At 41.3% G+C, this 144,179-nt stretch overlaps 2 protein-coding genes across 2 annotated transcripts in view; one reads left to right on the top strand and one right to left on the bottom strand.

Annotated features, from left to right (window-relative positions):
- Positions 1-6,259, top strand: part of SHH (sonic hedgehog signaling molecule) — a 9,754-nt gene extending 3,495 nt beyond the window's left edge. Inside the window, exons 2-3 of the mRNA XM_086614685.1 lie at positions 1,727-1,988; positions 5,553-6,259. Coding sequence (XP_086470811.1) covers positions 1,727-1,988; positions 5,553-6,259 — 969 coding nt within the window. The remainder of the gene's footprint in view (positions 1-1,726; positions 1,989-5,552) is intronic.
- Positions 6,260-35,839: 29,580 nt separating this feature from the next.
- RBM33 (RNA binding motif protein 33) lies at positions 35,840-142,509 on the bottom strand. The gene is made up of 19 exons (XM_086614997.1): positions 142,405-142,509; positions 131,267-131,345; positions 126,073-126,121; positions 123,946-124,022; positions 121,010-121,310; positions 119,775-119,885; positions 113,270-113,441; positions 105,284-105,492; positions 103,159-103,477; positions 97,846-97,904; positions 80,760-80,919; positions 79,561-79,892; positions 78,738-78,986; positions 77,599-77,886; positions 69,393-70,040; positions 54,855-55,064; positions 53,237-53,425; positions 40,459-40,547; positions 35,840-40,266 (listed from the first exon to the last, which is right to left on the bottom strand). Exons 1-19 carry the CDS (start codon positions 142,430-142,432, stop codon positions 40,218-40,220), a joined length of 3,618 nt encoding a protein of 1,205 aa, XP_086471123.1. The 5' UTR covers positions 142,433-142,509; the 3' UTR covers positions 35,840-40,217.
- Positions 142,510-144,179: the final 1,670 nt, after the last annotated feature.

The following is a 144,179-nucleotide window of genomic DNA, read 5'->3' as shown; positions in this document are numbered from 1 at the left end:
CTCAACTTCCTTGTGCTGCTGCGCTTTGCTGCCGGGGACAGTGCCGAAACCCAAACAACCGGCTCTTTCCGGAAATCCATAGGCCAGGGAGTCCAAAGTGAGCTCCGGATTGCGTTTTATATCTCTCGGGGACCTGTGTATTGCTGGAATTGCTTTTTATGGCTGTTGATAGACACACGGGAAACTTTCTTGTTGAGCAACCTCGTCATGTCGCGAAAAGTAGCGTCGTCGGGATAATGGCGGGGCTTTGGCTTTCTGGGAGCTGCGAAGGGGGCCTTTGCATCTGTTTCACTGGGCGTGCTGGGAGCATACTGGGCAGACTGGTCCTGCAGAAGGCCAAACATCCCTGTCAGGCCAGCAAAAGTGAGAGCAGAGCAGCTTACTGCATCCCGCCGTGGCTTTAATCCACATCCATGTTTGCATCAAGCGAGCCACATCGTGTATATCCACCAGTTATTTTCCTCTCAAAAGGGAGGGGGGGGGGTTGGGGGGGGTGGTAAGTTGGCAACGTGTGTGTTTCTAACTCCGTGCCTTTAGCCAAGCGCTTTTCAGTGCTTTCGGTGCTGACTTCCTATTTCTGGAGGCCTGCGAGTGCTTTTCCCCTGCCAGTGCTTGTTTATTCCCCACCTTGCCTAAGATGGGAATCCGCCCCCAAACTTTCAGGGTTTCGTTTAGACCTCCCCCCCTCCACCGCTGCAGCCTCCCTTCCCCTCCCTCGCCTCTCACCAACTCCCCTCCTTTGCTCGGTCCCCGCAAACCCCCGGTGCTGCAGGGCCCGGTTCAGCCCCGGGGAAGGCCGGCGGCTCCGGAGGGGAGACGGAAAGACCTTTTAGTGATTCTCCACGGAGTTAGAAAACGTCTCACCCCACACAAAGGGTCTCCTGGCTTGCATAGCATCCCTGCTTCGCTTAACTTCCCTCCTTGGCCCTCCCTTGCTTTTCATCTTCCCACTAAGAGCTATATTATTGTATGGATTTGCTCGGCTTTGTAGGCGAGCGCCGATGTATGTTTGAAGCGGAGTGAATGCTCCCAGCCCGTGCTGCTTTGAGGGCTCTAATGAGTGATGGGTGAAGGGAGAAGGAAAAAAAAACCACCACCACCAACCCTCCCTCCAGCACATAAAGGCTGTTAACATGTATTGAGACCCTTTTCAACACAGAATTAAGCTGAAAAGACCCGGAGAGACATTCCGGGGGGGAATCCGTGACTCCGAGATATATGGCGAGTGTTTGTTCTCGGCAGAAACTTCGCTCTGGGGAAGGGGACAGGGCACTTAGCGGCAGGAATTTGCTCCGTGCAGGTGGCTTTGAACCGGCGCACTCACACCGCAGCGCCGGGGATGGGGCGGGGGGGTCCCCCCTATCCCTGCAGGGGGGTCCCTCCTATCCCTGCGGCAGGTGCCGGGTGAGGGATCGGCTCCGTCCCGGTGGGTCTTCGTGCTGTTTCACTCCCTTTTCCTCCCATATCCCCAGGTTTCACCCTCCTCCTCACCTGCCTCCCCATCACTCCCTTGCAGCGGGGTAAAAGATGCTTAACCCTGACTCGGCCCATCCTGCGGCGCATTCTGGCGGGGGAGATGGGGGGGGACACAACTGTCCCCTATTTGGCTGGGGAGGGAGGGCAGGATGCGGCCCTGGGGGGGATGGATGGTGAAGGGGGGATCTGCCCCTGGGTGCAGCAGTGCCCCCCGCAATGCGCCCTTCCCCATGTGCCCGTATCCCCGCAGCGCTGCAAGGACAAGCTGAACGCCTTGGCGATCTCGGTGATGAACCAGTGGCCCGGGGTGAAGCTGCGGGTGACCGAGGGCTGGGACGAAGACGGCCACCACTCCGAGGAGTCCCTGCACTACGAGGGCCGCGCCGTGGACATCACCACCTCGGACCGGGACCGCAGCAAGTACGGCATGCTGGCCCGCCTGGCCGTCGAGGCCGGCTTCGACTGGGTCTACTACGAGTCCAAGGCACACATCCACTGCTCCGTCAAAGCGGGTAAGGCGGGCAGCCTGCCCGGGGACACGTCGGGGTGTGGGGGGACATCCCCGGGCCACGGCTCAGCCTTCCCGTCCTGCCCGGTGCCACCCAGGCTCCCTCCTGCCTGTCCCCGCAGGGTCCCCATCAGCATCAGCCCTGCCCGCCCCGTCGGGGCTTCTCCGGGGATGCGGAGGGGAGCCCCCGAGGGCGCAGCCTCCCTCCCGCCCCCCCCCCCCCCCCCCCCGCCTCTTAGCGATCCCGCCGGTGCAGGGGTGGGGAAAGAAAGAAGAGGGGAGAGGGGGGAGAGGAAAGCTCAGCCAGCTGCAGCACTTTTTGACAGCATTTTATTTGGGTGAGCTGCTTGCCCAGCCTTCCCACGGGCGCTGCGCCGCAGCCGCACACCCTTCTCCTCCCGCCGTGGGATTTGCTGCTTCCCCCATCCAAAAAACCACGTTCAGCACAAACACTAGTGCCCGTCTCCAGCCGCCCCGCTGGCCGCACGCCCTTACTCGCCGTCGCTGATCTCCGAGTGGGAGCCGGCCAGGATAAATAAGTACCGTGGTCCCCTGCCTTCTTCAGCGGCAGCCGCTAGGAAATTCCCAGGCAGGGAGACACAGACAGGTCATTTTTTTTTCCCTCCCCTGTGCTTACAACGCCACACGCTGTCTCAACCCGGGAATAGCTCGCAAGAAGTCCCCGACTCGCCGAGTTCATCTCCTTGACACTTTTTTTGGGGAGCGAAACAGTCGACAAGTGCCAGCTCCGTGCCCCCTGCCTCCTGCCCTCTGGCTGCACGGCAGCTAAAGGGCCTTTTAATAGCATCCTCTAGGCCAGCAGCCCACTGGTAGTGTCAAGAAACACTTCGTTGTGAAAGAAAATAGTGGTCTTTCTTTAAATATAGCCGTTTGCTTCCAAACCAGCAGCCCCACGACGGGGAAAGCGGCCTGGCCTCGCCATGCCTGTCTGTAAGAGGGGTTCATCCCCCGGCTCTGGCCCGAAGCTCCCCTGGGGCTGAGCCGAGGTGGCACCTCTCCCGGCCCTCTCTGGCTTTGTCCTGAGAGCCTGGTATCGCTTTTGTTCAGCTCCCCGGTCCTTTCTAGCCAAAAAGAGGCCCTGCAAAGCTATCAGCCGTGAGGCAATATGAAACATCCCTTTCAATAGTGAGGACGGGCTTTACAGCGCAAGGTGTCCGATTGTGGCGCGCAGTGACCTTAGCCCAGGCGCACCCCTTAATCCACCCCCGCGGGTATTTCATAGGAGAGGAGTAACCCCAAGCTGCTCATTGAGATTCGGCACACACGGACTCGGGGGCAATATTTAGAGGATGTCAGGCAGGGTCGTGTGACTGTACCACGCGGGCTGTGAGGGAGCAGGCTTGAATTCCACCCGCTCAGCCTGATTTCAAACTGTCCAAACCTCGTTTCATGACAGAGCATCTTACGAGAAGATTAAAGCCCATAATGCCAGGCAGGAAGATTCTTTATCTCGATCTCTGTTTGCAAAAAGTATGATCCCGGAGACTGGAATGCAAAGAAGAGTTCCCCCAAGGCCTGAATTATTGTCACCAGGACAGAGGAGGGAGAGGCAGGGGTGGTAAAAGGGACATTGATAATGCGCTAGAGCAAGTATTTAGAGCAAGCTTCTACATTTAAAATTCAAATACACATCTTGAGTGCCTTGGAAAAGTGGCTCTGCTGTGCAAATAGTGCTTGGAAGGTCCTGGGTTTTTTGGAGAGTATGTGTGTGAATTGGCACATAGGGTTTCTGCACCTGAACAAATAGGGAGGGGGAGAAAAGGGGGGGAAGAAGCTGGGAAAAAAATGGAAGTGTCCTCTCTTCCAAGAGTGTCTGCATTTATTACATGAATCAGAATGACAATGCTGATCCTTTATTGGATTTTAATTAGAGAACCCAAACAAGCGCTGCTCAAAGAAGCAGATTTTCACACCTCTGCCAATTCACTGGCGTGTTTGTAGAGCTGCTGCACTACTAGATCTATTCATCAAGTCCCTGAATATGCAAACAAAGCTCAAGCCAGACCATTACTGCCGGCTTGTAGGAAGGTGTAGTTTGCTAGTGGAGGGCTCCACATAAAGCACATAGCTTGTTTGTTGCCATGTCCTCACTGAAGAGGCCTTGGAGATCTTGCAGCTTCGTTTCTGAAGGAGAGGTGATAAAGTTGTTAGCAAATCAATAACAGTCTGATTTTCACCTTTCCTGTCCTTCCCGAGAAAGTCATTAGGAGATACTCTGAGGGTTTGTTTAAATCGTAAGAGTCTTGGTACCAGCTACAGAGGCAAAATATAAAATCTGACCACCTTTAGGAGATAAATTACCAGGACTCTAAACTGGTATAGGGAGTAACTGGGAGAAACCAGGAGAGGACAAGGGAGGGATGAGGAATGTCAACAGCTGTAGCAAAGGCACTTGCTACCGTGACATACCATGGGCTACAACCCAATATACAGAAAATCAGAGCTTTTAGGAACACCCCAGTGTCTCTCGACTAAGTCGGAGATCAGTCTGCAGAAGGACAGGCATGTGTCCTCTCCCACCACCTTGCGCGTGGCTGAGCTTCCAGAAAGGGATTTTCAAGAGAAACTCAGTCTCATTGATATTTCTGCTTTCTTTAAACCTGTGATTATCCCTCTCAGCAGCACTGGAAAGCAGCAGCAGTGGCAGCAGCATTTCGTAGCTAAACTCTGAGTAACTCTGAGATTAGGAGGAGGTGAAGGAGGGATGTGTTTGGGGCTGGTACAGGCGTGAGGCTGCCTGGGGACCATGTGCCCCGGGACAGGGAGCAGCATCCTCCTTCCAGTGGGGTGGGAGAGCTGAGGGACTCTCTTCTGAGTGAATCAGAGTGCTGAGGATGCTGTGCAGAGATGTTACTGGGAGTGGCACATGCCCCCTCAACCGCTGTGCTGAGCAGGAGGGCAGCAAGGGCTGGGGAGGCAGTGCAGGATCATGCACAGGCTGATGGAGGAGGGGCTCGGGAAATCCGGGCTGTCGCTTTCCAGTGGGGCAATGGGCAAATCCGTGTGCTCCTTGGGGCAGAGCCTCTTCCCGCTCTCTGCTCTTTGCTGCCCAAGACGGGCTCCGTGAGGAAGAGGCGCGTGGGGACTCCGCGCACTGGGCGCTCGGGCACTGGCCTGAAGGAGAAATCTTGCACCAGTGACACTGCTGGGCTTCGGAAGCCTGCGAGTGGTCTGGGATCAGGGGTCGGGTGGAGGGCAAACAGCATCCAAGTTTGGCAAGATCTTCCAGAAGACATTTGTTCTGGAACAGCTTTTTCAGGGGAAATATTTTGGCCATTTCCTTAAGGAGACAAAGGGCCACTGTAACTCCGAACCCAGAGGGAGACACTCGGGATCAAGTATGCCGCTGGGAAGGGGACTCTTGCTTGACGCACTGAGTGTGAATGGGGTGTGTTCGTAGATGAGGATGGAGGCGTGCGGAGCGAGGCTGTGTCCTGCATCCATGCATCTCGGGTGGGCTGGGGTGGCCGGGGAAGCGACGTGTGCCCCCATGCCCTGGCCCGGTGGGTGCCCCCTCTAACCCCGCTGTGCCTCTCTCCTTGCACAGAAAACTCGGTGGCAGCCAAATCAGGGGGCTGCTTCCCCGGCTCAGCCGTGGTGCACCTGGAGCAAGGCGGCACCAAGCTGGTGAAGGACCTGAGCCCCGGGGACCGGGTGCTGGTGGCCGACGCGGATGGACGGCTGCTCTACAGTGACTTCCTCGCCTTCCTTGACCGGGAGGACGGCTCCCACAAGCTCTTCTACGTCATCGAGACGCGGCAGCCCCGGGCCCGGCTGTTGCTGACGGCCGCCCACCTCCTCTTTGTGGCCCCCCAACACAACCAGTCGCAGGAGGGGACTGCCAGCAGTCGGGCGCTCTTCGCCAGCCGTGTCCGGCCGGGCCACCAGGTCTATGTGTTGGGCGAGGGCGGACGGCAGCTGCTGCCGGCGGCTGTGCACAGTGTCTCGCTGCGGGAGGAGTCTTCGGGGGCGTACGCCCCGCTCACCGCCCAGGGCACCATCCTCATCAACCGCGTGCTGGCCTCCTGCTATGCCGTCATCGAGGAGCACAGCTGGGCGCACTGGGCATTCGCTCCCTTCCGCCTGCTCCAGGGGATGCTGGATGCCCTCTGCCTCTCCGGCGGGGGCATCCTGGCGGGTGCCCCCGCCGCCTCCGGCATCCACTGGTACTCTCGCCTCCTCTACCGCATCGGCAGCTGGGTGCTGGATAGTGACTCTCTGCACCCGCTGGGCATGGCGGTGCCATCCAGCTGAGAGCATCCCGTGCTGCCCCTGTCGCCCGCCAGCCTCCGAGGGAGAGACAGAGACAGACACAGAGCGAGAGAGAGAGAAAGGAGGGGGAAAAGAGAGAAAAAAAAAAGAAAAAAAAGAAAAGAAAAACCTAAAAGAAAATAAAAAGGAAAAAAATTACATATTTTTAAAAGAGAGCACGGATTAAGACTTAAAAAATAATAATAATAAAATAATAATAATTAAGTAGGACAGTCCAAAGTAGACTTTAAGGGAAACAAAGACCCCAGGAAGTTCCGTTCTGTTTAGTTTATAAATATATATATTTTTATTTGTTCTTTTGTTTTGTTGTTTTGTTTGTCGTTTTATTATTTTTTTCCTCCTCTCCTGGATATTTATTTCTTTGGTATTTTGAATAGATGTTTTAAATGATATGAACCGGACCTTCAAGAGCCTTAAATAGTTTCTTTGATAATTTATTATCATGTGAACTGTACTCACAGAGGAAAAAATTATTTTGTGAGGCCAAGCAAAACTGCGCAGAGTCTATTTTTCTACACGCCACGTGTGTCCTGACTTTCAGAAAGAAAAATTCTGTACGTTCCCATCTCTCCATTGCATTGCTCCTTCATTTCAGCAAGTCTAAAAAACGAGCAAACAAACAAATAAACACACAAAAAAAGACAAACCTCATGGGGGTCCGTAAATTATATTTTTATACACAGAATTGTAAATTAGATTTTTTTGAGAGATCAATACTTAACTGAATCACATTTCGTTTTTTGAAATAGTGTAAAATACGAGAATATATTATTTTAATTTAAATAGTTTCAAATGTAACGTCATTTCCTGTATTGTTTTCCATGTTTTGCTTTGTAAAAACACCATTTGGCCACGTTCATGGAAGTCAAGACTGTTACACAAACTTTTTATTTGCAAGAGCCGTAAGAAACTTTGTTATTTTTAACTTCAAAATGAAAAATTTATTAGAAAATAATATTTTTTAAAAAGCGCACATGGTGGCAATTCTGTGACGATGGAGAAGGTAGTTTGTACAGAGAGGAGAAAAGGATGTTTTGCATTAATAAATTGAGAAATAACTGCTGTAAATTTACTAAAATGTATTTTTGAATATTTTGTAATAGTTTTAATAGTTTTATAGAAATAAAATGTGCCATGCACAGTCTGGTTAGTATATAATAACTAAGAGTTCCTGGTGCATCCCATTATTTTTTTCCTTTTTGCTTATTGGTTTAGGAAACATGATGCCTAAAGGAGTGCCCGTTGTTTTGTTTAGATGTGTTGCTTATAACTTTGAATTTTGGTACTTTAATTAAGGAACTGAATCCATCCCATCCGCGCGTAACCTGGAATCTCTTGTACTAACAGTAGAACCTCACTTATTCGCACGAGCGACTGGGAGACGTAGTTTCCCTTCACTGGAGCCCCGTCTCCCCGTCTGTGTCCAGGCAAGACTCCCCTCTTCCAGCTCTATGTCCACCTCCTGGTCTGGTCTGGAGACTGCAGACGTCTCTTAAAATTGATTTCTGAAGGCGTTAAATCAAGTTTGCCCTTTGAAGCATGCTACTCCGAAGGCAGGCAGCTGCCTTTACCTTGTGGCAGCACCAGGATCTTAATCAGCTTTAATTTGGGTGTCCAGAAAAAGGAAATCTGGAGGAATGACACTGATTTTGGTGAATTAACTGGGATTCAAGTGGCTGATGCTGGAAGAAGGACATGGCCACCAGACTTCACTGGCCACCTTGCCTGAGTAACAGGGCTTGAGGCCACTGAGAAAAGAACAAAACCCTCTTTGCCAAAAAAAAAAAAAGGGGGGGATAAAAATTTGTTCGTTTATTCTGAGAGAAGTTCCTTAGCTGTAACACATCAGAGTCCATCCTGAGCCATCAACAGGTGAACGTACTGGAGATGTGTTTTAGGAGACAAGTAGTGGGGCCAGTGCTGCATCCCCTGGCCGGTCCCAGCTCCAAGCCTTGCCGAGGGGCTCATCCTCACCAGGTGCCGATGAGTGAGGTTCTACTGCACTGTGTGCTCCTCCCTGGAGGGTTTCCAGGATCCCTCTAAAACTTTTGCAAAACATTGTGCGCGCCTGTGACAGGACCGTGCTGGAAGGGAGCTTTCCTTGAATGTCTTCTCACCTTTTCTTCGGTTTCCATTACTCACCAGTCTAGAAAGTTAATCCATCGGGCAGCCTTTTGCTCCAGAGATGCAACCACGTTCTCTGCTGGGATGGACGGCAGCTCCAGGTGGCTTCCTGGGATGTCCCTGCCTGGGGCCACCGTTGGAGAGTGCTCTTCCACACTCAAAGACGGGAAGCTTCCAGAGGAGTGCCAGGAGTCGGTAGCAAAGCCCCGGGTGTGGGCATCCCCACGTCAAACCCTAACAGATGGATATGGTTTCTCCTTCCCAGCAGCTTCTAGTCTAGGGCCACCTCCACCCCACAAAGCTCAGTCATGGCTGGGGTGGTGAGACTTCAGTGCAACCATTGGTGTGCTACAGTGCCTGTGTGGACCACCGGGATGGGAACCGAGCCACCCTAACGCCCACCTGGTGTGAAGCATTGCAGGGGACTGTGGACTGCCCAGCGGGTGCTGGGGACCCGCCACCCACCACAGATCGGACTCCGCTGCCTCTGTGTCTTTGGTGTCTGCTAGTGCATTGGGGGCTGCAAACGTGGTTGATTTGGGGCATGTAAAAATGTGATCATGGAACAAATGAGTCTCTGCTGTAAGAGTTTGACATTCGTAAGGTGGTGTCTGGGCATCTGAGCTTTCCTACCCCTGTCTCTGAACAGCAGCTGGCACTTTGTAAAGTCTTTACACTAGAAAAATGACCATGTTGGAGCCTACCTTCTCCAGAGGCTGGGCAGTGGAGGTATTCAGGGACGTCAAGAATCAAACTTAAAGCCGTTGGCTTGGGGCCTTCAGTCTAAATTGTAATTGAGATAAAAAGAACCATTAGACCAGAGCCCAACCTTGTGCCAGGGTAGGGTATGTGCCCCGGTAGGGATCATAGGGACCATATCAGGCATCTCTGTGTTTAATCTTTATCAAAAGGCCGAGACAAGCTCAGAGCTCAGAGAGAAGCTAAGATGCTGTCTTATATTAGGATCAATCTATGTTGCCAAGCAAAGAAATTCGGTGCTGTGTTCACCATCAGCCGTATCTTGAGTGACTGTATGCCTCCCTCTCACCATATATTTATTACGTCTCTTCCTTTGGCGCCTCTCGTCTGGACCACCCCTCCGTGGTATGCGTTAAAAGTGCTTCGTTAGATGGACTGATCCAACCTATAGCTACAGCTCTCGTATGAAGGATGTACTGTCATACGTTGTGCAAAACGTCTAGGAGATGTCACCGTCTGTTTTCAGGGTCCAAGTATGGCAATAGTTTGTATAAAATGTACACATAGTGGTGGCTACAGAATAGTTTATGACTAAATACATATCTATTACTGTTAAAATAATGTATAAGAATGTACTTGAAGCTATTATCCTTGTGCTCTGTTGTCTGAATAATTAAAGAAATTACAGAGACTTCCTGAAATGTCTATTATGTGAGCACACTCTCAGCTCTGTGTTTTTTTCCCCTGGTGACACTGAGATGAGATGTGAGGAGCCCGGCGCTCGGTCCCGTGAGATTTGGCACGGATTTCTTCAAAAATGGCAGGAATTGTAACCGTGCTGCTTCGTGTGATGGTGGCAACCTCCCTCTTCTCCCACTTAGAGCCACGTAGATAGTCTGGCGTTTACCTGCGAAATGCTGCAGAGGTTTGTGAGGAGACAAAGCTGCCCTGAAGGTCAACCCATCAGCGGCTGCCTGTCCTCCCCAGCCTCCCCTGTCCAAGCCAACATAAGAAGTAACCCTAATGGGACTGGGGCTGGTTCATGTTTATCTGACTGGCTTTTAACACGGTGCCCCTGTGCTCAGACACCGGGCAAAGCTTGGATAACCAATGAAAAGAGGATCATGTCTACTGTGCAATTAAAATCCAACCTAAGCACTTGAGTAAACCAGGTAGTTCACATCCAGGTAGCCACACCATGCCACAGCCAGCAGCTCTTTGTGCCCTCATGTATGAAAGTTTGCTTAGATATATCTTTTCATAGATTCATGCACTTGTATGTATAAACATGTAACATTATTATCCCTATATCAAGAGCTCAACATATCCTACTGGGCTATAAATAAGTTTACATTGGCCCTCCGGAGCATTTCACATCACACCGAGGTTGAGCAGGCGATGTAAATCAGCCCAGTTGGGTGATAATTGGGAAGCAGTTTTGCAGCTCCAGTACATTTATTTCAATTACAGGGGGAAGGAAATCAGAAAGAGCATTTTATTTTACACATTACTGCAAGCCATAAGGGACTACTAGATTTCCTAAGCTTTGGAAATTCTCTCTTCAGTAGTTTCTGCCTTAAAACTAGTGCAAACTGCACCCCTAAAAAAGGCCAATTTTCCTTGTATGGAACACTTCAGAGCTTTCAATGGAGCCGTGTTAACGCGATCCTTGGCTGTCACAGGCTGAAAGGGGAAAAATCATCTTTACAAGTGATGGGATTGTCTCAGATATTTTGGAAGCGGGATGAGGTCCACAGAAGCTGTTTATGCTGAGATTGTTAAACATCATTTTTAATACTTTGCATTCAGGGTGTTTAGGCTTAAGTATTTAAATAATTTTGGTTTTCAAGAAGAAAAAATCCTGTCCTGGTTCCAGTAAAATCAAGAGCGGCATCCAGAGCTGATTGGGGTGCACAGGGAGTTTTCTGTCATCTTAAAGCCCAGTGCAGGACCCTGTATAACTTCTTTTCCTCCCATTTTTACGTGAGCGCAAGCCAAATATTGCTGCGAGCCAGTAGTGAAACCGCAAGGTCGGGAAATCTGTTTGGGGCAAAAATATTTGTTTTGATGTCCTGTGACCTAAATGTGAAATAAATATTAGATTTGCTCAGTTTGGTGTGAACAAATGTCCATTCCTATTACTGAGGAGGAGAGGTGACAAGAGATGCTTTGTGCTGCATGACCGCAGAAGGTCCCTTGGCCACCAAAATCGCTTCTGACTGCTGCCCAAGGGCAGGAGGGCTTGAATGTGGGTAGGGGAGCCGGGATGCTGTGGGAGCACCGTGGGCTTTGTTTGGCTCTGCCTAGCTCACTCAGCTCTAGGGATGCCTTCCTCACCCCATCGCTAGGGCAACACTCATCTGGACCAGCTCCCTGGGGCCATGATGTCTCTCTTGAAAAGGGGATGTGCTCATAGGGAAAATGTACTTGGGAACACTGTATTGTTCCAAGCCTTGAGTCTTTTGGTGGCATTTGCTGCGAAGGAACTGATGGTAAATCTGTATGCAATTACAGCAAGATCCTTTTGGTATCATCACACACGGCACTATGTCACAGACCGGTCACAGGGTTTCTCCGGGTGCAGGAAGCTGATTTTACAAGCAGGGTATAGCTCAGGCTTGGGCTAGTTTGGAGCATCAAAATATTTCGTGAGGGTTTTTTCCAACAGTTTAGGCTGGAAGGGGCCTCTAATGGACCTGGGTCCCACATGGGATCAGCCTAGATCAGGCTGCTGGGGACCATCTCCTGTCTGGTCCCACATGTCTCCAAGGATGGAGGTGCCACCACCCCTCTGGGTAACTGGTATGGCTAAATACACTAACACTTTGCCTAAATATTGCATTATTGTATTCCATCTATCAAGAATCTCCCTTTATATTCTCTTTGTATTTCCTCCAAGGGGAAAGAAACCCAAGAGTTAAAACAAGCTTAGTTTTAAGAAATCCCAGGTTCAAAATCTGGGACATTCAGGTCTGTTGAGCTCTGCTTCTGCTCCTGCAGCCTGCACGGAGCAGGGACAGCTGAAACACGACTCACCCAGCTAACCTCTTCTCTGTCAGTCTGTCCCGTCCTGGTTTCCACAGCAGTAAGCACTGTTCTTAGTTATTAGACTGTGATGAATGCAAATAAATATTAGTCTCGGGATTGCTCATGAGCAATTCTCTTGGAATAGTCACCAGTTTGGTGTCAGCTTTGTTGGCTTTGCCAAACGATACCCTTTCTACTCTGCAAAGTTTTTCTAGAAACAGGAGCATAATAAATGTGCAGTATCAAACAAGTCTGTTCTGGCACACTAGTTGTGTGAATAACCGTTTTGTGTGAAAACCGGTGGAAGCTACGGGGTTCACAGGCATCAGAGAGTCCAACTGCCACTCAACTATTTGCAAACAATGAATCATGTGATCCCACAAACAACAACAAGCCAACCTGGTTGCTTTCATTGAGGAAAATGGTTATGAATCACTGTGTGCTGTGGGCTCAATCCAACAACCACCAGTGTCGAAAGGAGTCTTTCCACAACTTCAAACAGGCAGGGAGCTGAGCTGTGTTTGCTCAGCTTCACTCAGCGTATCCCTCGCTTTCATATTGCACAATTAAATATTAGAATTTATCAGGCAAGCAGGAATTTCCTAGAGCAGCCAAGAGTGGGCAAATGTCATCTCCTGACTGCATATGTGCAGCTCCCACTGATGTCAGTAGGGTTATGTATGGGCAAAATGAGGTCAGGCTGTGTTGTCCTACTTTACGTGCCCTGTGGTATTACACTCAATTAAGTTTTGTCTCCCAGGACGCAGCCTCCCTCCCACTTAAGTCACCAGGAACTTTGTCACTACACAACAGTGCAGGAGAAGGCACGAAATACTTCGTCTTTGATCTGGAATGCAGTAAGGTTTAACTCATGTATTTAGGAACATGCAGCTGCACTATGAAAAGAGGGGTTAAATGCAGTAGGAAAAAAAAATCCATGAAATCCCCATGTGGGGCATCTTCAGGAGAAGGTAACGGCTTTGCAAGCTCACGCACAGCCTTGCAGAGCGTGGTGGCCTCAGTAAGACCTTCCCAAGGCAGCAGGGTGTCTTCCCTGCCCTCTGCCCACAGCTCCCCACAGTCCCTTGCAGAAAGATCCTCAATATCATGGGCAACACTTTTTAGGCGGCGCAGGAGAGTCAGCCACATCTTCTGTGTGGGTGACCACATGTTAGACTACTTTGAAAATATCAATGACTGCTTATGAAGTGAAACTATAAATAGCTGTAGGAATGCCAGCTGAAGGTAAAAAAGCCTCAGTACAAACGAGTTGTCAGAACGATGCTGTGCTTTGAGTGAACTGGGTTTGATCCTCACCCCTTTGATGGTGTTTCTTCTGATTTTGAGCAAGTAGCTTGTTGTCTGTCTGCCTTCATCTGAGGTGTGCAGAAAAACATTTCTCAGGATAGCTTTCTGTGGTCTATGTGGTCTACATGATGAGAAACAGTGATTCAGATACCATCTACTGCCTGTGTGTCACTCTGAGGGATCTCCTCTGTGTGTCTGCAATGAAATCCAAGGATGATCTAGAACCTTTACATGGCAACCTATTTGAAAACTCTCTTATTTATACATTGGTTATCGAATTGCATTTCACTTTTAAGTCTCTCACAACTGTCAGTATTAGGCATCTTTATATATAAAATAAGCATGTGTCCTACGTGACTTTTAAGTCCATTTTAAATACCTTTGGAAAAGAGGACAGCTGGCTTTTGGAATGATGTTAGACTTTGCAGCACACACGTAAGACACCAGGAGGACCCACAAGGCAGTAGCCAGTCCAAGACTAAGACATGGTTTTGGCTTCTGATTGTGCCTCCATGTGTCTCGGTGCAGTCAGTGGGGCCTGAGGGCAGTTTGGGTTACCCCTGAAGTGGGTACCTGCAGGCTGGCTGGAGGAGTCTGGGTGGACAAGATCTCCATGGACTAACGAGGGAGCTGAGACATCAAGAGCTCACATGAACATCTGCAATTATGTGTCTGAATGTAAGTGTCCTAACTTAGAGCAGAATCCTGCCCAAAATCTCACTTCAGCACTCCGTTTTCTGTGGAGGATCCCCATGGGGAGAAGCGTTATGTTTAGGGCCTCCTTGACTCATTCAGTGGTCCTGGTGTGGGGCTCGTATGGACTTTCTATAGCCTTGCACAGGAACAGAGCTCTGGGTGTTGACATACTCATCCTCTGTCTGTGTCCACACTAGGGTAAGGCTGGTGTAGTCCAAAGTCAGAATTCTCTCTGGGGCTGGTCCTTCACTGTGGGACGAGCTCAGGACTTCAGAGCAGCCACAAACCTCAGCACCTTTCTTTCCAAGAGTGAGGCACGCTTGTTCAGCCTTGCCTGCTTTGGTATAAACACCATGCACGTACAGTGTAGTTAATTAAAATTGTTCCCACTCAATTTTCCCCCAGGGGAAGGAAAGGAGAAGAGATAGATGCTCATGGGAGAGGTGCTTGTCACATCGTTAATGTGATCTGGAGGGAGACATGCAGCGCCATGGGAATGAAAAGCCGTGGAAGCCTAAGGGAGGACCATGGAGTGTAGGGGGAGCTGTCCCTGGGAAGAGATTTCCCTTAATCCATGTACTGTCGAAGGGAAGAAGTGGTGAGTTTCCAGGAGACAAAACAAGAGACCAAGAGCATCCACTCTCCAAGGCGAGGAGGCATGGATGGAGGCTTGCCCTGCTGACTTCTCGCTTGGGACCTTTAAGATCTCAGGAACATTCTGTTCTCCAAAGCCCAGTTTTTGGGCAACTCATGGAAAGGACAGAAGTCACAAGCGGCTGGGTGTGGGCATGACCCAGCCGGGTCTGTGCACCGGTGCATGGTCTTGGTGACTCAGTTCTGACGCCAGGAGCTGTTCCGGGCATCAGACCCACAACAAGAACAGCCTACAGCTCTCCCGCCCGTGGCTCCCCGGCTTACTCATGGAGACACCAGGGAGTCACTTGGGCCTTTGTTTTGTGGTGTGTGGATGGGAAAGGACTTGTTTGACGGAAGCGAGTGCTCTGATCAGTGCAAGCAATGCAGTGACACGCAGGGCTGTTTTCCACCTCTGGGAGAGGCGGCAGGCTCGGTTCCCAAACAGGTGTCCTCTGCATCGAACACAGGACATGGAACAAGCCCTTCTGAAGCATTTTCATTTCAAACTATCTCCAATGTTCTGCTTTTGCCAGTGCTGAGCAGCTTGGCACTGAGCTGGTGGTGCTGCCATAGGAGGGATGTAGCCAGTCAGGTCCCCTGGTGCCTTCCAGCAGGTATGGAACAATACTGGGTGTAGAAAAAACAGCGAAGCTTTGTGGGCACTTGCTGGTGGACCCTGGCAGAGTCTGCAGAGGTTTGCAGCAGAAGCTGATGTATGCACAGCAGGAAGGACCTAGGCATCACCAAGGAGTTTCCACCTCCCTGGCTAAGATCCCAGAGGTGGAAGGGGGCTTTGCGTTTCCCAAACCAGGGATAAACTAACTGCACTCAGCAACGGGCAGGATGGTGCCACTCACCGGGGCATGGAGGGTGTCTCTGTGCAGCCCCTGCCCCATGAGAGGCTGAGTGAGCGGGTGGCTGGGTGATGGTGGTGCTGTTTCAGAGGGAGCTGTGGCACCAGTTCCTCACCTGGGGCTTGGGTGCTTGTGACCCCTCAACAAGAGGGGCTGGCAGGGCAGGGCCCAAAGGAGCCCAGATGTCCAAAATGAAAGCAAAGTCAGATTTCAGGCTCCCTTCAGTTCCCAAGGAGGCAAATCATCACTTTATAAATATAAAAGAAGTCAAGTTTGGAGTTGCTTTTTGCAGAAGGAAAATGTTTCGGCTGATCTTGAGGTGTTTAGTTTAGTTTCATTTTTTCTCTCATCAAGGAAATGTCTGCCCTTCAGTTATCAACCAAAGCTGAGAATGAAACACACCTAAACATTATTTCACCTCCTGGTATAACAGAAAAAACAGCAAAATTCTAACATCTTCTTGGAGTTTTATACATCAGAGCTATTCTTTTCCTGTCTATAGGGATCCTGACAGGACAGAAGTATTTATTGAGAGTTAAATAATGACATCTGTTATCAAGAATATCAAATCCAGTGGAAGATGTTTCATATTAAAAAAGAAACTCAGGGCCAATTTTCCTCTTGATGAATATAGACACAGCTTTATAAACTTCTTTAAAGTTTCACTCTTTACACCAGAATAAAATTCAGCTTATATAAACGAGTACTACACACGTGTGCAAGAAGAGTTTGATTTTTAAAAATGTCTCATGGAAAAAAAAAAAAAAGAAAAAAAAGAGAGTAGAGACAAAACCCCAGACCTTTTAGGATTTGTTCCTTTAGGTGGAATCAAAGTGACCTCTAGTGATTCCCCGTTAACCATGCAGCTCGGCAGCCACCAGCACAGATCACGAGTGGTGCCATGGTACGATGCTCTCTCATCTCGTATAAAAGCAATCGATACCTGATGAAAGCTGAATTATAGCAGTGAATGGCTGTTACGATGGCCATTCCTACAAGTCAAGTTTAAAAATATTTTTCCAAACTCTACCGTTTTCTCTTCACGCAAGTCACTCACTATTAAAAGAGGAGGATTGTTTCCATTAGCCCATTAAAAATAAGCAACACAATGAATTTATTAGTGACTTATCATCCATGTGTCTTCTGGCACTGCTGACGTGCTGTTCTTTGGGAACAGGCAGGATAGGAAATGTGCTAGATTTGTGATTTAATTCGTTTGTTCCTACTTCTTGGAACAGTCACAGGCTGATGGCAAAATTATTTCCAGTTGTGTACCGAGTGTGGAGTGTCCTGTGGGGCTAAGCCATCCCCATCCCTGGGTTCAACCAGGCTGGACAGCAGCAGAGAGACCTTCATCTCTACAAGGTCATCTTTTTCCTCCTAAACTATGAAGTTTAAAAAAACCCAAAAAGCGTGGAAAGAAGATGTTATATAATTCATCAGCAGTGAGGGAAACTAAGAATATTTATCAGCCAAATTATGTCGGTTTAGCATGAAAATCAATAGAAAAGGGGGTTAGAAATGGGATGTGATCCCTCAGGGACAAGGTGGGGGAAGCTCAGCCAGCAGCGAGATGGTTGTGTGCTCTGGCCTGATATCCCCCAGGGATATTTCAGGGTTGGGGAAGGCAGCAAAAATCGTCGATTCCTTTGGCATAGGAGATAGGGATGGACACGAAGGAGATGTTGAGCTCTGCTGAGACTCAAAAGGTAGATTTTTTAAAAAAATATATCTTCTGTAGGTTAGATTTGGCAATCTCTGAACCAGAACGAAGTGAAAAAACAGGACAGTATTTCTGCAGAAAAAATCACCCAACTGCTTTAGTTTTGTATATGTTTTGAAGAAGCTCATCTCCAACCCCTGTTTGATTTTTTTCCCTCCCCATCACTGTTAAAGACCATGAGGTTTGGCATCTGCGGGAAGAAGGACGAGAACGTTGCTTCCCTCTTGCTCTCTTTCTCTGTTGCCGGCTCTCAGTGATGGTCATGCTGAAAGCAAATTGCTGTTTGAATCCTTTCCAGGGCTCCTTTAGCATTCCCTGTAATTTTGGTGGAGGCTCTGCCGCAGCCACTGTAATGAAACGTGCTCCCTTGTTGTGGTCAGTGCTACTTTCATCACCCATTTGCAATAAAGCTTCTTTTTTTTTTTGCCCAGATTTGTCAGCATCTTCCACTCCCACCAGCACGTATTATTTAGGACATTCCTAAGATAGGTTTCAGAAGGACTTCTCATGGAAATGAGAAGTTTGGCAACTGGTGTCGTTTGACTCGCCAGCCTGGCTCAATCCTCTGCCAGCCCTGCGCGGGACACTGGGGACCCTCCTGCCTCTCTGGGGGTGGTCCATGGTGTAAAACTGGTCTGTACTCCTGATAACCGCTGCTCTCTGTTCCTAAAATGCCCAGGTTGGACCTGGATGCTGGTCTATTTTCAACCTATGGTTTCACCTGCCACCACTCAGGAGCATCTTCTGGATTCAGCCTCCTCCATCCTGAGGCATGAAGCAACTTGAACGAGCAAAATTATGCACATGTTTGTCCAGGGCTTAAAAATGAGTCAGAGAAGATGGATTTGTCATCAAATAATGAATCCAGCTGCCAGAGAGACTCAGCCCAGGCTCTCTGCTCTGCCTGGGTAAGCCTTCTTCAGAGCCACGGCTTGAGGGGGCAAGTAACGGGTCCTATTCACGTTTCTCTGTTAAGTCAAATATGACTCAACCTGTGTTTGCTTTTAAGGCTTAGAGATCGAAGGAAAACATTTTTATTCATCACAAGAAGTGAATCCAATAAAACCAGGTGGGTAAGAAGCAGCAGGGTGCTTGACGCAGAATGATCTGGTGCTGACTCTTAATAGTCTTTTAAATCTCAATATCTTTATTGGTGTTAAACCAAACCAGCATCTTTCTGTATTTTCGTTCATTTCTTTCCCAAAGAAACTTGCACATTTTATTAAGCTCCTTATTAATTTTATTTTCATTTTGGATAAAATGATTCAATTTTAATGAAAAGTAAAAGCTAGAAAAATGCATTTTGTCACGAAAGAGTCACTTTCTGGTAGAGAGCCATTTCCTTATTTTTAAAGCCAGGGCTGCGATAATCCAAAATACTTGCACATCCTTTGAGTCCCAAAACTGAAAGCTGTAAAAATATAATTTATTTTATACATGCATGCTGTGGGTTTATTTTTCCAGCGAAGGAATAAGAATACAGAAGCTGTTTTCACTTTTGTGGTCTAATAGGTCAGTGCAGATTTACCATTTTAAACATGTGCAGCCATAAATACACAACAAAACAAATTGTTGCTGCTGCTGTGATCCAAACCCCAAATTAAAAACAAATACAAATCAGAAATCCCCTTTAGAAATCTCATCTGTCTAAAGCTGCTGAAATATCATCTTGATGACAGAACTTCTTAGATAACAACAGTGCATAATAGTTGGATTTTTTAGAGTGTTTTTCCTCAGCCTCTTTTTTGTTTGTTTTGAGTATCCTAATACTTAGAGGCAGTTTTAAATTTCTGACTTAGTGAGCCACGTGATTGCATGCGAATTTCAGGTTATGTTGGGTTTTTTTCAAGTTAGCTTCCAGCCTTCATCGTTTGCAGCAAAGATGTTAAGAAGGTGAACCTTGTTAAAGACCTGGAGTCAAAAAAAAAAAAAAAAAAAAAGAAATTAAAATAAAACTTGAGTTTAAAATAATCTTGTATTTATGTTGTGGTAATATTTGCACAGTTGAAGTTGTCATCAGAAGATGAGTCAAAAGTAGCACCATGGAACATTTAAATTCTTTGATGCTGGAAGCTACAGAAAAGTACAAACCAGTCCACCCAGCTCAACCTAGCTACAAAAGAGTAGGTCACCCTGGTCCTCCATGGGCACTCGTTTGAGGGAAGTGAAACATGATGGTATTGCACATTTCATAAAAGGTTCACCACCCATCTGATGGAAAGTTTTCCTAAGGAAAGTAAGTTTGACAACCTGTTCCTTAGAAAAGGTCTCATCAGATTTATTGGGAATGAAAGCACTGGTGGAGCACGGAAACAGAGTCTACTCAAACAGCCTGAAGAAATAAGAGGTGCATAACACGCTCCTGCAGATCCCCCACAACTGTCTGTGGAGTTTCATTTTTCCTGCCCTGGCACCCAGAAGCGAATTTAGAAGTGTTGGAGGAGAAGGAAGCGAGTCAGAAGAAGGGCTGACACTGGGACTGGAGAGGTGTCTGCTCACACCTCCTCAGCATCTCCCAACACAGGTTTCCAAATGGAGCCAACCTCCCCCTCTTCCCTTGTAGCAGAGGGCAGCAAGTCACAAAATGCCAACAGCACAAGGGTCCCTGGCTCCAGCAGGGCTGCGCAAGCTGCCGAATGCGTTTTGGGGCCAGAAGAAAAAGAATTTGCCAAAAAACCTTTGCGTTAACTGAAACAACAATGTCCTGATGTGCTGCTTCATGAAGCCCTTTGGAGGTATTGAAACTAAGGGCCAATTGATCCATATCTTCCTGGGCTGTGTCTGTGTTTTAGCCAGTTTTGTGACATCAATGAAGCATTTCTAGTCTTCTTTAGGCTCTCTTGCATGAAGCAGAACCAGACATTAACCTAACTGCAGGCAGCCCGTGCTTGTGGAGACAAGCTGGTAAGCCACCGAGCAGCAAAGAAGCCAATTTTTTTGAAGGTTTACAAGGAAAACTGCCAAAAGTCAGGTTTTGTAGTTCGGCTTTGCATAGGAAAGAGCTGAAGGCTCTTGAAAGACCCAGATGAAAATGAAGCCATGCAAGGATAACTTGGTTCACCTTGCAGAGAGGAGAAAGTCAAAGTAATCAAGGTATGGCTTGAAAAGTACCTTGCCATGGTTTGCAGGAGGATGCTGATGTTGGATGTGGGAGAAACAGAAAAATGACTAATGGTAACAAGGGTACATATGGAAAATGACTGCATCCACCATGGAAATGAATGAAACCTGTTCTTTAATGCACTTAAAACAAGAAGCCTTGCTGCTCTTCATCCAAGAGCAGGAGGGAACCAACATGTGAGATGACACATCCAAGAAGGACAATGTTGACTACATCCATCAAATGGGCTGTTTTGGGAGGTGATTGGAAAACCGTGAAGGTAGAAACTCTAATTTGTGGTAGGGAGAAAGGGGCCTGAGCAATCGCAGGACAAGTATCCTGACCCCAGCATTGCACAGAAAACAGAACAGCTTTTAGATGAAAGAAGGATCAAAGAAAGAGAGTCAAACAGAAAATGGGATATATAGTACCAGATTGATTGAGTCAGTTAATGCAGAATAGTTCTTTGATAAAGTCAGCGATTTTACTTTATTTTTAGACAGAACAATTGATCTAAGAAGAATTTGCAATGACATTACATTAGCATATGCTACCTAAGCCAGAGAAGATGGAAACAAGTGTGAGAGCTAAAGGCTTGGCAACAAGGGCCTGTGAAGGGCTCACCATGAATATAGAAGAAGGAAACAAATAGATTTCCTCAAGCATTGATCGTTTCACTCATCTATTCTAATAGCCCTGGCAGAAATTTAGCAGTATGCTGTGGTGGGTGACAAGATGAGAGCTGCTGTCGTCAATAAAGGTGACCAAAATGTTGGTCAGGAATGAGAATCATAGAATAGTTTGGGTCAGAAGGGACCTCAGAGATCATCTAGTTCCAACCCCCCTGCCACAGGCAGGGACACCTTCCACTACATCACGTTGTTTAAAGCCTTTTCCAACCTGGCCTTGAACACCTCCAGAGATGGGGCATCCACAACTTCGAATGGGCAACCTGTTCCAGTGCCTCACCACCCTCAGAGGGAAGAATTTATTCCTTAGATCTAATCTAAATCTCCCCTCTTTCAGTTTAAAGCCATTGCCCCTTTTCCTATCACTACATGCGCTTGTAAAAAGTCCCTCTCCAGCTTTCCTGTAGGACCCTTTTAGGTACTGGAAGGCTGCTAGCAAGGTCTCTCCAGAGGCTTTACTTCTCCAGGCTAAACAACCCCAGCTCTCTCAGCCTGTCTTCATAGGAGAGGTGCTCCAGATCATCTTTGTGGCCCTCAAGCCTGAGATGACCTTGACTAGATAATAGAAATGATGTGAAAATGAATAATCAGAAGTGCTCCTTGTGCACATAAGGAGTAAAAACAGTTATTCCTACTAGAAACTGGAGGTGAGAGAGAAGAAAGGAGTCCTACAGGCATTAGCCACCTCCAAGTAACTGTCATGAATGTGGCATGCCCATGGAAAAAGCTAGTATGATGCTAGGAGGATCAGGAGAGGTACTCCCACCAGAGTTAGGAGAAAAGCTCTGGGAAGCAGCATACATGCGTAGGAAGGAGGAGGTTTTGAAGTAGTTTTTGCTTAGGATTAGAGTGAGTCTAATTATGGCAGAGATGTAGGAAGAAACCCAGGGGGGTTGTGAACTCTGAAAGATGAAGGCTTAGAGACAGGTCCTCTGCTGAAAGTTTGCTCATCCTTCATGTACATTAACACTGGTCTGCCACACCAGTAATGAAAAAATAGTCACTCAGCAGTGTATCATGTCTCTCTAGGAATTCCATCAGGTTTCACAGATATCCCTATAGCTAATCACTTGTTATTTAGAGCAGTGTTTAGCTCACACTTCTACACCAGAACAGATTTTCAGGGTTGATGAGCCTAAAGTATAGGTGTAGGAGCAGTGGTTAAGGGGTGGATAGTCACATAGGTCACGCTGCAGATATCCAGCCAGATTCAAGCACTAGTAAATCAGGCATGTCAAACCCAGAGGTCTGCTGTTTGGCAGGTGAGAGCTCCAGACACAGCTGTGGGGCAGGTGTGCAGAGCCACAGCCTGGATGAGATGCCCCGATGGGATGCCTGGGAGGGTTCACATGTTATTTTGAGTGGCTGCAATGAAAGGGTTGGTGTGATACAGGTTAGGAAGTGAAGTTCTGACCTCTGAGACGTGGGCACAGGCCAGCTCTGCTCCTGCCCAGGAGCATCACCCCACCACAGAAGGGTGCACAGGGCAGTGCCCGATGGAGGGTCCAACGTGGGGCTGTTCCTGCATGGAGAAACAGAGTGCACTGGTCAGAGCAGAGCCCAGTTTCTTCCCAGTATGACAAAGGTACCTTTGCCTGGCCAAATCTTAAAGTGCAAAAACCCCACTCCAAATACCTGCTCCCAGCCCCAAGCAGGTCTCTGCTCTCAGCAGCACCCCTGCCCACCCTGCAGCCTGCTGCAGGACCTGCCGAGCCCGGGCAGTGCTCCAAAGCAGCTGATGGATAGAGCTGAGACTGCAAACCCATCATCATTTAAGATGAAGTTACATGTTGTGTTGGCACTTCGTTTTCTGTTCGATTTCCTGGGTTATCATTTGATCAGGGGACAGGGTGTGCAGGGCGAGCGCACGTTCTGTATTTAGGCACATAGAGCTGAGCTCAACGTTCGCTTTTCCCCTGCTCCACATCCTTCCCAGGACCCATGTGCCTGGCAGCGGGTCCAACAGGGGTCTCCAGGCCCTGCCTGGGGGAAACTGGGTCTTCCCATCCAACTGCACAACAGGCACATGTTTAAAGGCAGCCGAAAGGCAAGAGGGAGGGCAGAGGAGTGTCAGGACCCTTCCCTTGTCGGGAACACGGATAGTACAGTCATGGCCCCGCTGCCCACCAGGGATGCCCACTCCATCCACCCCAGCCCCTGAGCCCACGCTGCCACCCGGCTCTGCTTGTGTCCGCTCCGGTTCCCAGTTCACCACTTCTCATAGTGAGTTTCCTTCCGTTCAAGAACCAGCTTTTCTTTAATATATCCACTGTTGTTATGGAATCAAACCCTTCCCTTTTTCAGCTTCACTCCAGGTAGAGAAAATGACAATTAACCTGATTCGGTTGTGAGTTAATTCATTTAATCTCCAGGTGCCCTTAGTCTTGAAATTAATACCCCTAAACCACTGCTAAAGAGCATTCAAATCTCTTCCTTTAATTATGTGCGTAATGAAGCTCATTTAGAAAGCAGCCGGCAGGATGGAGACGGCATCACAGGCTTCACGCCTCTTCCCCACTACCATCCAAACCACTTTCTCCAGGTTAGACTGACACTCAGGACTTCTCTCCCTGGCCCTGGCTGTGGCCGTGCCGCCAGCTCGGGGCTGCTCTGCCATCCTGCCCAGCCTCCCAGCACCGACTGCCGACGCCGGTCCCGAAAACAGCAGAGGGGCTGGGGAATGTTCAGCTTTGCCAAATCTGGAGAAGAGTTGACCTGGGTGGACTCAGTTCGTGGTGTGTGATGGTTTTCTCCGCCATCCACCAGCAGGTAAGGAGGTTTCCCTGGCAGCAACCGCTTCCCACCCCTCCCACCTCTCCCCAGATTAACCATCCTCTGCCACACATCGGCCAGGCGCCTGCATCCCTCAAACACTGTAATGGAGCAACAAAAGGGAGTTAAACTGCTGTTTTCTACCTCTAGAAGTCTGGAGAAAAGAAGGCTCAGGGGAGACTGTGCCACTCTCTACAACTACCTGAAAGGAGGTTGTAGTGAGGTGGGGGTCAGTCTCTTCTCTCAAGTAGCAAGTGATAGGACAAGAGGAAACAACCTCTCGATGCACCACAGGAGGTTTAGATTGGATATTAGGAAAAGTTTCTTAACCAAAAGGGCTGCCAAGCATTGGAACAGGCTGCCCAGGGCAGTGGTTGAGTCACCATCCCTGGAGGTGTTTAAAAGATGTGTAGATGTGGTGTTTAGGGACATGGTTTAGTGGTGGACTTGGCAGCGTTAGGTTTACTATTGGACTCAACGATCTTAAAAGTCTTTTCCAACCTAAATGATTCTCTGATACTTTGGTTTCACACCTGGAGGAGGGCTGTGAGACGGACAGTGTTTCCACCGAGACCTCCAGCAAAGTCCTTGCTTCCATCAGCAAGGCTGACACTAGAGCTTGGGGAACCTTCTCCCCTCAGGCCAAAACCCAGTAAAAGGACTGAGGACGGACACATCTTGCCCTGGCCTCCTTTGGCCACAGCAAGGATGGTGACAGAGGGGGCCGGACGCTCGCAAGGGGCTGCAGCCCTGCAGTGGCGGGCAGCGAGGATGAGCCTGGATGTCCCTGCGTTGGGGGGTTTGAGCTCCTCTGCTGCTGTGGGGTGGCATGCACAAGGTACCTGGGCTCGTGTGCCCTGGTGCAATACCAGTTTTTAATTTTCACTTAGATTTTTTGATTAGTTAAGTGTTTCCTTCCAGGGTTACCTTGGATGAGCATCTCAAGTGGGCCACCTCTCATGCAGAGGTCACCAGCTCGCTGCCACCCCCACCGCCAGCACCAGGAGCCGGGTAACTGGCTTCCCTGGGTGTTTCACTTGGTTTCCACAGGTTGCAACCACCCAGGTCCTAGAGATGTGTCCTGCAAGGAGCATTCCTCACGCCTCCTGGTGCTGGCATTTCCAAAGCTGATTGCTTCCTCACCTGTTCATTAGCTTCTGTCTAGAGACTTTGCTGGGGATTTCAGGGGGAAGAAAAAAAAATAGACCCAAACTCCTTGTAATTGGTTCCTGTAAATTGGTTTCAAGCCTGGTTACAGCTCTGGCTCAGTCTGACCTGAGGTTTTTTATGCCCTTTCCAAAATCCCATGGTAAAACCCGTTATCTGAAAATAATCTGGAGTCCTTGATATAAAAAATGCTGGTCTAAAGCTGCAACAAGGGGTTCTTTGGGGTTTTGGTGTGTTTCCCTGGGGCATTTATAGTAGTGGCACAAGGACCGTATTCCTGCAGGAAATGTGCTCTCACTCTCCCCAGTTGGTGCCAGCTCCCAGCCTGCGGGGAGCTTGGCAGCGCCCAGCCGGGCAGCTCGGCCACCCATCACACGCCTCTCAGCACTCCAGCCCCTGCCCAGACCCCTCTCCTGGCACCTCTGGGCCTGGAAGGAGCCGGCAAAACTCCAGCATGATCAACACCATGTTCAGCATTACTCCTCCGTGGTGGCTGGGCATCGCTTCTGCCCACCCCACTGCTCCATGTGGGTCCATCATGATATCTTGCTGTAGATACAGGAGGAGGAAGGAGAAAGTGAGCTCTTCAAATACAAAATGGATTGGAGATGGGCTTAGGCTCTTCTTGGGATGGGCCAGCATGAGTCCTTGCAACCAGGGCCAAAAATCACCTTTCTTAAGACCTTCCAGAGAGCTGGCAGCAGTCGTTCACTCTGTCTCTCCCACTGGCCCATCTTCCCCTTAAGATATACTCATCAACATAGAGCAACCTAAAAAAAAAATCCCTGAGGACTTTATGTGAAGCTTGGCTTTTGTGTTTCTTGTGATGAACAACGTCACACCTTCACTCAGGAAGCAAACCCAAATGTCTTGTAACTAAATATCACCTTCATGGAGACGGTTCCCATCCCTTCTGTTGTCCACTCCACACTTCTAAAACCCATGGGGATTTGAATAGAGCATGTTGGGATTTTTCAATTTGCTTTCAGGTTTTTGATGCTTCCAAATGCTTGCCTTTGAGACCTTGACCCCATGGACAGGAGCCGGTGAGGAGGTGGGTGCTGATGATATGGCTCCTGGAGATGGGGATTTAAGGACACTTTGGAGAGTGGTGAGAACAGGACCTGTGTTTCCCCACCAGCTGAGCCTCTCCGGTTCATCGCAGCCCAAACCCTGGCTGGGGCTGTGCGCTGGGGGGGGTCCTGTCACCCCAACCCCATCTTCTGCTTTGCAAAGAGATTTTCAGAAAGGACAGAAGCAGCTGAGTACACAGGAAAAAGCCTGAAGGGGAATAAACCCCAACCACTCACCTTTTCCAAGAGGGAGGAAAACTCTTTTCTTTCTGGTTATCTCTGCCCCAGAGTGTTTGGTCACCCAGACCATACTTAGGCCTTGAAGTTTTCTCCTCACCATCCCTTGGGTATCCTCTTGATCCCTGGGGTAAGCATCAACTTTGCCTGACTCCTCACCCTACCACCAATACCCCTTAGCTGGTGATCCTGGGTCTGCTTCTTCATCTCAACATTTTTTTTTTTGCAGACACTAAAGCTGGGAGAGCCACAGGGCAACCACTGGTGACCAGGACCACATGCTCGCAGGGCACTGGTGGTGGATGGAAGGACAGAAGTGCCTTCCTGGTTGGTTTTTTTTTACATTTGGTGGGTTGGATGTTTTTGCAGATGGGATTTTTGAGTTCTTTTGGGGTATTTTTAGGCTTTTTGGGGTATTTCTTTATGCTCTTTGGATAAAACAAGTATTTCTCTGCTCAGTAGATCATCTGGCTTCATTTAACCATTCCCACAGGAGAAGAGGGAAAAGTGATGGTGTTGCAGCTTCCAGATACATTTCTTTAACCTTCCCTTTCCCAGCAAAGACAACTGATGGGCTTCTTTCCTACTGAACAGAGACACTGCCTGCGTGGCAGCGAGGAGATGCTTGGAGGATGCCGCAGCTGCTCTCCTCCAGCTCGGTGGGTATGCACACTTCGGTGAAGACCACTGGTGCTGGCCAGGGGCTGTCACTGGGGTTGCCACGAGGTTCAGCAGTCTCTAGCATGCTGCCTTGTCACCTGTACCCACCCCATCCCCTTCCAAAACAAAAGCGAGGGAGAAGAAGCTAAGAAGGCACATCAGGAGACGGCCAAAATGGGACCTCTGCCATTTCATGGGTGAAATTCTCATCTCAAAATGCAAAGTCTCATCAGAAACAGTAACTTAAAAGAGGAGTAATGAAGCAGAGACCGATGCAGAGCCTCACCGAGGTGTTCCTTCACTGCTGAGGCTCCTCCAAGCCCTGTTTGCATCATGGTGGGTGAGGGCAGCCATCTGGTGACCACGGCCATCATCTTCTAAAGAAACAACCTGAGTAATGGTGACAGCGTTGCCAGGCCGTGGCCAGAGCCTCCTCCCACCCTCCTGAGCTGACCCGCGGTGGTACCAGGCTTCGCTTGGGCAGTACGCAGCACAACCTCGGCCAGGCTCTGGGGCAATAATTATTAATTTAGTCATGTTTCGCTGTATCCAAAGTGCTTGCATCCTCATCAATGCAGTAATATCACTAAGAAAGCCAGAGAAACATAGCAGCATTGAAGCCACCACCATCATGCTTATTTTTGTGTCTCATTTCAGGTTTCTTGCATGCTCAAAACATTTAGGGTTTGATTAGCGCTTGAGAAAAAGGATTTGGCTTCAGTGTGATCTGCAAGGAGGCAGGTTTTGCACTGGAGCACCGCAAGTCCTTTCCTTTCCAGATCTAAGTCGAGGTGTTCACACTCTCCAGCCTGCAAACATACACACTCACATATTTGTTCCCTGCAATTGATTAGAAAAGAAGGGGGAAAAAAAGTGCTTTTAGATCCTAATGCACATCTTTGCAATAGGAAACATAAGGGCTCTTGCTTTGAAATAAAAAAGGCTAAGAAACACTTGCCAGTTTTAATCAATAACACAGGGAATATTTTGGCTCTGGGCTCATCCCTGCAAGAAGATGTTGTGTCAAGGTTTGGAACCTCCCTGGGACCAGAAAGGTGGGAGAGATGAGCTGAGTCACTGAAGGGCATCACCATATACCACAAAAACCTTAGTGCAAGATGCTGACAAGAGGTGTAAGCAACCAAGATGCAGGTTGTCGGAAAGGATCCTGCCTTCTCCCGGGACGGCCCCTTCATCAGCAGCATTCACTGTGTGAGGACCCATTTCACCTCTCTGAGAGGGGGTAATTATTTCTTGTCAGTTAGACTCAATCACTGAACTCTAAACAGCTGGTGGTAGAGAACCATTTAGCCTCATTTACCACCGTGATAGCCTTTTAGCTCTTCCACATTTCACACGGTCTCTGCCATTTCACTCATAAATTCTCCTTTAAAAAAAAAATCATAAAAATTTATGAGGGGAAAAAAAAAAGGCATAAAGTGGAGGCGGCTAAGAGCTAAGGTACTAAAATTTTCAAATGAAGATGAGGTTATGTACCCCCAGCTGTTTGAAGTGCAATGATTGAGGGTCTTGCTGATGAGGGATGATTACATTCCTCCTGCTCCTCACCCCCATTAAAGGCGACGTGCCTCCTCCCTCTGGATACGGCTGATTAACAGTAAGGCAGGGAAGACCTGGGAACAAGTGCATCTTCCCTGTTTTGATGTGATCCATGAATTTTCCTGACCTTAAAGAACGAAAACAAGCCTTTTCCAATAAGCTGGCACCTTTAAACAGGTTTATAGCAATAGGAATGGGGGAGGTATCATTTTGCAGAGGGGCCAGTTTGCAGCAGTTTTTAAAGTGGAGAATATACAAAGAAATGATCCCCTCATTCAGTTAAGCAGCGTTTGGCTTCCAGGACTGGTTTTGTCATGCAAAAATCCAGGCTAGAAAAAGCAAAGGACATATGTACGGTGCAGGGGTTCTCAAACAGCACCCTGGGCTCCACTGACCAAATCCCAGTTGTTTCCCTGGGACCCAGATTTTGCATCCAGCTAGTGTTTGCAGAAGCCCCAGTTTCAGTTAAAAAGGTTAGTAACGATAATAATAATAAAAAAAAAAAGAAAACCAAATTATATGAAATGACAAAGAACAGACAGGTATCAGGGCCACTGAATACCTGCAAAGCAATCTTAAATCCATCCCGGAGCAAATTCACAGCAGCTCCTCTTTATTAAAGACCTATCTAAGCACCAAGTGGTAAGGATTCAGATGACAAGTGTTCAGAGAATTATTTGTAATTTAATTTTCTATCAGCTTTTCTCAAGGTGTCAGATTTCAGAAAGATATCACACATCTCTAACAATTAGACCATGCTAATGAACTAGATTTTTGCCTGTGTGCAAAATACTTGATGCCAGCTACCTCCATGAACACGACCACTACCCAGAGACCATGGCATGCCCATGAGCACCTCATGCAGCACCATTTTGCTCTGGGCAACACTAAACAGGCACTTCACACTTGAGAAGGTGCCCAAACGCCTCGTGACGTATCTTGGAAAAACCAGCTTGAAGACCCCAGCCTCCTCTGCCCTGGAGGCTGTAGGAGCAGCCAGGCATCCCAACCCCCCCAAACACCTTTGACCACTATCAAAACAAATGCCACAGCTTCCTTTTACCTTTTTCTTTGAAGCTTTTAGCTGTTACCCCAGCCCTCAAGCCCTGCAGAGTAGGACCCATGTAACGAAGGCTGTGGCAGGCACAGGGTACGATGTCGTGCACCTGACTCGCTCCATGGATGCATGAAGGAAAAAGACCTGCAAGAACGCTCTCCCTCTCTTCTTATTAGCTTTGCTGTGAGTTTAGATTGTGTGATGGTGGACAGGGATACCTAAGTTTCGGAAGACACAGCTTAATTTGTTAGTGACCCTGGAAAACAGGATTGGAAAAGGCTGCCTGGCTACTTATCCCACTCTTGTTTTAAAATCCTTCTCATGGAAGTGGAATCCTCTTGTCAGTAATTTAATGAAAAGTGGTTGATAATTAGCTAACATTTAGTGGAATCCGGGACTCGAATCAGAAGAAATGGAAATGTTCAGCTCACAAGTCTTCTCCAAAGCATCCCAAACACCGACCATATCTCCACAGAAGGATTTTCCCAGGTCAGCATCTTTAATTTTTCGCCAGTCAAAGGCGTACCTTCCCCTGGGATCTTTTCAAAATAGCACAGACGGGGTGAAAACTTTTAATGTATATTCAGCATTTAACAGAACTAATGTTTGAAAACAAGGAGCAGTGGCACCATGTGACCAGGCAATTCTCACTGAGCCCATCTAAGGATGTTTTCTGTAGCTTAAGCCCTGGTCTTTGAAAGGCTGAACGTGTAGAGGAAAAGCAGAGAAAATCTCTGAGAGCTCAAACATTCAAAAATACTCCCTGAAATAAGCATTCACAAGGGGGTTTCCACTTACGGCAGTAGGGAGGTACTTGACTGGGTTATTTTGAAGTCCAGCACTAAATCTTCATACTACACATACGCATGCTAATAGTCCAATTCTGGAAGTGCCTGACCCGTCCATCCTAAACAGGCAGTTGTCTTCAGCTATCTGCGGTTAACTCACTGCTCTTTTCCTGTTCTCACCAACTTTTACAGCAAAAATCTTATTTAGTAATACTGAGTGCATGCTCTTGCACTTTGCAAGATTAAATTTAATCTCATCTCTATTCTAATTCTCTAGCTCATCCAATTCCTTTAAGATGCTCTGAACCTCCTCTGAGCCCTCCCTCCTGTGTCTCCCAACATGCTTGCTGAGCACACTCCAACTCTTCCTGCCCGAATAACTACAAGTTAATTAAGGTCAATCAAGACCAATTTTTGAAGCACTCCTCTAGGCATCTTAAAACTTGATTTTAAAGGTTTATTTGTACCTCCCTTGGTCACTCCCTTTCCATCCCTTCAATACCTAGTTTTTACCCCCACTGATTTCCTCCATCAATTCACAGTTGTCAGCCTTCTGGGGCTAATCCTCAAAACACAGCCCCACATGAACCCTGCATGCAGCATCTTACAAACTCACCAGTTCATCAGCAGGACACCTTAACTTCTAAAGACCACATGGACTCGTATGCCCGATCCTAACCTGTGTTCTCAAAGAGAGAGCTTGTTTTTCACCTGTGCTGTGCAGCGGTTAACCCGTTCAGTTTATTGCAAGAGTAGACTGATGAGTTGATGCTCAGTGGTGCGTCAACTTCACTACAACACAAATTCATGCCCCAAGACTGCAGATCATACAACGGTTTGGGTTGGAAGGGACCTCAAAGATCATCTAGTTTCAACTCCCTGCCATGGGCAGGGACACCTTCCACTAGATCAGGTTGCTCAAAGACTCATCCATCCTGGCCTTGAACACTTCCAGGGTCAGCCACAACTTCTCTGGACAACCTGTTCCAGTGCTTCACCACCCTCATTGTAAAAAATTTCTTCCTTAGATGTAATCAAAATCCACCCTCTTTCAGTTTAAAGCCATTGTCCCTTGTCCTATCACTATGTGCCCTTGTAAAAGGGAAGCCTATAGCCTATCGCTATAGGCTCGGGGAAGAGTGGCTGGAGAGCTGCCTGGCGGAGAAGGACCTGGGGGTCTTGGTTGACTACCGGTTTGAGATGAGCCAGCAGTGTGCCCAGGTGGCCAAAAAGGCCAATGGGATACTGGCGTGTATCAAGAATAGTGTAACCAGCAGGAACAGGGAAGTGATCCTGCCCCTGTACTCGGCACTGGTGAGGCCGCACCTGGAATATTGTGTCCAGTTTTGGGCCCCTCGCTTTAAGAGAGATATTGAGCTCCTGGAGCGAGTCCAAAGAAGGGCGACTAAACTGGTCAAGGGGCTGGAAAATAAAACTTATGAGGAGCGGCTGAGGGAGTTGGGGCTGTTTAGCCTGGAGAAGAGGAGGCTGAGGGGAGACCTGATTACAGCCTACAAATACTTGAGAAGGGGTGGTGGGGAGGTGGGGGAAGGGCTCTTTACATTAGTGATGGGTGATAGAACAAGAGGAAATGGGTATAAGCTTAGTCAGGGGAGATTCAGGTTGGATGTTAGGAAGTATTTCTTCTCTGAAAGGGTTGTCAGCCACTGGAATAGGCTGCCCAGGGAGGTGGTTGAGTCCCCATCCCTGGATGTGTTTAAGAATAGGGTGGATGATCTACTTGGCGATATGGTTTAATGGGGATTAGGGACGGTTGGACTCGATGATCTCTAAGGTCTTTTCCAACCTAGAAATCTATGAATCTATGAAAAAGCCCCTCTCCAGCTTTCCTGTAGGCCCCCTTTAGGTACTGGAAAGCTGCTGGAAGATCTCACCAGAGCCTTCTCTTCTCCAGGCTGAACAGCCCCAACTCTCTCAGACCGTCTTCATAGGAGAGGTGATTGACAGAGGCAGGCAAAGAAGGTACAAAGAAGCAAGGAGATACAACTCATCAGGTTTGGGTTTTGAAGGCTTCCAGTGAGGTTTACTTTTTCTTGGAGCTTTCTGTAGAGGAAGAGACGTGGAAGAGGTGATGCTGCAGTCGGATGGATATCTCATGTGCTCCTACCGTTAATTCAAAGCAAAATCACAAGTTGAAAACTAAGCTGTAACTTTGAAAGCAAAGACGGTTATTCTTACCTTGCTCACTATATAAATTACTGCATCAGAGGCATTTTTTAACCTCAATGAGCTTTCTAAAGTCACTGTGTGGCTGGTCACTAGCATGTCCTCTATCTGGGGACAAGAAGAAACAAACGACTTGGAGTATCATCAGTGTGTCCCCAGATAATGATGTTCTCTTGAGTTCTACCCCCAGCAGTAATGTGACACACTAATGCTTCACTGAAAATGTATCACAGGTAGCCACCTCCCATGATTCCAGGGCAGTAGTGGGATTTTTTACATTACCTTTGTGAATAATTTCAACAAACGATTAAAACGCCCTACAAAGTGCAAGGCGTCTGATTCTTACCTCTTTTCTTGATATGCAGTACGTCAGCGGAATTAGCTTTCGTTTATGTTGACATAATTGTGTTCAGAATATAATTGATGGTGACCATACTGAGCTTGCTGAGAGCTCCTATTTATATCATAAATTAAGACAGGTCATATTTGAAAGCAGAGATCTTTAATTGGGCATGTCTGTACAGCCGAAAAGAAGCAGAAAAGCTACACTCACAAGCTTTTCTCCTATATCCTATGAGAACCTCGTTAGCCTCCGGACCCTCTGAATATCCACGCAAGTACAACCCCCTTTAACCACCACCGGTCCTCAGTCACTTGTTTTTCCACCTGGGGCACCTCTGCACAGCTCTAAAAGAACAGCCACACTATGGTGCTGATGTAAAGCAGGGGCCCGCAGATGGTACCATAATAAAAATGGCAAAAGAATACGGTATGTGAAGCTTTTTCTGACAAGTTTGAAGTTCACGCTGTACATCAAGCGACAACACAGAGGAAATGTGATAAAGATGAAGTTTTATTGACATATTTTAGGTACAATAAATATATTTACATGTTGACATTGTGAACATGGAATTACATGTAAAAAAACTTGTACATGAGATCATCTTTGCGTTTCCATTTTTACATTCGCTTAAATAGGTAGGACAAAGATCTCTTATGCAAGTGGAGGATTTGGTATCGTTCAGTACTACATTAAAGGAATCAGTAGTAAACACCTCGTGCAGATGATGCTGTAGAAAACATGAGGCAGACGAACCCCCAGTGGAGTCAGTATGATACAGTCGGCTGTTGAATTTATATCCTGAACTGCTAATAGACAAACTCTGTAATCCAGATTAGAGCAATACATTTGAAGCGATTCTCAAAACGCCCAAATACATAACAGTGTTTATGACTTTACAGGTTAGGAAGGATCACATTCAGTAATAGTAATAGGAGGTAGAATTGTGTCGACAGTGTTCGTATTTCTACGTGGCAGTAACAAAAAAAAAAGTGCTATTACTATCACTGAATTCAATAACAGAACTCCTGAAAAAGTGAAAAAGGATGAGAGAGTTGTTAATCCTGCAACTCCTGGCTTGCCACAAATGCTAGAGCACGTATGCAACATGTTTTACTTCTCCAACATGCGTAAAACTGCAAAGCAAAACTGTTAAGTGATGCTTCTCCACTGCTTCGGGACGGGCAGCATCTCCTAAGGTGTGACACCTGTAAAAGCAACCTGAGCTTTACGTACCAAAGGCTGCAAAGAGAAGTACAGTACAACGTGCTTTCAGGGTGGGAGATCTAGGCTTCTGGTATCCTCACAAGAGCCCTAAGAACAGAAAATGAAGCAAAAGATTGAATGTGATGCACTCAGACAGGAAAAAGTCTGCAAAGAAGAACAGGGAGCGAAAAGAGCAGGAATGTAATGGAAAAGTGGGGGCAAATGAGATGGAAATGAGGTAAAGCACAGAGTAGGGGAAAAGGGTACCACAGGAAAAAAGAAAAGTTGACTTATTCTAAGGGCACTTGGTATCAATAAAAATTGTATGCAATAGCACAGAAGATCAGCTGTGAAAAAAATGAGCATTAGCAGCTTGTCTTTCCTCTACCTGGAAGTGAAAATGTGTATTAATTAGAAGTTAAACCGTTGAAAGACACTTCACCAGCTGCAGAAGAAATCCTGCAAAAAAAATGGGTTTGTTATTACGTAAATAGAAATAAAACTGTAAAGTTCCAAGGCCAGCCTGACAGACACTAGGAAAAAGTACAATGCATATTTAAAACCACCAGATGCACACAAAGAAAATCCTGAACCACTGAACAAATGTAACATTAATACAGCAGTGTTTTAAATGGTGATTTTTCCGAGTGACTACACACAACATTGCAGTACAGCCACGTTTAACTGTACACAGGTTCTTTTACAAAAATACTCTTAATCTGTAATACTGTTCAAAATTATTTAGATGGTAAAAATTGCTTAACCCAAGGGCTGTTACATTAAATAAAAGCAGTGTAACTTATTGACAAACAGTGTATATATAAAGCCCATTTCCAGTTAGTTAGAAAAATCAGTGCATCCAACAAAGAAGTGAGGAAACAACATAGGCACCTGGAAGACCCAGTGAGATTAACTTTCCCCTTGAGGTTTTTAGTGCAATAAGGACCTTACTTGCCACCAAAATAGGCACAGAAGTAGAAAACAGAGGTGTTTTTTAATAAAAAAAAAACCCCAAGCCTGCAAAAAGCAGCGTTATAAAGAACAAAATGATCCTTCCCAACCATATGATACCAGAAGATGGTATACGTAAGGATCCAATATGAATCAGTGGTTTTGTACACAAGACCCTGTGCTCATGTGGATAATAAGTCATCTCCATGATTAAAAATCAGGTTACAAAAAACCCTTACATAAAATCCTTAGGATTTGATACTCATTGAAGATAAAATACCTTCAAGTATTATGTTTATGAATTAATTAGAAGTTAAGGCATGATTTAAGGTAACATTGAAACAAAAGCCCCATGTTACCCTAAATGACCTTTACAATATAGGTAACTTTCTGCAATCTGTTCATTATTTGTTTCCTTCACATTTAATTCCTCATCCAACATGCTGCTAAAAAAAAAAATAAAAAAGCACAAAAAATAATGAAAAAAAAAGTTTTGTGTCTCTCTAAGCAAAAATGCCTTTTTGACAGTGAACAGGTGAAACCAGATTTCTACCTTCAAGCATCACGACTCACATAACAAACAGTACTACGCAAAGGACAAGAAGGACACAATGCTGCTCCAGAGAACAAACCCCGGGTATCTCCCAAGTTGGACAAAAAAACAGGCAAAAAAACCCCACACGCTCCCACCCACCCTCTCACCCCAGCTATAAGGGCAACACACCCACACACACATACAGACACGCAGTTACTGAGCGTAACTATAGGAAGCGCCTACAGCAGCTTCTGGGAAAATTGCACAATTTTAAGCTAAACAGATAAAAGTTACTATGTTTAAAAAATATTTTAAAATTCAGCACCAAAAGGTTTTTTCTTATTCCAAGTAGCCAGGCAATGTTAAGGAAAAATGACGATGATCTTCAAGGTTATTCTGAAATAACCTACAGTTTGGTAAAAAAAAAACCTCACCCTCATCTAAATCCTCCTCATGGAAATCTAACATCAAAAAACTGAAACACTCAGTCTGCTTGGCATTTTAATGATTAGAAGGACTTTCTTCACAGAAATCTGGAAATCAAGTGAATCTTCAGAATTAAACCGGGGAACGAACTAGGTATCTGAAGATACTTCACAGGTGAGATGCCAGTACCTGCTCTTCTTTTGCAAAGTCGTACTGGAGATCAACATGGGCCAAGAGCACTATCCCTGTCTGAATTTATTGTCTACCACTACTTAGAGATAAACATTTGCATGTTCAGCTATGAAGATGCTATGGACTTGTCCTCCTCCTGCCTGGCACCAATGATACCGAGCTTTGCAAACACTGCACATCCTGTTACCATACAGTATATGTGCAACATCAGTTGCCGACATTGTGATGCACCAATGTGTTACATGACCAACTTGAATTACGTGTAAAACCAAAATATCCCAAACTTTTGAGAACAATATTACACCACAGACTTAATTTGTACTTGTACAGCACAATGGAACAAACCTAGAAACCCCATAGAATCAATGCCTTGGTCTGACAGTGCACTCTATTTCCCCTCAAAAGTTAAAGGACATAATTTATTTATTTTTTAAATAAAAAAGAAGTAGAACATTTCTGCTAAAGTACCACAGATCATACGGCCAATCCAATCTTTTAGTCAAGGCAAAATATGATTAGTTATAAAGTGAATTCTCCAGTGCTACAAGATGAAAACAAAATAATTCGGGGGAAAAAAGTTGGCTCCGTATAATCACCTACTGGAGTTGCCTATGAAAATCATTATTAAATTATGCTAATAAAACCTGTGAACAAATAATACACAGATCAGGATATATGTATTGACTTACTAGCATCTTTATAAAAATTTGAAGATATACACAAAAACACATCAACATTTATGGAACTGTATCCATTAAACTTAGATAAGACAACACAAAGAACTAACAAGTAGCTAAGATGTGGTTGACTGTAAGCACTTTGAGTAACATTTTAATTTTAAAAGGTCAATATTTACATACTACATTAAATGACTTTTTTTTTTTTTAATTTTGCATTGTATTTTGAATGCATGACAAAGAAAGAACAAGATAATGGTTGCAACAGATCTTCCAAGAAAGTTATCTTAATATGCTCAGATTTAACTCTGTGCTGAAAGAAAACACGGCAAGAACACATCCACCTAGCTTTACCTCTACTTCCTTTGTGGTTTTTTTTGGGAGGAGACAACAAGTGGATCTGAAAGAGCTGTATCGTCCAAACTGATATTGCCAAGAGATCCAGGCTTAAGTCAGGATTTGAGAACTAACAAAACGCAAACGTTTTAACAAACGACTCACCTAATTGCTACTTTTGCTACTGAGTTTTAATTTTAAGATACTGGAGAGATATGGTGCCAATACAGGGTGTGAGTATGTATGTATGTGTATAATAAAATGCATATAGACATACATACATGTAGTATGTTTACAGATATTAAGAAACACAAGTACTGCAGTAAGCAGCTAAAATCACCACCAGCAACCCACCCGTTCCCTGTCTATGCACAAGCAATAATCTATTGCAACTGCCTTTAAAGAGGACACATCTAGTCATTAAACAGGCATTGCTTACGTTGCCTTCTACATTTAAATAGATCTAAGACGATGTCTTTATTCCAAACCCACACATTTGTCTCAAAAAATTTTTTTTTCTAAAAAAAACCCCAACTGAATAAAAATTCTTAAAACTTAACTTGGCTGAACCTCAGCCTCTTTGGGATGGATTCAAAACCCAAAGCAGGAGCGTTTCTACAAACTTCTTTGACTTTTGAATCAAACCCATATTCTTAGGCTCCAAGAAACCCTCTAACCCCAATAACATTTGCTTCTGACAGGACAGCTGATCAACTGCAGATGTTCCTACTGCTGAACTCAGCTGCTGGCCTGTCTGGCGTTTGCATCTAACCCAGATTTCCAGACACGCACCACTATCGTTCCACTCCGAGATGGCTTCCCAACCTTCTCATTACAGAGAAGCTTGTCCCTAACAGTGGGATGAATAACTGTTTAATGACTCATTTTGAAGATAAGCATTTATTTCTTAAAAAATAAAAATTACATAACCTGAGGACACAGCGTAGGGGTCCTAGTGCTCACAGTGTGAGGGGTTCAACAGCACGTGGCAGATCACCTCGCAAGAGTCTTCAGGGTCGGCTCCCACCGGGCACTTCCTACCTGTGGCTCACTCCCTGTCCTGGGCTCAGGTCTACCCTGAAGCACTAAGCACTTTATGTATAGTAATTGCACTGGGTGTTACTAAGCATTATGCATAAATGGGGAACTACACAGATGGGTGTAAAAATCACTTCCATGCAAAACGTCTCATGATGTTACTGTGTCTCTTCACTAGGTTGTAAATGGGCTTGGAGTATTCTTTAAATATTTTTCCTGGTGCAATATTTCTGAAGTACTACATTATTCTGTATTATTTCAATGAACAAAGAACAGTTTTACCTAGAAGACTTTAGACAGTAGTTATTATTCAATAATTATTTTTAGTAACTTCTAACAATTGAAAATCTGGGCCAAAACTGTAAGAAAGCCAATTAGGTCTTTGTGACTTGGTTACCATTAAATCCTTAAAAAAAAAAAAAAAAAAAAAAAAAAATCTATGGATCTATGGTACTATAAACTTGCTTCGTTCATCCTTTGACACTTGACATGCCTATTTTGGACCCCATTTGCAGCTGTTTCGTTACAAACCAATAGTGTTCTTCTGCGGTCACTCAGGTAACAAACCTATAAGGTTTCTGTAAGTCCCCTCCTTCGAATAGGAGGTGGAGTGCTTAAGAGTATTCCGAAAATAAAGGATGAAACAAAAGCTCACAGTCTAAAAACTAAGGAAATGTTCAAAAACTGGAATCCAATATAAAGATGACATTTTAACAAGTTTATTCAGAAGTAACTGAAAAAAACTGTTCCTTTGGCAACACCATCTAGATGGTTCTAACCAAAAGGAAATATTATGGATTTTACTTTGAATAAAATATAAGCTCCTTCTTGTTTGCACATAATTTTGGGCAACTGTCACGTTCACCAGCAGATTCACAATGCCCTTATAGTCCTGTATTTATTGGGAACAACGCAACAAACCAAGTCCTTTTAGTTATGGGTTTCTTATGGTTCAGCATTAGTCACAAAATAAATTTCAAAGAAAAAAACCTACTCAAAATAAAGCACAAGGCAATCATGAAACACTAGCCCAAAAGAACTATTAGGAACGCATCACTCTTCCTGTGTAACATTTCTGAAGTGAGTCACTAAATATTTCTTTTTCCTTCTAACTGGCAACATCGTTTAAAACAACCTAGTCACAACTTGGAGTTCACTACCCCACAACGCTACTGAAGGGTAAAGATCCCTGTTTTTAAAAAACCAAGGGAAAACACAGCAATGTTATTCCTACACAGGGTTTTATGGAATAAGTGGAGTTGGAAGGAGAAGATGGAAGTCTGTGTTGGAATAGAAAAATGCAAAGACAGACTTAACATATTTACAAAGACTGAAACTACAATTTTCCAGTGTCACCTCCAAAGCTTCTCAGCATACTGCAACTCAGTGAAGCAGACCATGTTGAAATCTATGCAAGAATACCTTCTGTGCTCTCAGATGTACAACGTAACTAATGTGTTTGGTTTAGAAAAGTGAGTTTTCATTCAAATACCTCAAACTGAAGATAAGAGCAACCATTATCAAATATTCTTTGCTATGAAGAAAGTTTTTTAAATCTTTCGATGTAAACGTTCTCTCTCAAGTCACTGTGGTCACACAGTAGGATCTTGAAGAACAGTGTCTACATGCATTGAAAGCATTTTGAAAAAAAATCTGTAGTTCCATGTGGTTACAACAGAACGTGAGCAAACCAAACAGAAATTCCACCTTTGCAGATCCTCTCAAGTTCATCTCTTCTGGAGGATATCTTGCTGCTTTCTGTAGTTCAACACAGCAATTAAAGCCTAAGCTGAAAGGTTTCACAACCCGATGGTTTTGCCACTGTGCCTCGTGTAGCTCCACAGTACGCTTCTGGTAGTGTCAGGGTTTCTCTCAGCAGACATCACTCAACTATCAGTGCCACGTTTATGTGGGACAGATCTATCATGTGCCTGTTAAAAGTTAAAAGCAATTTAAACCTGGTACTCAAACTGATTCCAGGGGTGGAGAACAGACAGGTTCTATGAAGGTCACTACTGAACAGATGATTGATTGGATTAAGAGAAACACTGAGCAAAGGAGACTGATTTAATCTTTTGAAGGGAGGGAAGGAACCTAGGTGGCAGCAGCGCTTAATTATTTACCTGTGGAATTTCTGTTGAAATGCTAAAGCATGTGCTGGCTCCTTAAATTTTGCTATGGCTTTCCGTTGTTGAGGCAGCATCTGTAAACTCTGCAGAGACAAAAAGCCAAAACATGATTTTAACATTTGTTTACAGTTCCACTTTAAAAAAACTAAATTTGCACCAAATCAATTGAAATTTTGCCATATTTATTTCCGCAGAAACATATTTCTTTTCTCTTATTAGTGCCCAGGGAACGGAAAGAGACTTCTGAGACTGCAGTCAGGGACCCAGCTGAAGGTGTTTGAGCTGGTGCATTAAGCAAGTGGAAAACCCAGACCATCTCTCGTTAAGCAAAGACAACAGCTCTCAATCCAATCGATACAGATGAACCCAAACCCTGCAGACAAACTCCCACTAACTGAATGAGAGACATTCAGCTGGACAGAGCTCAAACTTCACACACAAACACCTGGGGTCATTGCCCTGATGGACGCTAAAGGATCGGGGCTTTCACAGGTTAGGACAGAAAAAGGAAAAAAGTGGGAGGTTTTGATCTCTAGACTGCGTATTGTCACATTGTTTTAACAAAAACATGTGGCTACCTTTTGACAGACACTAACAACCACATGACCCTGATGAGATGGCTTAGGTCTCCACCTCCGAGTCCTCCTAGTAACGAGAAACCATGCAACACAGATCTACCCAGCAAGTCCATCTGAAACATGCTTCCCGTAACATGAGAGCTGCATTTCACAATGCTGTAACTATCAAAAACTGGTCCGTGTAGTATGGTGGTCTCCAAAACCATAGCATAGCTCAGCCAGGGCTTTGCAGAACTCACGTCCTTGCTCCCTGCTGCAGCAGGAAGTCCAAGCAATGCCAAGATGATCCCAGGAAGCAGTCCTGTGGCCTTGGTTATCAGACTTACTAAGATTAAAGTTGATGCTTTGAGTTAATACTTTAGTTATAACGGCAATTTTTTCAAAAAGACACTTGAGAAATTCAAGGAGATGAAGTTTTACACATTAAGTAGGTACACATCCAACAGTCAATAAGAACATGCAACAAGTACTCAGCATCACCGAATATTCAGGATGGAAATATTATGATCCTCTCGTCCCACCACCTGCGAACACAGGCCACAGAGATTTCATACTAACTAGGTTAAAACAGGTCTTCTGAAGGCTTCAATCGTAATTTTAAAGCTCCATGCCACAGTGATTCCAGTATCACAGTAAGTTGTGGATGTTTAATGGCCTGTGCTGCAGTGCATTCAAGACAGGATTGTTCTGATTCAGCTTCTGGTTTCCAATTCTTCTTACGGCTTCGGATGCAGAATTAAAGAGTTACTAACATTTTTCTTTTTTGTGCATAAGTACCTACACAAAGCCAATCCAGTCTTTTACTGAGCTTTATAAATCTTTATATATGTATATATACACATATAAAGATATGCATACACATACATATATGTATGTACATAGGCACCTTGAAACTTTTCTAGATTTCATTGTGATCTCCTGATGAGTAAGTATAAACATAATTCTCTGCTCCCGCATCTCGCCTGGAACTCAGCAGCATCCCCCGCATTTGGATGATTCCAGCACTCCGATGGTCAGTCTCCAGGATTTTAAATTTCACCTGCAAAACCTCCTATATTCCCTGGGAAATCACATACAGCCCTACTCGCTGATACATTTTAAGGGTGACATACTTTGAGATCTCTCAGTGAAAGCATTTTTAATCCAACTAAAGTGTTCCCTGTTCATTCAGTCTAATGCAGCATTTTAAGCAAGATAGTAAATTTCATCTCAGCATTTGACAGTAAAATTACCTATTTCTATCTTTTTTTGAACAGTTAAGACTCATTTTGATAAGACGCTTATTTAACAAGAGCCATGGCACTTGGTAGTCATATCTCTTTGTAGCTAAGCCTGACAATTCAGCTTTGGGCTCTTCCTATAACTTATCTATCTGTGATTTTGAAGTAATTGATTTTGGCAGTAGCTACCTTGCACCTTCTTGTAATTGAAAGGAAACTTCCCTCTCACTGGGAGGGAAGTTTAATACTTCCCTCACTCCTGTGATTTTAAAGTGAAAGCTGAGGAAAAGTGAAAGGATTCAGCAAATCTGATAAGCATTGGCAGGTTAATTTTCATTGTATAGTTTTTGGAAAGCTGCTATGATGGAAAGGTTTAGCTAAGTCACTGCAATTTCTTCATTTCTGAGCTGGGAGGAATGGGATTTAGCTTTAGAAAACCAAAATGCTTGGCAGATGATATTTTATTTTTGTAATCAGAAAGCTCTTGACAAGATTAAGCACGATTTACCAATGAGAACACAGTCACGCTGCACAAAGTGTCAATGAAAGACCTTGGACAAAGCTGAGCTCTCCTGGAGGTTATCTGCTAGAGTGGGTGAAGGAGGTGCCGGAGTTTGAGTTCCCCTCCTTGGCTGATGTCACTTTATTATTATTGATAGAACTGTATCTAATACACATACACTTGACAACACTTTTCTGGCTAGAAAAGAACTTAAGGACTAAGTAAGTCCTTTCACTAGGACTAAGTTTTGAAGACTTAAGAATTAATCACAGCCATTAAATAAGATTTAGAAACAAGAGCCTTGTAACAGGTGAAATAAAAAAGCATCTCTCTTTTGTATCTCTGAATTGCCATTAAAAAAAAGAGTACATCTGTTCCTTTCAAAGAACTCAACACTTTTAATATGAGAAACACCTGTTTGAAACACTGAAAGAACAAATATTTCGGAGAACAGTCGGACAAGAGGAGCTGGAGAAAAACCCAAGGATACATCTCTTCAGATGTGCTCTACATGTCCTGCTGTCACCTGCTTCTCTTCCCTCTCCTGAACCATCTCCAGCCCTCCTGCAGACAACTGATCCTCACAATGGCAGGTCTCGCTTAACTGCCACAGAAGATTCCCCCAGTGCTTTATACTCCAGACCCCTGTTGTGATCATTGGAAGACGAGAAGCTGTATTTACTGAGTTTTTCCAGAATAATTGAGATATTATTGCATTAATATTCTTGAGATGTACAGAAGCAAAATGTGATTTTGCAGTTTATATACTCATAATGATAAATTATTAAGAAGCTGCTTGGTAATTAGCATATAAAAAAATTGACTACAGGAAGACATTCTGGTATAGCGCAGGCTTATTAGTGAAATTAGGCAAACTATCTAAATCTTATTATAGATAACTTATTTATACTTTCATATCAATTAATAAAGTTTATTAACCAACTAGTTTAGATATTATGTCACAGTCTGTTCTTCCATTGCATTACTGTCTTACTTTCCAAGGCAAAAAAATGCAATCAAAACACCACATACATTTTAATTTTAATACTCAATTGCTTTGACAACAAGGCATCAATTCTTGGATAAGTCTATTGAAAAGCATCTTTTCCAGACTTCATTTCACGTGTCAATACAGACAACTGTGGAAACAAAAAGCCAACCCATCTCATCCTTCGCTGAACTGCCTAAACACCACCCATTACACAGCCCAAGGGTAAGGCAGTAACTTCTAGTAGCAGGGTCTTCATGACTACTGCAGTTGCACATGTCCATGCTTTAAGAAGAAAGAGAATTAATGACTGTAAAACAAAAAGGATAAACTAACACTACAGAAATGATACTTTTCCAGTTGGAAACTGAAAAATTCTAATTCAAACAGCTTTAACAGAAATTCTCAGCCTCCACTGTGCTCAAACTACGGTAGCGAAAGCGATGCAGAATCGCTTCATAATTGTTTAGTTATATTGGTTATATATACCTTATCTAGGTATAAAAAAAGTTCTGGTTTTAACAAGAAAGAAATAAGACTATTACTAAACTAAGTTACGAAGAAATGAACACCATAGCCTGAAATACCACCATAAGTATCTTTGCTGACAAAGATATTTCATTTTTCAACATGAATCATGATTCTACATTGTGTTTTCAAACAAGTCCTCATCTATCATAACTTTCAAATATGAATATTATTCATCCTGCTAACAAAGATCTCTTGAAAATTTATATTCTGATTTTGGAACAGTATCTACTTACTTGCATGACTATTTAAACCCTGAGTTTCATTAACAACATTGATTGTCAAACAGAGCAAGTAGGTCCCGAGCTGCTGCTATCCCACCATGAGCAGACAGGTTGTCGGCTGGAAATACAAACTAGTGTTCCACTTCAGTGAAAACCTGAAGTAAAATAACTGCATACTCATCCTACTGGATTATTTCTGTCTTCTTGAATTTGGGATGATACGCAGTTCAGCACTGAGCCTGCACTTAGGTGATGTTAACAGCAATAGTCTGAAGAGAACTTTTTTTTTTGTGTAACATATGGAATTTTGTTAGCTTAAAATGTTGTTTGAGGCATTAATGTAACAACTTATTTCACCAGCTTCTGTTTGTTTTGGTTTTTTTTATTCCAAATACACCTGCTAGGAAAATACACACAAAATTAATTCATTCTGCGTATCTTGATGATGCTACCTCATTAGTTTAACATCCTTATTTTTTTCAACTTTTTAGAATTATTTGGCAGTCATTATTTTCAGCTCTGAAATTCAGTATTTCTAGCATCCATAACACACACAGAACGTCTTGAGTGCTCACGCATTCATTACAAGGTGATCCTGAAATAACCTCCTACAAAGCTGTTATTTTTAACCATGCCCTTTCACCAATCAGACTATCCGCCAGCTTACTTGGAAAGAATGCTCTAATAAGTTTCCAAAACTATTGGTACCACTGTCTGATGTATTTAATTAGTGTAAAACCCCACACATGTGCAAATATTCATCTTCCATTTTTAAAGTAAAATGTAAAGTACTGCATCAGCTCTTATAAAGCTTGCGCAGAAATTGATGCTCACCTATCGTGTTTTCAGTATTATTTTTGCTTCCCCACAATATATCTAACTTCTATTTCTAACACAATACTGTACATCAGGACAGATTTAAACTTTCGTGATTTCTTTTCATACCGCCTAACTACTTCTGGAGAAGATGTTATAACAAGTTAAACAAAAGTTTCACTGAACAAAAGCTCTTCTTGCAGGATTCTCTATATAACTACATCAACTAATCTAGTATTTGTACATTCTTATCTATTGACCTTGTTTACTTTTGAAGTTTATGACATTTATTTGAAATTACCACATGTTCAGAGATGAGGTGATTTTTTAGTTTATATCTAATAACATGAACAGAAAGTACATAATTTTAACGGAAGTACTTAAGTCTTATTTTTGGACTACCGACCTCAACGGCTGCTAAAACTTCCATGCGAAGCATGAAATTATGGATGTCTCCTACAAATCATGATAAGAGAAGCCTTGAAGCAAGAGCTAACTATAACAGCAAGAGGCTGGGAAGATCACTGCCAAAGTTAAGGTGGGAAAAAATACAGATGTGACAGGAAAAAAAGAAAAGCAACCTCAGTATGTCACAATTAGTAGGAAGCACAACAATTTTTACTCCTGAAGAAAACAGTTCTGCTTGACAATGTTTAATATGCACAAGATTTACAAAATTCTAGTTTGATCAGAAAAGGTTTTGTCCATCATTTGAACCAATGAAGCCAAATGGACCAACAGCAAGTCTCTGGAAAATTATCAGTCCTTTGTGAGAAGTGTTAGCCCTCCTTCAATGCCACACTTCCAAAAATGCCACAAGGACTGCTACAGGGGACCGTGCCAGTGACCTGTTCGAGGTTCAAGTCCTTAACAGCTAGTGCTATGGCTCATACCTGAGTGCCATAACAAAAATGTATCGCATACTAGTGGTGGTGAAGTTGTTTAGTTTTTTTCCTTACAAAATCTAGATGACTTCTGGTTTATACTCTAAGGCTCAAGTAATGTCCTACCAAATGCGTAACCATGTTACTTAGAGAGACACATTCAAATCTATATTAAATACCTCTTTCAATAATGTTAACATATACTGAGTACCACAGATGAACGGCATTTCGGAAAAAGGAATTCAGTGTGTTCATTCTAGACCGGAGGTAGTATCAAAAAGAAGCTAAGAGCATCAGACAGGTCTTCATACAGTACTAACGACAACTGCTCTCTCATTTTTCAAAGAACACATGATACTACAGTAATCCTTAGTCTTCTGATCTCCATTATAATGATAAAAATATAAGTCTCTCTTTCCCAAAGTATCATGCCTCATTAGGAATTTGATCTTAATTTAGTATTACTCTGTTATCTACTGATTTTGCAAGATGCCAAAGGCTGGTGGAGGGAGGCAGGGAACAACCAGCCTTGCAGCATTGCCTCTGGAGATGGGCTGGTTCTACCGAGCACCACGTGACTTCTGGTTTAATAAAGAGACACTCTTGTTTCCTCCACCAGAGATTTCCCTGTTGCCACTCTGTGCTCCACTAGAATCTCCTTCTATCATAAATTCCTGAACTGAAATATCACAATCCTTCCGAATGTCATGGCTCTCAGAAAACAACTTCATTCACATCTTTGCCTTCGCTTTAAGTTGACCTAGTCAGATGTTCACCAGAGGATGAAAACCCCTTCCCAGATCCACTCAGGTGTAAAGGATTGACAATACATACAATAACTTCCAAGGGATTTCAAATGACTGGTTACTTTATGGCTTTGGGCGTACAGATCTACTGTACAGCACTTCCCAAGACCGACCTGAGATCAGAGGTATTCTGGGCATGTTCCCATTTGACGCTGGAGAAGAGAGATTACATTCTGACACATGCCCAGCATTAAAAATAAAAAACTGGTTTAGGCTGAGGAGGAGTATTTTATATGGAAAGGATTTAGGCAGCATAGAGCTCATACTGATCTTGATTATCTCCTTTTTCTGCTTCCTTAGGCATTGCCATGGAAAGATGCAGATCTTGTGTTGAATGGAAAACACAATAAACCCCGTATTTCATGATCATTCATGCTTTTGATTGAGACTTTGCCTACAAACTCCTTTAAAACATACTATTTAATTCAACAACTTTAAAAAAAAAAGTCAACAGCTTTGGCTTTTTCTGCAGCCGAAGTCTTACCAGTTACTAAAAAGCATGAATATCACAAAAGGACCATTCCCTCTGCAGACATTTCTTTAGGCCTGCAGACCTACAGTGGCCTTGAATTTCTCCTTTATAATTCTCTGTAATTAAATCTACACTTTTACCATATCAGTGAAAATAATATTGAAATAGCTGTATGATAACAGCAGCACAATAGACTCTAGTTAAGCTTCACTGCAAAACAAAGAGCCTGAGAGAAGCAGCAGGACATCTACGAGTAGAAAGCAGCAGATCGCTTGCAGAAAGCAAAGAGCTTTGACACCAGAACTCTCAGAGGTTACCCAGAGAGGAAGAAGTTAAAAGGGAGATAATAGAGCACAGGGAGATGGAAACCAAGCTGGCAGGAGTGAGACTGGAGCAAGTACTCATTTCAATTATAGCAGATATGTGGGAAATAAAAGTTTACTCCTTTACTTAATTTCTTTCCCTGAAGTAAATGGACTACTTCATCGATCGCACATTCAGTTCATCGGTGAGTCTGGGATTAGGAGTGCAGTCCATACAAAGCTGCTAAAAAAGGGTCTATGCAAAAAGAAAGTGCCAACTTTCCTAACCAATGTCATCTTCAGTGTGTGATCCAACCTGCTCTGCAACAAGCCAAACAGCAGCACGGCAGGCACCTTCTAAAAAGAAAGATCAGATTCTATTTATTCTTCCCTCCCATCAATAAATGCAAACACATTTTTATAGTCCTCACAGTGCCCTGAAACCTGAAGCATCTTTCCTGGGAGCAATATTTCCCAGTCATTACCAACAAGCATAGAGGCCAGGACAGACGTATTTATTTTATCCTCAGCTGTTGCAACTGATCTCTTCCACCTCCTGTCCCTCCTTCCTGCTTCTCTGCCACTTTTGACTTCCTCCTATCTGCCTTTAGAAGTGCTCCACTTTCCACCTCCGAATGCAAGATGAGATGAGAAGAAAGGATCTTCTCCTGTCATTGAGATGAGCATCTCTAGCTCATGTACTGCTCTACAGGGCTGAACTGGACCGGCTCGTTACAGAGCTGCTCTTTTCTTCCCCTAGCGCCAAAGATGGAGCAAGACTGTCCGTGTCTTCTCCCACAGCTCCTGCAGCAGCTGAAAACGTTTTTACAGGCAAGACGACAACACAGGTCACCACGCCAGCCCCGCGCGCCTTGTGTGCCCGGTCACACGGAGAGCTGCCCTGCTGATCCTGGAGGATCATTCCTGTTCTGGGCACGCTCATCCACACACGCTTGTCATCTCCGTTGATAAGCCTTTAAACTCCAAATAAATTCATCGATTTTGAATGCAGTGTCAGTGCCGGCAGCTGTCTTTACCCTAACTGAGCACTAGGTAGCACTGTCACTCTAAGAAACAAAGAGAAGCACATCAACAAGGCAACTGTTTTTCCCTTCTGAGACCAGAAAAGAAAGGATTACGTTATCAGAATAAAACTCGTATTTGGAAAACTACTCAAAATACAGCTACAGTTGCAACGTTCCCATCACCTCTGATACACAACAGTGGGTTTTTTATTTTTCCTTTTTTGTTTCTAACATTGGAACTTATGATCTTAAATCTTCACAAAACAATATTGAGATTTTGCACTGATGTTTATGTTTGCAATCGTTTGATTTAAAAAATATGATTAAAGATGATGATGGAACACCTCCACAAAACACTCAGTACTCAAATTATCTGGAGATCTAGCAAATGATCCCCTCTACCTTCCATCAGCCTTAAAAAAAAAATAAAAATCTGAAGGTGGCAATAACTAGCCGAACCCAAGCCTCTTTAGACAGTATAAACATTAAACCCAGATTCAAGAGCACCAAGAAAAATGCACTGGGTTTTTCATGACCTCTGTAACTTGTTAGTAATCTGCTTTAACAAATGGTTCTGGATGGATGTGTACTGAATGTCACTGCTCCGGCATGATCCCCAGGAGACTCCATTTTGGTGGTGTGCTCAGAAATCTTCTGTACATTCCAACACTTTGGAATGCATAATTTTATTTATAGTATGTAACTACTTTAGATTCAGCACTCGGATTTTACTGCAGGTACATTATTTGTTTCTGAAAGCTTATCCTCTCCAGAAGGAGTCTGACAGTGAACTGTATATTGAAAGGAAGCACTTTTCCCGCTAATTTAATCATGTTTGAGTTGTAAAATGCAGAAACGACTAAGGGACTGTTCCTGAAGCCCCAAAGATTTTCTTCTATTCAGTATCTTGAGAACCTTTATGGTACTTTTTCCTCCTATGTTACTAACAGAGCAGCTTTAACGAAGCAAGGATGAGAATTAAAGAGTCTTCAGTGATTAGGCAATAGAGGGTATTTCAAAGCTCATTTATAGGAAAAGATACTTTTCTCCATTTGCAGGGTATGGAAGGCAAAAAATGGTGAATTTCCAGCTGCAACTGTAAAAGTCTCCTTCGTCTTCTCTTACACAGGCCCAGCTATTCCCAAACCCTGAATCACCAAACCACCACCTCAATGCAAGCTGATGGAAAAGCTAGGAGCATTGAACATCCTAAATTGAGGGAAGTTTGACTTCCCTGCCCAAGGTTTTTGCAAAGTACTTGTACCTCGATAATGATATTGACACAAAAAAGCTAAAAATAAAAATCCAACCCTTTTATACTCAGAAAACCAAAATAATCTCCTCCTCCCCATTCATCCCATTGATAAATTATAGACTTTTTCCATAAACACGTTACAACTTTGTTATGCCAGTGAAGATCCTCTTCCTAAGAAAACACAAGCAGGATAAGCATACTGCAACAGAATCAGGAGCTAAACTATATATTTGAAAATAGGAGCTGCTGTCGGATCAATTGCTCTACAGATGCACCAGTATGGAAGGTGCAGATTAAGCAGAGTTCCTGTATCAGGCAAAACAAGTGCTCACAACCTGTTCTTGCTGTCAAAGAGCAGAGGGATCATTGGGAATTCTCTTTCCCTTCCCTGGAAGCTATGCCTCAGTGAGGCCATTCCCACATTCATGTTGAGACTGCAGCAGAAATTGATACATATGAGGCAATATTCAGATTTATCAGTTGTGTTTGCACATCACTGAAGCAAGATGCTTGCTTACCATTAGAGGTGTATGTCCTACAGTTTAGGATTAAACCAGGGATTTCGTTTTGGATAATCAGCCTGTGTCATTTCAAGACATCATCCAGGCAGGAAAATAACTTCTTCAGTTCTGATTCAGATTTGAAATGCCTTTTACAATTGCGAAAAATAAGCATGAATGTGACACGTACACTTCATGAAACTGATGCTTTAGAGTTTGGCTCATTAAAAGAAATTTTGCTGAATATAGTCAACAGCTGAAGACAAGCTATTCTACATCTTAAAGATGGAGTCAGCTACAACTGACTCACCTTCCCCTCCTCTCACTGTCTCTTGAACTCCACGTGAGCAAGCTAAAAACCTGGGCACTTTGCTTAATTTCAAAAAAAGCAGCTAGAATTTCTCATCTTGCTGTTTTCTCATGATAGCCATCTCCCTGAATCCCTCCTATTACAGTTCATCAAGCTGCAACGCTTCATTGTAGAAGATCACAGCTCTGCGCTACCCAAGATCTCTTTGCTCTGCTCATGGCCACTACCTCTCAGTTATTGTCTTCACACATGAAACCCCCAAAGCCCACCTGGCAAGGAACCCCTCCATTCACTCTTCTGCACTCCTCATTGCAAGTGACTTAAATGAAATGCATTTTGAAGGAAGAATGAGGAAATAACCACGTAGAGTCTCCCTTCACTATCAGAGCCTCTTGACCATTTCCAGTTGCAGGGGAATTTGTACAGCACGGAGCACAAGCACTAGTAAAAACATTAATTTACAGCCATAAGAAAATCTACTCGTGCTCCAGGATTCTGATCTCTTTCGAAATCTAGCACCATCTGTACAGAAGTGATTATTGTGAACAGGGACAACACAGATTTTCAAACATTTTGTTTTCAGTTCTTGCCTTATAAGGCACTTAGAATTGCTGCTCCCTCTTCCTTACTTGGTGTGTTAACATTCCCATGTTACATTACGGTACCATGAAAAAAACCCAAAGAGATAAATATTGCACGCAGTGGTCCTAGTCTCGTGTTCTTTACATAAAAGATCACTTCTGCCCTGCATATCTCACTATTCACACTTGTGAAACATCATTCAGTCTCAAAAAAGTCAGGAAATCTCTAGTCTTCTACAAGTCAGACTAGAAATTTAAATGCAGAATTAGCACAAAAGCCTTCTGCATCATTAGCTAAATTCAAGCACCTCTTTCAAGTGCTGCTTCTAGATCCCTGATAAGGTGAAAATAGATGATGATTTAGGAACCACAATTTCCACAGGTACAGCTGATGCTGCTTCAAGAATACAAGTTCTGTAGGGCACAGGGATATATCAAATCCCACTGAAAAATTAGTTATCAGGTTTTTCGTATAAACATACCCTTCTAAATTGGTCTGCGTCATTGAATTGAGTTGGGAGTCTGCTATGAAACAGCAAGTACTGAACAAATTTTTTAGCACATTCTCAGTAATTTCTCTCAGTTGTGAGTATTTCCTACCAGGGTTTCTATTAATCTTCTAATACTGTCATGTAAAATTTAGCAAGTAAACACTTGCTAAAGTGAATAAACGTACTTTGGAACTGTATGAGTAATTTTCTAGAGTAGTAAAGAACTGGAAGGGACAAAGTATTTTGTGAGATTATTTTTGCTTTCACAAACAAATTAAACCTCTCCGAATTGATGACATAAATAATTCAGCTTTATTCCATTTACTAAATTGGGAAGAAGTGAGGCAGAGTGTACATCTTCAGGAGAGCAGTGTGTTTTGCAACAGAGATGATCCCACTCATAAAGAAGTCTCACAAAATAGCTCCAACTCATGCATTGCATTTGTCTGAAAACGTCAATCCTGCCAAAACAAGCACCCAAAACTGAAAAATTAAAGGAAAAAAATTCTCCTCATGTGTATGTTTCATCATTCATTGACTGATACATTTAAACGTACTAACAGTAAGTCAGACAGAGCCTCCTAAGCCCTTCAGTGCTTTGAAAACCTCCTGTTTTCTTAAAGTCAGTTTAACTGTTACCAGTCACACATCAGTTTATCAGTTCCAGGAGGCAGTTTACAAACAGAAGGTTCACAGTATGTGTGTGTTTGTGTTATAACCTTGCTCACAGTTCCCTCCTAAAGAGAACCTTCTAAAAAAATAAAGGATAAAGAAAATCCTTCAAAGGAGACTGTGTTTTCACCTGAAAAAGTAGACGGTGCTACATGGCACAAAATCTCCACTGTGTAGTGGTCATTAAGTGCTCTTACCCCAGAACTGCAGTGACAGGAACAGGTAAATGTCAAAAAAGAGGGTAGGTGCAGGTCAACAATAAAAACAAGGACAGCAACCAAAAATATATTTACTTTGATACGATCACTTGACTTTAATAGTCTCACAGGATGGATGTGCTTATATTGTCTAAGAAAATAACCCAGACAGCACAAGAACTCCAAAATGAAGGAGACTTTTGCAGCAGGAATGTGATGGCTGGCAAAATCCTACCATACCTCCCGTGCCGCAATATCATCACGTGCTTGTCTTTGCTACGAGGTGTAGCATGTGTGGGTGAAGGTACCTTCAAACATAAATTACCGATAAACGCACGTTGTATTTAGTGTCAGGGAATTAATTGAGCTTTCCGGAATGAAAGCCTTTTGGCACAAAAATGATAAACCGAGGTTGACCTACCTGAATGGGTCCCACTGACATCAGCAGGTTTTTCAGTTGGACATCAGTAGTTGATGAAGAAAGCCCTTCAACTGACACGATACAGGGCTGAGGTTTGCACTCCACCACTCGCAGGTTCTGTTTATTTGGCATCAAGCGTCCTCGGCCCATCTGGCCTGCTACTCCTCTGCCTCTGCCGTGCATAATGACCTGCCAACAACAAAAGTAACAGTATTTTGATTTACTTACCGAGTGCTTCTGCTTACTGCATTCAACAGACGATGAAGAAGTTGGCGATTTACTTGAAGATTTGATTAAAGTACGTGTCGATTTAAAACAGTTTGTTGCTGTTTGCTCATTTGAAAGGCAACTTATTAACATACGCATCCACTGCTTATGCAGACCTCTTTTTGAAGGACAGCAAGTTATATATTGGGTTTTATATATATATATCTATATTGCATTGAGGCTACAAGCCTCAGCATTAGTACAGATTGACCAAGCAACAGAAGGTCTCAGACCAAAATATATAAACCAGTTTTCAACACTGCTCGCATTACCAGCGTGTGTTCAGCTCCCGTATTTTGAGTTTGGCCAAAAAAAAACAACCAGTGATCCCTCTTCCTTTTCTCTTCTCAACCCATGGGTAAATGTAATGTATCCACAAGGCAAACTGCTTCAAGCACCTCCAGTCTCTACTGCTACCAACTCTTGGGCTGTTATCAGGATGGAATACTCGCATATGCTAAATTACTTTAAAATAACTTTTTTCAATGTCCTTTTCCCCCAAATCCTGTAGGATCTGGCACCACAGTAGCCTCTGGAGCAGGAAATGTGTGGATTTAATTCTTGTAAATTAGAAGTTGAACAATCAGAGGAAAAACAACAATGAAACAGAGTAACAAACATTAAACAGAGTTAACACTTAACATTATGTTGACACTCAACAGGGTTTCTCCACTCCTACTTGGAAAGCCTACAAAGGGTAACAACATTTCACACTCCTCTGCATCAGCAAGGAAACTTTATCCTTACACGAAGCAGGAAGATTATGGCTAGCAGTTCAAAACCAAGAAATAACTTAGAAGCCACAATACCAGCTATTTTCAAGGAGCGTGCCAGTTTGCAAATGCAGAGAAGGCACACACCGCTGCCACCTGAATCCTCTCCCTGCCTCCTCCCGGGGCATGATCAGTGCAAAAATCAAATCACAAGATCATCAACTGTTTTGAGTGATACCAACTTTGAGGATCAACCAAAGAGCATCCTGAAACCTGGTGCTCCTACGTATGCAGGAAACAGCCGGAATAAAAGCTTAAGTACAACTTCAGAACAACTCTTGGTTTTAAAGCCAGAAAGCATGTTGGCTACCATCTTCTACAGTAGCTATCTCGGGCCGCACACATGTCTCCCAGGGAGTAAACTGTGCTGGCCAGAAAGTCAGCCAATGAAACAACCTGCAGGCATCTCCAGTCTGTGCTGGGTACAAACAGGTCTCTCTAAAAGCTTTATACGCAATTATGCATCTCCTGGGTCATGCAGCCCTGCGCTAGCAATTGACAAACAGAATGCTAGTTATTAATAGAGCAACACAGCTAGACAGTAAAACTTCTAGCAGCAATACGCATCTAAAAATCACCTTTTTAGGTTGATGGAATCCCTGGATGTTTTTGACTCCTTGAGGAGCTGGTGAATGGATCTGTGCCTGCTGCTGCTGTTGGTGCTGCTGCTGTTGCATTCCCTTTGTCAATGTGACCTTCCGCACTGGCTGCTGTTTCGGCTCCGGGGGTTGCTGAGGCCGCTGGGGCTGGCCCTCTGGGTGAAAAAAGCCAGCATCCTCTCCCCCCTGCTGAAATCAACAACACAACAGGCGGCTCAATGTCCAGGCACTGCAAACCCTCGCCCTGAGCAGCCTCCTGCCACATCCAGCTCGCTCAGCGCACAGAGAAAGCCCATCGCTTCGCATGCGCTAAAGCGAACTGGCGGCTGTGGCAGGTGTGTGCAAGGGCTCAGTCTGGAAGTTGGGCTTCAGCCTAAAATAAATCCACGGTATCTGAAGCACAGTTTACTTTGTTCAGACTTCATTATAATTGCAATGTTCAATAATGTCTTTTCATATGCGAAGAAGCAAAGTGTCTTCACTTCTCTTTCCAAATCATTCTTCCTTCCAGGGTTACATGTGAACCATGGTGGTGCATTATTTAAAAAAAAAAAAAAAAAATTAAGTAATAATAAAGAGAGACATACACATTGCAGAAGGAGCAGCAAAGAACTGTGAAGACTAGAAGAACCGGGCAAATACTATGCTCATCTTCAAAGCTCCAACCTCTCTTTAGTTAAAAACTGGTATGTATTTTGAAGCGCATATTTATTCTGCCAACTTCTACACCAACAGCCTTTTAAGCAGTCTCTTTCCTCAAACACTGTCCGTACCTGGCACAGCTCTTCCCCCAAGGTTTATTTTTTGGTCTGTTCTATAAAGCTCTTGCTATAAATATTTATAATCACAACAAAACACCTTCAGTCCCTCTCTCATCCAGTGTAGCTCTTTCCACTACATCTCTCAGTGCAACCAAGCACAGTAAAAGCATGAGCTGAAAGCACTGAGAGAAACAATTCCCTTCCACTGCCTCTACCCAAACAGTTCAGTTTTTTCTACAGACAGGTGATTCTTGAATTTGTGTCCCACAGTCCAGATCACATCAATCACTGAAAAACACACTGTGGAGCAAGGAACAGCAGAGCCCAAACAAAGATCAGGTACTTCAGCATCTTTAAGGTGCATCATGTTGTTACATGGTTTCAACAGCATTGGACTCCCAACTTTACAACTCAAATCCTAGCAGATGTTACATCTGCAGGAGGAAGGCTTCATCTAAACCCCCAACCAACCTCACGCAACCCTGCAAAAGCTCTCAAATAGAAGGTATATCTGAAGAAAAAAAAACAAATCCTGAAAGTATCTTTATTTACTTTTTTTTCCCCCCTTTCCTTAAACATTCACAAATCAAAACTTCTTTTGCATCTGTAACATGTCAAGAATCAGGGGGCTTCACACTAACTGGTATGTTTCTTGTGGATAAGGAGACAAAATACAAGGCTGCAGAAGGAATAGCTTTATGGTCTAAGAGTGAGATTATCTTGATTGAGAGCATAAATCATTACGTTTCTACCAGGACTAAACAAAAGCAAAAGAAGCACCTACTGAGGACCGGTTACTAAGTCTCTTTGCTATCATTAGAAGAGAAATAGTCTGGTACAGGTGATATGCAAGATAGTCTCATGTTTGCAAGTTCACAATTCACAGCCCTAAATCAAGTCCTCTGTATTTTCAAGTATATGCAGGCAACAACTTCTCCAGAACTCAACTGCTTAAATCCCAGACAAATCAGCCTCATCACCCCTTGCACTGTCTACGCTTCAAAAGCACAATGTCATAGGGAAAATCTTGATGTTCTTCCCACTTAAGGGCTTTCGTCCACAGCATCTGAAGTGAGAAACAGAAAACTGCATCTGTTTTTTCACTTCTAATCACATGTTTTTTTCTCTGCTAAACTAAACGGCTCCGTCGCTTCACAGAAAAATTTGTACATATACCTTTGAGAGTAGTGACTAGTAAGAAATGATCAAGCTTTCCCTTCAAAGTCTCTCTCTTCAATTACTGCTCAAAAACATAAAAGCAACAGCTCTCCTCCTCTCCTGAAAAACCCAAATGTATGCACACAAACAAAACCTTACCAGGAAACTAGCATTAAATCCTCCTCATTTTAATATTAGTTCCTGTACCAGCATCACCATAAGCCCTATGCCCTGATCAGATCATTTCTTTTATTCAACCCTACAGCAGCTAGAAAACAATGAAAATAAAAGGAACAAAAAAATTCTAGGAGGAATTTAAATGCAATGATTTGGACTTAAAATCTAATCTCTGCAAACTGCCTGCTGTGAAAACCAACCACAAATATTTGCAACCATTTCTTTCCAAACTAAAAAGTGATCCTAGCGCATAGGGAGAGCATCTGAGAGTGAAGCCCTCAGGTACAACATCGAACATGCTCGTTACTGAAACTTCAAAAGCAAACAATCGTTTCTCATAAAAGGCTAGGATGGCCAACAACCATCCAATATTTAACTACCAAGCCCAATTATCACCAAATAAAACTGTATAAACTAAGCACACAACTGTAACAGAGTCAAAGGCATGAGCACACAACATTGGTTCATGCTGATGAAAAATTTGGTGGGGTTTGTTCCATGCTGGGGTCTCAAACGCCACCTTTGGGTTTCAGTGCTAGCATGATGCTCCTGCATGAGTCTGAAAAGGTGCAAACATCCTCCAGACTTTTCAATGAAACAATACATTTCAGAAATAGGAAAACCTACGCAAAACAATAAAGAAAGTCCATAGGGTATGAAAAGGGGATGGAGCAAGGTCTGTTTGTTCCTGCAACAAGAAAGAAGGGCAGGCAACTGTGTCAAGCCTTTTCTTTAGAATACTGTTCTGAACATCCACTGCTTTTTGAGATGACTTGAAGAGCTGAATCAGAGATGAACCTGTAGCACCACTTCTCAAGAGAGGTCCGTGAGCAAGTGACTTGCTGCTCAAGAACTAACAGCGCTCCCGGCAAGTCAGTAATACATTGTTTCCTGTTACAGGTAGCCTTGTCTTCAACTGAAGACAAAATCTGGTGGTTTTCTCAAGAAAATGAAAATCAAGCGTGATTCCTAGGTCACTATGTGCCTAATAAGCAAAACAACAATGCCTCAGATGACAAATTTTAGCACCAATTCCTTTTTCACTGGTTGAAGACATGAGGAACACTGTCTGAACCAAAACAAACAGCCTATATAGTTTCAGGTAGTAGCAAATTAGAGTCACCAACATCATCCTTTAAACTTCTTCTATGCAAGACAATTAGGGGCTTCTTCAGGCATGTCAATGAAGAAGCAAAAAACCCACAAAGAGCTTTTAACATCTGGACTTAAAGCTATAAAACCTCAGAACATTACTTACGGGTCACATGCTCTTATGAGAATACTAGCATTTTAGAGGAAAACACGTCTGACTGTAAAGATGACTGTACGTACGTCAACTCCCGATTTCCACTCGTGACATATACAATACGCTGGCACCCAGAAGGCAAATTAAAACACACAGCAAAGCTACAGGCAAACAGGTAAGTGAAGTGAAGCTGTACTGCAGAAGCTACCCAAAATGACAACTAAATCATAGAAGCTAAATTGCTAGTGTCTCTTCTACGTAAAATGTCTCAGTTCGCGCTCATTTGAAACCAACTTTTGCTTTTCCTGAAGACAATTTCTGCATCGCTCATTTTTCGCTAGCTTACATCACTCCCCTCCCCAAACTTAAACATGTAGCAACAGAAGGAGGTATTTAAATTCTAAGTCTTCTCTTGTCAAAATACATTTTTCTATGACTTTCTACAGCATTTTGGGATGTATGGGGCAACACTAAATTTTTCAGAGATGCATCTATTCAGTATCATGGCCTCCCTCATACAATTTGATGCTGAAACCAGGTAGAACACTTCTCACTCCACCACACAGGCCTGAGATCGACTGATACAAGCTCTGATTATACACTGCAAATTTCCTCTAAAGTCCTCTGCAGAAAGGTGAATTGCCATTCTTTGTCTGCAAACCAATAAAGGAAGAACGTGCTGCTGTTATTGTCTACTGCTTAACTGCTGTATTTATTACAAACCATTCAAGCTCTGAATTTCCAAGTTTTATAAAAGGTCTACCTTCCTAACATACAGCCAGGAAAGAGTTCTCTTGAATGAAACTTTACCATTATTCAGTTAATTCTGAAGTAATGAATAATGCCTTTTTTTAAGTGACAGGAGTTCTGTTCAGGGGAAAGTAGAAAAACTATGTTTCAAATTTCAAGTACTGCAAGATTGTTAGTGATGCCAAAATAAATTCAAATACTGAGTTTAACTAAACAAAACTCAAAAGATGGAGGCAAAAGCATTTGTTCTACATGGTGAATGGTTTTCAAACTTATACCATGAAAGATTCTGCACAACTTGGTCCGAAACCGTAGACTAACAAAGAAGAGAAATTATACCATTCAAAGGCCACAAATTTTTGAACTTATTCCCTGATACTAATCAAGGCTGGTTTTAAAAAAGTGAGACTCTATCACTATACATATACACACATATATACAGTCAGCATTGTGTCTTGAGAAACACAAAGACCATTCTGTCAAATACGAGATCACAAATTCTAAAAGCAGAATTTTATGAGGAACTGCTTGAATTTAGCAAGCTGAAGCTCTCATCTCTATCATAATCATTATGACAGTTTTACAATGAAGATGAACTTTATTTGCCACCAACATTAGCCGGACAAATTTATTTATAACAAATGCTTTAAAAGGTACTGATAAAAATGCCTATTGATACTGTCAGAGCTGCTTGCAATTTGACAGATCAAATCTTATTTTCATTCTTAAACCCCATGAAGGAATGGTATCACCAACTTGCATTCTGTAGTGAGCAAATTGATTAATCCTCCTCTATAGAAATCTCAACTCTTGATTACACCTATCAGACGTTAAGCAGCATTATTCTAGAGTGACAACACTTGACAAATTCCCAAACCATTTTTCTCAGCCTTTGTGGCCCTGCTAGCTTGTATTAACCCTGATGAAAAATTAATTTTCCTTATCTTCTGCTAAACCCCAAAATCCAAATCCGCCAAACTGGCAACTCTTTCTGTAAAGGTATTATGAAAACCTCTAAAAGATTAATTGCATGTCTTCAGGTGACATTAAATTAATTTCTGTACTCGTGACAGACATTTGATACTCCGTGCTGAGAGGACAGATAACATTGTCAGGATACACAGAAGGACAGTGGTGCAGTGTCCCAGGGCAGCCTCTTATGAATTCTCCTTTCGATAAGGCCATACTTCACTGTCATGGGCACTGTTAGTGATCTTGCAGCCCACAGACCTCACTGCACAGGTTTCTATTAGCCACGACAATGCTGTGTCTATCCATGTAATCTTTATAAAGCCAATTCAAACTCATCCAATAGTAAAGGGATGTGCATGCCGGATAAAGCACTTAAAGGAAATAAACTCCGGTTGATTTGTGTAAAAGTAACACAGAGAAGCAAAATGTTTTCATCTTTTCTGAGATGCACTGTAACTCAAATTCTCTGTAGCATGGTGAAGGCTTAAATCTTGCAGGGAAATCTCAATCCAAAAATGCCTTGTAATTGATTTCCTTCAAGAAAGGAGAAACCCCTCATCTGTTACCAGTTTAAGTCAATATCTCTAGAAATGAGTACCCTCTACAGTATCACAGTAGCTAAGAGCAGGGGAAAAAAAAACATCCTTTAGATTACTAAAGCTTCAGTTTAAGGACAAGAGAAATTTATGCTATACAGGTTTCCATAAGTAAACTTTTATTTTACTGATACTGCAACGGACTAGAGCAAGAAAGACAGACACCTACACAGACAGCTGAGATCCCCAAGTAACAAAGACAAACATAGGAAAGCAAAACCCACACAGAGCAAGAAAGGCTATCATCTAATACATACAAGTCTTTTCTCACTACAATTATCAGAAATATATATTAAAGGCAAAACTGTAATAATAAGCTATTTCTCTTTGACTAATGCTCCAAATGTTATACCACTATGATATTGTCAGCTGACAGACTGGCAACCTGGGAACAGGAAGCCTAATCTCTTGCCAAATATCCCACAACCAAGTGACATGACCACGCACTGTTTCTGAACCGCTGAAGATCTATTTTCAATCTGTCAAACACTAACGAGAAACACCTGGAGACTTTTTAAAGGCCTTCGAAGACCTTTAAAAGTAATTTATTTTTTTTTTTAATTCAAGAATAGCAGTACTTAAAAATACTCCTGCTCTCCAGCCAGGCTAGAATACTCTACTCTGTCAACAGACAACTCATCGTTAACAACTGGTTTAAGACATACTAATGGTCTAGTTTTGACTCAGTACACACCAAAACAAGCTACATCAGACTACAGAAGTGGTAGAACAACCAAAGCACCCCTTGTTCACACCAGAAAAAAAAAAAGACACTTCTGGTGCTGGACAGTGAATTATTGCTTATTTTTGCCAGCCTAAAACTTTTGCATGATGTTGAGGTTTAGCCCAGCAGGCCACTAAACACCACACAGCCACTCGCTCACCCGTCCTCCACCTCTGGGGAATAGGGAAGAGAATTAAAGGGAAAAAGAGAAGTAGAGTCATGGGTTGAGATAAGAGCAATTTAATAATCATGATAATAGTAAATTAAATGTAATAATCATAATAATATATGAATATATAATAACATATATAAACAAGTGGTGTACAATGTAATTGCTCTCCACCCAGTGACCAACGCCTGTCCCATCCTGGCAAACGATCCTGGAACAGGTTAAGTCCTGACACCACAATCCTGGACAAGCAAGAGGCCTGAAAAGAGAACGAGAGAGAGAGAGCACTCAGAGAGCCTGAGAGAGTGCACCCCTGGAACAACGAAAGCCCTTCTTCCCAGTCAACCCTCATCTATAAACTGGACATGATGTTTCATGATATGGAATACTCCCTTGGCCAATTTGGCCCTCAGTCCTAAATCTAAGTTCAAATCGTAAGAGGAGTTGTGGACCCTTTGTCCCAGCCATGCTCCCCCCCAGCCTGTTGTGCTCCTGCACGCTGGCAAAACATGGGGAGCTGAAAAGTCCTTGATGTCTCAGTGCCAACTATAAACATCAGTGCGCTATTGACACTCTTCTCATAACGCATCCCAGTCTAAATCCAGAACACAGAGCTCTTCTAGCTGCTAAAAAGAAAAACTAACTCTGTCCCAGTCAAAACCGGGACACACGGGGAAAACTTACCTTAAACAAGAGCACCCAGACTAGGCAATAAATAAAATGCAGAAACAGTTCCCCTCCCATGATAAAAGGACACTGCTAAGCTGTTTCAGTAAGCCATGATGTGATGACTATCTTCTGTGCCTAATGGTGTATGAAAAGTCAGAATGGCAAGAAGAAAATGTCTTGTCAGAAAAGCAGCTAATTCCATTTAATCCCAGGTTTTAACAGAATTCTTACCTTAAGTATCTCCTCATCTGCCTGAGAGAAGAACTAAGGCATGGAGAACGACTGGCCAAAGAGATGTTAGAGAATCCCAGCCATACCCATGCTACACTGAAGTTTCACCAGGAGTGACAGAAACTTAGGTGATCAGATGTCAAATCACAACTACATGTTTTTCTAGTACAACCACCCACCAGTTCATTATGAAAAAAAATAAAAATTCTGTGTCAAAGCTACAGTAAAATCAAGGTTCTGGACTGGGTATGTGTAATACTCTCAGATGTACCTTCATTTTTACATTGCTGTCTGCAGAACACATAATGTAGATGTCAACAAACATGGTTTTGAGCGAAGTTCCCTGGTTCCCTTTTCAGTTGCCAGTCTCCGAGACATTTTTTGTACAGAGAATTTTTGTGAAGATTCGGCACGCAGAGAAATCACCAAGGGAAAAGGCTCCTGTTGGAAATCATCAGCAATTCAAAACTTCAATGGCCCAAAGCTCCTGAAGGAGCACTTCCCTGCCAGACACCAGCTACAGCATAGAAAGCCAGTACTGGATATCAGAAACCAGTACAACTGGAGCTTCTCTTCTTGTGTCACATCTAGTTTTCCTAGTCCGTGTTTCTTGAAACTTAAAACCGAATTCCTCCGATGTGTTGCCCTAAGCTCCATGTACAGTCTTGACATGGACAACCCACATTACCACTTGTCCCAACCACTTACAGTCTCAGGGTTCTTCCGACTCAGAGCCACAGCTCTGTGCTACAGGTCTGTTCCAAGGAGTCGAACCTGAAATACCATTTACCAAAGGCATCTGTGACTTCTCGAAATATTAAATTTAAATTGGAAAAATCTGCGTTGTTTCCACTCTGCCACGTAAGCGATGGCACTCAACTAATTTTCATTTGAAAACTAGTTCCTTCTCTCTGTAATGTACTTCAACAGTGTTACAGCTGCCTTTAGTCATTTCCCATCAGGAATCTGGGCTACTAGACACTGTAACACCATCGTATCAATATGAATTTTGCACCATAACATGATGGCAGAAAAAATTCTCCTTTGAGACTTAACAGGAGTGACAAGCAATACCAAACACTTTGCTTTCAGGGTGTTCAGGAGGAAGTAGCACTCTTCTTCAACATACAATTTAAAAGTCTCCTGAGGAAAAGGAGAAACTTGTTCTGCAGCATACAAGAGGAAATATTTTATTGTACTTTAGTTCCAAGATATCCACAGCAAAGTTAAATGCAATTTTAGATATCTCTTCCCCCTTTCGAGTATTTTATTACAAACCTGTTCCGGTTTGGCTGTCAACTTAGGTCCCTCTAGTTGCTAAGTCCACGTGTGTCCTTGTATTTAATTTTCCCAGTAACCAAATATGCCCTGAACAGAACAGCACAGCCCACCTTACTACCCCCAAGCCACGAAATATTCCGGCTCTACAAGGACCATCCTCACTGGAGGTTTGAAGGGACAGGGTTCGTTACTTATTTTTAAATATTTAATGAAAATACTATGCCTTTTTCATAACCGGAACACTGCAAGGCTCCCTGACTTTTTCTTGCCTGATTTTGTTTGGTTTCGGTGTTTTGTTTTGTTTGTTTTTTGTTGTTTTGTTGTTTTCTGTTTTTGTTTTGAGATGGAAGTAAGGAATTCATGTCCATTTGTGAAATATTTCCAGAGTGAAATCTTGCAGGTTGTGGTGGGCAGTGTCCTTTTTCAACAGCGTTTACATTAGTACTGCTTCAAAGGTCTTGCCCGTTTTGACGCTCTCTAAGCGACAAACATGGTATCTGGGCATTCAGATTTCACGTTTTTTGCAGCTCCTTCAGTCTGCTGCTGACAGAATACGGGCGTTATCCATATCTCCTTCCAATAGTGGGATACGAATAAACCGCTATCCTATTCTCCTGCCTCTTAAGAAGCAATAGTATGGTATGTATCCAGAGTTCCTGTGTTGTTCCTGGCAGCTGGTAGCACTGCAGAGCTCGCGGAAGGGCTCCCTCATGAACTTGTCATGCAAACGCCAAAAACCTCAGCATTTGTAATTCCTAACATATTTACATGAAAGGCGCTATAGAGCTTTCAAGTCAAATATTTTAATTACACTTGAAAATATACATGCAAGCAGAAACAAGTACAAACATTAAGCAAAGTTGGTTGATACGGTTACATTATCAAACAAGAATCATCTCAATCAGTATCTTTTTCCATATTTAGAATTCCAAATTCATCTCACACTTCTCAGTTACTCTAAATAAAGTTGTCTATCTTCCATTCCAACTCTCTTTTTCTTGTTACAATCCGAGGACGATTTTTGTGACAGGGTTTTCAAACAAAAGAACTTGCCAACTCTTTCTTCAAGCTTTTCAGATGAAGCATCTCAGGTTTTCATGAATTATGATCACTAGTAAGATAGTGCTTCTAATGCAACAGGGAACACTGAGATTTTTATGTATTTTATACGCATGTATTTATGAAAAAAGCTCATTGTGCAGTTTTCCACAGAGACAAAGACTGGTGTGTTCTTGGTGCAGCATAAGAACCAGCATTTTCAGGCCTTTGGGACAGACACGCATCTCTCTGAGCATGGCAGGCCATTTTCTGGCTAGAGAGAAATCACCCAACAACAATATAAGATATCTGAATGATACAGAGATTTTAAGATATTACCATTTCCCACAGAACCTCCAACTGAATGAAAAACACATGTTTAGCTAGATTTCATACCATCTTAAGGTATTTCTGGTTGTAGCTGGTACAAACCTATTTCTTCCAGGACTATAGACACTTCTTGTATATTGGCTTAAGGAATTCCATTGCACTTGGTACTGAACTATTTACTGACAGACTGACCACAGAGAGCCCAAAGACGACCAGCACAAACCGCCAAGGTGTTAGAAAACATGCCCCATCAAGAGAGAGTGAAGGATATTAGTGCTCAGGAACAGTTAAGAGATCTTTAAAGAGAGAGACAGCAACAAAGAGCAATATAGATTCTTTCCCATTTCTCTTGAAATATAATACAATTAGTCATACATTCAAAATTATAGCAAGAAAATGTGATTTGGTCACCAAGAAAATTCTCCTAAATGTACAGCCTAGACACTGGAACAGACGGCTAAAGAAATCTCCAATAACGAGATCTCAGAAAAAGGTTGGTAAATCTGTCAGGAATGTCACAGAATTCATTGCCCTTTCAAGACATAATAAATTATTTCTATGGTCCTTTCACTCCTATTTTCTGTAATTTTATGATCACATTCTTAAGCGATTTATTAGGGTGTTTCTTTCCACACAACATCTTACAACCTCATTGAGGTTATCCTTATGCATATCTTTAGGATTGACTTCAGGCTCCTCACCAAGCCAGGCAAATCTCAGACATTTTCTTAGTAAAATATACTAACATGGACACTCAGCAAATACAGTGAACTCCTGTATCACAGAATGGTTTGGGTTAGAAGGGACCTTAAAGATTATCTAGTTCCAACCTCCCTGTCATGGGCAGGGACACCTTCCCCTAGATCACGTTGCTCAAAGCCTCATCCAGCCTGGCCTTGAACACTTCCAGGGATGAGGCATCCACAACTTCTCTGGGCGACCTGTTCCAGTGCCTCACCGCCCTCAGAGAGAAGAATTTCTTTCTTAGACCTAATCTAAATCTCCCCTCTGTCAGTTTAAAGCCATTGCCCCTTGTCCTGTCACTTCAAGCCCTTGTAAAACGTCCCTCTCCAGCTTTCTCGTAGGCCCTCTTTAGTTACTGGAAGGCTGCTAGAAGGTCTCCCCAGAGCCTTCTCTTCTCCAGGAAGAATATCTGGAAAGGATAGCTCTGAAGACATGTCACACAAACCTTAGAGCAGACCAGATCCATCAAAAGACCTTTGGCTCTCCATGAAAAAAAAAAATAAATCCAACTCTCAAAATTAATCTGCTAAACACTGTCTCATTGTCCAGGAACACAACATTTAAAGGAGTAATTAAAATTGAAAACTATCCACTGTACTGCCATTCCTGTACAAATTACAGGAGTATTGGAAAAGGATGGGTATATCAGTACTGGGGGGGAAGCACCAGACAAAATCTAATGATTGTACCTAACATACATCACCTTGAAACGCAGACTTAGTCTGACATTTCAGGAAACACTGAATTACCTTCTACTTCCCTTTAAGTACAAGAAGCCATAAACCAAGGCATCTTATGCATCAGATAAAGTGGACAAATTAAAATATTTATTGAAATTTAATTAGTAATTCTTACAATTCTATAAAAACACTTAAAAAGCAAAAAAGCCTCTCAGGAGAGAATATTGTGGAAACAGATGAAAAGCCATTTTACCTTAAGTAACAAGGGATACTTCTACCTGGAGGTCAGAGATCCTCAGTAGTACTGCAGTGCCCAGCAATGAAAATAAACATAGTTAGAAGCTTAGACTGGGAAAGATAGTGCCCTCAAGAGAAGAAACCATTCTCTTCTGACAGTATTTGTACACCGTAAGTCTCACAAACACACCAAATACCTCTCCTTAACTCTTAACAGCAACGCAACACCATTTAATCCCATTCTACAGATGGTCCTACTAAATCTAGGAAAGTCCTTGCTACCAGCTCCTGTTTGGGGTCAATTTGCCCTAGATAGAGTTAGTATGGGCTTGGCCTCAATCAGCTTCTTTAACTGACAGCTCTAGTATCCTGCTGCACCAGCACCGGCAGGCTGAAAGAGAAGGCACTTTCCAAGCCTTTACCAACAAGAATCAAGGAACGTGCACTGTGTCTAATCACAAGCCATCTCAATCACACATGGGTATTCAAAACACCTTTGCACAAAAGAGCTCTGGAAAGGAAAAAGGGTACAAGTGATTAGACTGAAAGAAACGGCAGGGCTGCGTAACTGCAGGATTAAGTCAGCGCATATAGATAAGAGATACCAGCCGCACCTTTGGCCAAAGGCAGGGAATTGGAAGCAGCACGATTACATGTTAAGGAGAATGCATAGGAAAAATGAAATTTAGCTTTAACATTATATTTAGGGTTGAGGCAAAAGTTGTGAAAATAAATAGAGCATGTGGCAGGACTTAACACTAGAAATGGAAACTAAATGTGATCTGTGATCTTTATAGTATTCAAAGGCCATGCAGCTTTTAGTTCTTTAAAATCCTATCGAAATGAACAAGATTGGCCCCTCTGCTGCTCAATTTTTTCTATTTCCTTAAGTGGTCAAAGAAATGGTGTCATAGATTCAGCTTGTCACTAACTGATTAAAAATTAATCAACTATCTTGATCAGTGTTAAACAGCTAATTGCAATGCTTGCTTTTATTCTTCCACAGCTGGAAGGAAAACTTAAAATGTCCACAGCAATATGAAAAAGGTAACAAAGGCTACATGTAAAGAACCTGCTTACCTTGTTAAAACCTTGGTATCTGAAACTTAAGAAGGACAGAGCAAATCTGCTTCTGTATACAATGCAAGATGGGTTACACACGCACTTAATGAAGCTAATTGCTCTTGCTTACCATGAGACTTATCTGAAACAATTTATGGTTTTCTGAAATAGAGTATTATGATAAAAACTATTTCATTGTGAATGCTACCTGTGGGCACTGATAACCATTTGTTACGGAGAGTTGTATACAGTGGTGACTGGCATCGTTTTGTTTCACCATATAATAAAAGAAGTTGTGTATGATTGCTTTATTCAATTATTCACACACAACAAACCTGTCACACCTCTTACAGACCACTGGGATTCCTGCAGACATATTTATATATAAATATTTTTAGCCAAACAGAACCCATTTTTTTCAACTTCTTGTACTTTATTTTTCTGTACTTAAGTTATCATGTCTGACGTATTAGACATCCTCCCAGTCAGGTTGTTATCAGCTCTAGGTAGTCAATAAGGCCCTTTGTATGTTAATATTTTGAAAACCCACATGGTAATTATGCAGTTCACAATTTTAAGTGTATTTACGTTTTATGAGTTGTAGAAAAACATTTCTAAAAATTAGCTAAGACTCTGGCATTTTGACTCACCCTTTCTACAGAGTAAAGCCTAGCCTCTGAGGTCTTGTTCAGTCCCTGTTAGCACACTCTTCGCTTCATTACAGACTTGTAGCAGTTCTGCAAGTTTCCCTAATTAATGCTCCAAATAATTTAAGAAGTATTCTTCCAAAAAGCCACCTCCAATGCACCACAGCATTAAACCACACATCACAGCCTTCTTTCCTCCTCAGCATAAACCCGAGGACAGATTTCACCCCGACAACACAATCTCGCTATGTCCCCTCATCTCAGTTTCTTCAGAGTCCTAGCAGATTAACTTGTCTTTTTTTAACGACAGAGAAATTTGGTCGAGATACTTTCTAACCAAAACCCTAGATCTTAAATATGTACACTGCCATCAAGACCAGCATTGTGAGTCCTCCAGGACACCGGTGCTCAAGGGACACTCTGCAGATAATAGACCCCTCATCGAAAGATAAGGAAATCTCATTTAGATGCAGAAGTGAAACGGTAATGTTTTAAACCCAGCCTCTTAACAGAAAACATCCCCCTCCAATATACTGCTTAAATTAGTTTCGCAACAAGCTTCCCAAGAAAATAAGAACAATCTTCCCTTGAGTACAGAAACCACACTAACACCAGCATTTGCACACAGCTAAATTCGGTGGCTTCAACTGCCAAGTAAGCAGAGCCCAGCTGTTTAAGGAAACCTTAAAAACTGCCATCCAAACCCTTTTCTCTGACCAAGTATCAGACCTATCAACCTTAAGCAAAAGTAGGTCAGTTGAGGAGTCTTTCAGACTCAAGTTACAACTTGAGAGAAAGGAGTATTATTTTACGTGATTTCAGTGATAACTGCTTGGCAGTAAAGCGTTACAGGAAACATTAATTTCTGAGTAACTGCTAATAACTTACAGTGCTGAAAATATAAAATATGCACTATTAGGTCTGCTACACCTGCCGCTTCCCTCGTCAGCTCAGGCCCATTTTTTATTTTGAGATTACACAGAATGAAACACACAAAAACAAACCATGACAACACACACACACAAGATGAGCCTTGGAAACTTACCCCTCCTGACAACTTAATCACCCTGACTTTGCTGCCGACATGGGGCCCTTCTCCACCACTACCACTGTTTGTCCGCTGCATGACAGTCCTTTTCACGCCAGGTTTCAGATCCTGGGGCCTTGCTTGCACCGAAGCCACTCGAGCAGTCTGTGTCGGGGGCAGCGATGCTGCAGCAGGTTTTGTCTGTAACACTTTCTGCGGCGCCTGAGGCGGGCTCGGAGGTACCGTCCTCGTCTGCCTCAGCTGCTTCACTGGCTTCATCTGCTGTCCTTGATACTGCATACCCGCCCCGACCTGTGGGAAGTCTGTGGGTTTGGGTTGGATATTTGGAACTACCATATCTTGCTTTTTAACAAGGAGTCTGTTTTTCACATTTTGCCTGGTCTGAAAGCCAGAGTGGGGTATGTAAGGGCTGCCATTGGCGGGGAACTCGGAGGAGTCGTCCTCCTGCTGCATGTAGGACTGCTGCGTAGAAGGTTGCTGCTGCTGCTGCTGCTGCTGCGCGAGTCTTTCAAGCAACTCTCTCTTCCTAGCACCAGCCTGCTGCTGCCGTCTCAGCTCCTTTTGTTTCAGAATTTCTTCTCTTAGACGCTTCTGCTCTTCTATCTTCAAACGATACAATCTAGTTTCTTCATCTTCGTCTGGATACTACAAAGGAAAATACAAATGAATTTATAAAATTCTCAACAAATGCCCAGCTTGGTCAAAACAGCATTAAATTGTTGTTTCAGATGTCGTAAAGCTATAACTCTCTGAAGAGCTTTTTAATTTATCTCTGATGCCAAACTAAGGCTACTAGTGGAGTGCATCTGCTGGTAAGGTTTATTTGCTATTCATTACAGACAAACAGCTCAAATCTGGTTCAGGGCTTAGATATACTACTTCCCAGACTGGGGGGGGGGGGAAGCAAGCTATAATACCAGTTGAGAAATCTTGTCAGAATACTAAAAATAAATAAATAAATTAAGTTTTACAAATTGGAACTCATTTAGAAGTTTCTAAAACCAATTAAACTATTAATATAATTCAAGATATCAAAATATGTTTCAAATAGAAAGTAACAATACGGAGGCAACCCACTGTCACACAGGTTTTATCTTGCTCTTTTCTGACAAAGTAACAAAAGGTAGGGTGGTAAATGACCTGAAAGGCCCTGATTAGAACTATTGATTTTTCTCACAGAATTTTCAGCCTGATCTCAAACTCATTTGTCACACAATAATTGGTTATAATGAACAGCACAAGTCAATCTCTCTGACCTTGAACTCGTGCACTCTCTTCAGAATCAAAATGTTGCCAAATGCAGTGTTGGAATATTAATGGTATACAGAGAATGCCTTTAATATTCCAGCCCTGGGTTCTTCTGAAAGTATTACACACCATCAAATAACCTTTCTAAAGATTCTTCAACTTTGGCACAACGGATTCTTATGAAAAGCTGTATAAAAATGGATAAGGGTCAAGGAAATGCAGACTCTCAACATTCTGGAAAAGAAATCAAATTGCTCTTGTGATACGATCACACACATTTTTCAAAATTGCAAGTATACTTTTTTTATTATTTTTTTTTTCTTTTCAACCATTTCAAATATTAATTTAGAGACTTGTAGAGACTGCTTACAAAGGTAATGAGCACAACATTCTACTCAAGATCTATTAATCACCCCTAACAAAAACAGGCTCTCAAAGTAACACCACCTTGCATGTTGGTAAATTACAGCACAAAGAATGCTAAGAGGTGTCTCACAAACCGTGAATTCCTGAAGCCAGCACCCTGCAGTAACTGGGTACAAACTCTTGTCAACACAAATGCCATCTTTTGCACATATACAACATAAAAGTGCAACAACAGATTAATGGGTTTCGTTGTTTTTTTGTGTGTGTGTGTGTTTTTTTCCTGTTGTTTTTTGGTTTTTGATTCAATTGCTTTTATTCCTAGTACATCCCAGAATGGGATCCAAACACAAAATTGGTTCACAGATATAGAAGCACAGTAGAGTTGTATTTGTAGTTGTAGAATCCAGAGGCACAAATCCTGAACGCTTCCTTCCCTGAGTGTCTATCGATGGGTATTATTCCCACAGTGACTAAGAAATAGGTGCATGTCTCACACTAGAAGTCCAGCCTAAACAATGGCTAAAACAAGACTTGAACAAAGTCGGATTTTTAAAAAGTTATTTCTATTTTTAATTTAAATATGGGCTATAGTTCTGAGATGAAGTCAAACACTCCAAGTTTTAGGAGAATGGATCATACAAAAGCTTCTTATCTTCATCTATACTTTTCAGACTACAACAGTGGTAATTAATGACCGCTCACTATAACAACTAGATTACAGGTCGTTGTTGATAGCCTAACAGGAATGTATAAACTAAAACGGGGAACGGGAGGAAACTCAAATTTTTATCTTACATTGAAAACTACAGATGCTGCATTGTAGTAAAAAAAAAGAATAAGGCCCTTAGGAAATACAGTAAAAGGACAAGACCCTTACGTGCAGTTTGCATGGGATGACAAAATACAGATAAGCTCCAGACAGGAGGCGGATGTGCTGTTATGCAGATCTTGACATAATGAATAAAATTTTCAGTCACCTTCAAAGACGGTAAAATATCTCAGTTACTGAGATATTTCCAACCAGAAAACCTCTTCCCCTTAGCTTAATGAAACAGTTTATTCTATGATTCACTTGCTTTGCTTTAGATCAGAATATTCTACGTTTTATCTAAATGGGTTTGAGGAATGCCAGTGAGCCAGTACTAAATTTACCTTTGGAGGTAACGTTGTAATTTTTTCTTTATGTTCAACTGAGGGTGGCAATACCAGCAAGAATCTGCATGAGACCAGAACTTTTATCAGTTCTCCTTCATTACCAGGGACCTGTCTGGTCATATTATCATCTGACCAGTTCCAAAGGCCTTGGAAGATGTAGGTCACGATCTAGTAAGTACAAAACACTTAACTCAAAGGCTACATATAGCAGCATAGAGATGTGTTCTTTGTGGCACTCTTCAATGAGTCTTGCCAGCAGACAAAGAATGAACATCCTGAGGGACTCTGACCAACACGTCTGTGCAGCACGGACAGGTACACTGATTTCAACTACTCTAGCATTAAACACAGAAGATAACTGACAAAACTTTATTACCAACACATACGAAGTTAAATGAATGCTTAGTAGAATTTTCAGGCAACTTGATCTCAAATATAATCTGACATTTTCCTTTCAGGAACACAACTCAATAATCAGGAAATCAGTAGAGATCCTATGAAGTCAATTACTGCCAAAAAATAAAAAAGGCAACTGCGAGAAAGTAGACATCTTCCAAACATGTCAAAGTTTACAGCTTGTGTTTGGAAGTCTCCTGCCAAAAGCAACATTATCTATAGGTGAAGAAGCAAAAGAACTCGAAGTAGCCTTTTTCCTAGATAAACTCTTGAACACTTCACCTTTTTCTATAGGAAACTCTCCAACACGAAGAAATGGTATATTGTACATATATCCTCTTTTTACAGAAGGCTACAGAGTACAAGGCCAGATATGCAAAGCAGTTCCCTTTGTTCTGTGGAGGGGTTTTTTTGTTGCATTTTGTGGTGGTTTGTTTTTGCTTTGCTGTTGTTCAGGGTTTTTTGAGTGGTTTGGTTTGTTTGTTTTTTGAAGTGGAGATTCTCATCTGTCTTTGAACAGTTCTTGAACACAAGGTATTGCATTGCCATTCGAAGGAAGACCAAGCCTTAGCTATAGATTTACTTTTGCCTTAAGGTCCAAAGAGCCTTTGATGAAACGTGCCAAAAGAAAATGTTAGAGGCTGCTTTTCCGAGTCTAATTGAAAAGCATCAGTAAGAGAAGCAGCTATCCCACATCATTCCCCAGGAAAACTTAGAATGGCACTCTTAATTAAGGAAAAGGCAGCACAGACATGCTCGAAAACAAAGGATTACGTTTTCTACTGTAATTTAAATCCTAATATCAGTACCTTGCTTCTCATATAGTGATTTAAAAAACAAAAACAAAACCCCACACCTTTTCAGAGGTCTGCAGGCTTTACTACTAGTTAATAGAATTAAATGCAAAGTCGTAAGAGCCAGACAGTACAAGTGTCCTGGCTTGCTATCAAGGGACAAAAAAGGAATCACGCAACCAGACTCACTTGTGTCTCTCAGTAGAACTGGTGCAAGGACAGAGTAATCAAAATGGTTTGATCTGTGGTATAGACACAAATATATTCAGCAGGTTTATCTCTATTTTTCTTCCAGTTGTACCATTATAAACAAAAGAGGTTAGAGTCCTTAGTCCAAAAATTCATGACAAGCCTACATCATTTGGCTGCTTGTGTTCAAAACCACAAAGTATCTTAAAGACGCCTACATACACATCACACATTTCACATTACTGATGACATCAGCTCCTGAACCCTAGGAAGGTGTGAGTCACCGCACAAAACACAGGTGCTCTGCATCTTGGACAAAGAGGAAGATAATTAAGAACAAGGTTACAAGTTACTTTGAGATGCACACTGCCCTCTTGTGATCTCCCAACTAGAAAAAGACCGACATGAAAAATCTAAGCACAAGTCAGGAGGCATTGCTATCAAATTCTGGAAAATATATTCATACTGGAGAGAACTCAAATTTAGACATGCACAATTTTTCAGGTAGTTGATTTCAAAAAGATGAAAAGATTTAGATAAATTTGCTCTAATAACTTAATGCAGTAACTCTTTTCCACATTGTGAGCATTAGACAGCAACATAAAATCCAACAACCTAACTTCAAAATTTATTGGATTTGGGTGAATGGAATGTGAAGGTTTTATTTTCAGTACATCAAGGACATTAACTGCATGTGCTGATTTTGGCTGGGATAGAGTTAATTTTCTCCACAGTAGCTGGCATGAGGCTGTGTTTTGGATTTGTGCTGAAAACAGCAGTGATAACACTGGGATGATTACTGCTGGGCAGTGCTCACACAGAGCCAAGGCCTCTTCTGCCTCTCACCCCACCCCACCAGCCAGTAGGCTGGAGGGGACACAGCTGGGACATCTGACCCCAACTGACCAAAGGGATATTCCGCACCATATGACATCATGCTCGGCACATAAAGCTGGGGGAAGAAGAATGAAGAGGGGGGACATTTGGAGTGATGGTGTTTGTTTTCTCAAGTCACTGTTACACATGACAGAGCCCTGCTTTCCTGGACATCTGCCTGCCAATGGGCAGCAGTGAAGGAATTCCTTGTGTTGCTTTGCTTGTACACCTGGCTCTTACTTTACCTATTAAACTTTGTCTCAACCCAGAAGTTTTTTTGCTTTTATTTTTCCCAATTCTCTCCCCTGTTCCACAGGGGGAAGCAAGCCAGAGGCTGTGTGGGGCTTAGAGCTAAACCACGACACTGCAATGTAAGTGGCAATATCAGTACACTTGTGATTACGCAGCACTCTGCTAATTTCTCTCCTGTTCTAAGCTCTAATACCGTTTATTCTAAAGAGATTCACACCACCTTTCTACGCTCCCCTCCTTGAAACTAAAAAAATGCTTACTATTGCTTTAATGCCTCTTATCCTAAACTGACCTCAACACGAGCAGAATTAGGTCCACAGTTATCACCCATACTTTCCAATTTCATTTAAAAATGATTTTTCAGATTGAGGATTTTTAAGTTTAAATTTTGGAGAGTAACAGCTCTTCTAAAGAGACAAAGGCATTTAAAGTCATTATTTTGCAGACTCACAGGAACGAGAACACAAGCACACCATCACTAAAGCAGAAATATAGTTTTTAATCTTCTAGTCGCTCAGGTTGCGAACCTTTCAAATATCTATTTTGAAGGTGAACAAAACCTCTAATAGCCAATACTGCTATTTTTTTGGTGCTTCCTGGATGATAGGGCATTCATAAATACGGCCACTGACTCTTCAGGAAGAAAGATGCACAGAAAAGTCTTAATAATTTTCCAGTTGAAGACACTTGCAAAATAACCTGCCCAATTCAGCTATGAGCAACACAGCTAGAAAAGATGATAGAACTTAACTCTTTCTCATCTTCACAGAAAGCAAAATGGGACGAAGTTAGCTAATTACAAGAAAAGCTCACGAAAGACCAGAAAACATTACAATCTGCCTAAGGAGAGAAACGTCATAATCTACATTACAATAACAGTGAAGAACAGGATTAAATTCTTAGAAATGAACATTGCCGTTTGAAGAAGCGACAATAAGTGGCATCAGTGAACAAGACTACTGCAGCAGACGGCTGAAAACAGATGACTGCTGCTACACCCTTGTTGGCAGCACAAGGCTCTACTTCAAGTCCGCTTTGAAAGGAGAAGGGTTTCCTGCACGCCCACATTCACACACTTTTCTAGGACCTGCTAATGTCAGTACACACTGACAAAGGCTTTACTTTTACAGTTAATAATATGGTTAATAACAGGAAACACTACAAGACATTTTTTCCAAGGCAATTTTTTTTATCCTGTTTTGCAAAAACTGACAGGAAACAGGTATCAAACTGTTTTCAAAGATAGCTTTGACATACAAATAGAAAGCTTTATTTGTAAAACTGAGAATTCACATGACTAAAATTCTTAAGTCTTATAACTACAGGTTTGTTAGGATGTGTTTAAAACTTAAAATGGAGAGAACAAGATGACTGCTTCGCTTGGGTCGTTTTTTTAAAAATTAATTTGATCAAGAGGAGTGAAAAATATTAACTTGTTTTTATAAACACTGCCAGAGATATTTCAGAATTAATGTCTTAATTTTCATATGACTAAACTATGAAAGAACTTTAAGAGGCCTGTAGCTGATTTGCTTCAAAACTTACTTTACTAATGTCCTGAAAGACAGAGGCTTCTCTAAAAGGCACCGCATTTTCTGTGATTTAGATTATTTCAAGAGACTGAATTTAGAGGAAGGGGATTACTTAAGTAATTTTTTTAAAAAAAAAAAAAAACAGATCAAAATTAGAAGCTGAAATAAGGAATCTTTTTTAATATAGTATCATTGAAAAGTAAGTGCACAGGAAGTCAAGCACTGCTAGCTATGGGTTTCTTTTGTGCCTCATTTGTGAAAATTAGTTATAACCATCCCTAATTCAAGAACAAGATTAAAAGCTAATCATGAGCAGCTTAAACAGAAGACAGTATTATCACAATTAAAGCTTTGAACAGTTGTTGAAGAAAACCTGGTCCTTGAGACAAGATTCATGCTCAACTAAACTATAAAGATTTACAGTTCTGCTCAGAATAACCTGGCGCTCAGAAATTATAGAGGGTGCATTTAGCCTTCATGTTCCTCTGATTCCTCCTGGTGTTCAGGATTGACAGCACCATCAGTTCAATCCTACCCTCTCTCTCTAACAGCGCTCACGGAGAGTCTTCTCTAGCTTCCAGGAGGATCTATGCAGGGAAACAGTCATTTATTCACACTCCATGATCCAGTGGGGCCCAAACCACTGGCATCTCATTTTTTTGGTTATGCAGGCACTAGCAGAGCAAACAGCATCATGTTCTCCAAAACGAAAAACTTGAAAGCAACTCCTATTTTCCCTCAGCTGAAAAGATTTCATAAAAGAGAGATTTTCTTCTTCAAGAGCAAGGAGCTCCACAGAAGATGCAGCTGCAACCTCCTGCATGAGTGCTCAAGACCTTAGAGGAGACTGGGCAGCCTAAAGGAAAACAGAGTGAGGAAGACGGCTCTCTTAATAAGCCTTTTTTTTTTTTTTTTTTTTGAGTCATACAGCATCATAGGAAATGGAAGAGAAGAGGCCTGCTGACTTAGAAAGAAGTGATTACCTGCAAAAAAACCCCGATCATAACACTGGAAGACAAAAACATGCACGATAAAAATGGGCACAATGGGTATTTCAGAGGCTTGTATCATTGATGACCTTTACACAACCCCCACAACCCCTGTCTTTTCAAGGAAGAAATGACTCCTCCTCCTGCAAAACAGGCTCACCATAGCCTTGCCAACCTTCCAGACTTTTTTTTTTAAATCCATGGAGACTGGTTTTGCTATCACATTAAAAGGCAAGTGCAACTCAGAAGGGAGGCCTCTAGTGGCATTAAAAATACTGGGTGAACAATACATTAAGTGTGCTTACAGTTCACAAGTCAGACTGTACAAGTTTTTAAAAGATGGGAGTTTTTTGTTTCTTGTTGTTCGATGTTTGTTTGCTTGTTCGTTTTAAAAAAAAAACCTTACCTCTGGTTCAGCTTTTCCTTCTGATTTTGTTTGGCCCACTGGTGTGATTACTTTAGCTTTCATCTCAGGCCTTCCCTGCGAGTTTCCAACACCAGCTACAGGCTTGGTGGCAGACATCGTGCTGGTAATGGGCTTGACCTGAGCAGCTGGAGTAGAGGTTCGCCTGTTGTTGCTCATTTCCATAGCATGTGATGGTGCTATTGGCAACTCACGCAAGTTACTATTTCTTGGAGCAGTTGACTGTAGCTGCTGATTTGGACGCTTGACAATGTTTTGTGACGGCGTACTCTGAAAAGCAGAAAATTAAAAAACTGCAGACTTTCACTACAAATCAGACTGAAGTGTTTTCTGTTTCACATTTTCATGCTTTACTGAAGTTTGGGGAAAAAAAGCTTTTCAAAGAAGCACAATATTTTCAATATGAAAAGAAAAACCATAGAAATGAGAACATTTTAACAATGGTTTTATTTTTCTTTAAATAAAGGCACAACTGAATCTCACTTGTTTAACACCTTTCTCAGAAACTGGCTTCATTGTGCAATTTATTTTCCTAATCAAAGCAATTATTCTGAACTACAGCACTGCTTCAGACTGTTGTGCTACCCCAACCTACAGAGCAACAGAACAGAATATGCTGCACTGGAGCAAACCCTCAAGACATGAGTGGCACCATCTGAACCAGAAAGCTTATTAGCAGTGGTACAGAAAGGCATTCAAATTGAAAGACAGCATCAGAGAAACGGCTCCCACACAATCAAAGGCTACCAGCAGTTTTAAAATCTTACTAAGCAAACCCATTGTCCAAAAACCCTTCATTGCCAGTTCTTAGGCAACTGCATCATCTCTTATTGGACTCAGATCAAGAAAAACACCGAAGACTGGGGAAGAAAAGAAAAAGGGAAAGATACACGCATGCAATTTGAACGTGCACGGAAGCTACATGTTGTAGCTTATAACACGATGTAGTTTATACACGATCAAGGCAGAAAAAGAGAAAGAAATGGCGAAAGAAGGTGACAGAGCAGGACAGAATAAACGGGACTGAAAAACCACGCTGGTGAGTTTTGAAATGTTGCGCTTACACGCCTGTTACCCATGCAGAACTACGCAAGGCAACACTGATGTATGTGATAACTTACATGTCTTGGCTTCATTGGACCCTGTCGTGGCTGACACTGCATCCTGTTGTTATTCGGCTGCTGCTGCGCGGCCTGCATGTGAGGCCTGAACTGTGGCTGGTTCATGGGCATCAACGGCTGTGGCGGCCCTTGGAGATGATGATGGTGCTGCTGCTGCTGCTGCTGGTGATGATGCTGCTGAGGCTGCTGGTGATGATGCTGCTGAGGCTGAGGCTGTGGCTGAGGCTGTAATGGAGGATGCAAGGGACCCTTCACATGAAGAGAAAGATTATTTGGTTTTAGTTTCAAGGTAATAAACTCCTGAAAAGTAGCTCCAGCCTCCCAAGTCCTCAAAACATCTGTAAGCAGCTATGGACCAGGCTAAACCAAAAACGTACAAAGTGAAAAACGGACTAACAAAACCTGCGCAAGGTAGTTGTACACTTAAAACTCTAAGCCAACAGCTGAAGTGGAAAAAGACAAATGCAAGGGTTCCTGCCCTCTGCCTCCTTTTCTAATGACTTCTAAATTGGGGTTTGGTGCAGGTTTTTTTTTCCTCTCTTTTGTTTCTGCTGCCGCAACATACCGAGACTTCAGTTTTTCCCCATGTTCAAAACACAGACACCATGAAAAGATGCCGCACAACAGCCCACGGAACATGCAGGGCCTTGCACATCCCCAAAACATTTACACACTTCCAGCAGCAACTCAGCTTCCTCACGGCGTGCGGCAGGCCCCCGGCTCCGCGCCGGGCCCCGCAGCCGAGCGGCAGAGGGCGCTCCCGCCCCGCCGCTCCCGCCGGGGCCGGGGCCCTTCCCGCATCCCCCGTAGGCCGGACCGGTACCTGCATGCTGGGCTGCGTGTGCGCGGCCAGGAAGGGCTGTCCCGGAGCCTGCAGGAACTGCTGCCTCGGCGGGATGAAGGGCCGAGGATTCGCTGTTCCCGGCTGGTTGAAGTGGAGAATCCCCACGGGACCTTGCGGCTGCATGTTGGGCCGCACCGGCCGCTCTCTGGGAAACACCGGCTGCTGTCCCTGCTGCGTGAACGCTGGCCCGGGCTGGCTGAACGGCATCGGATTTTGGGGGGGGACAGGATGGGCGCTATTAAGAAGCGGGGGAGGTGGGGGTGGTGGGGGGCTCCGCTGCTCAAACAAGTGATGGCTTGGAAACCTTGGATCTGTGGGAATCAGGGAAACAATTAAATGACAACCTCCTCGGGACACAAACACACTTTCGAAACACAAAGCTCTATTTTGAAAAGTAACCTGAAATTTGTAGAAAGCAAAACTGTATATGTTCGAATTTTAAGAGCTACCCTCACGGTTCCGTTTCTTTTGCTTCTGCCATCTCTGCATAAAAGGAATTGATGCTTGAAAGACCAGCACAACTGGTAATTCGCTGGCATTAGGAACACCTTGTAAAAATTCTACTCTAATAAAAATCACTGAAGGATTCCAGAGACTAGAGTTTAAACCACACAAGAACTCATAAAAACTGATGTCGTTCACTGACCAGACATTTCATGTAAATTTTCACATACTTTTGTGTGTGTGTGTGTGTAAAATGTCTATTATCATACATTATACATATATGCAATTATTTATATATGGTATATACCTATATCTATATATTACACATACACATTTTGTTTGCTATGCTGGATCATTTCAGCTAACCTTCACAGATTTCTTACAGTACATACGTAGTCCAGATGGCTTAAAGGGTTACTAGTTGAAACCAAAGTGAATGGAGAGTGCTAGTTACCTAAAATGTAACAAATTACATCTTTATTGCAACAATCACTAAGATACTAATTTTATTTTGTATTTGTATAAATACACAGGTTGATGGTAGTTACAGATGGAGGCACAAGATTACACCAGGGAAGGAAAAAAATACCAGATTACGGGAATTTTTGGCGTATACTAGTCTCGCCACATCAAACGGGATCTGGCTCTTCTGTTATTATATGATGCACACTTACACTGCATAGCCACTCTACAAAAAGTGGATTTTGTATGTTAATAGAAATGAAAACACTTACCTGCTAGGAAGAAAGGATCTCTTTCCTGAGGAGGTGGAGGAGGGAGTGGTGGTGGCGGTGGTGGTGGCCCTCTCCACTGGTCCTGGATTGGCAGCCTTGGGGCTTGGGAGAAGTTGGTAGGAACTGGTCCAGGCGTATGCTGTTGAAAGTCTGGAGGGCCCTAGTTAATAAGACACAACTGAGATTAAGACTACCATCCAGGAATCTATCTATTCCCTGCTATAACTTTTCTTCTCTTAAAAATACAATTGCTTTATGAATTATCTCCTATCGTCTGTACAAATTGGCAGCTCTTACCAAGTCATTCTTTCACAAAAGAAGAGATATTAAACCCAAGTACAGTATCCTGAAATGAATTCACAATGTTTTAATAATCACCAGCACCACAGGAATGCCATTTCTTCTAGAGCTTATTGAAATCCAGGCAATTATTGACCTTCTTTCCCATTAATCCAAAAAAATCTGAATGTCTACTTTAGAAGACATTCCTGACATTTATCTTCTTAAACCATGCTATTCTTCGTCATCAATTTAGTACAACATAAGCTACAGAAGTGAAGCAGCTTTACTTAAAAGAGGCAGGGGGTGGAGAGCAAAGGACAATTTATGGCATCCAGAAAATTAAATAAACCATCTTTCGAAAGAAGTAACAAGAGAGTAACACTTCTGTCTATTCACAACTTCACATCTTTAGCATTATAAGAAAGAGTGCGAAATTATCTTTCCTCCATTAAGTTTTTTTTAAATGTTAAGTGAGCCTTTACATATTGCAGAAAGATGCTAATCCAAAAGCAGAATTTTGCAGAAGCCACACTTAACTGAGTAATTCACACTACTATCATTTTTCTTTTATATTAAAAATTGACAAAATACATTGGCAACTTCTGATAAATGGAAAAAGTTATGCCTCACATAAATCATTATATTCACACACTTTTCTTTATTATGAGCAAATCAAATAAATAATGAAAATCTAAGAATATCCTTGTTTTGCTCTTCACACAGTTTCTGAAACTAGTGGTGGCATCTGTGCTGTCTATATCTGATGCTCACCTTAAAGCTTAAAACTTGCCATTGCTGAAAATAAGTTTTTCAAAACAGATTTCAGATCAAACACTCTCTCCTAGACTGAGATATAGTCATCAGCACAGCACCAAACCTTTAAGCTGTGTGGCATTTCATTTATCTATTGAGCTGCCCTTACCGACAGCAGGTACAGTCTCACCCCATCCTATCTATATTGAAAAAATATTAGCATTTTCGCAAAATAATTTCTCACACAGCAAAATGAGGTATTTTCCCTGGAAACTGAAGTCTACTTGCTATCAAAGTAGCACAAGACAAAGCCACTTCACACCCTTCTACCACCACAATACGACTGGGGATTGGCAAGGCCCAAACAAGTAGATGAGAGGTACTGAAGATCACAGTGATTATTAAATTTGTGGCCTTCTTGAAAACACCTAAATGGGGATATATGACAAACTAAGACCTCTCATTTGGAAGCAAGACTGTGACTACTTATTTTATGCCATTATACAGCCATCAACCGTAAACGCTTTATCATTCCTAGAGATTAAAGGGTCTATATCCCGTCGCCAGTGCTCCTAGTCAGTCAGTCTCCTGTGGGTATTTCATTTAGTGGAAAAACATTATACTACACTCAAGCATGACAGTCCTCATAACATACATACTGTTTGCAGGAGGAGCTGCTACACTTCTGCAAGCAAACAGCTACCAACGCAAAACATCCTTGCCACCTCAGAAGGGAGTAACGCCTTTGAATTTCCCAGGCCATCTGCAAGCAGCAGCAGCTGGAGGAACAGGGAGCTATTTCAGATGGAGAAAACGACATTTACTTGTCCCATCAAAATCTGTTCAGGTTCAGCTGAAAGAGGCTGTTCAACGGCATCGCCCTTCCCTGGCGTTGAGCAGGACAGCGCTGGCTGCCTGCCAAAGGAGCGACTGAGCACAAACCTTAAGGATCCTGACCCTTTGCTCCCAAAACACACCTCTACCATCGCTGCACGTAGGAGCTGCCAGAGGTGCTTTCAAAATTAAGGTTAAATGCATCCCCTCATCTTGGAAGCCTGGTGATAGAAGGGTATTTCTCCAAGCATTGCTCTTACGGCCGTTGGTCACCCTGGGGAACACAGAATGCTTCCGCAAGCCACGCAGCGCCTCGAGGGACGCGCCCACCAAACCCACTGGTATTTAGCTGTTTAGTTATTAGTTTATTACTGCACAACGTGTGAGGTCATTGCAACAGGGGCCAGGGAGAACCCAGTTCATGGGGTCAGTTCTCATACAGGATCGTTTTTATCTCGCATCTCATTTACCGCGCATAGTCACATGAACATACTGCATCTGGGGAGAGAAAGCAGTAAAAGGAGTCTTGAAAAACAACCTTTTTCCTATTTTCTGAAAGCTTGACTTGGATGCTTTGAAATTCTCCCTGTATTTTTCTCTAGACACAATATATGCCTACATGTATCTTAGTTATTTCTAAAATAGTCAGTTAAAAACAAATTACACAGAAATTTACATAAACCTGGGCTAATAAAGCCTAAGTATCACATATTTACCACCTGAACTGACAAACTGGCAGCAGTAATGATCTGGCTGGGCTTGTTTCCAAGCACCAAATGGCACTGCAGTGACCATAGTCTCCTCCACCTGCTTCTTCCAAATTCTGCCCTGGTCGAGGTAACAAATTCTTGTCTGTCCCATTACTCCCAAACTTCAGTTTTAGTGCTGGGCTACAAAATACAGACTTAAGACTTCAAAATGAGCAGGCTTCTCCACTTCTATGATCAAATTTGTAACCCAGTCTCAAGCATCTTCCCCAATACTAATCACTTGTCCGATTAGCCTTACTGTTCTCCTGGTCCTGCTTGCTCTTCCAGATACATTCTCTCATCCCTACCACGTCCTTCACTCTGCCCAGTGGTTCCTAATCTCAGCATGGACCCAGCTTCTCAGTTCCTTGACTCAAAGCTGGTCATCTTGTCTTGCGGTAGCTGGTCAGGAGCTCCCATTTACCCCACCCAGACCCTGCCTTTCTTGCCTGTACACTTAGTCCAGGCAACTTCCCCTCTTTTTCCTGCCAGGGAAGAAGTAGTAAATGAGAGCACCAGGGAAAAAAGATCTTATATTTTAAATAAACACTTCTTCATAGCAGCTTTCCCTCTCCTGCCAACCCATACCATCATTACTATGCCCAGATCTACCTCATCCCAAAGCAGCCCTGAACTGCAAATGCACAGCAGGTCCTGTTGAGTTTCACCCAGCTCTTATGTACTGAAACATCCTCAGTGCAGCCAAACTCCATTTTCTTCCTTGAAAAACCAAACAATAATAAAACATTTCTAAATAGCTCACTTGGGCATAACAATATTTTTTAGGAAAATTTCAACTAAAATGATTCAAACTGAGGCAGGCAACCAGCACATCTTGATTCAAATCACAGAAGTCCAGTAGTACTACATGCGCTGAGAGCAGCTTTGTATTTCCTATCATTAGCAAACTTTAAACCCTTATGAAATAAGCTTTAGTTAAGTTTTAGAACTGAGTAATATAAAGTTATTTTAGATCTAAGAAAGGTCGCACTTTTTAAAAAATAAGATTATAGTTTATTTACCAAAAAAGAAAATACAGAAACCAATAATCAGTAAGATATTTTACTGTTAAAAATATAAGCAAGGCTGATTTCAAGCTCTCTTCAGCACCAAAGGTATTCATCTGTCTTAATTTAAGAAGCAAATATTTACTGTCCTCTAAATACTTGAACTGATTTTAAGATAAAATAAACAATTATCCAACTGTTATCCAAAAATCCCAACAAATGCCCACTAAGATACATTGGGAAAAACGGTTTTTGCTCTATTTTTATTAGTCGTATATTTCATACAATTATATCCCAAAACACAAGTTCGAGTCAAAATAACTCCAAAACAGTCCAATAAAATCAGAGTGAGAAGGAAATAGCTGAGGTTTGGAACTCTTCCTATTTATTGGCCTCTCTTTTTTCCCAGCCCTCACAGTTAAGAATTCTGGGGTTTTTTTCCACTTACTTTTTAAGTAAGATTCCAGTTAAAATTTGAGGCTGAGAAGTTTCTAAAGATCACAAGTATTTTCCAATCCTAAACCCCTCCTCCTCCATTTCACGTTGAAAGTAACATGAAGATTGTTTTACACCCTACAGTGAACACGAGTTGTCCCTCACTGTCAGGATTCAGGAGTGCTGAAAGAATGACCCTTCCCTGCCAGAGTGCTTACTCCACACACAGCGAGACACAGGGTTGGGCTTTTCGAAAGATAAAATTTTCAAAAATGGCAAAACTACACAAGTACGGCTGATATAAATCATACCACAGTAAAGCTCCATGCTATACAGACAACTGAGTATCACAAAGAAATACCAATTCATTTGAACACTGAACAGATTTAAACTTTATGCATATGACATTTTGAATAACTACTAAAATATGACTGATCACATTTCTTGGCTGATAAGCAAAGGCCAATCATGCAAAATTAATTGCAAAGACATTTGTTATTTGCAGAAAAATGAATTACCAATATTTGCTTCTAAAAAAAGGAAATTAGTTTTATTCTCTTCCTTCTAACATCCACGAAAAAGACTGACCTCCGCTTTTTCCTAAACCAGCTTTGTTTCTTCTATCCCTAAAGAGTGAAATAAAATTCTGCCCTAAGTTACAGTAACACAAGTGGGGGGAAGCTTGTATTCCCAGATTTCACATTGCTGAGATTTTTCTTCTGAAAAACCTTTCAGGACAATTCCAACAGGAATTTGATTGTGTGATGGATTAATTTCATATACTATGTGTGAAGCTAAAACTCTATGGTTCAGTCAGAGCTACTACTTCCAGACACAAGTAAACTTTTTTTTTTTAAAGAAAATATGTAAACACTGGTGGATATTTTTCTAAGTTATGAGGTGCTTGTCTATTATTCTGAAATCCATTACATTTTTTTTTTTTCAATTTAATAGGAATAGACTAATACTATAACTTCAACTTTTACTTATGACAAATTCTAATTGTCCTAAAAATAGTACAAAGTAATGTAACAATTCTCCGTTAGTTGAAGTTTTTGAGGGTGGTAGTTGTTGGTTTTTTTGCTTAACAATAGTTAAGCTGTAATTCTAGGAGTGGATTATTTTACCATTAGCATTAAACTCTACATTCAGCAAGTATTTGCTGCTAATAACCCCCAAGTGCCCTCTGGTATTTTGTAGAAAAGACCACGCAGAGCTATTTCACTTCAAAAATTAATGAAGAGCAGGTGCAAAAGCCAGTTTTCATAATGGTCTATTTTTGATAAAATAAGCATACTGTAACATAGATGCATAATAAATCTTTATATGCACAGTAGTTACTCCCATTTTTCATGGTTTTGCTATCTGGACAGTTTCAAATTACAACCAACTATTCAGTACACACAACAACTAAGACTCCCTACAAAAAAGAAATTTAACTATTACTTCACCATTATTATACCTTTTAGGAAACTTCCCTACTTAGGAAGTCCCACAGTCTTCAAAATATCTATTTTCAAGTTAACAGGTTTCAACCTAACAAGAGAGACACTTGCAAATTCCTACGATCAGTCAAGGTTGCAACATTCTACCTTTCCGTCCAACACTGGGGCCAACACTGACACTAGGGAAAACGGAAAAATATTTACATGCCTTTCCAGTGAGACCCCGCAAGGCTGGATCACATTCGTACAGACAATGGCTCCAAAGACTGTTACCAAATGTCTGTATGAAGACGACCCAGTAGAGTGTACAGAGTAACTTTTTGGAAGGGTCTTCTCCTCGTTATTGGATTATATAGTACCATTATTAGTGATTTAGTACCACTAATATTGATTATTTAGTACCATTATCAGATTGATTACTTAGTAGAAGTGCACCGCATCGCAAGGAAAGACTCCTACAGTGGAGTTTTTAGCTAGGTTTAAAGCTAGTTGCACAAAGAGCCCAGAATCAGGAATCAGCACAAGACCTGAAGCAGATGGAGACCACCACACCGCAGTGTGGCCTAGAAGACCTTAACCAACTGACACGTGCCCCTTCACAAAACTGGAGCCACTTCAGTGCTGTAGGAAACCACCACCTGCAGCCCTGGCACTAACCAGGAGTATTTCGTGGGTTTATGGAATGTGTTTAACTCTTATCATTTAATTTATCCTCGTGTAATTTTACTTTGAGAATTCTTACATAGCATCTTTTTTTGAATACAAGAACTGAGGTCTAGAAGGAAATTACCCTGGAAATAAGGATATGTGGATTTCCAAAGAGACCACAATCACAGACGTTTTAGAAACACGTTAAAGGAGAAGATAACAGCACACTGAAGTGCTACTGACAGGTATTTTATTGTCTTAAATCTTTAATTTTGTGAAGTTAAAAAAAAAAGTGATGACAAACTCTGACAAAAAAATAAATCTACTCACTCTTCCTCCCTACACACTATAATCTACAGCACCTCCGACTGACATTTTTATACAATTCCACATGCCTGCAGGATACACATCTCTCCCTTTTAAAACCTTCCATTATTCAATATAGCTAAGGCATAACTTACACCTTAGCAATCATTTTTGGGAAAAAAAGAAAGAACAACACGCAATGCAAACTTGTGTCTACAATTCATTAGAGTTGTGAATAGCTCATTGAACATGACTTTCACACACTCAGGCAATCCCACCTTCTGAAAGAACACGAGATAAGGTTACTTTAATCCTTTCAAAGAACTGCACTATTTTGCCTTCCTTTTATCCCTTTAAATATCCTTCCTAGTTAAGAAATTAACATTCTCTCTCATACAATTCTTACACAAATTGTACTTTTACTTTTCTGCATCTCTTGTTAATTACATGATGTTATCTCCAATAATCTATTCACCAAGCACAGATAACTTTGGTTACCAATAAAAAGGGAAAACTTAGCATAAATTGCTTAGCACAAAGTTAATCTTATAAAGCAAGGAATAAAGAGGATCTAACAGCTATTATATGACTTATCAGCTTCTCTAAAAGGGTCACTCTACTTTTTTTTCATGAGACTAATTAAATACCTTAACAATGTCATTGAAACTTCATGAATCTTTCAATAAATTACACCCTGCCTCTACAACATGTTTTCATTTATTAATCTCACTTAAAATGCAAAGAGCTAGGAGAACCCCATTGACAGCTAAGCAGGGCCACTCAGTTAATTCTTCTTATATGGTTTAAATGCAAAGAATAATGACCACTATAACCTATGACAATTAAAACTATAGCCATCTGTCACAAGATGTTAATCCTCTTATCTCAGCAGCTACTGGACTTTTTGAAAAGCTTTCCTAAAACGCCTACCTTCTGGAGCAAGGAACTGACTTTCTATCCTCTTGTGTAGGAAGCTCTGCCTCATATATATTGGATATGGTTCAAAAACGTTCAAGTAGAAATGTACACACCCCACAAATCATGGCTCTTCAAGTTTCATAGTATTGTCATTTACTGTGCACAGCATGCAGAAAGGGAATGATTCACTGAAATTTTGTAATAAAAAGTATTTTCATATTTCCTTAAATATAGTTCAAGCGACTCATTAATGTCTACGGCAATTGTGTAATTCCATCAAGCTGAACTAAAACCTAGCAAGCATCATGATTCTCCCAACTGATTTAGTATTGTGAGACGACCTTATATAAAAATTTATGCCTTAAATTTTTTTCTTCTATATTGTAATGTATTTAAGTTCAGAGTGATCATAACACTCAAGACAACGAATACGAGTCTTTTCAAAGTTTCTGGAATATATTTTTGGAGAGGAAAATGCACGGAGATCGCAGGTGCTGGTTCAAGTATGTGGACTGCACAGATCCTAGTATTACAGGCAGACTGAGTCTGGAAAAGAAGGAGTTGATCCTTTCCTCAACTGAGCCAAAAGTAATTTTTAAATATTAAAATGTACTGCATAACTTGGACAAGCTTCTGATACTACGGAACTCCAAAAGATAAGAAAATGAGTTGGGAGGTTTAGGCACAAGGATGGGTCATCTGTAAGAGAAATCACCAATGCTCGATTTCACTGATGAACGTCCCAAAATAGAATTCAGCCATCATGGAAAACCAGTAGAAGCAAGGAGAGACAGGCATGGAATCCCTTGTTATTTAAGCCAACTCACCATCACATAGCTAAAATAAGGACCTAGGCAACACAGAAAAAGAATGATACTCCCAGCATACTACAAGAACCCCAAACAGTTCAGGAGGCTAAAGCTAAAAATTAGATTAATTGTATATTAAAAGTATCCCTTCTCAGCAGGTTTCAGTGCATCCACCTCAAAACATCAAGCAGGGACAAATTTAGGTTGCAAACAGAGACAAAAATACTCTCAACTTCAGTATGTTTCTATAAGAGAAACAACAAAGCGTAATGGCCCACAAGTAACAAGTTCTACACAGAAGGATTGCTTCACAGTTAAGTTTCTTTAACCTCCATCTGCTCTAACATCAAGGTATGTATGTTAGAAAAGGAAAATCTGAAGTACAAGTGGTCCCATTCAAGAACAACTCCGAGAAAACACTCCTAAATGAAATGCACCCACAGGAAAGGTATTGTTAACTAAATCTCGACTCTAGCCTTAAATCCCTTAATGTGCAGAAAAAACATGCATTCATCCACCTGTTTTGTACGGATGACAGAAAAGTGTCTCCAGCAAGCAGAGACAGGCCATAATAAGAAAGTGTGGCAGAGAAGGTGTAGTAGCCTGCACTGCCTGAAGGAGGAGTTGACCCAAACCTCTCAGATTAGAGCACAAACCCAAATAATTTATTGAACAGGTGTTTTAAAATAAATCATCTGAAAGATTCAGTTTCACTTTGGTTTGCAATCCTCTTCAGGGGTGCGGTGCAGAAGAACATGATCATTTTTGTTTGGTGCCCTCTAACTTTTTAAGATTAAGAACTGTAAGATAGAAACTGGAGAAAGAGTATAAGGGACATTAATGCCATTTAGAATGATGAACTCTTCCTTGAAAGAAGAGAATTTCATAATCATTTTATTTAAAGACAACAAAATCCTTCTGCATATTTTTGTGCTGAAAGTGAACAATTACAGGGATGCATAAAAAATTAGAGACCCAAAAGTTCTGGATCTCCTTTGCTTTCAGAACAAATGAGACAAAACATCTAACGAAATTCATACCTTGTCCTTGGACTTCCCAAAGATTGCCTTATGGAAATATTATTACAGTGTTTATTGACCTAGTGTATCTTGGGGACCTGCAAGTCACTGATGATTAGAAACAACTCTTGAGGTCAGAACTAAGCTGGATCATGAATATCAAATTCATGATTGCTACATTACACTCCAAGTTTGAAAGTGCAGTTACAGTTAATTTAAAAACAATACGAGAATCTCAAAGATAAATACACGTGACTTGGGGATGATGCTTCTTTCTTCAATGAAAAATGCTCAGATTGCTACAAATATTAGAACTGCTGTTAACCTGGACTTTGAGCTGTATTAGAAAATGACATTTCAGACCTGACCATTTAGTAGTTAAACTACCCAATTCTTGATTTTTAATTCTGTAAGGAAATCTCATTTTGGAGATGTTTTGCACATCTCTGACCTTGCAAACACTTTGATGCAAGAACTTTACACATCCAGAGCTCCCAACATGCCCACAAGTGCTACTCATGTGTTGCATATGAAGGCCTGAATATTTTTTCCTTTTTGAGTATCCTACAGTCAACCCACAATATTCCTCCAAATTAACTCATTTTACTGTAAACAGTCACATGAATTACTATTTTGTAACGAATTAAGCATTTTTTCTTTTCACATGGCAAGAACTGAAGGTGCAGAAGGTGAATAAACACCAGTTTGTTTTGTGGTTTTTTTTTTTTTTGTATTGTGATGACAAATGCACTGAATTATATTTTAAAAGGGCATTTTTTAAGCTATTTTCACTGAGCTGATAACTATACTATCATCTAGGACTCTACAATGTTAAATATATTTTAGTTCTACATTCAGTGTTTAAGCACTAGATTAGTCTTACTACATTGTAGTAGGAAGTCAACCGTATATTTTAAGTGGATTTCTTTGTAAGTCTTGACTTCTGCGAAGTATTTCTTCAACAGTGCCTAATTAATGGCGGCATAGCTATATACATAATACATTTTCCTCTTTGCCTTGATAAAAATTTGTGTTTTTCTCACAAGGCTTAAAAAACTTCAAATTTCATTCACACAAATACATTAAAAACAATGTTCATACCTATATATATATATGAACTATATATGAACATATCTAAATAAAAACTTTTTTACTGTAAGGGTGACTGAGCACTAGCACAGGTTACCCAGAGAGGCTGTGGAGTCTCCATCCTTGGAGATATTCAAAAGCCATCTGGACATGGTCCTAGGCAACCAGCTCTGGATGGCCCTGCTTGAGCATGGGGTGGGATAAGATGATCTCCAGAGGTCCTGTCAACCTCAGCCATTCTGTGATTCAGTACTTAGCAGGTACTAAAGCTGAGACTGAAGAAAATCGAGCATTATTAACACACTGGGGGGAAAAAAAAGTATTCTACAACAACTCTGGTTTCCTTGGCACTGCTAAATAGCAATCACTTAACAGAAAGGTAAATGACAGTAACTATGAAATACAAATGCACAAGCTTTCTGTTTGATTTTAGTACCTACAGAGCATGTGCACACTGGAGCTAGCACGACATGTTAAAGGGTTACTGCATTTAGAAACCGTTTATTTCTCTCTTATTTAATAGCAGTTACCATCATATTTAGCTGCTGCTGCTCCTCCTGCAGATGGGAATTCATTGATATGATTAAATTTGATGGTATGATAATGTATGGTAATCGTGATTAATCAGAAGCCCACTAGCAAATGGAGGATGTTGGGTATTATGTCACCTGCATTTTAAACTGCATTCCCTCTATGCCAAGCTGACAGTATTTGACAGCTGGAGGGATCTCATGCTGCATCTGCTTGCTACAACTTATAGATCTGATAAGAGAAAGTGCCCATCATTCCTTCACTATCTTAAGTGCTGTAATTATAGGGCTTTGCAGTCAAGTTGTGAAAACAGTAAGCATTAAAAACGAAAGCTTTTTGGTAGCTGCTGAACAAGCTCTGTCTCACATCTGCAAGGGCTATAATCTGAAAGAAATGTAATTTGATGCAGCAGTCTCATTCAAACATGATTTGCATGAAATGCCGTATAAAGCACTATCCAACAAACGTCAATCAACACCACCTGATACCATGTATCCTGTTAAACGAAAACAAAACGTTTTCTACACTACCTGTGATCTGCTACTGCTACACAGTAATAGAGTGAAAATTTCATTTACTGTTACTCATTATAGTAAAGCCATAGCTAAAGAAGAATAATTGTGAGGAAGTAGGAGAATCATTTTCACAAACGGCTTTTTATTTCTATTAACAGTTTGTCTCCTACATACATATTGCTGCAAACATGCACTAGTCACTGAATATAACAACTTATTAAATATTGGTTTAAAATGACTGACTGTACTGAGATCCACGACTGTTTAAATTGTCCTTACTATGAGTAATGGAAAATACAAGCCACGATCTTACTAACGGTTGCTAAAACCCGTAATCACTCATAGCAACTCACGATCGAATTTGAAACAACAGGGAAAAAAAATACACTCCCTCTTTGTGTTTCCCACAACAAACAGTAAACACTATTACAAGGAATTTTGTTTCCAAACGCACCAAGAATTTCTGCTGCTACGTGCTGCAAGAGGTGTTTACATAAAGGCACACTCACAGACCCAGGTATGTTCTAATATCCACTAAACTGCCACAAGTTTCCTAAAGTGGTGTTGCAGGCTGATCCAAGTTAGTCCAAGGGCCCCCTTGGGGAAAAAGAAGTAAATCATATTCTAATGTACCTTTAATAATTATTTTGAATAACACTAATACATTTTTTATCTAAAAGAAATGTTTCAAGCAAGTGGCAAACGAGGGACAGCAAACTCTGCTCTGGACAACAACTGCGCACCTGTTTAAAAACATCTCACAGATTAAAACGTAAAGAAGTGGTTAAAAGCAGTGTCTGAATTCCAAACGCTACCTGAAAGCTCAAAATTTGTCAAACTAGCACTTGAAGAAATGGTGAAAAAACTGAATCAAAACTAATCAACTGCCTTTCACAGCATTCATTTAACACACCACCTGATGTCCTGGAGATCAAGTGGAAGCATGTTGAATGAGAATGTTAAGAAAGTTTACTAAGATTTTTGCAGCTTAAGGGAAAAAAAAATAAAATCAAGCATTCTTTGGGATAAAGATGATTTTGAAAAGAAATTGTAAGGTGAGTTTCAAAAATGAATCATGTCAAAACTCCCTGGGAACTGAAAAGACATATGATGTAGAATATTCAGAAGGGTCTGACTGAATAAAACATAATTTATATTACACAATTCAACATTTTCAGACTTGAATTCAACAGTTATTTGAAAGGCACCTCGTGCACTAACTACAGTGTCCTATCAAAAGAGAAAAGCTTCATGTATTAAAAAATATATATATATATATCTCAAAGCCCTCCTGGCATAAATTAGTCAGGCAGACACTAAGTGCCACTTCACCTTGTGCTTCGTGCCACTTCAGACAACTCCTAACTTCAGCTCCGAAACTCAAGTTGATCGAAGTTAATAAAATGTGTCTGTGGGGTGGACAACTGCCCAGCTCGCACCACTCCCAGAGTGTCAAGTTAAGGACAGCGGCTAAATTGGAATTCACCTCAATTTCCTGAAAATTCTCCTGGCAAAATGCATATAGCTGCGTTTACAGGCTCTGCTCTCTCCACAGCGGCTTCAGAGAAGAATCCATCACAGAGACAGAGGGGTAATGCCTCAGATCCAAGGAATTCCTCTTCCGCCCTGAGCAGTGTGAGGCAGGTTCTCCCCAACTTCCTCTTCACTTCAAATGCCCCTAACTCCAGCCCCAAATTGGGATGCTAGGGATACCTCACAATTTCCTCACAATTTCTGGCTGAAGAATTTTGACAGCGAAAACACATTCCCTCTGCCACACTCTATCCCAAAGTGGGAATGACAACACTCATTACACTTTTATATGTCTTCAAAAAAACTGCACACTTGTGCCACACGAGTATTAGTTCAGTGTTCATTAAGTTAAATAAATTATGTTTGAAGCAAAAAGTCTTTGTAAATTTTTATTCAGGCAAACATTGAAATATTTCAGACACAGAATGTGCTGGTGGACTGATATAAGGGATGAGAAGATCTGGACCATCAACTTAGCTCCTAGTTTCACATTAGGTAATGAATTGGTCTCTATAATAGTCAGCAGCAGTCTACATACAAAGTGTTTAGAAACACCTCTTCCATTTTCCATTTAATTTCTTCTTCCCTTTTTTGACCTCATCCTTCTTCACAGAACACAGGAGTTGAAAGAGAAATCGTCTCAGATAACAAACACTGGAGGACAGGAACCACAATGGTCCCTCTTGTGTAACAAGAAAAAACACAGGCTCTCTATCTGCACTGGGGCACCCTCATGAACTAACATCTTGATCAGAAAACACACGAAAAGTTCACAAGACCCATACAACTAGTCTATGAATAAAGTCTTCTGTCACCTTCCTTTAAATGCATTGGTCCCCAAAGTAGACTGTTATTTGTGAAATACCAACTGTGACACAGACAGCAACTCAGAGAAAGGCATTTTAACCACTTTAAAGCAAAGGCAGATGGTAGAACAAGACCTCCAGAGGGCTTGGCTGAGTAGTTAGCTTAATCTGTTCTTTAAACAGTTTAAAGAAAACACGCAGTTGGCACTTGCACAGTTCCAGGTTAATTCAAATACCTGGCAAAATATTAGCATTGACTATGCCTGAAGATTGGATTACTATCAACTACAGCCACCTGAAGAGTATTTTGCAATTTAGATAGGTATAGAAGCCTTTGCAGAACTCAGGGCTTTAAGTCCCAATTAGCACAAGTTCACTGCATTTCTCAGCTGCTAACATGCCTCAGATCCATCGTTTATTCAGCCCTAATCAGTTGAACATAGCTCTCAAATATCATTTACAATAAGTCACCTTGAATGCTCACAGAGTAAGAGATAGACGACTTCCTTGCTTGATTCAAGATTCTTGTAAATGTTAAAATAACTTTAAGTAGGGAACACAAACAGTTAATCCCATTATGACCTTTATATTACTTCCTCTAAACATTTAACAGGTTAAGCTTTAAGTAAGAAATAATTGAGTAATAAGCCCTACCCCGAAATACTAAAATTTGGACCCAAGGTTAAGTGAATTTAATCAGCCCCAACTCCAAGCAGGTTCAATCTCGATCAACATCAACCTGATTTAGCACTACATTATTTCTTATAATTTAGAACGCACACCAGTATGCTAACGTGCTTGTTACAACTTTGTTCAACTATTCAGTTACATCTTTCAGCAAAAGGTTGTAAGAATTAACCATTACATGGTTACAACCCACTTCATTAGCCCTAAATTACTAACACCTGGTTTCCAATGGATTTATGATTTTCAATTGGATTAGCTCTGATTGAAGCTCTTCCCATGTTTGGAGCACACACAGATCTCTGTGCAGAGAAGTTTCTCTCCTAGATAAAATGGGAACTCAGAGGCAATTTTTCCTTCAATGAGGGCACTAGCCCCTTTTAGGTCTCTCCCTTGCAAGAATTTCATTATCTTTAATGTTTCTGCCTCTGCCACATTCAATCAAAATAGACTATCCGGTTCAAAGTTAAAGGGGAAAGGCAGCTACAAATATTTAATTCAAACCCCACAGTTTTTTAGAAACAAAGCAACTAGAAAAATCCAGTGACTATTATCCTTTGATTGAGTAATCCTAAAAAACAAGAGCAAATTCAAGTTATTACATATCCAGAGATTCTTTCTACAACGAGGAAAAGGATGCACGAATTACAGTCTGGAACACTTCTTTGAACTTTTTCAAACAGCTTGTCAGCAAAGTTGTCTAACCATTGCTGTACTGCTATAAGTCAACATTTACACATAAACAAGTGAATTAGAATGGTACAAAGGCAACTGACATGTAACAGAGCAAAAAGGTAGTTCTGCGAGATAAAACCTCCAAGTCAGAAAGTAAATTTGACTTCAGCTCAAGAGCTAACATACTACATTTAATAAAACAAACACGAGATATGTACACAGTGACACTTAATACCTAATCCTAATATGACTGATAACCTATGCAAAATTTATAAAGTACTTCATAACGCAAGTCCATATTATACCCATTTTATAACTTAGTGAGTCATGGGAAGATTAAGTAACTTTCTTAGGGTCATATAGCGGGTTACTAGCTGAAGAAGGAAAAAAACCACTCAGGGCAACTAAACCACAGCACTGGATGCTCTTGGTTAAGCTGGCCCTCCTCCTCTTCACGAAAAAAGAACTACATCGACTCTTTGCTAGTGCACTGCTGACATAAAAAGGCACAAGCAGTCAAGTATTTTCCTTCAGGCAAAAGGAACATGAGTCCTACAAAAAACGTTCAATCTGTTTTATTCCATTTTAAAAACTGTTGCATAGAAGATCAGCGAGGTTTGCAGTACTTCAACTTGCAAAAACAAAAGTGAACAGAATTAAAATCTAATTTCACAGTCAATTTAAAAAAATTAATTTCCAATTTTTCTACACTGATGTAAACACACTTCAAAGATGTCAATTACAATGTCTTCACAGATATTCCTTGTCCTCCAAGGACTTTGACTTAGTGTCAACGGAAAACAAATGTAAGATACTTGTCTTCATAAAAAACAATTAGAATTACTTTTAAAATGTTAATAAGGTCTCCACATAGTAGTAAAGGTTCCTGAATAAAATTATTTCCTCTGAAAACTGCAATAATTTTCAATAGAAAAATATGTCTGGTAAAGTGTTGATGATGAAATTATAAAACATGAATTTACTTAAAGAACTGCAGTTTTACTGCTTAACCTTTTTATACTTCACAGGAGAAACATGGCAATGTAAATACTGAGTTACTGTACAACATACAGACATCACAATTCCTCAGCTAGACATCTTCTAAGAAAAATATTTTGTGTCAAAAACAACCAGGTATGCACATGGCAATCAAAAGTCACAGCAGGCTTCCGAAATCTGCTTCTTCCAAATGCGTTTGATCTCTATGCAAATAATTTACTGCGTGATACTACACTGATGCTCACAAGCATCTACTTTCCTCCTTCAACACTGCACACACTAATAGAGGGTAATATTTGTGTTTTATGTATTTGGGAAACATGATATATGGGTTTTTATTTGAAAATAGTTAAGGCCATATTGCACAAACCGCTTTTTCTTTTGGTTATTTTGATACTCCGCAAACCACTTGAACCAAAAATTTAGGACAACAAAATCGTGAAGTGATAAGCAAAGGTTCAGAAGTACGCACTCTCTCCAGTCACAGAATCAAAAAAAAATTGTCAAGTGAAATTAACCCAGTGAAGCTAGCTTGTTTGTTTTGGAAGTCAAAACCATACGGGAAAGCAAGGTCATGCAATGCTATTCCTATTTTTTTATATAAATGCATGAGGGCATTTAAATGCCTGAAGTAATGATAAAAATGAAATGTTGCTGATTTTTTACAATAAAAATATATATACTGCTTTTTAAGCTTAGGGATTATTTCAAATAGCCTTTCATTATATCAAATAAAATAAGGATTCTATTTATATGGAAAGAGTCAAGTATTAAAATGAAGCCCATATTCCTTAAGACAAGATGCATTCATCTCTCTCCCACTGGAGAGACTGGTTCAACAATTTTACAGTTAAACAGAATTAATTCTACTCTCAAAAATCCATTGACCTTAAGCTTTTAACAAACATTTTCAACTGCAGAGTGTATTGTCAATATTTACAAATCCTTAAAATTATATTTCACTAGAACAGCTTTTATTTGCTATATTAATATTTCCTTGCAAATGTATGCTTATCCATATCAGGGAAGAAGAAACAGCTGCTACTCACGGGAAATCTCTGGGGTCCTACAGCAGGTCTTGGCTGGGCTGGAACTGGCAGCAAGGGCACTGAAACAAGAAGCACCTTTTAACACCATTTGTTTTGCCTAACAGTTTTTGCTGCTGTTTCCAAAAGCAGTTACAATAAGAAGCCATGATTAAATCTGCCACGTTTACCCTCACATGTCACAGTTCCTAAATTAACTTTAAGAAACCTTCCCCTCCCCTGCAACATGCAACAGGGCAATTAGGAATCTCCTAGTTAATCTACATAATTTAATTCTGCGTTTTCCAGAATTAAATTGCTTCTTGCTGCAGGAAGGAAAACTAGAACACTTATTCAGCCAACGACATCTCTTCGACAAAGCTGACAGAGACTCTAAAGGTAAGCTGATGTTTCAAACAGAAGGATACACGATTAATCTGCCTTTTCAGCTTCACACCCCTCGTGATTTCCCAGTCTTACCACCAACCTCCCACAACAAGCATGGGCATGAGAGGCTCTATCTGGTATAAATCACTGTTCACAGGAGGGTAAAAGAGGCAGGCAGTGGCAATTAACAGCACATAAAAACTACTTAATCTGGCCTTGCCACCGTAATGGTATATGCAACTGTGATCACAGTTTGTGTAATCACAGAATCACTGAACTCAAATGAAAGACTGCTATTTCATAAACAGACACCGAGAAGAATTAGATCCCTCTTCCTGAAAAATAAGTTGCCTAAAATTAGTATTTCAGGAGGATTAACCTGGATGGCTTGTCCATATACCTGCATTTCAAAAGACTAGTCACAAGAAGTATTTCCCAAAACATTCACTTAATGTTATGGTGTAATGCACAAAGCATCTACTGCTGGATAACCTTGGGGACTCAATCTTTATTTGAATCCCCAGTACAAAGTGTAATGACAGATTTCCAATTTTCCAGTGCGTTTTTTTTTCCTCTCCAAGTTTTTCAAGTACAAGCGTTTCAATGTTAAACAAAAGGCCTAGAGAAGTTAAATAAAGCATTTCAGACAGCACTAAATGTATTTGCTCACTTCTGGTAAGGTTATTTTTCTTCCATTTGTTTTTAGCATCCCTGAAGGAAAACACTTCCTGCACAGAGTTAAACACCAACTTTGTAGACAACTACTGTATTACACTTCAGAGCAGGAGAGATATTAAGAAACACAGCTAGTTTAAGAGAACAGTTGGGTGCATTTCCTAACACAGGAGTTCACTAAGACGTCTCCAAAATCCCTTTTTTCCTTGGTAACTGAGGGACAAGAACATGCATCAGTGGTTATTCTTAGTTCATGTCCATGTCTGGTTTCTATCCACTTGTGCTAAGCTCTTGTGGTTTATTAGCTCAGGGACTGATGGCAAAAACTAATTGCACCAGTCTTTCAGCACCGAAGGACTGCGTGCAATCCTTGTATCAGGTTACCCAAGAAAATTAGTTGAATAGTCTCATCTTAGCTTCTAATGAACATCTGTCGATATCAAACAGCCATGGCCACCTGGAAAAAATTGACAGGGTGCTCTTGACAGACCCGGGACTAAAATAGCTCAGGTATTACAGGTCAGACAGGCGCTCAGAAAAACTGCATAAGGTGGGAAATGTAGAGAAATGTCAACTGAACAGAGCACTTGTGTCTATTTCAGTATCCTGCCTCTGGCAGTAGCATATAGATATATATATTTTTATATATTTTAAGCGAATGAATTTAATACTCATAAAAGACAGTTCAAACTCTGTGCCCTTTCAATCCTTGGACACTTGCTGAAGTAGCAAAGAAGTCTCAAACAAGCATTCATTTTTCCTGATGTCAAATCTTCCATAGGTTTGAAAGTATGTTTCAAAAATAATACCCAGCACGTTGTTAGACACTGTTTTACAAAGATTAAATTGCTTTTGATTGTAAATTCCAATGCTATACCTGAAAAGACGAAGAAGCAATTCTCGTATTGATTATTTAGCAGAATTATAATGTAATTTTTCCCAAGACAACAACCAGTTTGTAAACGGTAAATGGCATACTCAGCTTACTGAGCTGCCATAAACTGCTCACTCGTTCATGTCAATTCTGGCAGCACCACAGTATCCTTGAAATAGTTATTTGTGACATAAATATTAAGGGGAAAAAACCTCAATACCCGTATCACAGGCTGAATAAGTATTTCATATACATCTATGTACAGTCCTCCAGTATTTGTAAATTGATTATACTCGAACTTGGACATGCATTCAGCCAAAAATCACTACTTACAACTCAAAACTAACTTACAGAAGAGGATACAAAGAAGAGAGAAAACTATACGACAAATAACTAAAAGACAAGGGATTCAAATGCCACAAAAGGCAAAGCTGAAAGCCAAACAAACAGTATCTGCAGCAGGTATGCGCAGAGGCTTACATAATCACTTTAGGGAGTTAGAGAGAGTCCTCCTTCATCATTTTTGAAGCCTCAAGGACCAAAAATAGTAGAAATTTGTTTGAAACAACACTGACTTGAAAGTAACTATTTTGTTGAACGAAGATTCAAGGCTGGGCAAGGAGACGGTGACCACTATAAGAGATTTGTCTTTGAGACATCAAATAAATAAGCCAATGATAGGATTTTTCAAGAGTGCTTCAACTCACTTTAGGGCTGAAGTAGCTGGCTACTAGAGCTCTTATACATGCTCTTTTATTCACATGAAAACTTCCTAACAATTTACAGAAGGTTTGAGACTATTTTAGAAAGTACTGATATACTTGACGCGTTTCAATATTCAACTCAAACCAAAAAGATGTTATACAAGTGTATTTCTAAAATTTGCAGTCAGAAAGAGTGTCTCTGGCGCTGACAATTAGAAGTATGTGAGTTTAATCCTGCCACAAAATTAGAGAGGGGAAAAAATGCCAGTCTACATGAAAACATGCTAGCACACCATAAAAATTGCCAGAACCTAAGTGTGTGTATCATGCACTTCCAGACATGGCATTTTTAGCTTCCAGGCATCACGCTTTCAACAACAGAATCCTAATAAACTTTGCACCTATCTGACTGTATGCTCTGACATACCCTCATGTATCTGGAAATATATTCAGCCAAGAAGGGTCAGGACATCATCAAGAACATGAAGTCAGTCTGATCTTTCACACTTCCTGTTACTCTGAAATAAATGATGCTGCATGTGAAACACGTGCTCGTGTTGTCAATTATGAGTCTCTTCCTATTGGGGCCTCAAGTATTAAACTGATAAGGGCTTTTTAAGAGGAAGTTTAGGACAGCTCTCCCAACACTGGAATTTCTGTCTATTGTTTGCCTGCAGTGACTGCTTAAAAATTCATCGTGATATGCAAATGCCATTGAAGATTTTAGAATTATGCTCATCTTCCCTGAAGAAAACTATTGATTTCCTACACATTTTCCTTAGGTGTGCAAATGTATACTTTCATGTAACACAACTGTACTGCTGCAGCCTAAAAGACTGAGATGGCCACTACTCTCAGCCTCTACAGAAGACTCAGCTCCCCATACATGTTCTCTTAATCAAGAGGATTAAAATTCCACAGTGATTTACAAGATTGCATTTAACAGTATGCTGCACACCTATTAGCAGAAATATTCAGTAGTCTTGCTGGGGATTCCTTCATTAAAATGGATGGCACAAAGATATTTCATACGAGACAGCCACCGTCAATACACACAGCAAGGATCTTCCTCACTGAAATACAGGTCTTATCACTCATGAGATCTCATGAAAGAGATCACTCTTCTCCAGGGCTGCTTCTTCTGAGAGGACGACTACACTTGCATCAGTCAAGAAACAAAGGTGCGCACAAAGTCAGCAGGTATAAGATTAAAAGAAACCAACACACCAAACAACTATAAATCCAACACTGAAGATCTCCTAACATGCAGGAGGAGATCTTTACTTAACGCAACTTTACTTGCAGATTCTCATTTTAACAAAGACAGAAAAAAAAGACTGTGCTCAAGGCAAAGCAAAGCCCTTGAATATCCACGGTGCCACAGATGCAGTGGTAAGACTGAGACAAGCCTGAAGCCAACCGATAACATAAAAAAAACCTCCAGACAAAGAAAGAAGATACACCAATACAGTTCTGACATTAGGCAAAAGCAAAAATCCTCAGTAGCCATTGCTGTCACTAGGAGGAAACTTGTTCACCTAGATGCAGAAGATTTACTGACTGTTTCATGGGGAGAGAGGAGAGGCCTCTAAAACAGTCCAAAAATGATTTTTGCTTTTCACAAAACAAGAACTGTGGTTTTGGAAACATTAGGATAATGCACAGAAGGCACAAATCCAAGACTAAAGGACCTTTTGGACTGCTTCCACATCATCTGTCCTGATGCATAATTTGGTTGGAAGCATTGATTTTATTTGACAGGAAAGAGTAGAATAATCTCTACAACACAGCAACTATGAAGCCATTTGTGAGAAGCCTAATAGATCGCTATCAACTGGCAATTAAAATAATAACAATAAAATCTGCCCTGCCAAATTCCTACCTTTCATTGGTCAAATAAATGAAGCAAAGATAGCACTGGCTTGGAGTTCTGCTGATTTGAAGGGGGAGAAATACAGAAAATCTAAAGGTAAATATGTGTAAATATATATGCATTTCTTTACTACTTCTAGTCCCAACAGAATCACAAAGCAGAGCTCTATAGGTGTCTTTTTTTTATCCTCTTAGGGATTAAACACTTCCCAAATAAGTAGTAATGTTAACAGCTCTGCTGAGAGCTGCCCTAAAAAGCATAGCCCAAAGAACACTTGTGTTAAGTCATGGGAAAAGCGTACTTGGAGGCTGCGAATCAAACAATCATGAACATGGCACTGAAAGAACTGAAGGCACGTATCCTGTCCAGTAAGTAGAGCAGCTGGTACCTTTCGCAGAGCAATTACAGCGCAAGGAGTGCCTCAGTGTACTCTTACTGAAATAGGTGGGTGGTCATGCTGTGAATGCTTGGCTGAAGCTGGAATGATGTGGGAAACTACAAACTGCATTATCTAGTTTTGAAAACTGACATTTGCTACTTTTAAAAACCACATTCTCTTTTCAGTTTCTGTTTCTACCACTCTTTGCGGGCTTTACAGTAGAGTAACAAAGATGATAAAGAAGATCAAAGGGCTTTGCTATTTCAGCTGGCCACAGTCCAACAACATTATGTCTTACTTTAGGCAAAACACTTGTTTCAAGTTTAAGGAAAAAAATATCAGCCTGAAGCACATTTCCATGAAGTGATAAACAAATTGTTGCATCTCTGGCAAAGAGTAAGATGAGTCACGCTCGCATGACTGGGAAAGTGTTCAGAAAGCTCACCTTGTACAGGCGTCACTACTGTCCCCTTGAAATGTGGATTTATGTGTATGTTCTTCGGTTGTTGAGGTGTCACTGGAGGTGGAGTCATCATTATTCTAGGTGTTTCTATCTGAGGGGGCATATGTAGCCCTGGAGGAGGAGAAGAATGATGCTGATGCTGTAAAGGAAGCAGAGATTGTAACTGTTGCTGCTGCTGCTGCTGCTGTTGTTGCTGTTGCTGCTGCTGTTGCTGTTGGTGCTGCTGCTGTTGCTGTTGGTGCTGCTGGAACAGACTCCTAACAGGTTGCTGGTGTGTTGGAATTAACCTCTGTGAATGAGTCTAAAGTCAGACAAAAGAATAAAGTCAATAGGCTTCTAAGTTAAAATATCCTTACATAAACCCGCACAAAACCAAGACACCTTTGGAGAACAATTAAGGCCAAATATGAACAGAAAAACTTCTTTCCCTTATCATCATCTGGAACTGTTAAGAAACATCAGCACAGGAAAGCGAAGTAATAATTGAAGACATTCATGTGAAGGAGAGGACGGCAAACAGCAAGGAAGCACACAGGGAAGGCAGACATTCATTCACTTATTTTTAACAGTTAAACTGTCTAGTTTCATATGTAGGGTTCTGCATGTGTCACTGGAAACTGCCTTCAACTGCAATAAGGTTTTTGTGATCGTCACTAGAAATCTGAATCCTAGCATCAAGACAAACCCACTAATTTTGTCTCACATGTAGAAGAGCCTCTCTGAGAAAACAGACTTAACAGTAACAACAAAAGGCAAAATACAAATTAAGCTAGATTCTTAAGGTATCAGTGCAAGGTATCAGTGCAGTCCATCTATCCTTACTGCAGGAAGAAAAAACTACTTTAAAGATACCTTTTAAAGGTAACTTTCGTAACATTGAAGAAAGTCTCTTGTTGCTCAACACTCTCAAATACAAATGGCCAAAATTAGTTATAATTAAAAAAAATATATTAACATTTCTCTTCAGAGACATTCTCCTGCTTCCTAACTCACTAATACTAGACATCAGTCCTAGGCCAGTTAACTTCCAAATGGCAGGGCAAGAAAAGGCCCAAACAGGCAACCTTTTAGTAACAAAGATGTGACACATCATTTTTTTCAGCAGCCATATACATAAAGCAAAGCAGCTACAAAGTACGCACAAGAAGAAGATACTGTGATGAGCACGATATGTTTACAACATTTAAGGTCAAAATAACTAGCAGACTGCAGTAATACAGAAAAAAATTATTCCACCTTCACTGTTTTAAAAGCACGAGATATTCTACTGCAGGGCTCTCAATCGTTGAGATATCCACCGACTCCTGCTAGTGATCAGCACCTAGAGTTACTGCTGTTGGAAAAAATCCCCTTTGTTTAATACAGATGACCTTGTCCTGCAAAGACATACACAGGCTTTGTTCTGCAATCTCAGCTTCCAGCACATTTTATGACAGTTAAAAATAAGCGTGGGCTACCTCTTGATCGTAACCTTCTTGGGTTTTTTGGGGGACGGAAAAGGTAACATCTTTAAGTTTGTGACACAAAGCACGGGGAGGGGGAGAGTAACAAAGCTAAATTTCCTCTGAAATCACAAGATATGAATTTATCTAGTAGTGATTACCTTCCTAGGTATCTTTATTTGCCCTCATAGTAGCATGGCAGGTAAGCAAAGAGATTATTTTTTTTAGAAGTATCAGCAAAAATATTAGTTTGACAAAAACCAAAAAATATTTTACAGAATCATATTTTTTAAACTAAATTACTATTAATAAAGTGGGACTGAACATGCTTCCATGTTGCATGTAGAGGACTTCTGAGAGGAATTAACTTTTTCCTCCATCCTTATGCAAACCAGTACATAAGCCTGATTGCATTGTATGAGTCAAAATCTACTTTTCATTTGGAGGCCTTGAGGTTCCTCAAGTTGAGGTCGCCAACAGGACTAAGTACATACTTTCACAATCACCACGTTATGCAAAGCCCATCTTGCCTAACAGTGCCCTGAAAGAGCAAAAAGCGTAGACTGGAATATACATTCCATCTTTGTAAAGATTCATGATTTAAAATGCATTTCACCTTAATTTCCTGAAAGTACATTCAAAGAATACTAAGGATTAAAAGATACCATTGTCGACGGCTGGTTTGGCAGCAGTGCAGGCCTGTGATCCCTCATTCTTCCTCTATCATTATTGTCTCTCCTTTGTTCTCCCATTCCGTGGCACATAACTGAGCCTCCTCTTCGACCTCCTCTCCTTGAGCCATACCGTCCCTGTTTAAGCTGCCTTTCCCTCTCTTCAAATTCAAGTAATGCTGCTTTGGCTTCTGCAGAAAGTTCTGTTAAGAGAGAGATGGGGAAAAAAATATTTTAGCTTCATGCTGAAAAGATGGAAAACACCATGAAAAAACACAACTAGAACTATAGGAGCATCCCTGCAAATAACAAGATTTGCAGGCACTTTGATCTCCTTTAGGTGGCATGTTAACATTTCATTAAAGACATCTTTAAAAGGAAAAAGCACACAGATACTTGTGTCTGTTGCACAGACAAAAAGCAGCAGGTAAATGAAACAAACATGAACAAAAAGGTTCGGCTGGTTGGTTTGGTTTTTTTTTTAATGCTATTGAAGTTCGCCTTATGCTGTAAGAGGAGGCTGTGGCTCCTCTCACGTTTGTGTTACCTTAAATGATATCTCACTTATCTGCAGAGATGTCAGGCAGTACAATGAACCCCCAGTAAACTTTACAGTAAAGGATATGCTGAGTCTTCCATACAAACAGATTTTATCTGTCAGTCTCTTTTGCACATTGGCCTGTTCCAAAGAAGGACCTTCTGGTCCCTGAATCGTTTTTTCCAGTATGTAACTACTTAGTGTTTATTCTATTGTATGTGGTTTAAGAACCAGCTGTACTTTACAAGTGATAATTCCACTTAAAGAGAGAGTAAACTTCAAAAATCTCTACTCAGCTCAAGCCAAATACACAGCCACTGATAACATCCACTCAACTCATGGCAGGTAAACACCAGAGAACAGACGGTACTCAAGGAAGGCTGCCAAATCTGCTTGAAACCTGGGACAATGCTGATAACATTAAGAGAAAACCATGCAGTAACAGGCCCAGGTAATCAAATACAGAGAAAGTCTACAACAAACTTCAGGAAACACACCATGACAGTATGAGCAGTGTCACTCACCAGGTTTCAGTTAATTAAAAGGGATAAACTTTAACCCAAACATGCAGCCAAGGATTTTGCCATGTGCCGCTCAGATCCCTTGTTGCCTCTAAAACTGACTTCTGCCTCTAACGCAGCAAAATTAAACTGCTCTACAAGAAACACACTCCTAACAAATAAAAACATATTTTGAGCTCGTATAAATGGTGATTAGTGCAAGTATTCCAGTTTTCCATCTAAAAAGTCTGCTCTTAATGTTAAAGGAGACTGGGTACAGGGACCACTTTTCAGGACAAAGTGTTTTTACCTGCTAATACTACACATAGTGGCTACAATATCTGAACATCAGAATAAAAATAGTTTGTACCCGACAGCTAAGACACTACTACAATGTCTCCACACACCACTACATATGCTCCATCAAGAATACATAACTAAAGCAATTAGAACACTATTAAAATTTCTTGTGAGTCTGATAGCCAAAGCTACTTAAACCATCATCTTAAACATCTTCATAAGTAATCTCAATTAGTCTTTGAAGTTGAGAATTGCCAGAAGGGCAGAAAAGAGTGAAAACTACACGTTCCCACTGCTGCAGTTGTTCTTACCTGGCTACAAAAACTACTGGTATGACTCAGCTGCAAAGACTACAAATTTGCATGTTCCAGTTTTCAGAGGTATCCACCACCTCCAGAAAGCAGCAGCTTTTTGATTTTTAGAAGAAAAATTTAGAACTTGCTGACTGTCTAAGAATATAGCAAACTGACAGACTCCTAAAAGCCCAGGATCTACCATATAGTTCCCTATTTCAATTCTGCCTGTCGGTGATGAGACATGTTTCCCTACCTCCTTTTCTCTCCCCTCTCTGACACCACAATTAAGTGGCATAAAGTCTTAATTTACAACCAACCATACCAGATACTCTTATGAAATGCTACCTTTGCCCTGGCACCTGCTTAGAGAGACTGGCAGAGCCCAAGACAATGAAGACTTTATCAGGAAAATCTCACAGCACGCTTGGAAAGGGGCAAGGAATCACATCCCCTCAAGTCTTAGTATGGTATTGAATGTGCACGCTATGGATTTCTGAGGAACATTAAAACAAACATACTCTTGTCCAAAGCAATCAAAGCATTAGATGCAACTAAAACAACCACCTTACTCATCTGGGATGAAATAATCTGGTTTAACAGGAAAAATAGAGCTCTGATTTCAAGCCACCTTCCTGTTCACACCTGCAGCAAGTTCAGCTTCTTCACAGGCTTGCAAGTATGAAAGGGTCAATATGGGCTTTTAGTTGGTCTGCAGGAAAGAAAGATGACCAGCTTCCATATACTTACAGGAAGAAATGGTGCTGTTGCATTGCAAAGCAACAGCTCTCCTCCCTTTAACTAGAGAGGATCCAAATCCTGCAGGGCAACCTGGGCATGCTGCTAATTGGAAAGTTTTCTTTTTTTCCCCCCAAGAATAGAACAGGCAGGGCAATTTTTCTGCCATCTTCCACCCTGAACTCAGCAAGGTAGGTTGGAAAGCAAAGTTCAGTCACTGCAACAAGTACCTACCACTGATATTCAAGATGATAAGAAGGTATTTCCTATTAAACAGAAGTCACGTGTGAGGAAAGCAATTCCTAAGGAACCTGGGAATAGAGCTAGGTTGCCTACAAGGCGAGATCATGTTTTGAGTCTCTCAGCCTCTTGAGCACGTACCAAAGGACACTGAATAAAAACAACGTTAGAAGAAAGAATGAGCTGCTCCAAACAAAATGACTTCAGAGATCTGTGCTGATTAAGTTTAGGGAAGGGATGGCAGCATCCAGGGCAAAGTCAGTCCCGATGATCTTCAATAGGCAGGTACTTTTCACTCTCTTTAAAATGAAAACTAATAAATTGTTTTCCTACTCACTTTACACAGAAGTTCTCAAACTTTAAAGGCTGTGTCTTTAAAGACACAGTCCACGTATTCAGTTTTTCAGCCAGAAAAGTGAGAATGTGTGTTACACTGACCTTGGAAACAATATCCCAATCAAAACAAAACCGGCCACAAATTCACTGCAGCAAGCATAATTACATTCATACCACATCTATGGCCACAGAAGTACAATATAACTGTTCAATTTATTAAAAAAAAAAAAAAGAATGTAAGATTACATTAACATCAAGTACACTTCCCCCACAACATGCCACTGAAGGCAACAGTGTCCTCCTACCTGTGAAGAATTTTGCTAACACACAAAACTGCAGGTTCGGAGCCTCAGAGACAGACTGCAAAAGTGAAGACTCAAGTAGTGAGCTGAAACCATGAATACTTTAAGTGCTTTTTATTGCTAACAGTCACCATGCAGCAAAACACACAGTCCGCTCAACTGTTAGGTGGGCTGTTCAATGAATTTGAAAGCATTGTGCCACAAATACAGATATCAAGGAGAAGAGATAGTGTGGAAGATGGTTTTGCAGGGAGGGGAGCAAGGAAAATAGTCCCTGCCTTCCCTGAAAGCAAGATCAGACTGCTAACTAGAAAGAAGGTGATGAGCAGAGGAAGAGATCCTCTTGCCCTCTCTAGACTCTTCCAAAGCACAGCCAGGTATTCCCACAAAGACGCCCATGCTTCTCCCTGGCTCAGAGCTTGTGTGTGTTGTGATCAAAACACACCCAAGCTGGATGCTGCCATGCCCCCGAACAGTGTGTGCAGGGTGCTGCAGCACGTGGCCACCAGCTCCTGCCTACACCAACCCTGAGCACTGGTCTATGCAGCTACATTTGCCTCGGGTGGCTCCAAGAGCAATGGCATTTCAAACCCCCAGGTCTGAGAATCCCCAAATCCCTATTATCCTGGGTAATGCAGAGATTTACAACATAAATCACATTCCAGAACAGCTATTAAAAAAACATCCATATGCATCTATATACACATGCAGCCTAAACTGAGATAGCTAATGTTCTCCTTCGTATTAAGTTTTTTCTCCCCATCATCCAGACTGGCAACCTGATTATACGATGTGCTTCTGCACACAGCGCAACAGGACAACAGTGAAACCATTCATTTTAATCTCCTAGTCTTGCCTGAAATCTCAGCCACCAGTTATCAAAGTGAACAAAAAGTACTACCACATCCAATAAACTTTGTTATAACTTTGCAAATGGCTCTGCATAAGCGTAGGGTTTTGTTTTTTTAAAATTAGGTACAGAGAGAGTATTTCAGTTTGGTGATGCCAAACAAAGCCATTTTTGTTCACATTCCTTACTGAGTAACTAAATCCAGAGCATAATGACAATTCCAACTCTGGGAAGACTTCAACTAGATGCACTAAAAGAAGTCATATATTCCTCATCAAAGATGACAAACCCAGTATCTCTAGAAATCAATTGCATAGCTGGCCTACAATACCTCTCCTTTAAACTTTTTAAAACCACTACTTACATTATCTTGGATGAAGAAATGTTTAGGAAAGATCTCAGCTACATTCATGAGAATACTCTTTATTTTTACATATTTTTTACCAGCACACACTTATTCTCATCTTGACTGTACAGTTCTCACACATGCAGTTAATGCAGTGAATCAGCAATTATTTTTCTAGTGTCTCTAAGTGTCAAGATTAATTTCACTATCGCTGGTAATAAAATGGTTTCAAATGACATCTTTAATCAGCAAGTAAGAATGCACTCCTCCAATAGAGACAAGCTGTCACAAAAGGTCACCAAAATGTGACAGGATGGAAATTACGTTTGTAACTTCAACTGAAATGTTAATTCCTCTTTAAGTGTTTTCTCAACTATGTTCAGATTTCAAAGAAAGGAGATGTAGCTCTGCAATGAAGTTTCATTTTAAAACCAGTAGCATCTGTAAAAATTTACTCTATAACTTCAAAAGCAAGCAGGTATTTATATGCAAACAAGTATTTTTTTTTTCCTGTTTAACTTTCCACCACGTGGTCAATCATTTGGTCTCTTTATCAACAAATTAACATGAAAAACTAGTATGAACAGAAACTATTTCACAACAGCAAAACTGTATTTTTGCCAAAGATTAGTTTCAAAAAAAAACTCTTTAGTTCACAGATTCATCCACACTTGCATCACTTTTCCCTTGTATCTCAGAGCTATGTCTCAAATAATTTAAAGTTACACTTGAAAATATGTCTAATTCAAACCCCTGTTCCTTTAACAGTCAAGCTCCACTACTGTTTTCTCCTCACCGGCTGGTCTTGTCTTTACACTAAACTACAGGATAAATGAACAGATATATGGACATGCATGCAATTGCCATTTATCTTGCAATTATATCCAGATTTAGCTATTCCAGTGCACTTGTTTTTAAAATATTCTCTTTTGTAAAGCCACCAGCATCTTTTGTATAAATAAGATCTGGTCTCTGTAAGGTATGTAGAAATATGGTTTTATGGTTGAAAACACATTTGGAATGCACCTCAGCTAAAATATCCCTTGCCCATATAGACTACTCTGTGCCTCTAGAGGATTCCCTTCAGTCTTATTCTAATCAGAATCAATTCCTCATTATTAAGAAAATACTGAATAAAGGCCCTTAATACACACTTTGCCTGAAATTGCAAGTAAGAAGAGTTATTTGCTAAATACGAACAACAGATGAGAAAGATCTTGATTAAAACCATGCACTGACGCCTCTCACAGCACAACATGGCCTACATGAATACCACTGTGAAAGTCTGGTTCAGCCTCTGCAGCTGACTCCTTGCAGCTCACCAACACCACCTTTGTTACAGAATTAAGGCTTCTCAATTTTTCCATGTATAGTAAAAGCCCAAATTCCTTGCAATCAAATTAAAGAATTAGTAGGCTATACAACTCAAGAGAAAAATCCCTAGAACTAATATCCTATGCAAAGCATAACTTTTAAGGTAAGAAGAAAATTTCATCGGGACAAGTGCCAGCAACGTAGGTATGTGGTCTGGGAACGTAACTCCAAAACACCCTGTCGTCCCAAAGACACTGACTCATCCGGAAAGAAAGCAGCTTCACCCAGCTTGCAAGCTCACACTGCACGGCACCCATCTTAAAGCAATCCTGTGTGAAGAATCCATCCCTACAGTCTGGGAAAACTTGAAGTATCATCAAAAAATACATCTTCTTCCAGTGGTATGTGACAATTAGCCAACAGTATCTGACAATTTGCCTTCATTACCAGTTCATCTCTCTCGCATATCTTGATTCTCTTCAAAAGATCAGGGCTTTTTCTCCATAGTTTGAATTGATATTTTGGTTCAGTAGCAAAACTATGAGAATGGTACATCTTTCTGAAAGCAAAACTTAATTTCTGCCCATCTCCCTAATCACTTTTTTAATCTGACATTTTACTATTTATTACCACCACTGTAAGGTCAACATGAAGAGGCAATATAGTTATCCCTGGTGGGGCAGGTATATGCCAGAGAATTCTAAAAACACCAGTATCAGATACCTGAGGACCAGGGTACACGAGAGGTCTTGAAGTTAACTCTCAAAACCATAAACCAATGTGATTTTATGTGTAGACTAAAACAGAGGAGCTGCAAGAAAGTTGCAAATCTACTGCTTCTTCTGAACAAGCAGCGGCAAATTCATTAGCTACATGGAGAAGTGTTCCTAGAAACAAAACACGCTTGTGTTATGCTACTCAAATATGAAGAAAATACACCCTTTTAGACACTGCCTCAAGAATCAAGGTGGTATAAGAGATCCAGGTTGTTCCATGCTAGAAAAGCTGAATCCAGAAATCAGGGGTTTCTATACTTTTCTAACACACTCCTCAGCAAGTTACAATTTCCCCAGGCCAATCCAACAATAGGAATACAAGTTCACAGCACACTTATGTTTCTGGGGGAAGAACAGCAAACACATAGATATTTCACAGCAGAACACAAGTAACAAGATTTGTGTTATCAACTGAAAACCTTTCAAAGATTGAAGTCCAAAAGAATTTCTGAAAATGTATTCCACCACAATACATAGTGAAGCACAGATCAGGCATCTGCTGCTTGAAAAGAGAAAAGCTTTTAAAGATACCACTGTTGTGGTTTAACCTGGCCAGCAACTAAAAGCCACACAGCCACTCACTCACCGTTCCCCACCCCTAGGGGAAAGGGGAAGGGAATTAAAGGGGATTTAGTAATAATAATAATAGAAGACTAAAAGTAATAGTGATAAAGCAATTAAAAGTGATGCACGGCATCGTTGCTCACCACCCAGTGACCAACGCCCAGTCTGACAACTGATCCCAAATCAGGTAAAGTCCCAAAACCGCAATCCTTGACGAGCAAGAGGCCCGGAAAAAAAGCGAAGGAGAGACAGAACTCCAAGAGACCAAGAGAGTCCCCCAAAAGAGAGAATTCCCGACTTCTCGATCAACCCTCACTTATATACTCGGCATGACACTGCACGATATGGAATGTTCCATTGGCCAATTTGGCCCTCAATCCTAAATCTAAGTTCAAATCATAAGAGGAGTTGTGGACTCTTCGTCCCAGCCATGCTCCCCCCCAGCCTGTTGTGCTCCTGCACACTGGCAGAAAAAAAAAAAAGCCGCAAGTCCTTGATGTCTCAGTACCAACTACAAACACCAGTGTGCTATCAGCACTCTTCTCGTAACAAATCCCAGTCTAAATCCAAAACACAGAGCTCTTCTAGCTGCTAAAAAGAAAAATCAACTCTGTCCCAGTCAAAACCAGGACAACCACAAAAGTTTCAAAGAACAAACATTGCGCTGGTTTTCAAAACACAGTATGCTTAAAAATTCCTCTCAAGGAGACAGACACTGCACATACTACAACAGACTACACATGACTTTGGATAACCTGGATACAGGCCAGTCTAAGTCAGAAGGCCATTGCCATTAAACTCTTTTCTAAAAGTTTTGGCAAGCCTGTCTTTTATTTTCTTTTATTACAGCTTTTCAAAATACTCCATTTCAACAAAATCTCACCCAAAGTTTCTGGAATGTTCCTCCTTTCTCTTGTCACATCTGAGAGCCTAATTATTGTTCCTTCTTTCCGTTCAGTTTTGAAACGCAATCGTCCAGACTCTTCGTCATCATCCTCTTCTTCATCAGATTCCTCTTTTGTTTCTTCTTGAAGTTCCAGAGATTCAATAGCTGCCTGAATAACAAAATAGAGGACATGCAAACTGAAAAGATCTACTTTCTTGTGACCACTAAGTGTCAAAAGACAAAGCTTTTTTTAAAAGGTCCCTTTGTTCAAATTTTGCTGGCAGTACATATTATTCTCATACATAACTCAGTGAACATTTAAGAGCTTGGCGAGTTTTTTTACAAACATAAAGATATGACATATATAATAAATTATATAGTAAGATCTACTGAGAAAACCCATTTTTCTGCAATATTTAAGGGAATATGGAAACTCCAGTTAGACCCACCACCTGATTAGTAGCTATTTTTGCACACAGAGAGACATTTTATCACTGAATTTCCTAAGATGCAAACCTGGGATACCACCAGATTCATTAAATCATTAATTTTTTTTCATTTGTTAACAACTGTCAGTATCATGTTGTTAAAAAAAACCAAAACAAAAACAAAAACAAAACAACAAACCAAACAGCCAGTAACAAAAAACCCCAACAAAACCAGATAACCTTACATCGTGATTTTATTCCCCTAGGTATGTATAGCCGTACTTCTCTTTACTTTTTTTACTCCTTGAATATTTCCTAGTTTTAACTCAGCAAGTAAGAATGGAGAACAGGATTGGGTAAAATATGAATAGACTAAATTTGTATATTGGAATGCTACTCCCTTGTCCTCAAGTTACTTTCAAGTTCTCTCTGTAACAGAGAGCATTTATTTAGATGAAACTGTCCCAAATTAAGATGGATCCCTCTCCTTCAAAGTTAAAAAAAAATAATTCATTTTCTTGTGCTAGCATGATAATGTTCAGAATGTATACAAAGGTATAGTTGATTTCTAGAGTTGAAAATTAGAAGTGTTCCAATATATTACAATTTACTATAAAATATTTGGTTACTGTGTATTTGGTTATTTGTTGTACAAGCCTACTTGCTCATTTCTTACAGCATCATACATGCATTCTAATTCTTTGCAAGGCCACTAAATACATCATAACTTTTATGTTGCTTGAAGACAGTTAAAAAAATAAGTGAAATAACATGCAAAAAATGGTCTAATCTTCTAATTAACCAGATTGGTTCAGTAATTTATACGAAAAAGGCACAAGTGTGTCAGTCAGGTGGACAGATACTAAGTCAAAAACTAAGAAAAAGAATTAATGGCAGAACGGTGCAAGAGATTGCAAATTTCCTTATCCAGAAGCCCGACTTCATCCAAAACCAAAAAGAAACATGGGAAGCAAGATCAGAGACAGGACCTGGCAAGACAGTTTCTATTTTAAAAGCACACCATACAAAATCAAGCTCAAAGCTACTCCAACTTTGGTCTGGTGAATAAATGATCTGTATACCAGGCTTTAATGGGCTACTGATCTGAAGTTATTTTCATTTTATCATCTCCTTGTCTTAGAATATTTTATCCACTACAGGTGAACAGTCAAGTACTGCACTTCCTGACCTCAAAAAAATGTTTTAAGATACAGCTAAGAGAATAGCCAAAGTTCACAAAAAGCTTTGAGGTTTATATTTAAAAAAAGAATACATTTATTTTTATATAATGACTTTATCATATAAAAAAATGCAGCTAAAAACAACAGACAGGATAGCAGGCAAAAAAAACCCCACATCCTTCAAGACTGAAAGAAATTCAAACCTCAAAAGCAAACCCAAATTGAGCACAGTATGTCTGAATAACATATCTATGTATACTCAAAGCATCTCTAATGATAGGCAGTTGAGACTCATGGAACAGAGGAGGGATGTTAGCAAGGAAACGGGTTTAATAAAAACAACCAAAAACAAGGGAGAAAGACAGGGTTAGCATTTTACTTTCAAAAGAGGGGCTCCCAAAAGAGAAAGGAGTGATACTTCTCTCAAACCTCTGGTTTTAAATATCATAAACCAAGTAATTTTACTGTCCCGATGCCTGTCTTTGAAAACTTTCCCTTCAGGATCAGAATTTGCAACTCAGAACTGGAGTGGCTGCTTTTCGAGACATGCTGTCCCTACACTAAGCCCTGCTTTACTTTAGAGCATAAACCCCAGATATATCTACTATCTGTGTCCATGACCCTTAAAAGCTACATCAAAATTCCAGTTTTTATTCATCAGAGACTGGTCTCAGTCGCATAATCTCATCTGTGAGGGCCAAACTTGGTCCTGCAAGGCCCTATGTGTAGCTCAGGCTGCAGAATCAGAACTAGAAGGGTTAATGCAGTCTACATCGTCCTGAAAAATTCTGCAATGCTTTAATGAAATGCTACAGAAAATACTTGCCTTTTGATAATTATTCTTACTGGAAAAAAATACATCCATTCAAAAAAATCCAACCCAAAAACCAACACACCCAACAAAAAACAAGCAACACACAACAAGTTGTAACAGACTACAAGACAACTACTTTCCTATGCAACAATAAAAAGAATCCATTTCTCAAACTCTTCGAGATCAGCACTATTCTATTCTTAGACACTTATACCAATTCTGTAGTCTTCTGGGTCTGACTCACTTGATTCATCAGCATAATGCTCATGCCATCTATTAGCAAACAACAGCTGTACAAGCGTTAAATATCGAAGACAAAAAAATCAAAGGAGCTAATGAAAAAGCAGGCACCCCGGAAAGGCAGTGCTCGAGAATGCTAACTGACCCATGTCCAAGTCTGATTACATGTATTATTGAGGGATTTATATTAGATGCAATGGAGACACAAACATGTCTGACAGCCAACCATATGTTCTCTACATATAGCTCCAGGAAAGGTTATTTGAGCTGTGTAGGAGCATACACCCTTCCCCCACAATTTGTTCAACAGTTGTGGCCTGCAAGACTTCTTTCGATCATCTTTTCCAACTTCCAGCCTAACAGGATGAGTTGTTTTGCCAAGATTACAGTCTATGAATAGATTCTACGTTTCCAAAGAAATTTACATAGGAAAAGACACAAGTGTAGATATAGAATTATTACATACTAGTACTTACAGGACTATTTAATACTTGCTAATCAGGAATATCTCTGCATAAACAGTCCTTGAACAGCTACTTGAGGCCATCTGACCGGACTAGCCAGCCAAGGCTTCTTAGCAGCTCTCCTCAAAGGGAGCTTAACATTTCCCATTACGACACCTTGCAAAAACCTACCAAAGAGCCTTTCTGACTCTTCCTTACCAAGAAAAATAACAACCTTTCTTGGTCAGTGTTTCCTGCCATTCTCATTAAATAATTACACCATAAATCCCAGTCACTGACCAGAACTCCCCATGCTGGGTTATGATCTGCAACAGAGCGAGTGCTCCTGCCCCAAGCAGCTTACCACGCAGCTGGAGGACTGATAACAGACACAGCCCAAGGAAAGCAGGAGAAAACACCAGTCAGCATGATAAACGCTGATCTTAGCAAAGGATCCTCCTAAACATGGGACTGTCATGTTCTGGAGAGCTTTGTGGCAGAGAGCACCAAGATGTACAAAAGAGGTAAGTGTTGTAAAGGCTAAACCAGATTCCTTCCACATGAAACATTACAAAGGTGAAACAAAGAACTTTTAACCAGCTAGAAAACAAGCAGTGGAGGCTTCTACCAGAGGCTAACACTGAAGCAGGAGCAATTCCTCAATCCTAAGGGACCAAAATATAACAGAGAGCAGGTAAGAAGATGTTACACCTACTCCAAGGGCATTTCCACTTCATAGATGAAAAACAGGAATAAAAAACAAACCTAAGAGCTCCTAAATACGTTTAAAACTTCACTGTTTTGATTTGCACTCTTTTCATCATTTTCCGTTGGGCTGGCAGGTAGTATCTTCAAACTTGAACAAAAGAACTCAAACACGTAAGTTTCAGCTACACACAGATGGAACAATGCAACAGACACACACATTGGCCTTTTTTTTTCCAAGTCTGTACTCTATCAAAAGAAAAGCAACATGCAGCACTTTTTCACAAAATGTTTTCTTGATTAAAGTCCTCATCATTTCTTATCAGCATAACCCAAGAAACAGTTTACATTTACGCAATGAGAAATCCCATGTAGACTTCACAGGAGATGAGTTCCAGTATAAAACAAAGAAATCATGAGTTCTAATTTTAGGAGGATACATTTTAATGAACATTTTGTAGAAATAATTAGCGATATTATTACTCTAAAAATATTTAGGGCATAACTCTCATGTAACTGACAGTTTTAGCACACCTATTTGATGCTGAAACTTCGGGATACGGGTTTTGCTTTATACCTTAAGGAGGCAAAAATATTTTCTGAAGCATTGCTACATTTTTCAAGGAAGCTCTGCGAAGAGTGTTATTTATTCAAAATCCAAGTTCTAAGTATTGTTTCAAATTAAATATCAAGTGAAAAAGCATTCCTTGAACCTCATCTGGCCAAGGACACAAACTTCTGCTTCTTCCTCACATTTCCCACCTGAGTGCCACTCTTAACAGGTCTCTCACTTCCCTTATTCACCAGTTTCCCCCTATCATGCTCGAATTCCCCAGCGAGTCAGCTTTTCTCTTGGTTTACAAAATTTCTTCATGCAATATAGTAAGAGGCTTTATTTGGTTTTAATGTGGAAACTGCTTAAAATACAACACTACCAAGCACTTTTCTCTACCAGCTCGCTCTCAGTTATTCAGACACCAAATTTCAATCAAGAAGTGATAACACTATTTATTTGTACCTCATCTATTACAGCTTCATTCTCGTGTTGCATTTTCTACAGGAGAACACCAACAATCACCCTTGTTTACAAGCAGTGAATGTTATGAGATTTAAGGAGGAGTGCTGTTACGTAACACTTGAATAAAGAACAGAAAAGCTCCTAAGCTGGACATGCAACTAGCCACGTAATAAACACAAGTACATACTCTACAAAGTTTCTCTCTTCGTGGTATTCTCATTTGGAGAGTGCAATAGTGGGCCTACCAACAAATGTAAATACGAAATAATAAAGAAATAAAAAGACGGTACTATTTTGGAAACAAGAAACCTGCGTCAATCTACAAGTCATGAGAGTAAAGCCAGAATGTAGATTAACTGAATAAAGATGTGGCCAAAACGTCTGAAACATGATGAACAAATTCTCTAAGAGCTCTATTAACAAAATCAATTAAAAATTTGCATTAATGTTATCTTTTGAATGAAAGTAATTTAATTCTGAATTGGACCAACTTAGAAATCATAATTATGACTGAACTTTCACTAGTTCCTACTCTAAAAGTGAAGCTGTGCTTTTTTAAAGCAGTAAGTTTGACAGTGAATCCCAGCTATGTACTTAATTTCCCAGACAGTGCAGTGCTTTCATCATCTCATACAGACTGTGGCTGCAGATAACACAAATGCATCAGTCTGCTTTCAAAACACCAGAAGGAAAGGGTATCTAGTCCAGTGAATGAATAAAAAGTGTTTAAGTGTTTCACAGTTCTTTGGAAGGGTAAATTTAACGCTTGGGAAGGAGGAAATAAACTATGTTAAGACATATTTGGTGTTAAGACATCACGCTTGCAACAGCGAAGACTGAACAATGCAGGTAGGTGGTCCCTTCTCAGTCCATCTCTCTCAACCTACTAAAGAATGCTGGTTTATTATAATAAGTTTCATACAGCTAGAGTATAACAGCACACCCATTTGTCAGAACTTCAGAGAAGAACGTTACTTTGTCTTTGAGGAATTAATTTCCTGATGAGTTAAAGCTCCAAAGAGGGAACACACTCTGACTACACTTCTCAGCAGGTAATCCATTCAATCCCATTTAATTAAGAACTGGAATAAAAGTAATATTAAAGCAGATTCCTGGTGGGGAAAGGAAAAAATCCCATATCAAAAACTTGCTGCAAATTAATAACAAGTATTATATCACTGTTCTAGGCTATAACTAGCAAACGTACACTTGACAGTTTTTGGCATAAGCTTTCTTCTTGCAAAGTAACTCATTCTTTTCCCTAATCAAAGAATAAAGATAAACACAGACATTTCAGTCCCAGTACAACTTCTTTCAAAACAACAATCAAACCAACCTTTGCCTAGAAGGAAAGCGAGGCACCACAGCTACTGGGAGATTTAACAGTAACTCAGTATTACTATCAGTCTCCTATCCAAAAGGGCCCCTGAAGTTTCTAATGTTGAAGCTAAGATTAAGTATGGACGTTTTGAGGTCTCCCTTATGAGGGAGAGGATCTGATGCATCTGACAATACAGAAGCTATCACAATTCATCTTATACAAAGAGTAATACCATCAATAATTCAACATTGGCAAAGTTGCATGATTTCTTACCCAGCACCACAGACAATTCTACAAATTCAAATTCAGAAACAACTACTTATTTTAAGTTTCCATTAAATTCACAACATACCTCTTCTGATTCATTTGTCATTGCCTGGGATTCTTCCAGCTCCTCATCAGCTGTATATTCTTCTTGTTCTTCCATTGCTTGCTGATTATATGATTGCATGTAATCCTCATCCTGAAGCAATAACATAAGAAGGTGAAAAGACATAGGCCAATTTTACATAATCACAAACTCATTAAGAGATGGAATCTGTATGCATTGTTACTGTTTCCAGAACTGGAACAGAAGTATTCTATCAGAACTGTCAATTTTAAGTGACATATCATATAAAGTATAATTAGCAGAGCTTTTAACTAGACAATAATTTCAATATTATCAAAAACATAACCAAAAAGTTTTAATTCAGATCCCAGCAATGTCATCATAAAGATCTCATCTACTCCTGTTTCCCTGCTCTACTTCTGTACTTCTACATGCTTTGATTACAAATTCATGAGGCAAATACTGCAGTACATTCTCACCAAAGGAAACATGCATCTATAGCACATATACATTAACATCAGATTTTACCACATCAAAAACATAAACGTTCTTAAAACACTCTACAAGTGCTGACATATGAACAGGTTCAAATCTGAACAGTTATGAATGACAGCAAAACCTTTCCTAAGTAAGTTTGCTTGTATTTTAAAACACCTCACTGATCACATACGGTTTTAATTAAGATCAAATAATTTCAGTAGCAATTAAAGTCAGTGCATGTTCTCTAATACATTGCTTAAATTATATTGAATTATGCAGGTGACATTTTCTGAACTAACCTCCAATCTCTTTATTCAGGTTTAGACAGTTCTCAGTTACAAAAAGGATGAACGAGCAGGACATCAATCACTTTGGGATATTAGCACCTTAAAGATGTCTTTAGCAGGTCAATAATCTTTTCACCTTCGAAGGACTTTATCAGATCTTGTCTAAAGCCTGGATAAAAGCTTTTGCATTAAGTACTTCTAACAATTGGCAGTGTATCTCCACCACACAAAGCTGTTTTCCTCCTTAAGGATACAATCCTCAAGGTCATGATTCTCAACTGCCTTCCAGCATGACAAAGGAGCATTACCTACCGCCAAACAAGCTGTCAACACAAACTTTGTCACAGCCTAGATAAAGAAACTGGCAGACAGTGATAATAGGTCTAATTTCCCCTCCTCCCCAGGGAGGTAAACAGATTTCAAATCAGTCTAAAACCCTGTGCACGTGAAGTAATGTTATCTTTGAAGATACAATAGAAATAAACTCACTGGAAATTCATCTAGGGGTTCATTGATTTCAAGGTCTAGCACTTCATCTTCTTCTCCAGGTTCTTCCCCATATTCTATTTGGTCTTCTGTCAGTTCAGGATCATTGCCTTCATAATGTCCTTCCTCTGCATACTCTGAAGCATATACTTCAGGTGCTTCAGATTTGTCATAAACAATTTCATCTTCCCCTTGGTCATACTCAGACTCATGTTCTATTGATTGATCGTTGATCGTTTCAGAGAGTTCGTATGACGAAAGCATGCCAGATGTAGCACTGAGGCTAACCGTAACGCCTTGAGAACTATGGTACAGGGGGAAAAAAAAAGGAGAGGTTGAAGCATAACAGTCAACTACTCAAAAGTTTAGTAAAACAAAGCCAACGAATACAAATTCTCTAAGTTGGACAAAATTATACCTCACACACTGCTTGACTCCACGCCATATTGTCATAATACATACTGTACTGCAGCTTATCACCAGCTGCAGGCTATTTGACCAGAGGAATCAAACCAACCAGATGGTTTAGCAGGTCAAACTGGCAAAAGTCCTGCTTGGTAACCAAAGCAGACTGGATCCGATTTTAATTCCAAGACTAACAAAAAAATACACAGAATTATTGTAACTGCATCTGTTTTCCTAATCTTTCAAAATAAGCTAGCAAATAATTTATTAAATGCATTAACAACATTCCTTCTTGATTATCCTGAATTTAAACTTACACTTTTATGACAAATCTAACATTCTACTCAAAATAACATAAAATATATAGTTGAGAACTGCTGTTAAATGCCTAAGACATTCTGAATCAGTTACAGTATTGGCACAGACACTGGGGAAAAAAAATCAATATAAAAACTGGAAAGATTATAATCTGGAGGAAAAGCAAAACTCAGAATGTACTGTTTACAACAGCTAGTGTCATCAACACATAAAAGAGTGACTAACAAACGGCAAACCAGTTATAAAAGCAGCAGGGGGAAGCTCTGATTGATTTGAGGGCTCTAGGTAGAAAGAAAACAAAAGTTGTTGGTTTTTAATTACATTCCTATCATTCACTATTTTTGTAAGTTTGGCGGAACGAGATCCAGGCAGCTTTTAGCTATTTGCGTCTATCAGACAGGGAAGATTTATCATGAAAACCAAGACATTTTGCAGGATTATCATTATCCTCCCAAATAGAGAGGCACAAATGAGTTTGAATGGAAATAGAGGGAGAGGGAAAAGGAGGGGAGCAAGGCACTCGCTCCCTGGCAATAAAACTGCTAAAAATGCAAGCCTTGTCTACGAAAACCTGCTTCCAGTGAGCACTATTATCACACTTCAAACACTTTCTCATCACTAGCGCAGTCACACAAACATCCGTGCAGCCCAGGGCTCGCAAGGAGGAAATCTAGAGAAAAAACAGCAAGGACTGTAACCAGGATTTCCCGTTCTGAAGGGAACAGTCCACTTTTCATTCCTGCAGGGAGGAAAACAGTAGCCAGAGAGGCTGACGGTCACCCTTATGAATCCAACCCAGGGACAAGACTCATTATCCTAATTCCAGCCAAGGATAGAAAGGATATCTCAGGGCAAAATATACATGCTTTTTTTACATATACATATGTATGTTTGTGTGTGTATTTATATATTCATATCCCTTCAGACGACATGCCTTCATAGCACGCAGCAAGTAAAGGAAAAGCTGCCAAAACACACAGGCCATTAAAAGCAGCAGTAGCACTGCATCACTTCTGCATCGCAAACATCTTCATTCAGTCTAGGTTGAAGAGTAAAAATGTCAAGACACTCATTTTGACTCATAATGCTCACAATTCAGTTGTGAAGCTGTATCACTACAGAGTATTCACAGGGCAGGATCCTCAGCAAACTCCCACAGAAGTACCTGCTCAAGTCTATAAACTCTGTACAAAATTTTCTGCTGTGTGACTGTACACAAATATTTAAGCCGCAAATCGAGCTGTACAAACTATGAAGCTCTCCTCCTCAGGGTCTTAGGAGGTAAGACGTATTTTTAGAAGAAAGATGGCAGAAAAGGACTTTACAGGAGAAGGAAGCCTACAACGACACCAAGGCAGCACACAACAGGAGCTCTGTTAAGTATTTATAAATAATTCTAAGTAGGAGATGACGCGTTCTCCTCTTTATAAGCATTTTTAATAGATTTAATAATCAATAATTTAATAATTAATTAATAGATTAATAGACCCTCCTCTGAACATGCTCCAAGAGACATAGATCTGTTGGAGCGTGTTCAGAGGAGGGCCACAAAGATGATCCAGGGGCTGAAGCACCTCTGCTACGAGGACAGGTTGCGGGAGCTGGGATTGTTCAGCCTTGAAAAGAGAAGACTTCGGGGGAACCTAATAGCTGCCTTCCAATACCTGAAGGGAACCTACAGGAAGGCTGGGGAGGGACTTTTTACAAGAGTGTCCACTGACAGGACAAGGGGAAACGGGTTTAAGTTGAAGGAGAACAGATTTAGATTAGATCTTAGGAAGAAATTCTTCAGTAGGAGGGTGGTAAGACTTTGGAATAAATTGCCCGGAGAAGTTGTGGATGCCCCTTCCCTGGAGGTGTTCAAGGCCAGGTTGGACAGAGCCTTGAGTAGCCTGATCTAGTTGAGAGGCGACCCTGCCCATGACAGGGAGGTTGGATTAGATGATCTCTAAGGTCCCTTCCAGCCTGTGCCATTCTATGATTCTACGATTTGAGTTAAATTTATTAGATTCAAATAGATAAAAAATCATTTTACCAAAATGCTAACAATGCTACTGAACACATTATATATACATCATTAAGTAGCTGGCTAGATAAAAAGCTTAACTATTTTAAGTATATACCAGTAACTTCAGTTTAGCAGTTATTAGTTATCAGGAGTAGTAGTCATTAACAGCTTAGAATTATCCAAAACATGAGATTTAGAAAAGAGATACCCAAAGTCTTGTTCCTCTTCATTGTCACTTTGCAGAAGATCATCATTCAGCTCTTCATCCGACAAGTCTGACTGATTCTAAGTTTCAGAAAAAGTGAATCATGAACATAAAACAGATACAAATTTTTCAACTAGGTACTGAAACTACTGAAACTTCTGAACACTAAGTATTTTTTATGAGGAACACATCCCAGACTAAGACCATACGAAATTACCTAATTTGATGAGAAAAAAATATGCTACTCAAGACAACAAATCTGAAAACAGTTGTTTTACAGTATCACGGAAATTTACAAAACTCTAATTTGCCTAGTTATCAACACTTTTCACTGATCCAGTCCCACATATAGCCAAAAATGACAACTCATTTAAGTGATATCAGGAAGGAAGAAAGGTTAGCTCTAGTGCTCTGATTTAACTACCTTGTGACCTTAATGCATTAGGTAAGTCAAGAAAAACCACTAAGTCACTGCAGTTTCTAGAGAGCAGAGATACTTAGACTGGAAGAAAGAATATAGCGATATGAAGAAAACTGAAAAAACATAACTAGTTTGTAAGTGAAGAAAAATAATTGAAGAAAACATCATGCCTTTTCTGAACTCCTCCCCATTTGTCTATCAAAATTTCGGTTGTTTCTTTTTTTTTTTTCTAATAATTACTCACTAGGAAGAGATAACTGCAGTTTTGCTCAGCAACATTATTTCCATCCCCTAAAGTAATAGGGGCAGAAAGGTTATACAAGGGTAGATTTATCTAAAAGTACTGGGATGAGATTAAGTAGAAGCAAGTTTAGCCTAAATAGCTCAGGGAAAACTTCCTGAGAAATCTATTATTCCTCCACCATATGAGTCCATACCCACAGATACTGCTCAGAGTCCTGTAACATGGAAAACTGAAAATGAGAATAGAAAAAAACCAAGAACACATAGTACATTGGAGAAATCTGGTATTGGTTAGTATTCATACAGATAATTTTATTTTTTTTAAGATAAGTAAGTAGCTTTATCAACTCATGTTTCAACTTCAAAGATGTATGCCATGTTAACTGCTTATATTTTTATAACTGCATAACACACACCTGCAATCCCTATCCTCCTAGAATTTTATTTTTTAAACCAGTACATGAGATAAAGAAACTTGATATCTTTAATAGGAATTACTTATAGAATAATTTCAAGAAGCTAACTTCCAACATTTAGAGTGTGATGATAAAAAATTAAACCAATTAAAACTCAGCTTTTACCAGATCTGGGTTTCTTAAAGAACCCATTCACCTCCAACCAAAACTTTAAAAACTATTTTCTAAACTAATTTATTTAGCAGATAAAGTGGAGAAAGAGGAACTAGCCAGTTTTGATTTTCCAAACAGAAGTCCTGTCTTCTGCAGATATCTGGCAAATCCAAACATACACCTGAGTTCTTTTCATAGAGTTCAATTTTGGAAAAAGGTGTCAAGAGTGAAGAGCGCACAGCAGATATGGGGGCACTTGTTTATGTTCTCCAGTGCTAGCTGCTCCCATATTCTTCCCTCACCACAGGAGGAGAAATCCTCTGCCTACTCATTAGACAAAGCAGTAGTGGATTATGTGCAGTGAGTGGACCTTTAATAGACATTACTGATTGCTTTTTTTATTTACTCTCTGGTAAATACTGCTGGTATTTTGATGAGTAGCTTTTAATAGCCAGCACACTGGCAGCTGAAGTGAATTCTCCAGAATGCTAATCAGCACTCAGTGGGCATAACTGTTTTTTTTATTATTATTTCGGGTTTGAGTTTTTTTAATTGTTAAGTCAATATGAGCTACAGCAAAATCGATTTTGCAAACCATCTCCTTTTTGAACAGTGTGCTGTCAGAAGAAACACTACCTCAGAAAAAAATTTTTCTAAAAGTTTTATTTTTAAAAGCCACACTTGGAGGTACTTGACAAAAGGAAACAGAGCTCTGGGTGCCAAGCACTCTGGCAACAGGACAGATTGCAGGTACCTGAGGCTGTCAGGCTTTGGGGAGGTGTATTAATATATGTATTAAAATACATAAAAGGCATTACCAAACAACTGAAGTGGGTAAGTTGAACAACATTTACTTTATAACATCTGTAACAGTTCACTTTAATGCACATCTCTCACCTTTTTGCCAGTTAGCAAATCCTCTCCAAGCAAGTCATCATCAAGTTCACTGGAAAACATGAACAAATTTAAGAAGCTGAACCTTAAAAAACAGAAACGAACACCATATAGAGCACGTGCCTTTAACATGAGGAGAGCAGTCAATGAGTCTGCACAAAGCTTTCTTTTCAGCAAGCATTCGGCAAGTTGAAAAAGGAGATATATATTTTTAAGGAAAGCATTTTCATATGCTTTCCTTTCCCTATTCCTCCAACTATATCACAGCACACAGACCCAAAGTGCAGGCATTTAAACCGCAGTTAGCTAGGACCCCACTCTAGACCCTTCACTTCAAGGCCATTTGGGCATATTGTCCAAACTGCTGTTTCCCACCTCTTCAGGGAAGAAGCAAGTGAGACAGCCATGTCCTGTGGGCAAGAGTGTCAGCAGGCCACCATATGGCCCAAGCTGCACTTCAGCAAGGAGGCACAGGGAGCCCAGGGGGCTTGGGAGCCACTCCAGCCTAGGTCTTTCATAAATGCTTTATTCCCTCCTCCTCAAGCTGAAAGTAGGGTCAAACAGGCTTTTGTAAGATGACAAAAATCACATTCATGTCTCATCATCTTGATAAACATGGCTTAAGAATTCAGGAAGTATAGAAATAACGGGCTTACAAAACTTCTGCCACCACATAGCATCTGTCCCATAAAGAGGATGCAACACAAAGAACTACAGTCCAGACTAGCTAAACTTTAGGACAACTGCTTACTCTCATTCTTCCTTCAGTGAAAGAACTATCTAGTGACAGGGATAAATGGATTCCCCCTTCCATAATAAACACTCAATAACCCCACCATAAGAGAGACATAGATCTGTTGAAGCGTGTTCAGAGGAGGACCACAAAGATGATCCAGGGGCTGGAGCACCTCTGCTACGAGGACAGGTTGCGGAAGCTGGGATTGTTCAGCCTTGAAAAGAGAAGACTTCGGGGGAACCAAGGCCAGGTTGGACAGAGCCTTGAGTAGCCTGATTTAGTCGAGACGTGTCCCTGCCCATGACAGGGAGGTTGGATTAGATGATCTCTAAGGTCCCTTCCAGCCTGTGTCATTCTATGATGAATATGACAAATGCCCACATTAGAACATGTATGTCCTAATACTAAAATGAGATGCCAATTATTTGAAATATGAGCTGTAATTCAAGAATGTAAACCTATTTCTACTTGCGCACCTTAAAAAAAAATCAAACAAGAAAAAAAAAACAAAAAAAAAAACCTATGCCTTAAACACTACATAAAAATCGAATATCTCAAAGTGAGACTGCGCTATATGAAATGAATGGGAATATGTATAATAGCTCCTTACACCTATATAGGAAATACTTGAAAATAGGGCAGCCAATGCCAAGACATAAATCAGTGCTAAAAGCTGTTTTTCCAGATGGATACGTCTCTTTCAGAGCTGGTTACTGTACGGATAACACGGGGGACGGAGGAGGATAAAAATCTTGTGGGCTAGAAGAGAACAGATGATACCCCAAATCAGCCCTAAATAGGACTTCATCATCAGCACACAGTATTTGTCCATAGTTACTGATCCCATACAGTTCCAGGAGTGACTGAACATCAACAAACAGCGATTGTTTTGTGCTCACTGCAATATTAAACAAAAACTAGGACATAAGACATATCATACATTCCAAAGAGCAAACTGACTAGAATTTCAGCACTTTATTTCAGATATAGAAAACTCCACGTAACAGAAACAGTTTCAGAAGAACTGAGTCAAAACTGAAGTAGGAAAAAGTCACTAATCTCTTCAGCTGCCAGTAATCTGACAAATGCAACAAAGGGTTTGAAAATATTTCCCAGCACTATGGCCCACCACTGACAGCTCTTTATAAAAATGCACTACACAAATTCCAAAAGACAGCAAGAATGTATGTTATAGCAAAGACAAAAAACAAGTTCAGGTAGAAAGAAATTCAGATCACAAAGAAATGGAAAATAAAGAGGAAGATTAATTAGCTGAACATAGTTAGGGCTATTCAACACATTGCTAAAAAACATCCTCTACGTGATTCTTAAAAAAAATATTAAACATTTGGTCAATAGAAGTAATTGCATACCTATTTTTAAAAGTTTTGGCTTACTATTTGACAGTCAAAAAACTAGCACTAGCACATAAATGAAGCTCATAACAGAAACAAAAGCATTTCACAGAATGCCCCTCAAAGCCTACTAAAATATTCAACGTCATTCAATATTTTCATTGATAAACTAAAAGAAGAAAAATCACCATTGGTAACTTTTTGAATAAACAAAGTAACAGCAAAAAGCCTGCACTGTAAAGCAGAACTATCTCAAGCTTCTTTTAAAACAGCCGTATCTGAAGTTATCTATGAGAAAGAGGAGGGACTAGAATTGCCAGATCTGACTATTTTAGGAAAAAAAAAAAAAGATACTAAAAGATCCTAGCATAGCTGAGAAAAACAGACAAAAATGAATGGTTGCAATCTGATACCACGCAAAGCCACATAAAATAAATTAAACTGGAATACAAGTACACATCTGTGATAGCGAGGGTGAGTTGCCTTTGGAACAATCATCAAGATACAAAGGTCTTTCCAAAACCACAATTCTAGGAAATTAGGGTTAAAATAATCTAACAGTTCACTGCTCTCACAAGAGACAGATCCATTTCGTCCCCTTCCTCAACTCCTAATACTCAACATTATCCTCACTGAATAAATTCAGCTACCTAAATGAGGAAGAGAAAAAAATAAAGACAGATACCAAAAAGTGGAAAGTCTTCTGCCAGTGTAGAGAAATGAATAATCTCAGAGAAGGGTCAGAACAAGTGCATTTCAGCAAGAGCTGACTACTAAATTAGCCCTCTCATTTCACAGGATAGCACTAGAACTGCATGTTTTTCCCAAACTCAAGCTTTGGGCTACTCAGAGATAAACATATAAACTAACAGACTGTGATAAAGACGTCACACCAGCCCTTTCTGGCCTCCAATTTCATGAGCGTGCCTCATTAAACATGAGCAAGGACAAGTGTTTCAGGAAAAGAATTTATAAAAAAAGTAATGGGAAAAATTCTCCAAGAACAATGTTACACTTGTACTCTCAAATAACGGGGGCCTTCCAACTCTCAGTTATCACCCTCCAGTATTAAGAGAAAGGAGAGGGGCCTGGAAATTCGAAATTATTTAAATGACTGGGGGATGGGACTCAGTTAAGTAGCAACACAGTACCAGTTGATGGTCTATCAAGATGTATGACTAACAGCATAACCCCTTCATCCTCCCCCACAGAAAAAGTGCTTTCGGTTGAAAAAAAAACGCATGAAGGACTGAAAAAAAAACCCAGTCTACTGTGTTCATTCAGCCTTTTTCCATCTTCTAGAAACTCTGTCCTATACTGAATTAGGCTAGTAGTTAAAAAAATCCGAGCAATTAAATTAGGCATTTATAACTGCCCAGACAACCACAGAGCTTAACGCTTACAAAGACAGCTTGCAATCTAAAGAGAATTAATAATAATGAAAAATAATAATAATAAATATTCTAACACATGCAAATAATATTCTATTACAGTTGTAAAAAAAAAATTTTCTGAAACAATCAGCAAGATGAAACTCTGGGCTCTCCAGCACTGTACCTGAAACCACTTCCCTTACAATTTTACTAAAGAATAAACCACATGATTTTTTCTCGTCTATCTTAAATTATATGCAGCTAATAATAAACACATAAACGAAAAATTTTTCTAAAACTGAATCCTTGTGTGCTTCAAAGTCTCAGCTTAGTGAAGATACCCTATAACCTTTCTCAAGTCCTATAAAAATAGCTCTGCCACAGGGAGTTTACCATGGGCAATAAGCTTACAACTTCCCATACAACAGCTGTTTCACTCTTCCAAATTTTCTGAAGTGGTAAGAGTAGGACAGCTAAAAACAAATACGACCAGCCAGCATCTAAGAGCCCACCTATTCATATCATGAAATCAGCAAAGGCAAAAAGTTCAGAAAAATATTCTAATACGAAGCAGTTTGCCTGCAACATTGGCTCCAGTATTTCCGGGCTGTTCTGTGTTGCCTCCAGCTCTGGGGCTGGGGACAGCCCCGTACAGTGACCCAGCCTGAACAACTTATTTTATTTACACTCTCGAACCAGATCAGCTCCATGATGCAGTTCATCATCCAACCCACAAACAGCTGTGCTGGCATGACAGAGAGGTCATCCCTCACCAGCGTACAGCAAAACACCCTCCACACTGAAGCAATTCTCCAAATTCCTTACTCACTCTTACTCACTTCCTAGAGCAATGAAAACTACTCACTTGACCTGGCAGAAAAGCACAGAAGAGGAAACTAATCCCTCTGGAATGACAACAAATGTAGAGTAGCTGATTCACTCTAAGAGCTCAGCTCAGTGGAAAACTACTTAGGGTAAAATTTGTTTACTATAATCACTTGAATGATTATTAGAAAAGACAAAAAACTATTTGGAATGGGTTTTTTCTCCTTTTTACAGTGAAAACCACTGGCAAAGTCTGAACAAGTCTCCCTGTTACTAAAAAGGAAAAATAAAAAGCAAGCCCACAAAAAAGTGAAAACTTTTCTCCCAGAAAGAATAGACAAGTCTACCCAGCAGCTTGATTCAAGTATTTCCCAGCTAGAGTGCCTTCACATAAAAGAACATGCTTTTATTCTCCCCAAAAATAACCAAGTTCATACATACTTCTAAATATTCACAACAGTCATATTTTTCAATAGAAGCCTGTATCTAAACTCCATTACTTTCCCCCAACATAAAACCAAAGCAGCACTTTGACATTTAAACATCTAGGTAAAAAAAAAGTTAGGTTGGGTGAATTCAAGCACTAGCAAAAATCTATTTAAACCATTGAGATGTACTAAATATTTAAAGGGAAAACCAGGACATTAATTGCAAAGTTAATTACACACCACAAACAGTTTGCATTTATCCAATTTTAAATGGTATCTCTTCATAGTGCTTTCTATTCCTCAAAGCAAGTACATGTTTGGCACAGTCTAGCATCGGCTGACACACACATAACAACCAACTTCTTCATCAGTACCTACATGTGCGCTACTCTCAGCGTCACAATACAAAATGCCAGGATGGGAAAACAGAGCAATGGTATTCAGCATACAGAAACTGAACACGAACTGAACTCTACTTACCTGTCCCAGTCATCATCTCCAGCTCTTCTTCTCCAAGACCTTTCTGCACCAGGCTTATCAAACTGATCAAAGTCATCATCTGTAAAGAAGGTGAATGCATTAAATAATTCTTACTGACATGAAAGGTTTCTGAAGCAACAACCTACATGTGATTTTTAGGGGGGATGTTGTTTTTAGAAGATGCAAAAATATTTTTTTCTACTTTCCATTTTAACATGAGGAAAACCAGTAAATACCAACATGCTTCAATAATTAAAAAAAAAAACCCGCAATGTACTATATAACTTCCCCTCTTCTCACTATTGAGGTAAGGATGGTCAGAGGAAAGCTGTGCATGAGATAAATCACTGGAAAACCTTCCCGACGAAGGTCATCCCAGAGATAAGAGCTCCCCAAAAATGCATGAAACTGAGGCGTAATGAAAGTGAAGAGAACAATATCCGCCAGATCTTGGTTTGCCTGGGGGGCCACAAGATCATCTACCCACACTGAGCCTGCAAAGGCCCTTTGAAAATTGGGGTAAACCTCAGGACAGCACAAGGCAGGACAGTACCAAAACCCGAAACAGAAGAGGGAAGTCAGGTGTCGTATACCATCAATGATCTCAACTGGGGCATTAAAAATACAGGAAGTCATTGAAGCAGGTTACCTGCGTACCTAAGCATGCACATGCCTTCCAAGACAAAACTGGTGCTCCATACACTTCTCTCACCAGGTACACCCACTTTAGTCTATCAAATCACAAATACTCTGGCATAGCTTAGTTTGCAAATCACAACTTTGCTGTTTAGAAATATTAAAAAATCCATTTATCTGCAAAAGAAATGCAAAGCTCATCTGCTCTGTTCAGACACCCAGATGTCCTGTCATTTGTAAACTGGATGCACATAACTTCAGAAATACTAAACACTCTCCCATCCTGCTGCTACAGCCCAACAGAGAACACACACCTGGATTTAGTGTCTTTTCACATATTTTAATGGCTTTTGTAAGAGCCAAACAAGTGGGCAAATAGAAGTTATGCTCAACACCTGGGGAAACTGGCTGCAGTTTAATGGTCTGCAAAATACAGGAGGTTGAGCAATCCAGTCCTTACAGTCTGAACTGTGAACACTAAGATGCCATATATCCCCCGTCATTCTCCTGACTCTATTTTCACTAACTCTTTGATGAAGCACGATGTTAAGGATCAACTGCTTTTTTGCATTTGTTTGTTTTTAATGAACCTTCAAAACCAAGTCTGTCTTCAGCTCTTTAAACTCAAGCCAGTATCCTTTAGTGAATATTCTCCACATTAAACAACAAATCTATTCACTTCTTACTTCATATAATTAAAATACAGGTATAAGAAGTTTAAAAGGAGGTAAAAACATTAAAAAGAAAATTCAGTTTTTGCAATGTCACTAAATTAAGAGTTTTTAAACTAGAATTTTCAATCATAAATAGCTATGAAAATAAGATTGCTCAGTACGATGCAATGCAAGTCAAGCGTGGAAACTCTTTTGTTTTGAAAGAGTAGGTAAAAGCAATTCCCCTTGCTCAGGTTCCCCCCTTTACTCCCTACAGATACTTTCATCTTTTAGCTAATCTTCTACACGTAAACTAATTTACAGGGGCTAACACCACTGAAACGAACAGTTGTTTTACATTTCTCTGCTCAAACATCTATATGTTGCAACCTCCTTCAATTTCAATTCCTATTGCACTCACAGGGGAAAGTCAGACAGATATCCAAGCATTTACTATCTTCCTCTTGAACATTAAATTATGCAATCTTGTGGTCTCCGAAAAAAATGCCACCTTGCTCTCCTTATGGTCATTCAAAACCATGCTGCAGTGATTATCCTAATGCATTCTGATTTTAAGGGCACAAATATCCTGCACTGTCACTGTTCTTACAGCTGGATTGCCGTAATCCACTGACTTGATGTAATCATCTCTGAAGATAATTAATTTATTATTTTTAAGATAATGCAACTGGGTTTGGAGCAACCTAAATTGTAAGTGTCCACACATTGACTAACTCAGCTCAAGACATCGACTACCATCAGGAAGACAGTAACTTCTTTTTAAGCCATGCCTGCTTGATTGCAAGATAACATATTTTTCATTGCAGGCACTACTTCTAGAACCACAGAGAGCTGTATTATAAACCAACACCACTTGAAGACAAGATCTTAGCTCTTCAGCACACAATTCTTAAACAGATGGACCTTTGCATCAGCCAGGTTTAAATTTAGACAACACAAAGTTACGTGCAAAACCCTTTTTCTCTGTTGAGATCTCTCTACAGCAAAAAAGAAAAAAGAAACACTCTTCATAGTACTTTTCCAGGCCAGATATTCAAATTTCACACTCATAAAAGTGCTTCAATCTAGTATTACTGCTAATGAAGAAACAATATCAAGTGTCCAAGTTCCTGCCAAGTTTCTAGTGTAGACCTGGACTCCCACGCACCAACATCATGAACCACCACTCTCCAGCTCTTCCAACCTCTACACATTTCTCATATCCTATTCCTTATTTATGAGCAACCCCTACCAAAATCCAAAGCTGAATTATATACACGCAAAGCCCTCTTCACAAGTCCCCTCTAGCAGGATGCACAAAAAAGCCTCAAAAGAGACTGGTCCATCTGTGCACAGTGACCACGGATTAAAAAGAACTGCTCCACATACATCCCCATCACCTCCCTGTTCTTATCTCTTCTCTCCCTGTCTCATCACACGCTTATGATACAAAGATCTTTGGGACAAAAGAAGTCAGTTTTTCTTTTTTATGCTTACTTGTTATGTGGCAGCCGACATTGACCATAAGTTGGCGTTACAGATGATGCCATTTTAACATGAAGTGTTGTCAGAGCCCAAAGCAGATTGCAGCCCTCCTTTAGAAAAGGAGATCACAAGAGTCACACATCTATGAAGAGCATTCATTGCCAGCTTCATGATTTGTGAGATAGCAAGAACTGAATTGGACACAGGCCTTACACCTGCAATGCAACGTGATACCTAGCAAACCTCAGTGAGGCATCACTTTTTTCCATTTCTGAAACTACACACGTTTTCATTTTTCTTCTACTTGTGTGCGCAATAACACTGGAAAACACCAGTAAACAACAGTCAGCATAACATTTATGCATGTTTCTCCTTAAGAAACTCTTGTAAGTCAATGCTTGTATCATGTGGTTAAGTGCCTGTGAAACATTAACTTGTACAGAAAGAGGAACGCTCAGCATCAGCAGAGCACAAAACCACTGAGAGCAACAGCCAAAGGTTGTTTTATTTTATAATTCTCAGTACTACTGTGTGAGAGGTGAGGAGAGAAGGAAAAAAGGGACGGGGGAATCCATGAACATAAGCTCTTTAAGCAGGAAAACATCCATTGTAGGAGTCGGAAGAAGTTTTGTATTTCTTCTAGCAGCATCAGTGCAGCCTAGAAAGGCAGCAACAGTTGCTATGTACGACTAAGACACGCAAGGCAATGGCTGCGGCTCCTCGATTCAATCCAAGGCTCTCATGGCAAAGCTCACCAAGATGCATGCACATTAGCTGGGTATCAACTGGAAGATCCCAACAGGTGAGCACTGAACATACGTAGCCCCCTCTCTAACTTCCAGGCAGCACTAGGAGGAAAAAACAAACTAAGACCAATCAAATACAAAAAAAGCACTAAATGAACAAGTAAGCAGGACAGGCCAGTTATACAGGAAAATAAAAGAAATAATCCACCATTTAGCAATTTTCTTAGAGCTGCAGTGACAGAGAATTTGCAGGATGCTGCAGAGACTAACACTGGCTATTTCGTTAGACCAGCCTACTTTGCAATGCTGTGGCCCTCTGTGAACCGGAATAAGCAAAGACAGCCAAACACACTAGGTTCCCCACACTAGAAGGTTCCCATTTGCTTTATGCTTAACCTGATGCAGCACCAGCAGTGCCATAAGCAGTTCTATATAGCTTATTTTTTATTTTTATGACTTATACCCAGAACTGTTATCTTTTTCCCTGCTTAACAAGAACAGATCATCCACACTAGAAATGCACAAAATAAAAGCCTCATTTCCTCTTTGGCTATGCTAATGGTGGTTTCTAAGTCTTTGGACACCCTTTCAATAAAACCTTCACAATCATTTTTCTATGTAAAATGGAAGTCCTAAGCTACCCACTCAAGTCTCACACGCGTAGGAGGTGAATCAGCAGGAACACTGCAGAGCTCTTAACGTCTTAAAATGGTACCAACACGGCCTAAAAAGGTAGTCCCACATAGCAACTGTTGCTAAGATGGAGTATTTTACAGCAATGAGATGGCCAAGACTTCTTAACTAGGAAAAAACATTTGATGACTGCATCATTCGTCTTCATAGAAATACTCTTGTACGCTTTCTGGAATACTAACAACATGCTGTCTCATAAACCTTAACAGTTCAAAATTTTGTATTTGTGTTTGCCTCAATATTACGCTATCATGGATAGCAAACACATTGTTTGCTTCAGGCATTGAAAAAGCATCAAAGATTTCTCCTTATCCAAAACAAGATGGAGGTGCCACAATTATTGAATAGTTCAAAGGATGAAAAAGTATTGTGCGCTATTAACCTAACAGGTCTTTTAATACAGTAACTAAGCTGCACTGCTTTTGGGCAGAACGGGTAAGGGAGCTATTAAAAAAAAAAAAAGAAAAATGAAAACTAGAGGAAAAAAGTAATTTACCACGTGAAAAAAATGCCACTTCTCTATGCTTAGATTTAATGTTGAACATAAGTCCATCTTGATCTATCCCATTCCCCAGTACCACATTTAAAACACTCAACATGACAACTTGACAGCGTCTCAAGCACAAATCTCTAGATTAAAGACAGCTTACCAGCTTATCTTTATGTTATATTTTATTTCTACAGAATATTTTTCTTCATATTTCATTGCAAAATGTTACATAACACATTGGTATCGTAAAGCCCCAATTTTCAGGATCTGAGTGTACCATTTATAAAAAGACCTTTGTTTCCGCTCAACAGTGAACTGAATTTCAGTATCTCTTGCTACGCGATACAGAAGAACAACAGGTTTCATGAGAACAGCCATGCCTAAAACACAGGATGGCAATGTAACTGCACTGTTAACACCAGCTAAATGAAAACTTCTGGTAACAAATCACAAAGGCATCTAACAGTGAAAGCACAAGGTCAACAGGAACTCCTGAACCTGAGTCTGTGCTGTAAACCGAACACGTTACGAAGCACACTACGAATCCAGTCTCATTGGTTACAGATAACCAAGCTCTCTACCCCATCATCAAAATCACATTCACTCCTACTACTGCATTACACACAAGAACACACACACACAAATACACCACACTCAAACACAAACAGTTTATTTATCTGTTCAGGGCTAGACATTACGAAGTCTTTATATTGGTAAACAATTACTCATAGAAGCCTTAAGTGTTCAGTGACTAAATATTTATACCAATGTAACAATTGCATAACATGTCCCTCAACTAGTGTATTTCATGTTTTCTTTCCAAATTATTCCTATAGGATAGTGTTTAGCTGTCTCAAAGAAATAAAGTAGAAAAATTAATATCTACAGGAGAGAAGATGTTTTCGCCTTCTCAAAAATATTTTTTTTTTTTAGAGAGTTTGTCATGATGCAAAGCAAGTCACCAGCATTAAGAACAGAACTGATTATGATATACTGCCAAGGAAGGAAGTTCTCTTTCTAATCACTGTTTGAAAGAAACAATACCTTTTTTAATTTATTTAATTTATATTAAAAGTAAAATAAATACATCTAAACTCCAAACCACAAAAAGACATTTCCAACATCTGCTTGGATTTGGAAATTATTTGCTTTGGAAAAACGTTTTAAAAGCGTCATAGGCCTTGCCTCACAAACACGCTGAACAGTGAACGAAGATCAAGAGTTTAAATGAAATCCACATGAACTTGGTTCCCAAACAGCTTTGGACACTGATGAGAAACTGCAACTCTCCAGAAACTCTCCAGCACCTTTCACAGCCACCAAACATTACAGTTAGGCTGAGCTTGCATTACAAAAGAATATAACGCAGGATCAAGCCTGTTACTTACTTGGAGGTTTTTTTTGGTCAAGTCAGTGACAATCATCATCTTAAATGATTCTAGACAACAAGTTTCATGTGACCTAAAATCTGAGATTTAGTATTTGCTGTAATAAAGCACGGTTTGGCTTTTGTAAAGACAAGCAATACGAAGGCTATGTTTAATTTAGATGACCTGAAATGACAGAACATTCAGAAGTCTGCCTTTCAGTGAAAACTTGTCAAAGAAGCATAAAGAAATTAAAAATTGCTATGCTTTAAAGCAAATCTGCCTGCCACAAGCTCATTCAAGTAGTAATGTTTTTTCTGGCAATAGCCCTTAGCTGGTACAATAGCCCATGATCATGTATTTCTATTTAATGAACTGTAAACTCTATAGGCCTTGGACACTCAGAGGACTTTAAGTTTGTGCACATTCCAGCATAACTCTTAAGTTACAGTGATGAGTTGCATCAGTCCACCTAGTAAAGCAGGATGCAGTACCCACAGAGACCAAAACACAGCCAGCACTCCAGCCACTTTCATCTAGGCACAAATGCAGAATCTATTTCCAGTCCCCATATGCTGCTGTCGAATAGCCTGAAGCACAACAAATTCAACTGAATTTGTCAGACTGGAGCATTTTTACCACATTTGTGAATTAGATAGTGACCCAACACAGAGAGAGGTGCTTGCTGTGCTAGCAGTAAGAGCTTTTTTCCAATTTTTATCAACAGTTTCAGAAAAGGTTTTTAAAGCCACTACATCACTGAGAGCACAACAGCAGCCTCCAGATTAGTTAAAATGAATTTAAACTGACGACAGTTAAAACTGAAGGAATAATATAACAGGATCAGAGGTAGAGAAACATCCATTCAGCTACTCCTAGTACAGGACTTCCAGCATGAATATGGGGTAGACACCTTCAGATGGGGCCCACTTCAGCTCCTCCTCTGCCCCATCCCCTGTCATGGTTCACATCCCAAGGATGTCTACAATCAAAGTCTTCTAGACCCCTGAAGTTCTTCAGAAGTGAATGAATCTGAAAGGAAGAAAACTTAAAATCGTTTTCCCTTACTTCAGTATGGCAGACAATCGAGATTAGAAGTGCTTCCTGCTTTGTTTTAGCGATGGTTTGTGGTTTACTCTGCAACCATATCTCCCTAAATGAGGTTACTGCAATAAATTTAGAGCTAGATTTTAAATATCAAGAAAAAAATTCAGCATCTATACAACATGGTTATTATGTTATGCTATAAGCAGATGATCACTAATCACAGAACAGCCCAAGTTGGAAGGGATCTCAACTGACCATCTGGTCCAACCTTTCATGAAAAAGGGAGCCTAGATGAGATAGATCATCACCCTGTCCAATCACATCTTGAAAGCCTCAAGTGATGGGGACTCCATCATGGTCTTCAGTAGGTTGTTCCAGTGATTAATTGTTCTCATTGTAAAAAAAAAAAAAAAAAAGCCTTTCTTATATTGAGGGAAGCCTCTCCTGGTGCAACTTGTAGCCGTTACTCTTGTCATCTTCATGTGGCTCTTTGTGAAGAGAGGGCCTTTGTCCTCTTTGTAGCTGCCCTTCAAATAAGATGATTTTACACAACATTCAACATGTTTGCTCTGGTTCCATTTTTATACAAAAGTTTGAACCAAAATTTGGGAACCATTGTCTTAACCATATCAATACACTAATGAAGTAATATGGAGCTGTGAATCCCATCCAGAGACCTCACAAATCACCACCTGAAAACTTCCCAGTTTACATTTGTGAAACCTATCACTGAAAGAGCTTTTACTTCATCTTTAGAAAGCTTAGCTGTATCAACACAAGTATCCGGTCACAAAAGTACATACGAATACTTTATTCTTATGAATCGAGCCAGTATTTTCCCAAAAGTCTTAAAAAATTGTACATGACCAATGAGTCCACACATGCTGTCCAACAGACAAATCACCTTCCTTTCACACCATCAAATATATTTAAATTTTCAGCCGACATCACCATTTCACATTTCATTTCTCAGCCTTGCATCATATCCTTACAGAATATTTAAACTTTAATCTGCACCTTCAAAGTCAAAACTACCTCACTTCGTCAACTGTTACCCTGCAATGCCACCAAATTAACGCTCCATTTATTTTTCCAAGACCTATTTTGTACTACTTCGCCAATCATTAGAGCCTTTTTCCTACAAAAACACAAGGGTACTGTTATCTCCATATTTTATAGCCTTTCCCTCATTCCAAAAATTAAAAAAAAAATCCAACCAATTCCTACAGTTAAAACTTTAATTGACCAAAAACATTTGAGCCAAACAACCACTTAGTCCTGGGCTTTTTACCCTGTGTGCCTTCTTTCCCATTGGTTACCATTATTGACTTGGGATAGTAGTCCCTTTCCAAAAAGAGTTGCATATATCATTCCTGTAAGTTCTAGGCTTTTTCCACTAGGTTTTAAAAGTGTATTTAACTTCTACCAAGAGTTTTCCTTGATGTTTTCATACGGATATAAACGCGTGACACCTCTAGGTTTCTTCATTGAGGCAAGTGCTGCACAGCCATCACCTAGACTAAACAAACACTGGGGCAAGGATCATATTTAATTGGCCACTATTTATTGATAAGCACAGGGTTTAACGCTGAACAAACAACTGCTTGTGCCCACTTAGTACAAAGGGATCCTGATTCACAGTTAGACACAAATGGTACTCCACAACAACAAAAAAAAATAGTCTTAAAACTGCAATTTCGCCACTTCATTGGACGCTGTCTATTGCACAGACATTTGTAAAGCACACTCATTCAACTTGCAGTAGAGTTCTAAACACAACTAAAATGCTTCAAAAGCGACACTTTCTTTAAATTACTCTGTCCTCATAATACTAGGGAAAAAACTTCCAGAGATAGAACATGCATGCCAAGTTAACTTCCACATCACAAATAACTGATCTGAACCACAGAAACTAGCACAAAGATTTCTGTAAAATAACTTAAGCATTGCAACATATTTAATATCATTAAAACAACGCCCAAAATATCCAAAAATTTACTGTTTTACCAATCAGTGCTGTCCTTCCTAGCTTTCTTCCCAAACCCCTCAACTCCTAAATCTGGGCATTTCTTTGTAACATTTACCTTCATTAGGAAATATAATTTGTGTTTGCATACTCTGTTACCAATTAAGGTAGCAATGGCAAACAGTCTGACCACTTAGGTGAGTGATCACAAAGACAAGCCACGCTCTTCTCCGTGACATCTAATTACAGAAAAAACACTGACTAAAAACATCACAAACTTTTGTACAAAGACAAGTGGGTCAACCGACAACTCTGATGGGTCTTTATGAAAACTGCTATTCCTAGTTAAAGTAAGGCCCACAGCACCAGAAACAAACATGTTCTTTTAACTGTATCTGTCCTGAACACTCCAGTGTGACCCTCTGCAAGTCTTTCTTTTAATCACTCAATCAAATGGTCTCATAGTTTGCCGATGACACGAAGTTGTGTGGTGCCGTGGACTCACTTGAGGGAAGAGATGCCATACAGAGGGACCTTGACAGGCTTGAGAAATGGGCCAGTGCAAACTGCATGAGCTTCAACAGTCAAAATGCAAGGTCCTTCACCTGGGTTGGGCCAATCCTAGGCACAAATACAAACTGGGCACAGAGTGTGTTGAGAGTAGCCCTGAAGAGAAGGATTTGGGGGTATTTATAGATGAGAAGCTCAACGTGAGCCGGCAGGGCGCTCATGCAGCCCAGAAGGCCAACCGCATCCTGGGATGTATCAAGAGAAGCGTGGTCAGCAGGTCAAGAGAGGTGATTCTCCCCCTCTACTCTGCTCTTGTGAGACCCCACCTCGAATACTGTGTCCAGTTCTGGTGTCCCCACCATAAGAGAGACATAGATTTGTTGGAGCGTATTCAGAGAAGGGCCACAAAGATGATCCAGGGGCTGGAGCACCTCTGCTACGAGGACAGGTTGCGGGAGCTGGGATTGTTCAGCCTTGAAAAGAGAAGACTTTGGGGGGGACCTAATACTTGCCTTCCAATACCTGAAGGGAACCTACAGGAAGGCTGGGGAGGGACTTTCTACAAGAGTGTCCACTGATAGGACAAGGGGAAATGGGTTTAAGTTGAAGGAGAACAGATTTAGATTAGATCTTAGGAAGAAATTCTTCAGCAGGAGGGTGTTAAGACTTTGGAATAAATTGCCCAGAGAAGTTGTGGATGCCCCCTCTCTGGAGGTGTTCGAGGCCAGGTTGGACAGAGCCTTGAGTAGCCTGATCTAGTTGAGAGGCGTCCCTGCCCATGACAGGGAGGTTGGATTAGATGATCTCTGAGGTCCCTTCCAGCCTGTGCCATTCTATGATTCCATGATTCTATGATTTTAAAATTTGGTTAATATACCAATCAGAACAACAGCGGGTCTTGACTTGTCATTTAAAATGCTGTGAGAAGTGTCTTTAGTCAGGAAGAGCAACCAGTGGCATGCCTGAGAGTCCCATGGTCAAGCACTGACTTCATTTTACACTTTCCAAGTAAGACCTCCTGCTTCTGGGCAGTCTGTAAAACAAATTATAACTACTACTCTCCAGATGAGAGGTTAAGTTATTCAAACAGGTCACATACTGTAGCTGTAAAAAATATCAGAATTAATGTCTCTAAATAAACACATCCGTTCCACCTGGAGGTCCTGCATCAGCCGTGAGCGATGACGCTGTTGCCCCTTCTCTTGCCCCGGCCAAGGGGGAGACAAATCCTATCACCGCACGGCGCCGACACCCATTAGCAGCAGAGACGCCCCTGAGGCCCTGCAGTACCACGGCAGCTCCTGCCTGCATCCCTGAGCAAGCGAAACTCGCCGCCTCTGCTCAGGCGGGAGGCAGAGAGCGGGCGGGGGCGGCGGCGCCGCCGCCCCGGGAAGGCCCCGTGGCTCCCCTCAGCCCCGCCGGCCGCCCCGCCCCAGCCAGGCCCGCGCCGCGGCAGCAGCCGGCCCCGCTGCCCCGGGCGAGGCCCCAGAGCCCCGCGTTCCCCACCCGCCCCCAGACGAAGCCCCTGAGGCTCACGGCACTCACCTGCACCTCCTCCCAGGGCGGCAGCCATGGCTCTTCGACCTGCCCAGGCGGCGGCGGCTCCCGGCAGCGACCCCGTGCCGCCCCCAGGAGCGGCGGGGAGCGGGGGAACGGGAAAAGGCTCGGATTCAGCGCCCGGCGGCTCCCCCTCCCGCCGCCCCTCCACACGCACCCACGGCAGGAGAACAACAAACTACCACAACATGGCGGCCGCCGCCACCACCACCGCCGCCGTCACAGTCGCCGCCGCCCCCGCGCTGCATCATGGGACGGCGGAGGACCGGTCCCTCCCTGGAAGGGGGGGCGGGCAGCGGGCGCCGCTGGTTGGTTAGTCAGGGCCCGGGCGCGCCGCGCGCCGGCCTGCGTCAGCGCACCCTGCGCATGCGCCCAGCGGCCTCCCTGCCCCGGCCGGGTGGCTGGGCGGCAGTGCGCATGTGCCGCTGCGTGGCACGTGTCACCGCGGAGGGGCGTGGATACGCGTGCGCGCGGGCACCGTGCGGGGGTGGCGCGTGGTGCGCGGGGTCCGTGCGGGCGGGCCGTGGTGCGCGGGACCGGCCACCCCCCCCGCAGGGCAGCGAGGCCGCCGCCCTGAGGGGGACAGCCGGCCGGCCTGGCTGCGTGCAGCGGCGGCCTGGCCCGCTGCGGTGCCGTTACCTGGCCGGCACAAATGGTGGGGAGTGGAAACGGGACAAGCGCTGCTTTTCAGCGGTCCGACACCTCCCTGGGGAGGCTCTGTAGGTGTTTCTTCTGGAAGCGGGAGGCTGCTCACACTGCCTCCGAAATGCCCAGCTCACACCGGGTTGCGTTGAGGCGTAAGTTGGTCGTAGGTCCAGCTTGAACCCCCAAGTTGACAATCCGAGGGCTGGAGCACCTCTGCTATGGAGACAGGCTGAGAGAGTTGGGGCTGTTCAACCTGGAGAAGAGAAGGCTCCGGGCTGATCTTATAGCAGCCTTCCAGTACTTAAAGTGGGCCTACAGGAAAGCTGGAGAGGGACTTTACAAGGGCATGTAGTGATAGGACAAGGGGCAATGGCTTTAAACTGAAAGAGGGCAGATTTAGATTAGATCTAAGGAAGAAATTCTTCACTCAGAGGGTGGTGAGGCACTGGCACAGGTTGCCCAGAGAAGCTGTGGCTGCCCCATCCCTGGAAGTGTTCAAGGCCAGGCTGGATGAGGCTTTGAGCAACCTGGTGTAGTGGAAGGTGCCCCTGCCCGTGGCAGGGGGGTTGGAACTAGATGATCTTCGAGGTCCTTTCCAGCCCAAACCATTCTATGATTCTAAGTTCAGCTGCCTCTTGTGTGGGGGGAAAAAAACCAAACATGAGTTAATGGGATTAAAATACACCATGAAAGGGATGGTTTGGGCTAGGTTAGGTCTGTGGTCCTCTATCTTGTAAGGCTTGAGTGTGCAGGGGAGTTAACGCATAAACTAAAACAGTTCAGGCTCTGTAGTTGTTGCTGCTCCACTCAAACCTCACCTGGGTACATACTTTATGGGCTCACTGACAGAATGTGCTAAATCCAGTTTCGCTGCAGGCTACGAGGAGTCCTTGTCTGCCAGCCCTTACTCAGCGCTTCCCTCCTGGCTGCTTAGCTGTATGCCCCCCTCTCCTTTCACAGGACCTAGTGGTCATGTGGCTGCAGAGTAGATCAGTTTGGATCGCTGCTCCCACAGAAAAGTAATTCACCAAAAAGAGTTTTCCTTTTGAGTTACTTCCCGACTTTTCCTAGTTTTAACGGGGGAACTGGGATTTGTGGCATTCTGGACAGAGTGAGTT

Source organism: Tauraco erythrolophus, chromosome 7 (assembly GCF_009769465.1).
Source record: "Tauraco erythrolophus isolate bTauEry1 chromosome 7, bTauEry1.pri, whole genome shotgun sequence".
In the NCBI taxonomy this organism is placed as follows: Eukaryota; Metazoa; Chordata; class Aves; order Musophagiformes; family Musophagidae; genus Tauraco; species Tauraco erythrolophus.
This window is presented reverse-complemented; position numbering and strand designations above follow the sequence as displayed.

Coding starts and splice junctions, on each gene's coding strand:
- RBM33 (XM_086614997.1), bottom strand. CDS start 142,432: ATGGCTGCCGCCCTGGGAGGAGGTGCAG. Junction 105,493..113,269: donor GAACATTCCAGAAACTTTGG/GTGAGATTTTGT, acceptor CTCTCTTAACAG/AACTTTCTGCAGAAGCCAAA. Junction 103,478..105,283: donor CAAACCAGCCGTCGACAATG/GTATCTTTTAAT, acceptor GTCTGACTTTAG/ACTCATTCACAGAGGTTAAT.